Source organism: Plecotus auritus, assembly GCF_963455305.1.
Source record: "Plecotus auritus genome assembly, chromosome: 5".
NCBI lineage: Eukaryota > Metazoa > Chordata > Mammalia > Chiroptera > Vespertilionidae > Plecotus > Plecotus auritus.
In genome coordinates, this window is record NC_137776.1 from 164,739,172 (window position 1) to 164,883,350 (window position 144,179).

The 144,179-nt window shown below is 42.7% G+C and overlaps 2 protein-coding genes and 2 pseudogenes across 6 annotated transcripts; 3 read left to right on the forward strand and 1 right to left on the reverse strand.

Moving 5' to 3' along the window:
* Positions 1-5,310: 5,310 nt before the first annotated feature.
* LOC308248694 (U3 small nucleolar RNA-associated protein 14 homolog A-like) lies at positions 5,311-82,205 on the reverse strand. 3 transcript variants are annotated; one of them, XM_080668966.1, is made up of 4 exons: positions 81,984-82,057; positions 74,745-74,846; positions 69,672-69,784; positions 5,311-10,611 (listed from the first exon to the last, which is right to left on the reverse strand). In XM_080668966.1, the coding sequence occupies exon 4, from the start codon at positions 10,514-10,516 to the stop codon at positions 8,171-8,173; it is 2,346 nt and encodes a 781-aa protein (XP_080525092.1). In that variant the 5' UTR covers positions 10,517-10,611; positions 69,672-69,784; positions 74,745-74,846; positions 81,984-82,057; the 3' UTR covers positions 5,311-8,170. The 3 variants fall into 3 exon arrangements, with proteins under 3 accessions (XP_080525092.1, XP_080525091.1, XP_080525093.1); XM_080668965.1 differs by lacking the exon at positions 74,745-74,846 and having other exon boundaries at positions 81,984-82,205; XM_080668967.1 differs by lacking the exons at positions 69,672-69,784; positions 74,745-74,846; positions 81,984-82,057 and adding an exon at positions 34,000-34,082.
* On the forward strand, positions 34,025-34,780 carry LOC308248695 (ferritin light chain-like; annotated as a pseudogene). Its single transcript has 2 exons — positions 34,025-34,506; positions 34,725-34,780. The product of its transcript is annotated as a ferritin light chain-like (transcript).
* On the forward strand, positions 45,371-47,592 carry LOC308248360 (ras-related protein R-Ras2-like; annotated as a pseudogene). Its single transcript has 2 exons — positions 45,371-45,412; positions 46,911-47,592. The product of its transcript is annotated as a ras-related protein R-Ras2-like (transcript).
* A 119-nt stretch (positions 82,206-82,324) lies between the features above and the next one.
* On the forward strand, positions 82,325-121,612 carry RAD23B (RAD23 homolog B, nucleotide excision repair protein). Its single transcript, XM_080669892.1, has 10 exons — positions 82,325-82,752; positions 94,396-94,477; positions 95,871-95,950; positions 100,567-100,907; positions 104,460-104,515; positions 108,817-108,944; positions 111,498-111,630; positions 113,444-113,571; positions 114,257-114,430; positions 119,849-121,612. The coding sequence occupies exons 1-10, from the start codon at positions 82,687-82,689 to the stop codon at positions 119,960-119,962; spliced, it is 1,302 nt and encodes a 433-aa protein (XP_080526018.1). The 5' UTR covers positions 82,325-82,686; the 3' UTR covers positions 119,963-121,612.
* The last annotated feature ends 22,567 nt before the right edge of the window (positions 121,613-144,179 follow it).

The window sequence follows — 144,179 nt, forward strand, 5'->3', positions numbered from 1 at the left end:
CTCTGCGTCCCTCAACTATAAAAAGCGGTAATGGCACAGATAAGTTTATACATGTAAAGCATTCAAAACAGGGCAGGCACATAGCGAGCTTTCCATAAAGGTCAGCCGTGAGCAATTCCTGGGCACAGCAGCATGTGTCCCCACTTCACTGTACCTGCTGTCCCCTCGACTTGAAACTTTTATTTCTTAATGTCATTTTTATAGCTGTAATGTGCTTTATCATTATTAATACGATTGTCAGGCTATAAACACTATGGTACACGCAAAGAAAAAAAAAACAGCTTTGTTCAATACTGAAATAATAATTTATAAAACAGGGAACAGAAAGATCTAACACATTCACAGTTTATTTTAATACTTTCCAAATACATGCCAAGGAAGGCAGTGTTTATAAATAGCATTCAAAACAGCCCCTTCCACTTTCTGGGTGAATGTGCACCAGCTTGTCAATGTCCCCATTGTGCAGGGCCCAGAGCTGGATAGAATTAAAAATCCTCTTACCCAGGAAAACTTGCAGCATAGTTGGTCTGACACATACAATGATTTGTTAACTCAATCTGCAAACATAGAGTAACTCTGAGCCTGGAAGATGGGGATGGATGTGATGGTACAGGGCCTTGTCTGCCCTTAAAGAGCTTATAATCAAATGGAGGGCTAGATGTGGGAGCAGCTAAATATGGTCTCAGGCAGAAATACATGAATGCTAAGGAAACATTCAGCAGCTAGAAACACCAATGTCTGAACTCTTTGAGAGCAAGATTTTGCCCGTGTCCCTTTACCTGTAGTGAAAAGATGTCCTAGTATGATAACTGGAAATCTAAACTCTGGAATCAGACAACCCAAGTATAAATCCCAGCCCAGACTCTTGACTGGGTGAGCTGTTAACTTCTCTAAACCTCAGTTTCCTCATCTTTAAAATAAGGATGCTAACAATAACTATTCTCACAGGGATATTGCATTTGGGATAATATCTCTATTATTTCATAATAATAGTAACTGTCTCATTGGATGAAGATAGAGATAATGGTCATAAACACATATCACAATACCTGCCACATAATAAATTAGTAATAATCTTACTCTGCTCACTTCCCCTAACACCTAGCATGGAGCTAGCCCACAATAGGTACCACTAATAAATATATGAATAAAAAAATTCAAGAAATGAAATAATAATTAATGAGACAAATTATTGTGCGGAAGTAAAAGTGTAAACATAATTACTCTTTTTAAAAATATTTTTGATTTCAGAGAGGAAGCGAGAGGGAGAGAAACAAACATCAGCGATGAGAGAGAATCATTGATTGGCTGCCTCCTGCATGCCGCACACTAGGGATTGAGCTCGCAACCCCGGCATATGCCCTGACCAGAATCGAACCTTGACCTCCTGGTTCATAGGTCAATGCTCAAGCACTGAGCCATGCCAGCTGGGCCAAACATAATTATTGTTGCTTGGGGAAACAAGGAGGTTTCTCAGATATGGCATTGCAAAGAGACCTGGGCCTATGTGGCATGCGTGGAGCAGGGCAGATACACATGAACTGAGGTTGGAGCCTTAAGAACAATCTAAATCTGTGGGGCTTCTCTTTGGGGAAAGAAGGGTCAATGGAGATTTTAGTAGAGGGGTTTGGTGTCATTTCTGTCTGCTAAAGTGCCATCTGGTCACACGCCAAGAATGAAGTCATGGGGGAAGAAAGTAGAAGCTGGAAGTACAATGAAGAGGCCAACATAAAAGTTCAGGCAAGAGATGATAGAAGTTGACCTAGGGCAGTGGTCGGCAAACTGCGGCTCGCGAGCCACATGCGGCTCTGCAGCTCCTTGAGTGTGGCTCTTCCACAAAATACCACGTGCGGACACGCACGTACAGTGCGATTGAAACTTCATGGCCCATGCGCAGAAGTTGGTTTTTGGCTCTCAAAAGAAATTTCAATTGTTGTACTGTTGATATTTGGCTCTGTTGACTAATGAGTTTGCCGACCACTGACCTAGGGCAATGGCAGTAGGGATAGGAATGAGGAGAAGGCCTATGAGAATGAATAGAATGAGATAGGTAGGGGAGAGGGGGAGTAAATGAAGATTTTTAGGTTCTCACCTGAATGACTGACATAGCCTTTATTATAGAGATCATTACTAAATCACAGGGAGAAAATGGTGCATAATAATCAGTTACTTCTCCTGAATCATATAATCCTAGATTATCATGGTGGATGAAACTAGACCCCAAACATTCACCATCTGCTGCACCAATTTTGCTCATCTGTGTCCTCATTCCAAAGCAGATTTAGGACATGTCTTACTCTTAAAAAGGTCTGACTTACAATGATCTAAAATCTGTGTTCCCATAATTTCCAACCGTTGGTCCCAGTTTGGCTTCTGGAAACACAGATCAGATTTGGTCCTTCTTCTCTTGGACCACCTTTTGGATTCTGCTGGCTAAATAAGAATACCATCTTCATTTTTCTAATTTGTCCATAAAAATTACTTGCTAAATCCAAGTATACTGTGTCTACCTCTCTGCCCTATTATTCTATTAAACCTGCTCCTTCCCCCAAATGTGGAGAGGTTCTACTTGTTATGGGTCACAAACTAGACACTAATGAGCATCAAATTTTGTATAGGTGCTCCAGAACTATTACTGAATAATCTGTTCTAGAATTTCCCCTAAGATCACCAAGTTAAGTGCCCAAGTTCAACTGTAATGGAAAAACTCCTCTGGAATCTCACAGAGCCATTACTCCAAGGAAAAGCATGTGCTACTTCTGTGTCTTTGACCACAGAGCTACCCAGCAGACCTCTATGCTTGCTAATTCTTCTCATGACATGCTCTTTGTATGGCTGGTTCTTTCTCATCACTTGGATTTCAGCTCAAATATCTCCACTCTCCAGGGAGACCTTCCTTGACCACTTGATCTAGACTCACCCCATCCCAACACTTTTCAGTTACTGTTTGTGTGGCATATAAAAACTATCTGAAGTGATTTTGCTCATTTGTTTGCTTACTATAAAATAGAAGCCTCCCAAGGGTACGGATGTTGCCTTATTACATGTTGTAGTTCTAGCACCAAGAATGCTGCCTGGCACACAGTCTGTGCTCCATAAGCTTAATGTGTACGAATGGTTACTGGCTCAGCATTCTAACAGCCCAGCCTCTAACCTTTTCAGCTTTCACACACTCCAGGATGACGTTGTTGCTTTCTCCCAAGTTCCTGTCACATCCACTTTGCCAAGCAATTTTTCCTAGTTGGTCAGAATTAAGTCCAGAACAGAAGTTCCCCAAGTCTCTTCCGCTTCTGGCTGAAAGATGAAATTACCAGCCAAGTCGAGCAAGGCAAATGAATCAGATGCCCTGTGTGAGGCTGAAGGAAGCTCCCGGCAGTAGCTGCCTCCACACTGCTCTGTAAGTGGGGAAGTCTCGTCCCCCAGCTGTCTCCTACCATCATACATGCTCCCCAGCTTCAACGAGAGGCTGGATCTGCTTCAGCACTTTAAAGCAGCTTCGCAATGACTGACCTCCTTCTCTTCCCTGACTCTGGTTCTTGATTCCTGGCCTTAGTGACTGACATTAGACCATCCTCTGATCGCAGCTCTAACATAGAGTTAAAGGCAATGTATATCATTGGTTGCATGGGTCAGAAACCACTCAAACTACACAAAATAAGAAAAAAGACCAATTGAAAGTCAACAGGCAGTCTCATGGAACGCAAAAGTGGTAAACTATTGTCTCTCTCTGTCTGTTCCTCCCCGTCTCCCTGGAGCCACATGCTCTTGCACCTCTCCTTTCTGCAGGGCTGAGCCGTGCTCCCATTTCACAGCTGGCTTCCTCTCCTGGATCCTGGTTTCTCTCCTCTCCCAAAACGTGGACTTTCATGTGCTGTGGCTTTCCCTTTGTCATGTTGCACCCTTCATCTCAAGTCTATAGGACCTTTTAGCTCAAATACCCACCACCAACTGGCTACAGTTGCTAGCCTATTATTCAACTACTCAACAGAAAAAAATCTGAAAGGTCACCAATCAGCCAATGAATTGTCATTTCAGGTGTTTATATTGGGTTTAATCAGGTATGGGTAGGGGCCATCATGCTTAGAGGGATGCTTCTCAGAAGAGTGGCAAGTGAGATTTCCTAAGGTAGAGAGAGGGTAAGGAAAGGAAGAGGTCTCAAAACATTCTAATATGTATAGCATGATATCCTTGATAAGGTGACTATTTCTGATTTGACCCTGCTTTGTCTCTCTAGATTGGAGCCCAGTTCAATCTCTATACCATAACCTCCTAGACTTAAACCTCACTCCGCAAAGAGGAAGGGGTCCCCATCTCTACAGAATTTCTCAGTTCTCATTCTGCTCTTGATGCTAGATTTCTGCTGCTTCTGGCATCAGCCAAACACAGTCACATCTAGGTGCTGACACCCACTTCATTGGTTACAGTTGGTCTCAACCATGGGCAGCACCACCACTACAAGGGGTATTTGAAAATGTGTGAGGGTGGCTGTGGGTTGACCTAATGACTGGAGATAGCTGCTGGCCTTTAGTAGAAAGAGGCCAGGGACCCTCAACTTTCTGCAGCATGCAGGACAGTCCCTCCAAACTCCTGGCTTCCCTGTTTAAAACTCCCATTCCACATTTTTGCCCATTTCAGAAAAGAGGTAACTCCATTTTTTCCAGGCATCCAAACTTGGAATCATCCCTGGCTCCTCTTTCTCCCACATACAGCCCATCAACCAATCCTGTAAGTTCAACCTTCAAATTGTTTCCTGTATCTGACCATCCAACCTAGTCAGAGCCACTATTATCTCTACCTGGATTCCAGCCATAGGATCCTAACTGATCTGCTCTTCCATGCTCCTTTTCATTCTATTCTACCCCCATCAGCCAGAGTGGTCCTGTGAAAATAATTTATTTCCTTAGTCCAATAACTCTGCATGGTTTGCTCCATCTGTTCAAATGCCATCTAATCAGAGCCCTTCCATAATCTCCTCAAGTCACTCTAATCAGGTTTTAAGTCCCACCCTTCTGCTGGAAGAATGACCTCCACATTGCAAAATCCCACTGTCAGTTCTCAGGTCTTCATCTACCCAATGGCATCTCCATCTACCTACTGCACTCCCTACGTCCTTTACCCAACTTTTCCTTTATATACATTTTATATTTATTTATCATATATATTTATTTGTTGTCTCCTATAAGCACCAACACTTAGCCTTTTATACTCACTACCTTATCCCTGGCACCTACTACTGTGCATCACTCAAAACAGGTCAATAAATACTTGCTGAATGAATGACTGACCTCACTACAAGAAGTGCCAAAATAGAAGCGTGATCCCAGAGCAGGACGTGATTATCTGTCTGGATAAGAGGTGAGCAGCAGTAGGAGCAGCCTCCTTGGACAAAATGATATGACACTGAGTTGTTTTGGCAAAAGTTTGAGAACCATTTTCCAATAGCAAGGTAGAAATAATGCCCGTTGGGAGCTTGAACTTAATTCCAATTCAAGTATCACCATTCACAGGCAGTCTTTCCTTTGGCAAGAGTCCAGGGAGCCTCACATCCTTACTCCTTTCACATAAACGAGATCCTGCCTTTAGGGCTTCTTCCCAGTGTCCAGTGGAAATGGAGGTTTATGGCTGTCAGCACAGGGCAACCAGAATGTCCATGGTTCAGTCCACATAGATGATCCATAAAGAAAATTTGCTTAGAGATTTTTAACGAGCATATTTGACCAAACCAGACCTGTAGGAGGTTCAATGTTGCTGGGGATGCGCCGTTCTGTTGGAACAGCTGCAACTTGTAGTGCCTTGAAAGGAGTCATGCTCATTCACAGAGTGGGCACTCCTTGGCTCTGGAGAGAGCAGGTCGATTTCAGTAGCTGCCACTAGAGGTCTGTTCACAGCTGGAAATCACTCCTGCAGCTCAGGGCTTCTGGGGAGGCACCTGGCCCAGGGTCTGCCCCCAGAAGCATGCTGAGCTCACATCACAGCTACCAGTGGACTTTTCATCCCCCCAGGGACCCCCTCTCCCCAAAACCAAGGAAGAACAACTCCTTGGAAGTGCAGGCTGTCCTGAGCTGTGGTTTAAGGGTGAAGAGATGTGGAGGTGGTTTCTGGTCATTAAATGAACTTTTTTACATTAAGTAGTAGCATTTGCAATTACCCACAGCAGGTCTTCTTTCATGTAAAAGTATTTCCCCAAAGGTCTACGTAGGAATCAAGTAGTTTTTATGCAAAAGAGACAAGTGCTCACAATCTGAAGGAATCCTTCAAGAATCCTATGAGTAGTGAATTGATAACTCTGAACAATAAATCTATTTGGTAGATTCATGCCTCAGGGTTGCTTTACATGGTTCTTTGATTTGTCTGCAGATGAGTTTGAAGTATTAGCCCTGTGTATTTTAGAGTCCAGCTATACTTCATATGCTAATCCAGTCTATCTTCTTTTAAAGAGGTAAAATGTACATAACATAAAATTCACCATTTTAACCACTTTAAAGTGTGACACAATTATCACCACTAATTCCAGAACATTTTTGTTCTTTTTTTTTTTTTTTATCCTCAAGGATATGTTTTATTGATTTGAGAGAGGGAGAGAGAGAAACATCAATTGGCTGCCTCCAGTACACGCCCTGACCAGGGATCGAACCTGCAACGTAGGTATGTGCCCTGATTAGGAATTGAATCTGCAATCTTCTGGTGTACAGGAAGATGCTCCGACCAACAGAGCCACCCAGCTAGGAATAATTCCAGAACATTTCATCACCCTAAAAAGAAATCTGTATTCACTAAGCAATTATTCCCCATGTCCCCTTCCTTTAGCCCATGCTTTGTCTCTATGAATTTATGTATCCTGGAAATTTCATATAAATGGCATCCTAAGACGTGGTTTTTGTGTCTGGATTCTTTTACTTATAACATTTTCAAGACTAAGCCATGTTGTGATCGGTATTAGTACTTCATTGCCCTCATGGCTGAATAATATCCCATCGTATGGATATACCACATTTTGACATTTAGGTCGTTTGAACCTCTCGTCTACTATGAGTAATGCTGTTATAGACATTTCTGTACAGTTCTCTTGGGTATATACGTGAGAGTGCAATGATTGCTTGTTTTTGCATTCAACATTGAATGCAAGCCTATTCTCTACCAGACTTCCTGCATGCTGTTCATTCATTCAACAAACATATACCAGGTAATGGAAGTACAACCATGAACAAACATGCAAAGGTCCCAGCTTTCATATAGGTCACAGCAAAAAAACAAAACAAAACAAAACAAAAAAACCCCCACAGATAAGCAAATAAGGTAATTTCAGATGAGGGTTGAAGACTATTTTAAAGTGTGAGGCAGGATAGAAAGAAGAAACTCCTGATGAGTGGAATGAGGAAGTAGGAGCCGACATCACAGGATGGTAAGTCACTAGGTCCACTCACCAGGATCCCCACCTCCACGCATAATCATAGGGAAACAGTCAGGCAGGAAACCCCTGCAGGGTCACGAAGTCAACAACAGCAACAAGGACGAGCTAAACCCAGATCCATCCAAGATGGAGAAAAAACTTGTTAAGAGACTGACCTCACAGCTCATTAAACCATCATCTTAATGAAAACTGACACCACAAGTAGTAGGGGTGGGCAGAGGAGGAAGAACACCATGATACTTTTAGAACAGACCATATTAGGAACAAGACACACACACACACACACACACACACAAAAAAAAACAAAAAAAAAAACAGAAGGTCGAGTCAGAATTCAGTGCCACAAAGTTTAGAAACAACTCACCCTTGGAAACACATAAAATCCCAAGAACTGACTGACCCAGCACACAACTCACTCTCGAGTTCACCCATTCCACCTGGACGTGTACTTTTGCTTCTTTCACAGCAACACCGAGAGACTTGCAACCAAAGGGGCAGCGGGCAGCTCAACCCTGATCCTGTCTCCAGGAACCCCATTCTAACTCTTTTTCTCTACCTGAATAAAACTGGCTTTCACTCTCACCATGACTCATTCTTTTTTTTTTTTTTTAATAGATAAAAATGCCTTTATTCCTAAAATGTGTACTAACAAATTTTTGAAATTGATCCTGTAGCTTGTAGTAAAACCCGGCCAATGGAGGAACACTCTGGGGTCCTGCTTCTGGGCACCAAGATGTCACTCTTCCAGCAACTCTATCTTTAGTTTTTCTTCAGCTGTTTTTTGTGATGTATGGAGAGTCGTTTTGGATTCCTCTGTATGACAGAGAGGTCCAACCTTGAGGAAGACCGGTAGCCCACATCCTCTGCTTTTATAGGCTTAATGATATGTCCTGGCTTGGTGACAACCTTGGGTGTAGTCAGCTTTTGGGAGGCTCTCTGGGTGTTCCATGTAGATCCTATAGGGGTCTGGATGGTCCTCTCAAATTGTCGATGGTGGGTAAATGGATATGGAAGCACCTGCACCTGGTGAGCTGCTGCATGGATGTTTCGCTTCTCATTGATAATCACATTTGGTAAATGCTTGTCTTTTCTTGGAGGACCTTCAGGTGCTTTAATGAGAAACCGGCGTCTCTTCTTGGCACTGGGCTTCAGGCCCCCACGGCCCCACACGCCCCAGCCAGGCAGAGTCAGGTTCATGTCCTTAGGCTTACTCGCCTCCACAGTTTCTCTCTTCTCTTTCAAGAAATCTCTGATGACATCATCACCAGCAAAAGCTTCCTTTATCATTTGCTTTTGCTCTCTCTCCTGTTCATCTTCCAACTCCTCTATCGTGGGGACAGCCAAAGACTTCACGGAAGGAGATTTTGTGGTTAAGATGTTCTGTAGGTCAATCATTTGCTCCTTCGTTTTCTTCTTGGGAGCACTAGGCTGATTATTCCTCTTCAACTGCTGCCCTTCTAACGTAGGTCTAGGAAGCTCCTCATTTTGAAAGCATCCTTTGCTCAGTTCCTTTAGCTCCTCCAGAGTCTGTGCTCTCTCTGGCCTCTGTAGCAACAGGGGCTCCTCTTCTTCCCCAGCAGGTCCCTCTCTCTGGACAGTCCTCACTGAACCCATGTTTTGCTTCCTGCACTGATGGTTGTCCTTGTTGAGTTTCTGAGACAGTGCCCTCAGTTCGGACAGCACCTCCTGGGTGCTAGAATCTTTTGTTTCTTGTCTGCCCACTGGCTTGGTGTCCTGGTTGAGCCCCGACTTTTTCCTAAGCGATCGTCTTTCCTTAAATTCTTTCAATAAAATTTCTTCCTCTGCCACTGGTCTTCCCTCTTCCTCACCTTCAGAAGCCTCGTTGGCCATGGGCTCTGGAAGTTTTTCAGAGTCCTTCTGGATTTCAGCCTCTTTTGCGTCATCAGAGTGATTCCTGACCATCCAGGGATTCGGTCCATCTGCACTCCTGTGTGCCTCATTCACTGCATCAGAGACAAGGAGATTACCCTCTTCTTTCTCATCTCCCTCCTCTTCCTCACTCTTGGAGGCCACCTGGACTTTCTGCGTCAGTTCTTTGTTTCTGGCCAACTGATCCTGCATAGCCTGGCGAGCCTCCAGATCATATTTGGCCATAAGTGCCTTTGACTTTGCCCATTTCCCACTGTTCTGGTGCTTAAGGCTCATTCGCTCCATCATTCTGGCCTTTTCGAGTTCTTCCAGTTCTTCCAGTGCAACAACGGGATTGGTCTTCCACAGCTTCTCAAACTCTTTTAGGGCTTTCTTGGCCTTTCCTTTCTTCAGAACTCTGTGATACTTTTTGCTTTTGATTTTCTTCTCTCTTCGAGCCCTGGCCTCATAGTAAGACTGCAGGGCCCTGGCCCTCTGAAGCTCTGCTCGGCGCATCTTAGCCACTTCTAGGCTCATGGCTTTGAGAGAGGCCTTTTCCACAGGAGTCAATAAAGGGTCTGTCACTGGCTGCTTATTCTTACAAAGGAGGTTAAAAATCTCCTGCTCCAGGGGTGTTCTTGCCTTCCAGCCGTTGAGCACATGCTCAATGGGAGCAAAGGCTGACAGCTCCTTTACCAGGGGGAAAACCAGCTGCTCTGCTTGTTGGTTCTTCTGAACGATGGGATCCCATTTGGAGAGCGTCTGTGAGGTTTTATTGAATGCCATTTCTCTATGGATCCGCTCAACCTCTTCTTTGTTAAGGGGTAGCTCCACAGTCTTCTTTGATTTGACTCTATTCAGTTGTTTTTTCACAGTGGCCAATGAGGATGAAGTTTTAATGGGTTCAAGCAGATCTGAAAGGACCAGCCTTTCTCCTGATCCTTTAGAACTAACCGTGAACTCTGACACCTTCAGACTAGCCTCAGATCTCTCAGCCAATTTCCGCCTATTCTTTCCATCAAGGGAACTGATTGCTTCCAGAAGCTTTGGATGCTTTCGCTCTCCACTACCTTCCCCCTCATCTTCACTGGTGCTCGAGGGGTAGTCATTTGGCAAATCTTCTAGTTCTTCCTGTTCCCTTAGAGCCAGAAAGCTCTTCGCTGCCCGTATCCCCCACCATGACTCATTCTTGAATTCTTTCCTGTGAGAGTCAAGAGCCTGGAAGTCCTGGACCATTCTTGGGCAGGGTTAGTCCCGGATTGGAACGGGTCTGGGTGACAGGTGAATGGTCAGGGAAAGACTCTGTGAGCAGGAGACCTTCGAGCTGAGGCCTGAAATTAAAAAAAAAAAAAGACCATCATGTTGCGATCTACAGGAAAAACCATGAGAATATGTGGGGAAAGCATTTGAGCAGCGGTAACAGCAGTTGCAAAGGCCCTTAGAGATAAAGCTCTAAAATGTGCTCTCATCCACAGCCCTCCCTTCCTGCCTCCTTTCTGTGCATTTGAATTCTGATCCCCATGCCTGTGCTCATTTGTGGACCTTATTCATCTGCCACGCCAAACCTCTTCTCTATCTTCTACCTCTCCCTCTCTATTGTCAACAGTTAATACAAATAAGGCTCTGGCATTTAAAAATATTTTTAATCTACTTTTCAATCAACTGAACCATAAAATCCCTTTACATTGCAGCAAGAATTCCCTCCACCATCTAACTGTTGCCTCAGCTTCCCTCCAAGACTTCTATCTTTCCAATTATGACAACACCATCGAAGCATTCAGGCTCTAAACTCCTCTTTTCTCCATTTCTTCCTACTCATTTGTTATAGAGACCTGCTGACTTTTCCTTTCATAATGTCTGTAGCAACAACACCTCCCTGTCCATTTCCAAAGGCACCCCACCCTAGTTTAAGAACTGATGACCTCACGTTTGGATTACTTCTTTCTAGCCCCACTGGTCTCCCACTCCTCTCCTCCCAACACCCCACCCTCTGAGAGCCTCCCTGTTCTGCAGTAACTTTCCCAAAGTCACAGTTGCCAAAAATTCTCCTTCTACTCATGCACATATGGGGTGAGTTGTGGGCTGGTTAAGCATTCTGAAAAGAGACCAACAACCATATCAAAAGAGTGTTGTTGGTAACTAGCTGAGGATGGAAGAATTCTGTTCTTCCAGGTATCCTGTTCAATTTTTGGTCATTGTTATGAGTGAAGTGCAGAGAAGAGATGCTAACCAAGTTGCAAATGACAAAAAGTCAGAGCGATGGCAAATATGATAGGTATTTTTTTCCAACCTTCTAGAATGTTGGGTAAAAATGACTAAGATGTTGGAAGGATAAATGAGTTTTTTATTCAGATTCTAAAAATCAATTGCATGCATGCCAGGCCAGGGGTACACTTGCTTAAAAACAGTTCATGTGAACAATGGGGTAAGGTGACTCCTGGAGGAAAAGATGAGTCACAGGAAAGTGGTGTTGCAAACTCAGGAAGTAATTGACTCATTGTTCTTAGTTCCATGTACATGATATCGGGACCACATTTGGAGAGGAATACTGACCAACTCCAGAGTATCCTTGAATGGGCAATCAAAATTAAAATACCAATTCTGAAAAACAGATATCACTATTTCCAAAATGATAGATCCTCAGATGAATCTATGTAATATAATTAAACTAAGGGCCAATTTTGTTCGAAGTCAGTAAAAAGCAATTACCTAAAAGACAGATAAGGTGAAAGGTCACTTTGGCAGGTTTAAAAACCATTGCAATTGCTTCTACATTTGAGTAACATTAAATATTTATTCAGCTATTGTTTAAAATTTAACTGGAAAAGTGGAAATCAACCCTGTTGTCAGTTAGATTGTGATAGAGTTTGTAACCAAACAAAGGCAAAGCCATACTGTACCCCCCCCCCCCCCCCCCCATTATTTGAGTGATTGTTGCTTTCTTGCCAAAGACATCCTCAGCCTCATTTTGTTCTAATTCCTGAACAGGATTTCTGAGATACCAAGTTGCTGAATTATTCCTACTCCCTAAGTGTATCTAATACAAAACTAGTTCCTGTTTCTCTAGCCCTTCCTTACAATCACCCCGTCAAAGCCCAAATCCTTTAATAACCTCCTCCGACACTCTCTTAACAAGACACCATGTATTCTCCCTCATTGGAGCAAGCTAAATAAACCTACATTTGTTTAACTATAGGTATGTTCCTGGAGGTCTTTGGCTGGTGGACATTGAAACAACAAATATTTGTTGAATACGTGCTATGTGCTAGGCACTGTACTAGGTGATGAAGGGAAGTATAGAGTTGATTACAGATAAGAAAAGAAAGAAGGCTGAATCAATTCCAGAGCTACTGATGACGGGGGTGGGGGGTGGGGAGAAATTAGGAACAAAGTCAAAGTAGTAGATGTTGGACAAGTTGTGTACCAGGGTACCTGGCTCACTCACACCTTCTACTTCAGGTCCCTGTTGAACAGGTATAATCAGGCTCTGTACCAAGTGGTACACATAAGGGTGGACCCCAACCTCCAGTGGGGCCTCTCCTACAGACTAGGAGCCCGTGCCTTGGTGTGGCCTTGCTCAAAGAAGACATGTTAGGCCAATTATATTCCTACTTCAGGATGCTGACCTAAAATTCACACAGGCCAGTTCCAGCTGTCAATAAAGTCAAAAGGACTATCAAGAGTTCCCCCACTGTAGAGGGAACTGGGGGACCACTAACCACATGTGGAAATTGTGCAGGTGAAATACAGCTAGCCACTGGACTGAAGTTTAACATTTGTATTTAATTTTCAATTAATTTAAATTTAAATTTAAATGTGTGGCTCCTGGCTATAGTGCAACTCGAGTCTCTCCTCCCTACTCCTCCTGGACTCCAACAGCCACTCCAGCCTCAATGGCACTTGTTGTAGCTTTGTTTTTATACTTGTGTGAGTATTTGATTGTTTATCCCCCTCAGTAGATTGGAAGCTCCCTGAGACAGGGAATGTTCAATTTGTTCATTTCCCTGTTCCCGAAGCCTAGTACAGGGCCTGGCACAAAGTAGGTGCTCAGTGTATGTAGGTGCACAATCAAGTGATGAATATCCAGTTAGGAGGTGCATTTGTCAGAGTTCTCTGGAGAACAGAACCAACAGGAGATATATAGATACACACATGCATACACTGAGTGGCCAGATTATTATGATCTCTGAACACTTAATTATCTGGCCACTCAGTGTATGTCCTTCATAATAAAAGGCTAATATGCAAATTGCCCCCTCGACCAGGAGTTTGACCAGCAGGCAGGCCGGCCAACCGCCCATGTAACCTCCCCCAGCCAGGCTGGCCAGACCCCACCTATGCACAAATTCATGTACCGGGCCTCTAATATACATATACATATATATATATATATATATATATATATATATATATATATATATATTTATTTATACTTTTATACTGAGTGGCCAAATTATTATGCGTTCAGAGATCATAATAATCTGGCCACTCAGTGTATATATGTGTTTATATTTATATAGGGTGCCCCCAAAAAAGTATATATACATTTTGAGTAATTATAAATGCAGTGTTTATTAACATACATTTCATTTTCAAAATTGAGCTATCAGCTGTGAAAGTATGTATACATTTTTTGGGACACCCTGTATGTAAAGAGATTTAGTATAAGGACGTAGCTGACATGAGGATGAAGGCTGACAAGTCCCAAGGTCTGCGGGATGAGTTTCCAAGCTGCAGGCGCAGGAGAGTCTGTGGTGCAGATCCAGTCTAAAGTCTGGCAGGCTAGAGACCCAGGAAGAGCCAATGTTTCAGTTCAAGTCCAAAGGCAGGAAGAAAGCCAACGTCCCAGTTAAAGACAGTTAGGCAAAAAGCATTCTCTCTTATTCGGGAGAGGATAAGCCTTTTTGTTCTATTAAAGGCTTCAACGGATTGGACGAGGCCCACATTAGGGAGGGCAATTTGCTCTACTCAGATTTAAATGTCAATCTCACCCAAAAACAATCTCACAGAAACACCCAGAATAATGTTTGACCAAAAATATCTAGGTGCTCCATGGCCCAGTCCGGTTGATACATAAAATTAATCATGGATGGGGACCAGGGGAGATGGAATGTCTTTTTCTGAGTTTGTGTTTAAGGAAAATTTTATTGTAATTAGGCAAATAGTTTAAAACACAACTTAGGGAGTTATCCCAACTTTGCCTGAATGCAGCCCTTATCTCCTTCCTGGAAGGAAACAGGAAAGAACAAAAAGAACAGGATAAAATCCATCAACTCTGGCTCAACACATGATTCTCTTCATGGGACACTGAGTACTGCAGGTGCTGCTGGGGTGATGGGCGTCCCAGCAGCACCTGCAGTACTGACTCATCCCCGGATAAAGAGAGAGGGGAAGACCACCAGGAGCTGAGCTCTGGTGCCCTCAAAATTCTGAACCATATAAATTGAGGTGCCTGAACATTCATTCCTAGATATGATCCCTGCTAACCCTGAAACTGTTGTTTTGCACAAGACTAAGTGTTTGCTATTTCAAAAACTCAAAGACTCTGGGTTCCAGCTTAGAAAGGTACTATTTTAATTCAATCTCTGTAAGATGCTCACGTTTTGTGCTTGGGACAAAAGGACTGTGGCACGCGCCTGCCACCTGGTGGCAAGATGTTGAAAGATGTGCAAAAGGCTTTCACCCTAAAGTTCCGATTTGGCCAAAATACAAGACAGAAAGGGCATGCTTTGGACTTACATTAGTGAAACAGAATTATAGGTTAGTAAAGGCACTAAACCTGGAAAAGGACTTAGTGATTACTGAGTCGACTACCCTGATTTCAAGATGAGGAAACAAAGGCTTCAAGATACTTTGTGACTCACTCAAAAATTTATAGGCACTAAGTGACCAGAGCTATCTTGCCATCTCCAATCAAGTGTCATTGCCCCTCCAACCCAACTCTAAAATATAACTATTTTTTTTATTTGAAAGCCACTAAAGACTTAATTGGCAGAATGGTTAGCAATTGAATACAATTATAAACCAAACAAAAGGCCAATTTCATGATGATAACTCTTTTGTAATGAGCACAGGTCTTTGTAAAGAGACTGTCTTTTCTGAAGTGACAAAACCCTGCTAGGGTTGAATCCTGAACTTGCTCTTTCAGTTTAAATAAACAGAGATGGATGTGCATTAGCAAAATCAAGCGAGTTATCAATTCCCTCTACAGGAAGGGCATGCCACTTTTTTATTTATGCTTTCGTTCATCAAATATGCATTAAACATTGCTCTGTTGTGCTAGGTGCTGGGGATACCAAGAGGAGAAAACAAATGAGATTTCTGCTCTCCTGGAGCTCACAGTCTGGTGGAGGAAGACCAACAAGCTAACATGCAAGTGCTGTGCCAGGTGGTGATGAGGATGCTGCACATGTGGTCAGGGAGCTAGGGCTGGAGGAGGCAGCTGTCGACGGACCAGCTACAGCCGCTGGTTCTGGAGAGTCAGCAGTGTCTGAGAGGGCCAAATTCCAGACGTGATGGGAGCCAGAGTAGCCAATAGGAATTGCTAAAAGGCAACCTGCCAAAACTGGAGTCATGTGAAAGTAGGTATCAAGAAGATCCAGCCCAGCCAGAGTGGCTCAGTTGGTTGGAGCATCGTCCTGTGCACCTTAAGGTTGCTGGTTCAATTCCCTGTCAGGGCACATCTCACACTGATGTTTCTCTCTCTCTCTCTAACCTATTCTCGGGTGAGGATGAAAAAAAGAAGAAGATCCATATGGTCCATTATGCTTACTTGGCTGTGGAGAGCTCACCTCTGGAATGCCAAGAGCTGGATGTGGTTGTCAGCGGAAACACAAGGAAGGGCAGGAGGAGGCAGTAACCGAGGCTGGACCCCTGAGTCCCAGGTCTGGGAAGCTGTCGACTGGGATAAGGGAGGGAGAATATTAATACACATCTTGCCTCTGTCTGGATTGGCTCAGGGACTGGCATCAGGCTGAGCCAACAGGGAGAGGGTGCCAGCTCAGGCGGCTTCTGTGGTGAGGGTGCCAGCAGGGGCCAGATGGAAACTCTCACCGTAATGTTAATTCATTCCTCTGTGGTTTTCTGTTCAGACAAATGTTGGTCTCTTGTGGGTTTAGCTTAAAGCTATTGGCTGTGTGGGGCAAAGGCCCCACATCCTTGATTTGCTTTAATTTCCAATTCCTTGGTCAGCTGAGTTTAAAGGAAGAGATGATCAAGGACCTGGCTACTAGAAAGACACGATAACACTTTATAGAGTTGGGGAGACGCTGCTAGCTCCTTCCAGAGCTGAGGCACATCCTAGCCTGGGAAATTCATTCTCTCCCACTCCTAATGCAACACCAGTCTGTGAGGCTTGAGGGCAGGCAGCGAGCCTCTGTCCTTGAACATGTCTAATACAACATCTCCTTGGGAAGAACACTGACTCCTCCAGGTGGGAAGTTGGCTTGGAACAAAGCAAGATGGAAGACAGGCTGGTTGACTCATGGTGTCACAGTGTCTTGTCTGTCCATTGGACTGGGTCCCCCTGAGGAATTCCCCACACCCACACCTGCCCTGGGACATTGAGCTGGACCCTCTGAAGTGAACTTTGGTCCAAGTGGCAAGAGATCTGCTTCCACCAGAGCCTGGCCACAGACTAGCCCTGCGACTCTGGGCTAGCTCTCACTCACTGACTCAGTTTCCTTAGCTGCTCCTGAGATAATTTTCAATACTGGGAAGAAAAACTAGTGTCACGGCCAAGGATGAAAACATTATGCTAGATATTACATGTCGTCCAAGAGACAGTAAATTTAATGGCCCCAGAGTGGTTTCAGGCCTTGGCAAGGATTTTATTTCCCGAGCGCTGGAGAAGCTAGTGCCACCTTCTATTTCTGTACCGCATCCGAAAAGTCATAAATAGTTAACTGCATGAGTCCTCCTTAAACACCTCCTTGGAGCATCTAGAAATAGCCTCAGGGGGCTCAGTGCATATTTCCTCAGGTCCTCCTCTTAATCCTTCAACATTGGTGGGGTCAATTTACAGTTACTGTCGCCCATGGACTTGCAGAGACAAAAGCAGGGTCCCTTGGGAGGTGGAGCCTAGCATCGATTCTCTATATATACAAGGTGGTGAGAGATGCCACTGCTCTTTGCCTTGGTTTCCCCACTAGTAAAAGCAGGGAGGGAGTGGGGGAAGCTCCCCTCCCTAAGGGGCACAGCAATCTACCTTGAGTCGGAAGCTTCCACGGATTCTTTGGCAAAGCAGGGCCTGCAGCAGCCAAGAGCTATTATGAAAGTCAAGTCCACACTCATTATGTGCCTCTGCAGTGCATGTCACCCCCGCCGCTTCCTACCTCCAGGCCGGAGTGGGGCTCTCCTGCCTGTTTTCCAGCCCAGTGGCATGACCTGAGGCTGTCTATCCATCACACTCTTGATGGACAAGGGGCAGGAACAGCCAAGCCCAGCTCAGCGGCCTGTCTGCCCTTCCCAGCCATGCCTCCGCTTTCTTTATGCTTAACCGCAACAGTGAAAGCCACCTCCTTCTGACTCCCAGCCCACCTCCTTCAGGAAAACACCCCTGCAAACAGACCACCAGCCCAGAGTGCTACTGTCAGCCCAGAAGGAAGGGCAGGGCAGCAATACCAGGCAGCCTCCATGCCCTCCGCCTTCTCTCCAAACCCTTCCAACAATGCATGGTGATTAGCTGCATCTCGGGCCCCCTGAAACCCCTTAACCTGGAAAATCAGGCAGACTTTTCACGACAGCAATCAACTCCCAGACACATCGAACCATAATGTGATTACGCCATTTACCAAAATGCAAAGAGAGATACTTGAGGCGTTTCTGATTAGGGCTGACATTATCCCTCTAATGGGCCACTGCATTAATCAAAGCTGTTGCTATGACTATGGCGATGGTGGGGAAATAACCCCAGCTTGATTCTGGGCCTACCAAATACCGCCAAAGGAAGAGGTCAGCTTTTGTTAGGGACACACCAGAAGAACCGCTTCTTCCTGCTCGAGAAGGGCTCTCTATTGAAATCGCAGCAGCAGCGAGAGAGAGAGAGGCCTCTGTTCGCTTTCACTACGTTGGGGTGTTCTGGTTCCTTTGCTCACGATGACTTGATAGCATTGTCCTGGGAGGGTCTGGGGTTGGGGATATGGAGGCTGATTTGTGGGGCCGTCAGAGCCTTCTGCTTTCCAGAACTGTCTTCACTGCTGGTGGCCCCCTGGGAATCGGGGGCAGGGGGTGGGGTATGGGAACCTGGGGGTGGGTGCAGAGAGTGATGCATAAAAAAGCCCAGCTCTCCCCACAGAATGAACTCTAGGCTCCTGCTGCTCTCTCCATTCCAGCGCCTCTAAGGCAGTGGTTCTCAACCTTTCTAATGCCGCGACCCTTTAATACAGTTGCTCATGTTGTGGTGACCCCCAACCGTAAAATTGTTTTCGTTGCTACTTCGTAACTGTAATTTTGCTACTGTTAATGAATCGTAATGTCAATATCTGTGTTTTCCGATGGTCTTAGGCTCTACAGCAGCGGTTCTCAACCTGTGGGTCGCGACCCACAGGATGAGAACCGCTAGCAGGGTCACCTAAGACCATGAGAAAACACAGATATTTACATTACGATTCATAACAGTAGCAAAATTACAGTTATGAAGTAGCAACGAAAACAATTTTACGGTTGGGGTTCACCACAACATGAGCAACTGTATTAAAGGGTCGCGGCATTAGAAAGGTTGAGAACCACTGCTCTAAGGTCTTTGGCAGAGACAGGCCTGTACCACACACCCTATGACAGGCAGATGAAAAAACTAAAGCGGGAATGAAACAGACCTGGAGGGCCCGATGGAAAACCACTCCCCCTCTGCTCTGTGCTGCAGGGAACCCAGGAACCGCAGGGGAGGAGAGGGGAGACCAGGCGGTGGGCACCAGGTAGGACCCTTGGAATCTCCTCTGGTTCGTCAGTGGTACACAGTTCTATGGACCCAAGGCAGCTGGCTCGGGCGCAGGGGAAAGGAAGCCTGCGAGGTCAGGGACATGGCACACCTCCCCCCACTCCAGGGACAGAGCACTGGAGCTGAACCAGGAACTCTCGATCCCACTCAAAGCCCTTCTAGAATTTCCTCTAAAGCCTTGGTTTGCCCATCTTCAGAATGGGGGCAATGACATCTGCTCTGCTGTCATCCCAGCAGAGTAAAAGTTCAAATCACTTCACTTGGGGGACAGTGACCTGTAAACGCTAGAGCACAGATCTTCAAACATGGCTGTGCTTGGAGCCACCAAAGGAGTTTCTTAAAAGTTCTGGTGCCTGAGCCCTGTATCAGACACTGGTTTCACTGGTCTGGGAGGTGGCCTGGGTGTGGGGATGCTTCGAAGCTCTCAGATGTCTCACCTGGTGCCAAGGTTGAGAAGCACTGCTCTTGAGAGCTGAGGGGAGCTGTACTCCCTCTTTGAGCATCATTCCCAATGTTTTTAATGATAAGAATTCTAAAAATAAAAACCTTTTGTGAGGATAAATGGAGAAAATATATCTGAAAGTGCATAGGTGGCACATTCCAGATGCCTAATTAATGCTTAAGGCCCTCGTTAGAGGCCACAGTCTCTGTTCCAGGGGAAAGAGCCTTGTCCTCAGGCTGAGACCCCAGACAGCACCTCACCCCTTAGCCATGTGACTGCAGGCAAGTTAATAGCTAACAGGGCGCATCTGCGACACCCCGGAGCCTTTCACATGCGTGATCTCTAATTACAGCGATAACCCAGTGATGGGCTCGGACCACCATCCCCACTCTCTGTAGCAACATCATAGGGGATTCAGGCCGTCAACGGAGGAGCTGGGATTTTAGTCCAAATCTGTCTTGTTCCAAACCTGGAGTTCTTTCTATGACCTGCTTTGTTAGAACTGACCCCAGTCAGTTTTGTCATTCACTATGTACATGCATGAGGTCTTGGGCCACGGGTCTCCGTGTGTTATAATGAAAGCAAGTGTCAGAACTCTGCACACAGACTCTTACTCATTAGCAAGCAGGGGCACAAACAGGCCTGTGGCCTGTGCTGCGAGCTCGGCAACATCCAGAATCATGGTCTGTGGGTGTCCAGCAGAGCCCTGCTCGGGAGCTTCGCTCAGGGTGGAGGTGACACAGTTTAGCACCAGGATGCAGGTAACCTTGTAGTCAGGCCAGGAGCAACAATCCTCTGGTGATCAGTCTAACAAATACAGGACCCATTTGGAGTCACAAGTTCATAGAGCCTCTCCATCCAGCTAGCTTGGGGAGACCGATCCTAAGGCTGCCAGAACATTCCAGCGTGGAGCTGACAGGGGTCTCTCCCAATGGCTGTGGGAAGGGGTAAAGGAGATAGATCATTCATGGAGCCAACCAAATATGTTGGCACTGTACTCATTTCCCAGGGCTGCCATAACAAAGTACTGTGAACTGGGTGGCTTAAAGCAGCAGCAATGTATTCCTTCTCAGTTCTGGAGGCCGAAGGTCCAAATGCACGGTGTCGGCAGGACCCACTCCCTTGGAAGGCCTGGGGAAGGATCTGTCCTTGCCTCTCTCCCAGTATCCTCGGTGTTCCTGGGCTTGTCGCTGCATCACTAATCTGCTATTACATGGCTGTCTTCTCTGTGCATGTCTGTGTCACTCACTGCCTGTCCTTCCTTCCCATAAGGACACCAGTCATAACAGTTCAGAGGCCCACCCTAATGCAGTCTGACCTCAACTTACTAGTAACAAATATATCAGCAAAGACCCTATTTTCAAATAAAGTCATATTCTTAAGTTCCAGGTGGACATGAATTTGAAGGACACTATACAAACCAGTACAGGCACCTAAATTGTGCCCAGCACTGTGGAGAGAGAAGACAAAGGTGAACGAACACTGCCTTGCATTTGGATTGCTCACCCCACAGCAAGGGAGACCAGCAGCCAGGTGAGTGCGCTGAGAGTGTGAAGGCACACTGTTGGTACAGGACAAAGGAGGCATCCCACCCACTTAACAGGGTCATGGCAACTTATGAGCTGATTTCTGAAGGTCTGGCAGGAGGCAGCCAGGTAGAGGGGCTGGGATGGTAGCACAGAGGGAGGGATGTGTGGGTCCAAGGGTCTGGTCATAGGTGGAGCAGGACTGGTTCATTGAGATAGGACTGTGGGGCCCTGGCCGGTTTGGCTCGGTGGATAGAGTGTTGGCCTGTAGACTGAAGGGTCCCAGGTTTGATTCTGGTCAAGGGCACATGCTTGAGTTTCAGGTTCTATCTCCAGTAGGGGATGTGCAGAAGATAGCTGATCAATGATTCTCTCTCATCACTGATGTTTCCATCTCTCTCTCCCTCTCCCTTCTTCTCTAAAATCAATAAAAATATTTTTTAAAAGAGAGAGACAGGACTGTGGGGTCTGAGAGGGGCTAAAGGGGACAGATGAAGCCAAACTGTTGGACAAGGGCAGGTCATGTGCCAGTTTAAGAAAGTTGTAACTTAATCCTGGAGAGCTCAGGGAGCCTTTGTCAGATTTTCAGCAAGGAAGAGATGTAATATTTGCATGTTAGAGCAATTACTGTAAAGCTATAAAAAGGATACACTGGAAAGTTTAAGATTGGAAATGGGAAATCTAAGTAACAGACAAGGAATGATAAGGTTCTGGCATATGGCAGCCACCATGGGGATGGAGAGAAGGGAACTGATTTAATATTTATTCAGAAGAGGGAATCAGCAGAGTTTGTTGACAGATGGAATGTTGGATGCAAAAAGGAGTTGGTAATAGCATTCAAGGTGGTATGTCTTTTTGTTTTAATTCCATTTCTTGAGGTCATCCATGACCTATTTGGGAATGGACCAAGGACAGAATCCTGGAGAGGGTCAACATTTCAGGAGCATGAGGAGAAAAACGAGCTAGGAAAGAATTCAGAGAACAAAACAGTCAAGACAGGAGTGCTAGAACTACACACGGGAGCATTAAGCAGACATTATCCAGGACCCGGTCGGAGCTGATGCCCAGGTAGGGGTTCTAGCTTGAGGAGAAGGATTCCTGGGAACAAGGACCCAGGGATGCTTGGAAACCCTGGAATGAGGTGGGATGGGGACTAGGACTAAATAACTTTATATTGGGCGACTTGATCCAAGAATAATGGGATCAGGGTGGTTTATTCGTTCAGTCGACGAGGGTGACCAACTGTCCCTTCTGGGTTGCCCAGGACAGTTCCGGGTTTAACACTGAAAGCCTGATGTCTCAAAAAATCTTGCTGTCCCGGGAAAAGCGGGGATGGTTGGTCACTCTGGTTAACAAACATTTCCTGACCATCTGCCACATGCCACTTCCTGAGTTGGATGATGCAGAGATTAATAATACCTGGAGGGGTGCTTAAAACTGTCGAAGGGAGGTTGAGTTTCCATCTCCTCTCTCTTACTGCCAAGGGCAAGTTAAAGGGAGGTTTGGATATAACTTGGGCCAGGGTCTGAAAAATACTCTTAGCAAAACAAAGCTGTGGTGTGAGTTCATGAGAGTCTGTTGATAGGAGAAATACTACCTTCTTATATAAAATTGAGAGGGGCAAGAAGTTATGCTTAGTCAGTGTCAGTCCTCAAAATAATTGTGTTAAGAGGGGAAATAATTTCTCTTATAAAGCTAAGGACCACCCACAGGATAAAATGTGCTTGGTTTTAGAAGCCGCAGAGGACCAGCTGTAACTGGGAGAGGGAACCCCTGGCCAGCCCCCACTTCAATCCCCACCCTTGCCCCTGTGTTAGTCTCCTCGGACTGTTGTAACAAGTGACCACAGTCTAGGTGGCTTAACACAATAGAATTCATTTTCTCCCAGTTCTGGAGGCGAGAAGTTGGAAATGAAGCTGTCAGCAGAACTGCCCCCTGGAGGTTCCGGGGGACTGCTCCTCGCCAGCCTTGGTGGCTGTGGGTGTCATTTGGTGCTCCTTGACTGATGCTGCATGACCCCGATCTCTGCCTCCATCCTTGCATGGCCTTCTTCCTTGTGTTTCTTCACTCGTCTTCTTCTTCTTTGTAATCTTCCCATGGCTTCTCCTATAAGGACAGCTGTGGTTGCACTTAGGGCTCACCCAGGTAATCCAGGATGATCTCATCTCCAGATCCTTACGTTAAAATTGCATCTCCAAGACCCTTTTTCCAAATGAGGTCACATTCACTGGTTCCACGGATTAGGAACTGGACATTATCTTTTTGGGGAAGGGAGTCACAATTCACCCCACTACACCCTCATTAATATAATCTGAGCTCATTTCCCTTCTTGTGTGATGCAAGGGGCAAGGAGAGGCCTCAGCACTGACGAAGACACCCTCCTCCCAGCCCCAGTTGCACGTGAGCATAAAGCCACGGATAGGCCCTCGTGTGTGGTTGTCCAGCTCCCACACTGCACAAAGCCCTGGCTGAGGGGTAACTGGAGAATGTGGTGAGATAGAGCTGCTCTCTGCAGGCCAAACCTCGTGTCCTGTCAGCACTGCACCTCTGAGAGAAAGGAACTTCCCAGTCCCAAGCAGGGCACCTGCTCACAGAAGGGCCCCTTTTTCTGATTTGAACAAAGGTGCCATATAAGCTCTGGGGGAACCTGGCCACTGACATTCATTACCCCGACTGTGTTTGCAGTGGCCAATTAGGGGTGATGGTATTAACTAGTTACTAAAATTTTTCAGGGCCATGCAAAACCTGCCAGACATCAGGAGAGGTTGAGAAGGGACCAGTGGTTTCTTTGGGAAGCAGTGGCATGAAGAGGGAAACGAGGGGAGCACTGCCATAGGAGGGAGTCAGAGGAGAGGGCTGCTGGAAGCCGAGGGAGGGAGCAGTGATCTGGGGAGGCCCACAAGCTGGACAGCCTCCATGTGAGCACACCCTCTGTCCTTACCCACTGCCTTCCAAGCAGTGAGGCCTCAGCCCTTCTGTGATAGGGGCTGAGAGGGGATGTAGCTAGGCTGAGAGCTGCTTCCCAAACCCACCTACCCCTGCCCCACGGCCTGTAAGATTTTGAAGTGATCACCAGAGGCCCCTGCAGTAAACACCTGCTTGAATGTTCACTGGGCACCAATATGCCTTTGTTTTGAAAAAAGCTGAGTGCTGTGGTGTCTGAGCCAGATGGAGAAGAGCAGCAGCATCCTCACTGTGGCCAACTGTGTGCCCAGCAGCAGATACCCACAGACAGTGACCCACCTGGAAAAAGAGTAAGACCAAACTCCTCTATTTAACCTGCTCAGAGAGCAGCCAGACACCCATCCTACAGGACAAGGGGACAGGGAGAAGGGACCTCTCCTTTCTGCAACCTCCAAACCTTTCTATAGCCACTATTTTATTGGATCCTCACATCAATGTCCCATGACAAGCCCATTTTACAGATCAGGAAACTAAGTCTTAGGAGAGGCGATGGTGTTGCTCAGAGGCAGGGGTCTATTCTCCTGATCAGCTTTTGCCAGTCAGAGTCGTGGTTTTCCGACTCCTGCCTTTCTATTAAAGACATGCTGAGAATCTGAAGGCTGAGTTCCAATCTAGACTCCCCCTTGCAGAGGTCTGGGGCATGCCATTTAACCCTGCAGCAGCCTTTACTCTGTAAATAAAAGGAATAACAATTATCTCCCCCATGATGACACCATGGAATAAAATGATTAAAAAGCAATTGCTAACAATTGAAATCAAATACATAAGGAGAGCAAATAACTGTGTTCTACTTCCCTGGGGATTTAGATACAATTTTAAAAGAATACCAATCCCTGGATATCCATAAAGTTAGAGGGAGTCATTAGTGAGATGGAAAGAAGAGTGGATTTTCTTGATGGTTTTGCTAATAAGAAAAAGAGTCGATGTGTATTGTTTGTCAAAAAATGATATTTTCAGAAGCATGTGGAAAATTAATCATTAAGACTCTCTTACAGCCCAGACCCACTTACTGTGTTCTCTGTGGCATGTGTACAACAACCTGCAAGATGACATTATGGTGACTACTCAGTGACTCATCAGGGTCATTGCCCCAGGAGATTTAGAATCTGGTGCTTATTCATGTCTTCCCGTCAGTAAGCTTTATTATCTCTTGTGTTTTCCAGTGGCTAATGAGAGGTGATGGTACAACGAATAGTTAAACTTTTTCAGAACCATGTGAAATACTTATTTTGAGAAGAGGGGGAAATTACAGCTCCATCTTTGGCAGAAGGGACGTATTGTGATTTTAACAAATGCTGTGGCTGCTGGTCCTTAAGAGTTCAGGAGCAGATCAACATAATTTGATGAACAAGAATAGATCCAGAGACAAATGGCGGGGGGAGAGGGTTTTAGAGAGCAACCAAAGGACGTGTATGCGTGTATATTAGCATAACCAATGGACAAAGACACTGGGGTGGTGGGGGCTTGCCCAGGGTGGGAATGGCGGGGGGGGGGGGGGGTGGGGTCAACCAGGGAAAAGGAGACATATGTAAAACTTTAGACAATTAAAAAAAAAGAGTTCAGGATCAGTTTAATATGCAAAGTAATTGGCAGACAGTGGGCCTCTGGAGCTGAGATGCTCATCCCACTCCCATCCCCAGGAGCATGCTGCTCATGAGCCAGAGCTCATGCTTTGTGGCTTTGAATTTCTGTGGCCTTGGTTTGGTCCATGAGGACTTTTTCTCTTTCATAATCCTTAACCATAGCAAGATGGGAAAAACCATGGGCGTGCCAAATTGAGCAAGGCTCACCAGGATGTCAGAGGCAGGGAGCCCAGAGCAGATGAACTCCAGGGGACAAGAAAAAGTGCAACCTGTAGGTAACACCAGGAGAGGCGATGCTTAGAAATTTAGACTCGCAATCCTGAGAAGTCTGACAACACATAACCAAGTCTCAGAACCTAGAATGGGGGTCAGATTGAGACTGGTCCCTAGGGAGGGAGAAAGGAGAGAAGGCAGAGGAAGAAAAGAATCAAGGCTGGGTCTCAAACACAAAGAGTACCCAAGAAGCACCGAGGCAAATGCTGCATCCTAGAGACTGGGAATTGGATAACTCCCTCTTGATGCAGCAACCTTCACCTTCATAACATTTTGTTGGACTGAGCAGCATCAAACTCACTCAGCACCCATTCCCATTCAGAGTGGCTGAAAACAGACTTTATAATCGGAAGCTCACTTGCAGCTAGGGCTTGCCATCCAAGTTAAGTTCCACCAATTAATGTGTTCATGCCAGAGTTGAGTGGGGAAGTGAAGTGGAGACCATTCTCCAGGCAAGAAACATCATGAGGACAGACTGTGGCAGCCACCAGATGAACCTCTCTGTTCATCTGTTCCTCCCTGCTCCTGTCCTCTGAAATCCACCCCCATATCCACCCCAGAAACCACGCTTCCCACTGGCTAGGAATTCTCTCATTTTCCTTAATTCTCACAATGAAACAGGTCTTCTTATTATTGGCCCCATTTTGCATTTGAGGACACTGAAGCTTAAAGCAATTAAGTAATTTCCCCAAAATCAAGTAAAGGGCAGGCTCTCCTGCCTGATTTATTGTGCATGTACCATGTGCCACTTGCCAAGCTAAGACCTACACAGAGGCTATTTCACATACTCCTCACTATAAAGGCAATGCCAGGAGCAGGAGGTTTTCAGGGGCGGGCTTGGCTTAGATGGATCTGATTAAGAGAGCTTCATCATTGGATTTCTTTTTGTTTGTTTGTTTATGATATGCTTTTACTGATTTTAGAGAGAGGAAGGGAGAGGGAGAGAGAGAAACACTGATGTGAGGGAGAAACATTGATCAGCTTCCTCCCACATACACCCCAACCAGTGATCAAACCTGCAACCTGGGTATGTGCCTGGACCAGGAATCGAACTGGATGGGATGAGGCTCAACCAGTTGAGCCACACCCTCCAGGGCTGGATTTCTTTTCAATGATGTTCTAATTATCTCTAATAATCAGAATTGCCAGATAGAAAACAGAACAAGAATACAGGTTAAATTTGAATTTGAGATAATGAATAATTATTTAGTGTAAGTATGTCCTAGGCAATATTTGAACACTAGAGGCCCGGAATACACAATTCGTGCACGGGTAGGGTCCCTAGGCCTAGCTGGCAATCAGGGCTGGTTGGGGCCTTCCTTCCCCCGGCTGCTGGCCGGGGCCTTCCTTCGTTCTGCGCCACCCCCTGGTGATCAGCACACATCGAACAGTCAAACTCCCAGTCTGTCAAACTCCCAAGGGGACAATTTGCATATTAGCCTTTTATTATATAGGATACTTAGACTAAAAAATTATGTGTTGCTTATCTGGCAGTTAAATTTACCTGGGTGTCCTATGGTTTTGTTTATCAAGTCTCACAAGTGTAACAATAATTAACAAACCCTCTCAAGAAAACAAAGAATGTTGTCCAAAGCCATATACAAAAAGAATGTTTAAGCATTGCCTAAGATGCAAAGCCAGGGATTTTTTATTTGCTTGTTTGTTTATTTAATATATTTTTATTTATTTCAGAAAGAAAGGGAGAGGGAGAGAGATAGAAACATCAATGATATGAGAGAATCATTGATCGCCGCCTCCTGCACACCCCTCCTGGGGACCAAGCCTGCAACCTGGGCATGTGCCCTGACCAGGAATCGAACCGTGACCTCCTGATTCATAGATCAATGCTCAACCACTGAGCTACACCCAACCATGCAAAGCCAGAAATTTTTATAAGAAAGATAACAATAACAACAATAGCTGATTTACTGAGTACATTTCTACTTGGCAGGCATGTTCGGCCTTTAATGTAGTAACTTACCCTAACCTCTCTAACCTCACAATAAGCCAGTGGGTAGGTACCACTGTTATTTCTGTCCTACATGCAATGAAGGCTGGGAGAAACTTGCTGAGGCCAGACAGCTAGCAAGCTGAAGGACTGGGACTTCAGCCACAGTGGTCAGTTCCTGATACTAGGCGTTTAACCCATTCTTAAACGGTAAGATTCAATTTGCCAAATTATACAGGAAATATTCAACTCAGGTTTACAGAAATGTTACAGATTCCCTCTTCATTTGTTCTTTTCCAGTTACCACCAACCTAGGCCCCATTTTAGTCCCTAATACCCATTTCCCCCTGGCAGCAACCTAACCAGAGCATGTATTTTTAAGCTACAATTTTCTTATTAAAAAGTATTGCATGTTAACCTTTTAAACTTTTGGAATACAAAAAAGAATACAGAAAACTATAGAAAGCATAAAAAAACTTAAAATCACCTTAATTTCTACTTTAATAGTCTTCCTATAAACACATATACTTACTTTTTTTTTTAAATATATTTTATTGATATTTTACAGAGAGGAAGGGAGAGGGATAGAGAGCTAGAAACATCGATGAGAGAGAAACATCGATCAGCTGACTCCGGCACAGCCCCCACTGGGGATGTGCCCGCAACCAAGGTACATGCCCTTGACCGGAATCGAACCCGGGACCCTTCAGTCCACAGGCGGACGCTCTATCCACTGAGCCAAACCGGTTTCGGCACATATACTTACTTTTTAAGACACTGTCTGAATCATACCATACACACTATTTTGTGACTTCAATCAGTAAGATATTATGAACATTTCTTCTTTTTCACAAGTGGTCTTTGAGAATGCTATGGATTGAATTCTGTCCCCACAACATTCATATGTTGAGCCCCTAACCCCGAGTGTGACTGTATGTGGGGGAAGGAAGTAATTAAGGTTAAATGAGGTCATAAAGTGGGGTGCTAATCCAATGGGATTAGTGCCCTTATAAGAAGAGATACCAGAGAGTTGGCTTGCTGCTTACTCCGCCTCCTGACAACACAGCAAGAAGGCAGCTCGCTGCAACCCAGGAAGAAAAACCTCACCAGAAGTCGACCCTGCCAGATCTTGATCTGGGACTTCTAGCCTCCAGAACTGCCACAAAATAAATTTCTATTGTTGAAGCACCCAACCCGTGGTGTTTTATCACGGCAGCCTGAGCTAATATAGAGAGTGTGAGTTGTTTTTTTTTTAACTATTCCATCTGATGGATATACCAACATTTATTCAACACATTCTTTATTGCTAACTTTTCAAATTGCATCACAAGTAACACCTATTACAAGTATCAGAAGTAACCTTTCCTGGCTCGTTACCTTAAGACAGATTACTAGAGGCAGAGCCACTGGTCCGGTGATCCACAGTCCCACTTTGCCCTGGGCTGTCCTGGTTTTTGCACTGAAAGACCCACATCCCAGGAAACCCCTCTGTTCTGGCAAACCAGGGCAGCTGGTCACAACATCCCGGGTCAGAGGCAATGCACTTCCCAAGGCCTTCTTACACACACTGCTGATCACCCACCGGACATGTGCTATTTCCACACCCACCATGAGTTTCCCTTCCAGGTACAGTACCTCATCTGTAATTTACATGAACTTGCTTCAGCATAGATAGTGAGAAATATGAGGTGTAAATTAAAATATTCCCTAGAAATGGTTCATTAATATGTGAAGTGCCCTAATCAGGAATACACATTCCAGAGGTGGCTGGTTAGCATTTGAAAGACCCTAATCAGGAGCCCCCACTCTACTCCAGTGCTTGCACAAGCACTGTGACAAGTGCTTGCCTTAAATAACCACTACCTGAAGCTGCAGACTGATCTTGTTAATTAGCACAAAGGGTACTAGCAATAATGATTCACTGGTGAAATGTGAGCTATTCCGGAACCACTCTGACTTGAATTAACGGAATATTTTTTAAAAATCTGGTATCAAAACCAGCAACCTAACACCTTTGGACTAATACTTGAGGTGAAGAATTTCATTTAATCCTTTCAGCCCTACATTTATCAGAGGTTTGAAAATGTGTGTGTGTGTTTTGGGCAATCACGATGACGAGAGGATAGTGGTTGAGGGAGGATGGTAGCAGATTTCAGCACCCAGGTCCAGGATTGATAAATACCCTACAATGCCTTGGAAAGTCCAGCACCCAAAATGCCAGGATGCCAAAGAAGTTTAGCCAATGATCAGGACCCTGTGGCATTTTTGCCTCAAAGTGAGCCTTCTGGCTTGGAGAACCCTAAGAGCAAAGGGTCTGCACTTCAAAACAGATCCACAGTCTTTGTGTCTGTTTACTGTTATTGTGTTTGGCTTTGTTTGTTTGTTATTTTGTTGTTAATGTGGCTGAATTTGGTTCAGGACTTGCATTGTAAAACATCACCCAGAAGTGAGGTTTTGAGAAAGGAGACCAGTTGCCCTCACCCACCTTTAATCATTGGAAAGCATGAATATTCAACAAAAAGAAGCTGATCCTTCTGAACAGGCAAATCACCTGGGTCAGGCCACAACAATGGGTATCTTTTAAATTTGCTTTATCATGTTAATATCCCTTTCAGTGCTATTAAATAAAAATAAAGAAATGCAGTGAAACCAAAGCTAGTAAATTCCTGTTTTATTTAAAATGCGTAAACCAAAATTGTCCGATGCTACTGTTTGCTGAAAAACATGCCTGACAAGTGTGACAGTGTGTACATGCACATTCGATACTCGAAGAGGCAGGCTGAAACTCAGCAGCAATGCCACTGCCGGTGGGGAAGAGAAACTCAAAGAGAGGCCTCTCCTTTTCCTCCCTCCTCCTTCCCTCCCCCCACCCCATTACCAGAGAGGCTTGTGTGGTAGAGGGCAGGTGCCCACAGCACAGGATCTCAAACTCCATAGGACATCAGAATCCCCTGGAGGGTCCTTAAAATGCAGATCACTGGGCCCCACTGCCAGAGTTTCTGATTCAGGAGGGCTGAGGTGGAGCCTGAGAATTTGCATTGTTAACAGGTTCCCAGATGCTCCTGGGTCTGGAAGTACACTTTGAGAACCACTGCTCTGGTTCTCAACCTTGACTACACCTTAGAATTACTTGGGGAGATTTTAAAAGGACGAAGACTTGACCTTACTAACCTAATCATAGGAGTAATATTCCAACCTATTCGTTGATCCCACTTAGATTGGGGGTGGAGGTAGATTACATGGGATATGTCCACAAGGGGGCAGGAATCTTGGCAGGCATCTGCCTACCATACCAAGGAACCTAACTCTGACTATAAGTTCGTTCATGGTGATCTCTGACTTAAAAGGTACCAATACTGTTCAGCTATCATTTTCTACCACAATGAGCCTGAGATTTGCGCATAATTAGACTACGTCCAGTCAGTTCATAACACTAGGATAGGAAACCAAAGGGGCAGACCTGCCGGACAACTTCTGAGCGCCATCCAAACCATCTGGGTGAATCAGTCCCCTTTTTCAGTAACAAAGACGTTCGTAAGCCTCTACAACCAAGACAGGTGGAGCTTGATACCCAGAAAAGTAAAAAGAAGCCCATTTGCTCAATGATCTGTTCACCAAATTTGAACTACTTGTTCAATTACCTATTCCTAAATTATACCAACTTTACCCACTTATTAAAATTTATCCTAAAGAATATTCTGCTTAAATATATTAAACAATTTTAATATATTCTGTTCTATAAAGAAATTACTAACATTTTCCTCTTTCTATGAGAAGCAAAGAATACTTGCTAAGTGAGCAAATGAAAGATATTTCCATTATCTATACTTTTGAGCACCTCCTGCCTCAGGAGTCCAATTTAAATTATCCCCTCAGAAGAAAGTATCAGAACAGTTAGGGACCTGGGATTCACACCCAACTGAAATATTTCTATGAACTACAACAGGTTGATATGCACCCTAAGGAGGTGTTTTTACAACCGCAATTATCCTTTAATTTATATGAATCTTCCCATTATTTTTTAATGTATTTTTATTGATTTCAGAGAGGAAGGGAGAGGGAGAGAGATTGAAACATCAATGAGAATCATTGATCGGCTGCCTCCTGCTCGCCCCCTACTGGGGATCAAGCCCACAACTCAGGCATGTGCCCTTGACCATAATCAAACCTGGGACCCTTCAGTCCACAGGCCAACACTCTATCCACTGAGCCAAACCAGCTAGGGCTCTTCCCATTATTTTTTAAAGCTTTTACTCAAATTATCAGGATTATCCAGTCATTCATTTGTTGAATAAGTATATATATATATATATATATATATATATATATATATATATACTTTTTATATTTTTTATTGATATTTTACAGAGAGGAAGGGAGAGGGATAGAGAGCTAGAAACATCGATGAGAGAGAAACATCGATCAGCTGCCTCCTGCACACCTCCCACTGGGGATGTGCCCGCAACCAAGGTACATGCCCTTGACCAGAATCGAACCCGGGACCCTTCAGTCCCAGGCCGACGCTCTATCCACTGAGCCAAACCGGTTTCGGCTGAATAAGTATATTTTGAGTACCAATTATATGCCAGGTGCTCAATATGGAAAAACAACAGTAGACCGCAGAAATTTCCTCCTTTATGGCATTTTCAGTATAGCAGAGACATGGATAGTCAACAAATAACCCCAAATTAATACATAATTGCAAATTCTGATGATTAATAGGAAGGGAAAGTATAAGAGAAAAATAAAACCATGTGGTTGTGATAATTAAAGAATGGAAATCATGAGTTCAGACATTTTCTCTTTCCTTCTACCTCTACAAAGGAAATGAAGTCACTGTTTTGAAGACATATCTGTACTCTCATGTTCACTGAAGCATTATTCATCATAGCCAAGACGTGGAAACAACCTGAGTGTCCATCAATGGGTGAATGGATAAAGAAAATGTGATACAAATATTATTCAGCTATAAAAAATAAAATCCTGACATGCCTGGTGTGCTCAGTGGTTAGAGCGACAGCTGTGCACCAAAGGGTCGACAGTTTGATTCCCAGTCAAGGTGCTCAGTTGCAGGTTTGATCCACACATGCAGGAGGCAACCAATCGATGTGTTTCTCTCACATCAGTGCTTCTTTCTCTCTACCTACCTTCCACTCTCTCTAAAAATCAATGGAAAAAATATCGTCTGATGAGGACTAACAAAAAAATAAATAAAATAAGAAATAGGTGGGTGAGCCTTAAAAAAAAAAAGAAAAAAAATTCTGTCATTTGCAAACATGGATGGACCTTGTACTAAGTGAAATAAGTCAGGCAGAGAAAGACAAATACTGCATGATATACTTATATATGGAATTAAAAAAAAGCTGTATTTAGAGAATCAGAGAGCAAAGTGATGGTTGCCAAGGGCTGGGGGATGGTTGAAATGGGAAGATGTTGGTCAAAGGGCACAATCTTCCAGTTATGAGTAAATTCTGGGGATCTAATGTATAGCATGGTGATGATAGTTAACAATATTGCATTATATGCTTCAAAGTTGCTAAGAGAGATCTTACATGTTCTCACCACTCACACAAAAATGTAATTATGTGAGTGATGGATATGTTAAGTGACCTTACTGTGGTAATCATTTTGCAATACATATGTGTATCAAATCATCACACTGTATACCTTAAACTTACCCAATGTTATTTGTCAATTATATCTCAATAAAGTTGGGGGGGGAGGGAAGAAGCACCTACCTTCCTGAGATATGCAAAGAACAATTAGGAATGTGCCCACCTATCTGAGGGATAAGGGATCTACTTAATCAAGTTTATTTCAGGAATAAAAAAAACCAGGTCAGCTGCGTGACTATAAGCTTCCACTCGCCTCATTTCAACTAGAAAAACTAGAGCCCCGGCAGTGCCCTCTTGCTTCAACAGTGTTTGGATGGAACAGACCCAGGGACGCCCCTTCTTCCAGCCTCCAGTCACTCTCCTGTATCTTATCCAGTCACTACCTTCAGAACCTCCTCCGAGACCAACCAACACACCGGGTTTTTTTCTACCTTAACTCCTTGTTGCCGAACAACCATGAGCTCCCAAATTCGTCAGAATTATTCCACCGAGGTGGAGGCTGTGGTCAACGGCCTGGCCAACCTGCATCTGCAGGCCTCGCACACCTACCTCTCTCTGAGCTTCTATTTCAACCATGAGATGTGGCTCTTGAGGGCGTGGGCTGCTGCTTCTGCGAGTGGGCGGAGAATAAGCGCGAGGGCACTGAGCATTTCTTAAAGATGCAAAACCAGCGCGGTGGCTGCATTCTCTTCCAGGACGTGCTAAAGCCTCCCCAGAGGAGTGGGCAAAACTCAGGATGCCATGGACCACCCTGGCCTTGGAGAGGAACCTGAACCAGGCTCTTTTGGAGCCGCGGGCCCTGGGTTCTACCTGTGCAGAACCTCATCTCTGTGACTTCCTGGAGAACCACTTCCTAGGTGAGGAGGTGAAACTCATCAAGAAAATGGGCGACCTCCTGACTAATATCCGCAGGCTGGCCTGCCCCCAGGCTGGGCTAGGCGAGTATCTCTCTCTCTCTTTTTAAAATATTTTTATTGATTTCAGAGAGGAAGGAGAGGGAGAGAGAGATAGATACAGCAATGATGACAGAGAATCATTGATTGGCTGCCTCCTGCACACCCCACACTGGGGATCGAGCCCACAACCCAGGGATGTACCCTGACTGGGAATCGAACTGTTGACCTCCTGGTTTGTAGGTCGATGCTCAACCATTGAGCCATGGCTGGGCTGGGCGAGTATCTCTTAGAAAGACTCACCCTCAAGCATGACTAGGAGCCTTTGGAGCCCAGAGGCCTTTGAGGCCCCTCTACATCCCCTGGTGTCTGGCTTTTACCTGAGCCTCTTCCGAAAACTACTAGCCATTCTTTAACGACCCTGAAGCTCTCTCACATGCACTGGATCAAATGAAACAATAAAGCTTTTTGCAGCAAAAAAAAAAAAAAAAAAAAAAGGAAAGAAAAGCTAGAGCCCCACCAACTCAGTCTCTCTCCTGATATTACTTGCCCCATCAATCTCTGTTGTAAAGTCAGCTAAATAAGAAGTGCTAAAATCCTTATAAATAAAAAAGTAGGGAAATCTACTCTGATTATATTTAATGCCCATTAAAACTGTGTATGAAAATCGAGAATTCCTCATGTTTAAATATTTACCAAACACAGATAAATCCTAGGTCTGAAATAGAACAGTATAATTTAGTTCAATTTCATTCACTCTAAAATAAGGATTCTCCACTGTAATTATCCAGGTAAAGTCAGTTACTCTCTAAAACCTTCCTTGATTCCCCCAGGCATAGTTATTAATAGTTATGTCCTTCCCAGTGCTCCCACAAGACTTCCATTACAGCTCTTTCCAGCACTGTACCATAAATATCCTGAGGTCTTTGAAATTACTTTTCCAGCTCTTACTCAGCTGAGGCCCATGAGAACAGCTTGGTCCTATACATTTGGGTAGCCTTCATACCCAGCAGAGTGCCAAGTTCACAATAATAAGACTCAATGAAAGTTTGAGTAAATAAATAAGGGTCTCACATACACCAAATCTTATAACAAATGGAGGAGGGTGACATTTAACCTCCACTTGGGCCCTGAAGGAGGAAATGGCCATGCAGAGATCTAGCATTCAAGCGAGAACTGCAAGTGCCAAGGTTTTCAGGGGAGGAAAAAAGATACAGAAAGAAGGCTACTGGGGAGAATTAAAGAGAGGGGAGAAGATGAGGAGAGGAGAGCAAGCAGAAAGTGAGTGAAGGCACATTCCAAGGGAGGAAACAGCATGCTCTAGAGAAAGGGAGGAAATGTTCAGGAAGCGGCTGTTGGTGAAACAGGCTGGAGCAGAAAGAATGCAACAGGAAAGAACAATAGGCAGAGAGCCTTTAAGGCCACCCTCACAGGCTCATGCTTGTTCAGTGAGCCCTGGGGGCTTTTGACATGGCCGCCAGACCTGAACTTTAGAAAGCCTGTGGTGTGGGGGTTGAACTGAAAAGGATGGAGGGAGAACCCCAAGACAAGGAACCAGGAGGGAGGCTATTGAAATGACCTAATGAGTGGTCACAAGGCTCCTCAGGCAGAGGCTGGGTGGGAAGGAGGGGAGAAGCACAGAGATGAAAGTGCACATTTTTCAAAAACAGCATTAAAGACAGTCAAAACTATGGCTCAAAACAAATAGTTCTCTTTTGGAGCAGAGGCAGCAATGGGCCTACGCTGCTTTCATTTAAACCAATGCTTGTTAGGTGGCAAGGACAGCGGCGGGCCAGTAGTACTTTGCCCCTTATCTCTAGATCCAGGCCATTTCATTCCTCTGCCCAGAGTCTGAATAATGAATGTTCTATTCCTCCAAAGAAAACAGCGCCACTGAATGAGGTGAAAATATCAGAAATAGAACGGTTTGATTTTTATGGACAGAGTTTCAGACAATAGATTAGAATTCATCTATTTCTTTCCCTGTTAACCCATCAGCCCAACTACCTGACCTTGAAAAGTCATTTTCTTCCTCTTTTCAGTACAATTTTAAAAGTCGAAGTGTTTTTAGAATGGGAAAGAAAAACCTAGGAAGGAGGCTTGTAGCAAAGAAAGAGTAATCGATCTGTTAAAAGAACCAGTGTTCTCCTGAAAAGACTGAAGGGGAATAGCTGAAGCCCACTCCGTGAGGATTACGAATTATGCAGTGATGGGAAGGGAATTAATATATGGGCACCTGTTACTCTTCAAGTACTGAACTTGGTGCTATGGATTTAACAATGAACAAGATAAGACAATCCCTGCCTTCGGGGTGCTCACAGACATACAGAAAAAATCCCATACAGCGTGATGGGAGCAACAATATGAATGGCAGAAGTTTGGGGAGCCACAGAAGGTTCCCAGAGGCTTGAGTAAATAGGCATCATCCAAGGAAGAATACATCAGTACTCAGAAATCAGTATCTCTCAAGCTTCCACATCATGCTTCCTGATTTCAAACTATATTACAAAGCTATAGTAACCAAAACAGTATGGTACTGGCATACAAATAGGCACACAGACCAATGAAACAGATTCAGAGCCCAGAAATAAACCTTCATATATACGATCAACTAATATTTGACAATGGAGCCAAGAATATTCAATGGGGAAAGGATAGTCTCTTCAATAAATGGTGTTGGGAAAACTAGATAATCATTTGAAGAAGAATGAAACTGGGACCCTATTTTACACCACTCACAAAAGTTAATTTGAAGTGGATTAAAGACTTAAACCTAAGATCTGATACCATAAAACTCCTCAAAGAAAAATACGGTAAGAATTCCTTGACAATGATTTTGGCAATATTTTTTTTAGATTTGATTCCAAGACCAAAGGCAACAAAAAAGCAAAAACAAACAAGTGGGACTACATCAAACTGAAAAGGAAACCACACTCAAAAGTGCTGTTCTAAAATGGGGGAAACTGTCTTGAGAAGATGTGCATCCTCTTATTTATGTAGATGTTCAAACTCAAGTGGGGTGAGCATTGGACAGGGGTGTGGCAGAGGGGCTCAAAATAGCTGACATGTGAATGGATGACTTAAAGCTTCTTGTCAAGCCTGACATTCTGTGACTCTACACTGAAGGTATGTGTGAGGCTTGCTCCAATGCTCTCTCTATCCCTACAGAGCTCCCTGCCCAGGGTGTATATATTAAGAAATGGCAGGCAGCACCATAAAAAACCAGGACTTGAGGAATGCAATCAGATTGCAATTTTATTTGTGTCTCCCACTTTCCCTTCAAACTGCATTCAGTGAGATAAAACTCAGGCAATCTCATGATTTTCTGACCACTCTCTGATCAAAAGTCTGATGGCCATTTTAAGCTGCAAATAGTATCAATCCAGTGATTAAAAAGTCCAGTTTCCTGTAATAATAATCAAAGCTGCCAATTCCTTTGAAGACAAGACTTTCCCTTTCTTCCCCAGGAGGGCAGGGGCTGGAAGAAGGGGGAAGGAGTGTGGTAGCTTGTCAAGGTCAGTCTTTGATGCCCTCAGGGCTGGGGAAAGGCAGGATCAGGTGGACACAGTTGATAGGAAAGGTAAAAATAGCAGAAACATTTTATCTATCAGGTTGGGAAGGTGTTTTGTTTGTTTTTTTGGGGGGAAGGCATTAACATTGTTTTCTGGGGCAGTTCACAGATAGCTCTCACAGGCCATGACCTTGACCCAGACGAAAGCCTGCTGGTCTAGTATTACTCACTCTCTCCTCTGCCCTTGGGAATCCAGAAATACAACTTTGGCTTATCTTTTATTGAGGCCACTTCTTCCACCTTAATAATTCTACTGGGAATGAAGGCCAATCTCCAAGCAGAAACAATTCTCCTTTGTTTGCTGCCCCATCAACTAAATAGCACAGGTTTCACCCTCTGATATGCTGGTTGGGGCAGTAGTGTGGTGTCAGACAACAGCAGGTCTGTGTGTTCCCTTAAACTCCTTCATTTGACAAGGTGAAGGAGAAGCTCCCCTCAACCTTCCTCCTTAGATAGGGAAGGAGGACTCCCAGCACAGCCACACTCTCTCCAAAGAAATTCTCATCAAGTTTCCCTAACTCTCCATTCTCTCCACCTTATTATAATCTTGATATCGTTTGGGGTCTGGTGAGCTGTGCTTTTCAACTTATCTTCTCTGTAACTTCTGCATATGGCCTAGAATCTCCTTTAGAATGTATGTTGTTGCATTAATAGAAACCTCCCCTATAACACCCTGTTTAATTTTCAGTGACCAGGTAGGAAAGAAATGACAGAATTTATTAATAGCAATGTAAGTGCTTGATGCTCCAATGCAAAGCCCCTGTAAGACAATAAAGAATTCAGAGGAGGCCTGAAGCACCTTGCTTCCTATTCACTGAATCTCTTCCTCTTCCGCTCCCCAAACACAGGGGTGGATGTTATCATCGCAGTGCAAGAAAGACCAAGGTGAAGCAGCACCCCACAATGACCCGAGGAAGTGGAGCAAATCAAACCACTAAAAGACTACACTGATCCCAAACCTGGTGCTGAGTATTCCAGGCATCTTCCTGTGGGATGAGGACAGTAGACAAGGTCAGGTTGTCATCTGGCAGAAATGAAAGCTGACTGGAGATGGCCAAGTCGCCCTGATATAGGAGAGAAAGACCCCAGTCTTTCAACCAATCTTAGGACCAGAAGTGGAAGAGGAACAGGTAAGAGAACCCACCAGGCATAGATTCAAGAAGTGAAAGAGAAAGAGGATGGCTTGGTTCCTGCCACTGAATAATTCAAAGCTTCCCAACTGGCCAAGTTGTGTGCCAAGAATGGGCTACAGGTGTGCAACAAGACCTCAAACCCCCAAGCCTTTGCGGCTGCTGGAGATCCCAAACTGGTCACCTCTGGCCATAAGCAGCCTTATTTCGGGTTCTGCAGAGGGTGTCCAAGATGACTGAGATCTGTTGGGACATCCCACAGTCTCTGCAGGCAGGAGTATAACAAGCACCACTGAACACTGCTCCGGCCTCCACATGCTGGGCAGAGCCAAGGAGAACAGCCAGCCACGCTGGCAGCTGAACATGGAGCCCTTCCACCTGAACAGCCAGCCATGCTGGCAGCTGAACATGGAGCCCAGACTGCCCAGCAAGGACAAGTGGTCCATGGGTCCTCCAGAGGAGCACATTGCAGACACAGCCCAAGGTGCCACCTGGCTTTGTTAAAGGGGCAGCAGGAAGGCTGAGCTCCTGGTGATGGCCTTCTCACTGGGGATTTCCGCCTGTTAGTAATGGATGTGTCCTTTCAATGGTGACTGCTCTAATGATATGTGACAGTTTGCACATTAGTCACCTTAATGTTTTTAAATGCTAGATATAAAAAAATTCAATTAGATTTGAAAAATATTTGCATTATCACAAGAAATTTCAACAGTAAATTTATCAATAAAAGAAAAGGATGAGCTGCTATAGCCTCCAAATATAACTGCAACTAGTATGAATTTTGGAACAGTTGTAAAACAATGGTTTAAATATGGTTTAATGTAAAGTTACTCACTGGTGGCGAATGTCCAAAATTTGAAGAGATCATAATTGACATCTTTTGATAAGGACTGAGTACAGCCATTTCAAGCACCAAGCTTGATTTTTTTAATAAGTTACATTTTCAGAAGCACACTCATTTTTTTCATTTAAAATATTGACTCTATTTGGGTGTTTTACTAGTATGCAAACCTAATATATTTCTCAAATTTTAATTTCCCTTGTATTTACATGATGCAAAAAAAAAATGATTTTTTTTTCACTCTATCTCTTTTTTTCATAGATGCCCCAGAAGTCCTTCAGGTACCTATAATGTGCTGTAAGAACATTCTAATTTTCTGTATGAGCCATGACACAGCGGTAATCCTCTGCATCTGAGCATATGGTGTAACAATCAGCTTAGGTAAGGGCTCCTTCCAGCACTATCTTGAGCTGGGTAAGAAAGCTTAGGGAAATTTTACTTGGAGGAAATCTCATCAATGTGCATATTTTTAAGTTTGCATACTCCATCAAGAACATATCCATTGTGCATATTGTGTCAAGGATGTTTCCTAAAATATCTGATCCTCAATTATGGATCTCACTCTCAAGATTCTTGCAAGAATTCCATCTTGGGAGGACTGTGTGTGGATACTTCGAGCCTCAGGCTCTGCCCTCCAGTGGGAAGACACAGAACAATCTGGGGGCCCTGCACTCTCCCAGGTGTTGATATGACCAAACCACATTTTCTAATCTGGGCATTTGGCCACTTTAAAAAAACAAAAACAAGTTAATCTAATTTTAGCATACTCTTTGGCTAAGTTCACTAATTTATCTTTTAAAATACATTCTCTACTAACTCCTTTAACTTATTTCCAATGTTTTATCTTTTTCCTCCTAGTCCCACCTCATTGTGGAATGGTAGATGGGAGGTACTCAGAGATTTTCACAAAAGGCATCACATAGATGACCCAGGTCAGAGGCACTGTAGTCAGGCTCAGTCCTCAGGAAGCCTTGCTGAGGGTCTCGTAGTCCAACTGCTCGGTGCCAGGCGCTCACACATGTTACTGCTAGTCATTACTCTGACCCTCTAATACAGGTATTAGCAGATCTAGCTTACAGATAAGGACACTGAGGCTCAAAGAGATTTAGCAATTGCCCAAGGACACGTCTCTAGTGATGGGTATGCCAGGAGTTTCAGTCAAATCTGTCTGTGAACCTGTGCTCTTTCTATTCATACAGTGCTTCTCAAACTTTAACATGCTTATGTCTTAAAAGGCAGATTCCGATTTAATAGGTTTGGGGTGGGGCCCGAGAGTCTGCATTTCTAACAAGCTCCTGAGTGAGGCAGTTGCTGCTCCCCAGACCACACTCGAGTGAAAATGTGCACAAGGCCTTGGCCAGGCCCCTCCGGGTACACTGGCATCCAGGAGGCGGCCCAGAGAGAGCTGTCGGGGTTATCATTTATGCTCATTTCGTTTGCTTTCGCTGACTGGCTTTTAATCAGGGTTCCAATAGATGGCTAGCAAGAGCTAATTACAATCCCAACTAATACACTGTGTCAGTTGTTATTCATTAACAAATTATGTTCCTGACAAACTGCTCTAGTGTGGTACCCTAAGTACTGTAATTAAAATCTTAGAAAGTTGCATGTGGGCCTAATTGATTTCCTTAATGTATTACTCAGACTAAACATGCCATTATTTTGTGTCTTGATGTTTATGAAGGGGCAAACTGCTGCTGCCACCCGGGCAGCAGAGGGACAGCCTCTGGGTGAGCGGGGGAGCTTGCCAGCTCTGGGGGGCCTGCTCACTTCCCCAGCAGTGCCACATGAACAACGTTCAAATGACAGTGGTGGCTGCTCTCCACCAGAAATATTCACACAGAAAGGGACGGAGGTTAACTGGATTTGTGTTCATAATTTGTGCATCCTCCTTGGATTTTCAAACTTCGGGAATGCTATGATGACTCTCTAGTACCCATGGAGAAGCGGAGAGACACTTCCCCAGGAAGTCATGGCCCCATGGCCCAGAGACTCTCCCTTTCGGCACCAAGAACCAGAGAGCAGAAAGAGAGGGCGAACTGGGGACAATGTCTACGCTTTATCTGAAGTCGTGTGTGATGCAGACAAGTCCAAGTGTATTTGGCAAATCTGGAATAATAGGGACAGCCAATACCTATACTGAAAGCCAATGAATTAGACTGTATGTAGTCATTCCTTCATGTGCTCGATAGCCTCTTAATGAGTACCTAGGATGGGCAAGGCCTGGGTGAGGCAGTGCTTGATGTAAACGAACAAAAAACATGCAAAATAAGCACAATCATAACAGCAAAAAACATGTATTACATGCCAGGCACTATTTTAGAAACCTTAAACATATTAATTCCTGCTCAGTTCCTATGAAATAGGTACTCTTATTATTCCTGTTTTACAATTGAGAAAACGGAGACAACAGAGAAGGTATGGGACTTGCCTAAGGTTGCACAACCAGGATTTAGATCCAAGCAGCGTGGCTCTGACACCTTACTTAAACCACTGTGCTATCCTGCCTCTCTTAAGTATAATAATGATAGCTAATGAGGACTTAGCATGTTCTTATGAGTAATTCTATACTCACAAAGCCCTAATAATGTAGGTACTGTCATTATCCCCATTTCACATTGAGGAAACTGAGGCTCAGAGAGGTTGTTTAACTGCCCCAAGGTCTCATGGTTGTAAGTGGCAGGGTCATTATTTGAGCCGAGGCCCTGAACTTCTATTTTTAACCTCCATGCTTCTTAGATAGAACTAGCAGAGATCTGAGAAATCATATAGGGATGTGGGGCCTGCACAGGTCAACCAATGTAAATAATTAAACTCCAGGTGAGCTTGCTCCATATTTCGAACAGATGGAGAGGAAGGTCCAGGTAAAATGTGCAGAGCTGGGACATGAAGGCAGACAGTCTGATGCCCAAGGCTGCCCCTGACCTCCGTATCATCATGCCTCTTGTACACCCACAGTTCTCCGAGGCCATTTCCCTGCCCTCTGCCCTACTCACCCTCACTCAGGCTCCAACACAACAGGATGGACCGCAGTGTCTAAGGACATACTTAACGGCTTAGTAATACGTTCCATTATTCACTATGCATTCCATGTTGAAGAAACTGAAATGTGATTAATTCTGGAACTTCCCTTTCATTTTTTATGAGGGCACACATCAAAAAATGCAAATTATAGGCTGGCCGGCATGGCTCAGTGGTTGAGCATTGACCTATGAACCAGGAGGTCATGGTTTGACTCCTGGTCAGGGCACTCCGGGTGGCAAGCTTGATCCCCAGTGGGGGACGTGCAGGAGGCAGCTGATCAATGGTTCTCTCTCTCCCTCTCCGAAATCAATAAAATACATTTTTGAAATGCAAATTATAAAAGGCAGACATTTCTCACATTTTTCTGATTTTTAAAAAATAAAGTGTCAGTTGTGCGGTCTTTTGGAAAAATTGGGCTATTGTCTTTGCTGGAACAGGAGATGGGGCTTTTCAACAGTTTACATCTCATGCTGTACGGCCACACTCAATGAGAACGCCCATTACCCGCTGGCTGCCCTATGCATGATGGGCCTCCCTGGTGTTTTCAAGCTCTCCTCTTGGTTCCCGAACCACAACTTGATATGACTCATCTCCACTAGCCTGAGTCACTTCCTATGTCGCCGGTTCACCAGCTCCCTCATTACAAACTCCACTATTTCTGCTTCTCTCAAACTAGTGCCTTTGTGTACCCCTGACATAGGCCTCCAGATCATTCTACCCTGAGACTTCTGCCACAGGCATCACAAATTCCCTTCCTCCAGTTTCTGGGAATGAGCTACCCACCATCCTTGGTGAGCTCCCTCATGCAAGAATAAACTCTTTCATGTATTCACAACTGTAAACCTACTTTTGCCTCACCCTGTGTAAAGCAAGTGCCTACCCATTGTCCTTGGCAACTGCAATGAAGTCACCATAAACCTGAATGATGTTGCAGATTAAGATGCCAAGTGTCCTGCCCATTGATGTAAGTGGGACATGTTCAGCCAGAACCATGCCCAGAAGCACTTGCCTACATGGGAATCTACAGTAGGACCACTGATATCTAAGGGGTATTTAAAGAGTAAATAATACCAGCCTTTTGAAATGTATTTTCAACTACTTGAGTTTGTTCACAACTTTCTTGGTACACATTTTTTTTAAAAAAGACATTTTAGAGAATATTTCATAATTTACATGATATTCTAGTAAACACATGCCAGAAATATCTAACACAAATAAAAGTTTCCTGAAACAATACTTATCCTTATTACATATAATGCTGATATTTCTATATATCCTATATCATTGTTTTAATATTGGTCATGTCCCACTGAATTCATATTATGACCTGTTAATGGGTCATCATTTGCAGTCTGAAAAACATCCAACTATTGTGATTGCTTTATCTGGGTCCAGGAGTCAATCTGTGGCATCCAAGAGATTTGTGGCCTTCGGCTTGAAGTTCAGGGACTTATAATAATGTTAGCAGTTGACTTTAAAAGTTTCCAAAATAGACTGTGAGATATTATAGACGTGCTAGGTAGTTTCAGCTTTAACTCTGGGGGCACCTGGGGTGATCAGGGGGCACCCTCATCTGCAGTTCATCCTCCGCTGCTTCTGCCGTCTGTATCTCAGCCAATTGTCCAAGCTTTGCCAATTTGCACTCAGAATGTCAAAAATAAGTTTTTATGGTGGAAAGTGATGTCCTGTTGATCAGCAAAAAATGTCAGAAATGGGCTCCTATTAGTGAAATTAAAAGTATTCTTTGTCAAATATAAAAAGAACACTCATAATGAAGATGTTTCTAAGACTACTTAAAAAAGTATTTTTAATATGTGAACTGGCTAAGGTATCTCTACCCTTGTATAATTAGGGTGTCAAAATCCAGAGAACTGGGCAGCCAACAGCCCCAGGGAGACTTGATTGTTGCTAAAAGGCTCCACATGCACCCCCAGCATATGACCATTGATGTGAACTATCCTTGTCTGATAGTGACAGAAAGGATCCTGCCTCTGTATTCTTGGCTTTTGTCTCCAGTGAACCATCCAAAAGGCCAGAGGCTGTGACTTCATCAAGCTTCCAGAATAGTGAGCTGTTTTGTGCCTGCTTGCTAGTGAATGAGTGTTCAGCACATGTTTGCTGCGTGGCAGAATCTGCTCTGAGACTGGCTTTCATTATAACATGGTAGGGAGGTTATGTGGAAGTGTCCAACTATCACCCACCTCAAATATCCTTGGGGCGACTAGTGTTATCTTTTAAAAAAACCTCTAAGGGCTGTGATTACCAAACGGATTAAATTCAGTTCTACACTTGCAAATCTATGTGGAGATTAAGGGATGCAGAGAAGCAGGTCACTTTGTGGGAATGGCTGACAAATGCAGCCAACAGAACAGATATGTAGAGCAAGTGAGTGTCCTCTCGACTCTCAGAATTCATTGGTGAGGAAAGCCCAGCAGAGGACGGATCTTCAAAGGATGGGGACTTTGGGCCATTTTACTTTAGATCATAAAAGGAAATATGAGCTTATTTGGTAAGCAGAGGCTGCTGAGTCCTGAAAACCATAAGTCACATTTGGAATCACAGTATATAACAAGAAGGATTTTGTTGACGTTCCATTCTATTTAAAGGTTGGTGTTTTAGTTATGAAGTTCACTGTCTCAGGATAATAATGTGGCAGGGAAAATGGTAGGACTCCATTTAAGTCTAAGATACAGCCACTGCTGAATTTTAGACCTTCCTGATGAGTCAGACAAAGGGACAGGCCATAACTGAATAACCACAAGGAAGGGGCTTTGTGAATTACGGGGCTATTTGGAAGGAAGCTGGTGGAGAAGGTTTGACAAGTGTCTGAAAGATGGAGATGAAATGATGGGTTTGGGATCTGCCTTGTATAACTCCCTGGCCATGAACTAGGCCTGCTCTCTCTGGGCTGCAGGCAGAATCAAAAGGAAACCGGAGGCCCTGGCCGGTTTGGCTCAGTGGATAGAACGTTAGCCTGCGGACTGAAGGGTCCTGGGTTCGATTCCAGTCAAGGGCATATGCCCAGGTTGCAGGCTCGATCCCCAGTAGGGGTTGTGCAGGAGGCAGCAGATCAATGATTCTCTTTCATCACTGATGTTTCTATCTCTCTCTCCCTCCTTTCCTCTCTGAAATCAATTTTTAAAGGAAACCTGAGGATATTGCTCCCAGCACATTGGACTTGGGAATTAGGTGTAACCCAGACGGGGAGAGGGGTCTTCTCTTCTCTGATGTATGGATCCAACAGAGAGAAGATTCAAGGGTGTGCAGTCAGGCTCGGCATCTTGGGTATCAATTGGAGAGCACAGTGCTGCCATCCCTGGCCCTGGCATCAGTGACGGTCCTGAGGCGTGACCACTGAGGCGCTTTTCAGTCAGTGGACACTGACTGTATCAGCCCGAGACAGGATTTGAGATCAGTGTTTGCCGACTCATACAGTTTGGGGCAAAAGCCAAAAACTTTTGGTCATTACCCGCAATGAGCTCCACCGTGCCTATTTATGGAGCAAGAGTTAAGGAAACTTGGATTAAATTTGGGAATCTGGGAATCACATTAGAATCGTGGTGATTCTGGATTATTCTTTTAAAACAGAGTCTGTGAGGCACTGCCGAGACGTGTGGATTAGCATGCCCCGCGGCTGATGCTGCCCCTGGCCCGCCCGTGGTCACCCTGCTTCGCCACCTCGGGCGGGACTTAGCCAGCCAGAGTGCCACACCTCATGCACTGGCCTTCCAGACAGCTCCAGGCCCTGGGGACCCATCTGGCTGCTTACCCGCAGCCCACCAGCCGCATACATCCCCAGAGCCAGGCCTAGGGTGGGTGGCTACTAGGTGTGGCAGAGGTGAGCTCGGTGGCATCCCCAGAGCCATGCCAGCTGGCGGTATAGCTCGGTCAGAAGTACCAGATTGTGGTGGTTGGTGGGGCAGTGTGGGCAAGTCGGTGCCCACCATCCAGTCCACACAGTCCTATTTTGTAATGGATTATGATCCAACCATCAGGATCCCTACACACAGCAGTGTGTGATAGATGACAGAGCAGCCAGGCTAGATATTCCAGACAGAGCTGGACAAGAAGATTTGGAGCTCTGAGAAACAGCATATGAGAGGGTTTCCTGTTCGTCTTGTCAGTCACAGAGGCAGTTTTGAAGAACTCTGTACGTTTCAAAGACAGATTCTCAGAGAAAAGGATTGTGATGAGTTTCCAATGATTTTAATTGGTTACCACGCAGATCTGGATGATCAAAGGCAGGTGACACAGGAAGGACAGCAGTGAGCACACATCTGAAGGTGACTTACATGGAGGCGTCAGCAAAGGTTAGGATGAGTGCAGATCAAGCTCTGCATCAACCTGCCCACCGTAGAAAGAAATTTCAAAAGCAGTAATGTCCTCTTTCACCAGAACCAATGCGAAAAGAAAAAGACAAGGAAGGCTGCATTGTGCCATTTTTTCAGAATCTCTTGATTTTTAGCTACCAACTGCCAGGAAAAGCCCTCATCTTCTCCTTCTCTCCATACCGTTTGTGTCACGTTGGTACCTTTCTAGCCTTAGACAAATGGTCCCTGTGGTAGCCTTATACCAAGAAGCTGGCTAATCCTTTCCATGAAGCTAATTCCATGGTCATTTCAAGACAGATATAAAGGGAACACTAAGGCAACTCCAAAGATCACCTGATTATTTTAATACATTTATCTATATATACAGACACATCCTTTTTCAAGGGCTCACATTTTAATAGGGAGGAATAAGAATTGGAGTCTGAGCCGTTTGCCAAGCTGAAGTCATAAGTTCTGAAATCATTTTAACTTCTGGAATCATATTGACCACTGTTATTCTAAATAGAGACATAAGAAGTTTCTTAAATGTGAATTTTTGCCTATCTCTATAACTCTTGCTGTCACCTTCAGTTACCTTCAATACATTGAACTGAATCCTCAAAAGTGAGACATCGCAGACCTTTACTGATGCTACAGCCTTTGTTTTCCAGTAGCCAAAATAATGCCTATTGTATTTATAAATTAAAGACTCATTTAAAAGCCTTTATTATTACTCCTATTCTTAAAGATGATAATATTCTACTGTGGCCAAATATTTGGACTCATTCTGGACTTAGGCATTTCAATGTTCTTGGTTTTCTAATTTAACTCTTTTCACAACCATGTTGAGAGTAAAAATAATTTATTTATGGGAGGCAAGCGATCAATGTATATCTCTCTCTCTCTCTCCCTCTCTCTCTAAAATGAAAATAAAAACAAACAAACAAACAAAAAAATATCCTTGGGTGAGGATTTTTTAAAAAGGGAATCCACTGGATCATGTAACTGAGCAGTTTTAAGAGTATACGTGGATTCAGATAAGGCTTGATGCAAAATTTACATAATATTGTTGCAAAGGAGCTGAAGAAATTGAGGCAAGGCAGGAAAAAAACAGCACCCAGATATATATCATGTCAATATTTAAAATGTTTGTCTATATGATAAATGAAAAAAAATAGAAGTGGGATTTGAACACAAGTCAGTTGACCCTGAAATTCATATTCTCTTACCAATATCCTTCCTATACCATATCTTTCACATCAGTTCCATTTGGAATCCTGAACTAGAAAAAGGCAGAAACATCAAAGAAAATACTGTCTATCCGATCTATAAAGATGGCAAAAGACTTAGAAATTCCACCTGGGAAAACTTAATGGAAATGGGGATTGTTTTTCTCATTGCTAAATTTGTAAAGGCTATGAAATAATGTAACTTCTCAGGAATCTTTAACTGTTTAACTGTTGCCTTTTATTGAGGAAGAATCATGAAAGGATTCTGACCAGCTGGCGGAGAGGAAAAGGATTGAATAGAAGCCAGAGGGAATCAGCTTAGTCACAACAATTACATTTCTCAACAGATAAAGGTACAACACAGGGATGGGTGTAGTAGACATATATCGTCTGCCTCTGCATCCTCCCCAGTTCCTGTGGTCCTGATGGATCCGTGAAAAAAGATGCCCCTCTCCTCCCAGTACGAAAGTGGTCATGTGGCCCAGACTGACCAATCAATATTCTCCTCACTCAGGTCATGGTGAAAGGCTCAAAGACAGGCATGTGATAGAAGCAGAGTCATGATTAGTGAAAAAGGAATAGAAAACATATTATAAGGATAAATACCCAGACCACAAAAGAGGAGAGGAAAAGCAGAAAACAAAATAGAATATTAGTCACCAAGTGATTTTTGTAGTAAATAATAGAATATGACGTGCAATTGTGCCATTTTCCTTTGCCAGTCCATCAATGCACATGTAAGCAGAATCTTCCTTAGCACTTTTCTGCCAAAGTAATGAGAATACCTCTTTTCCCTTGGGGTTGACATCCAGTGGCATCCCTGAACTTCCAAGTCATGTGAGCCAATAAATGTCCTATTTTGCCTGAGCTGATGTGTTCAGAGTTCTGTTTTCTAACAAGAAATTTTCACCAACATACCAGCTCACACTCATGTTTGTTGTAATTCCTTTTGTGAGTCTATTTATGTGAGATGCCTTGTGTGCAGGAGGATGGCCAGTTGAACACCTCTAGAGATCGGTCCCTTTGCACCAGGGATCCCATGGTGAGTGTAATAGAAATAAAAAGAAATGCAGGACGAGTGTTATTCTCACTTCAGATTCTGGGAAGTGCATTCATAGCCTCCACGGTCCATAAATATGACCCTAGAACTATTAGGCGAGAGACATCTAAGTGATTTACAATGTGTAATAGATAAAACCACAATCCTTTTTCCTTTGTTGCATGAGAAATGAAAAGTTGATTCCTATTTACCATCCTTCATACAAGCCCGATTCTGGGCCATGTTATCAGCTGTCATTTGACCGGCCAAAACAGTGCTTTCTAAACGTTCTTTGTAATACTCATCCAGCAGAGCAAATGTATCAACCTGGATGTGAGTTGGAAGCAAGGTTGTAATGAATAAACACTAGCTGCAGCAAATTAAAGCCTTTCTGAGAGCCTTTATAACTTGGGGCTTCGGGAAACAGACAAAGGACCTGAGCCGAGTCTCTTACCTGGATTCCACGGAGAAGGGGAAAGACCACGAGCCACAGTATAAATGCCACCGCCTGTGGAGCTGCACGTTTTATCCCACTTTATCCTCACGACTGTTTTATAAAGGAGGCATTTTTAATTCATGGATATTCACATAGAAAAATGGAGACTCACAAAGGTCAAGGTTTGTCCAAGGTCGTAAACTGGTACTTGGGGGATTTAGGAGTCAAGCTCAGGTCTGGCTTGTCCAAGGCCTGTGCTCTTCTCAAAAGCCCGTGTTTTATTCCACACACGACGTGGCCATCTACAGCTGGGTTTATTAACAGGTTTGCATTTAAGGCATTCCTTCAAGAACTAACTTCTAGGCAAGACCTCTAAAGAAATCAAATCACACCCACAATTCTCACAGTATGGTTTGGTCTTCTCTTCTACAAGGATGCTCTTCTACAGAAACTCTTTACTGCCTTGAAATACTCTCTTATCAAATCTCAGTTCAAAGGCTGTGTATGTCCCAGCAAACAAACATCTTTCTTATTCTTCTCCACTGGCTCAACAATGCATTCCTCCTGCTCACAAAAAATCATATCCTCATCTATGGTACATCGCATGATACACCCAATCCATCTTATAGTTACTGCCCTAATTGTATGTATCCTTAACTAAAATGTTTACATAGTTGTGACGGAATCAATGTTATTACTTTTGCAATATCCACACATTTCCCCTCTCCCTCAGTCTGCCAGAGAGACCCTGTAATTAATTACCTGCCCAGCTTTCCTCCCTAGGAGACACAATAAAATAAAAGAATTCCTCTAATTATTTTGTGCTTGTTTGTGCCTCTATTAATCTGACTCTTCTCCGAGACGAAACCACCTGGGACTAGATGCTATAGAGCTGCACAGTAACAGCTGTGAAAAGCTAGCAGTGCACCAGGTACAGAGGCACACATGCCTGGTGGCTGCAGGGCGGTATGATTCCTGGAGCCACAGCGTCCCTGGTGTGTTTTCCACCATGTTATCAGGGGGATTACATGAAACAATGTACATGAAAATTCTTTCTGAACTACAAACACTGTGCAAATGTGAGCTGTTAGAACCAGGTGGTGTGCGCAGTGGAGGGTACCTTTTGCCGGGGGGTAAGCATTTCAGTTTACATAACACTTTTCATTCCGGGAACCCCAGACCCTTGTGAATATTATCCTGAGACATATCACTTAAACATGCACATAAATAAACAGTCTAGCAAATGCAGGCACCAAGTATGATGACAATGATGAAGGTCTTAAATAAGAACATCAACGTTTTGACATGTCAGCTCTCAAGGATGTTGCCACTGTAGTCACAACAACCTTCTGAGGGGAAAAACAATTCTCCACATGAATGTTTCCCCTCAGTGTTGACTGTTTGGGTGAGGAGGGAGGAAGAGGGGAATGGAAGTGGGAAAACATTTTAAAATGTGAATTTTATTTCCCTAGCAGGACACCAGAAAATTAAATGTAACTGCACAACTCTTTTTATGAGTTTCTGTTTTCTGGTAAAGGGAGAAAAAGTAAGTTATCATTATCAGAATGATCAGACGCAGAGAGAAAAGAGGCAAAGGTAAGTAAAACACCAATTACAGCACTGCCAATCTGTGTGGGTCGGGCTCCTTCCAAACTATAATACGAATGGACTTGAGGACTTGGGGATGGCGGGGGTGAGGAAGAGAGAGCCGCCAGAATACAAGACGGGAGGCGTAGAGAAACTGTCCCTGGTGCAGTGGGAGCAGTTCAATCGGGCACAGCCCTGCACACTCCCATGCATCAGCTCCACCGTGGTGTGCTGGTACAGACCTGGCTCCGGGCTCAATGCCTTTGCTTGGGTAGCTAGGCATGAAAAAGAACCATCAGCAACCAGAGCGCAACTGAATTCCCAATTCCTCTCTGGAAACCATCCGTTGGCATCATGAAATATTCTGGGTAAAGGCTGTGCTTTGGCTGGGCAAAAAAGGAATTTCAGACCCTCCATCAGGGTCTTTGTGGCTGAAGCTAAGCCAGTTCTTGGAAACCGACAGAGGAATCGTACCTCTGGAATAGTTTGTGTTGCCCCGGCATCTCACTGTTCCTGCCAATGACAAACAGAACCCCCTGACAATTTTTCCTCTCTCTCCTGGCAAAGGCAATGATGGCACAGCTGTTTTCTCACTATAAAAAGACAGTCACTCCTCTCTGTCACTCCAGCCTATAGCAAAAGGTCAACTTACGCCAGTGCTTGAACTGCCATGAGTCCTGTGAAGAAATGCAAATCCACCAGGAGAGGCTCTAAGATTCCTAATTGTTTTATCCCGTGCCAGCACGAAGCCTGAGGGTGGTGCTCACTCAATTTTGAATGAACGCAGGACAAGGAATTTGGGTAAATATTGCATTGTCTGCTGTTTATGGGAATCTTTATGCAGGGTAACTTGGGTCAGGGAAGCCACTTTTATCATTAAATAACTGCTATGCTTTTGTATTGAGTACCTAATGGGTTCAAGACACATCTGAGAAACATAATAAAAACTGGAAGAAAGAATAAGTGGACTTCCAGTAAGCATGAAAGATTACACACAAATGTGCCCTTCCCTTCCCAAGCTCTCTAAACAATTAAAAATAAAATAAAATAAAACTGGAATCTACAAAAACGAAGAAAAAAGAACAGGAGACGACAGCCACAATATTTTGGAAATGGAAACTCAAGGAGAGGAAGGAAAGGGGGTACAGGAGGAGGATCAACCAGAAGCAAACCAGTTCAGGCCTCAATCCCCAGAAAGTCTCAGGAATTGATGCCAGGTGCCTCTGAAGGCAGAAATAGGTTTGAAAATAGGACAACTGATTGCAAGTTTTGTAAGAAGTGAGCAATCTCCCAGGTCCCTTCACCAGCTCTTTGTGGCCAGGCAGCCACAATCCCTACCCCAGTGGAACATCAGGGGGTCCCCTGTGCTCACGCTGTGCGGATGTGTTCTGGACTCTCGAACACCAGACACAGCCACAGTGGAGTGAGTCACCACAATTAAATGGGAAGATTGAGTGAAAAAAATCACATAATAAACAGCAAGTCCGACCCAACCCCATTCCCTTCTTTATGTTAGTTCTCAGAAATATTGCCATTCAAGCTTAAAACTGCAGACAGGAGAGAGAAAATTGGTCACAAAGAATTAGGGAAAAGAATGGCATCAGCTCCTCTGTAGCAACACTAGCAGCTTGACCTTGATTTGCTCTCCACATGCTTGGTTCTACAGCTTTGACTTCATACTTAGCCTCCCACAAAATATTGGTGTTTGCCTCTGTAAGTGCTTGATATGGTGTAGCCACCCAGCCCTGGGTTCTCAACCTACAGAGATACTGAGGAACTGCCTTATGAAGGCCAGCGTGGATTGTTCCCTGGATTCTCTGTTCTTTGCATAGTACTCTCATTTCCCTGTTCTCCTCTTATGATTATAATCTAAAATGCAACTGCAGCAGCCAATCCCAAATATATTTCTGACTCCTGCAATGTAGCCAAAGATTGATTTCATCACACTTTCCTTTTTTGCTGATGATGGAAGGAACAATTGGATCATGGCTTGCTTTGATGAATAAATAAGTGGCCTGGTGACATCTGGAGTGGCAGCCTTCCAGATCCGCAATCGCCATAAAACTGCAGACACAGATACTGAACCTGGGGTGGAGACAACGGGTTCAAGGACCATAGATTTGATGTTACCTCACTACCCAAACATCAGCCTTGATTTCCCTTTCTTGGCTGCATTCAGGGGCCAAATGCCAACTCCTCATAGACTATGTAATGGAGGCGAGAAGGTGATGCTCAGGAAATCCACCAGAGTGTATGGAGCCTGCAGCAGCCAGTATGCTTGACACACTGTAATCCTGTTGTTACAGGTGTTTTTTTTTTTTTTTTTTTAAATCTTCATTGTTTAAAGTATTACGTATGTCCCCCACCCCAGGCCTTCCCCACCCTATTGTCTGTGTCCATGGGTTATGCATATATGCACACAAGTTCTTTGGTTGATCTCTTCCCACCCACCCCGACCTTCCCAAGTATTCAATGTAAAAAAAAGAAAAAGAATCATCTTATCTTTTTAGGCAGCTGATGGTGAAGATGATCACTTTTGCTTTCGGCAAACCAATGGAGGAGAAAGTCAATCCCCATGGTTTAAAAACAAAAGTGAGAACCTCATTTTTCTACTTGGAAGAATTTAAGAGAAACTATCTGTAGGAACTTGAATGGACACAACTCTATTGTGCCTCTGGTCCCTGGGTTTTGTGTTTGAACTTGGTCTCTGCCATTGAGCATTCCACTGGTAAGGCTGGCCCCACTTAACTCATGAGAGGGAATTGTCACATTTCCAAGGTTCAAATGCAGTGTGATCTGGAAAGATAGTGTTATTAACTGAAATTTGCAATAGAGGAGAGGAGCAATCGGCAACTAAGGAAAAGAAGATGGTAAATTTGTTAGAGGGCATGGTGAATTTGAAATACCTGCAGGATATTCAACTTGAGGTTTTTATGAGCAATGAAAGTGTCACAAGGAAACCAGAAAACTGAGCTCGGGGGATCAATTAAGTTTACTTCAATAGATTTGGAATTCCTTTAATTAGAGCAGTGATTGTGAACTGGTGTATTGCAAGAATTTTTAAAACACACAATACCTGACTATTTAGTCAGAGGCACAACAGTAGCCCTCCAGAGTGAATAAATCAAAATTATACCTTTTTATTTTTTATCAGATCAGCAAAAAATATATTTTTTGGCATTCTGCAGAATTTGTGGTTAGTTTATGTGTGCCATGAGGTAAAAAAAAAAAAAAAAGTTTGAAAATCACTGGATTAGAGGATAAACTTAAAGCCATAATCTTGGATAAACTCATTAGGAGACAAGGTGAAGAGTTTGAAAAAAAATAGAAGGCTGTTTCAGTCAGGATAGAGGTAGACTATGCTGCAGAACAAACAACCCACAAATCACAGGGACTTAATATATCAAAGGTTTCTTTCTCATCCAATTTATGACCAGAGTTGTCTGGGAATTCTGTTCAGTGTCATCTCACTCTGGCACTTTGACTACTGAGCAACCACCCACCTGGAGCATTGCTGGTCTCTGTAGCAGAGAAAAGAAGGGTTTCATACTAGCAATTAAATGCACGAGCCCAGAAGTGACAGGTGTTCCTGTTCATAATCCAAAGGCCAGAACTCACCATTTAGCCCTACCAACCGCAAGCACAAGGAAAGCAGGACATGTCATCCAACCATGCATCTGGAAAGAGAGGAGTGCGGCCAGAAGGAGCCACATTAGTGACTACGTCAAGGACAGAATTTGTATAAACATGTTATACCACAGATGCAAGAACTGAGTCAGGATGGAAAGAAGACAGAGAAATAACAATTAGACATAGGAGGAGGACGAGGACAGCAGGAGCCATCGATGGATGACCCGAAGGAAGGAGAGTGAAGAAAGAAGCAAGTCATTCATGCAGAAGTTTCTAATAGAATGGTGCACGGTGCACAGTAAGGCAGAGGTATTTAACAAGTTGGCTGTCACACCACCGGCACTTCCGGATGCCACTCATTTGCTTGATGAATTTCTCAGAGTCACAATTTCTGTCCCTCAGCCTAACCTGAATCCTACATCTAGCCTTAATTATAAGAATGCATACATAAGGCTGCCTTAGCCTGTTACCACTCAACAACATTCCTGCTCTGATTTCATTCTTATTAAGCAAACTTCTGCTTCTGACTTGGCTTTCCTTGAAGGTCTATTTTAAGTCAGAGAATGTGTTAGTCACAGTGGAGCATTTCAGACCACATGACAACTCCATGGCTCACTGGGTAAATTTAAAAACTGGTATTCTGGCCATCAGTGTGGTGAACTCGGTATACAGCAATCTCTCACTAGATGGTTCCACCCTTGATATGCAGGTAAATGTATGCTATGTAGGCAAGCATAAGGCCTACAAGCCTTATGTGTAATATCTGATATTTTCCTAATATGAGCATTTAGAAGAAAAGCTCCACCCCCTGGCAATGAGCAAGAAGACACCTGATTGGTGGTGTTGCTCTTATATCAATCAGGGGCAAAGCAGATGTACAGTCCTTAGTTCATCCTAGCTTGATGCCTGTGTCGGTGGCCAGAGCTGTTTCATGCCTGAGGCACATAAAAAAAGAAAATAGAGAAGCTCCAATAAAAATAAACTCCATATTGAAAAGAGGGAGAGGAAGGAGTAAAAATAATTCAGTAGGGGGGAAAGGGTATATAACAAGCAATTAAGAAGTAAAGGTGAATAGCAAAGGATTAAGAAGTAAAAAAGAAAGCCTCAGGAAAGACTGCAATTTCAGAAACCTAAAAGTTTGGTGGCCTTTTAATTTTTGCTGAATTTAAAACAGGTCTGCAATTGTTTACAGGCTATGAAGTCTGCAATTTGGCAAAAATTTAAGTTGAGGTTATTGATGGTGGGATGGAAATACCAAAACTAAATACATGCATACTTGCCTCAAGCCAAGTGTATGCTAGGTTTTTCTATTTCTAAAAATAAGCATGTTAGGAATTGTTAAATAAATTATAATAGGACTGGATTATATATTAGGATATTATGTATAATGTGAATTATAATACAATAAACTATAACATTATAACATGATGGGATACAATTTGGTCTTCAAAACTACCTTGTTGAAGAGTATTAAGTAGCAGAGGAAAACGATGGCCTCAACACAATGTTCAGTGAGAAAACAGCAGGATTTTAAAATGTGTCTGCATTTTTACAACATGTTTGAAAAATAGAAGAGATTGGAAGATCAAGATTGAGTGTTGAAGAAGTGATGTGATTAAGGCTGTTTTTATTTTAGTCTTTATACTTTCCCATGATTTCCAAATTTTCTATAATAAACTCAGACTTCTTTTAGATAATGTAAATTACTTAGATAGAGAAGCATTCTTCCATTAGCAACTCAGTTTTTCAATTATTTTTGTTAGTTATATTGGAATTAAAACTCATTAGATGCATTAAATGTAACATTTTTAAATGCTCAGGGTATATATGCTCCCAACTGCTTTTAAAATGAAATTGTAATTAGACAAAACAAGAGAAATGAGACTAGAAGAACTCTCTGAGGGTAATGGTAGAGGCATAAAACACCCCATTTCAAATATTGTGAAATACTTACCATACAAATGATAATCTTGTCAACATATTTTGCAGAATGCAATACATATAAATTAAAACTTGATTTTAGAGCCTCTCATTGATTTTAATATAAACAAAAAGTTTCCAAATTCTAAAATGAGTTAAATGTTTATTTTTACATTATATAAAAGTGAAATAAGCAAACCAAGATTAAAAATAAGATTATGAAGGAACCAGTCCACCTGCCTACAAGCATATACTATTGTCAAATAGTGGAACCATTCTTTACATACTTACAATCTATATATATAAAAGCCAAGTGACCGATGGTAGAACAACCAAAACGTCTGGTGGCTATGACAGGCACTGTGGCAGCCAATTGACCTGATCAGGGGCGGGGCCGGCCAGCCAACCACCCGCGGCCCCTCCCCCCTGCCAGCCCCGCCCCCAATCGGACTTCCTCACCCCAATCACTGAAGTGTGACCTTCAGTGATTCTAAGTAAGTAAATGCTCTCCAGCCTTCATAGACCAGGAACCTGAATGACGAATGATCAGGAGGAAAACTGCTTAAGGTCTGGACCGTTAGTCATGTGTCCAGGAGAGGTGCCCAGCGCAACCATCATCTTCCTGTGTTCTCTCTCCACTGCTAACTACTAAAGAGGGCAGCCACATCACACCATGTCCTCTCTTTGGAGGGTTTTCAGCAGGGAACTGAACCACATTACCTGTCTAGGGAGAGGCTTATGAATGGAAGCTGTAAGTATCCCTGACACTAAAGCGCCTTTGAAGCTTCAACTCATCCAAAAGCCTACAGCAAACGTGTATACACCCTGCAAAGATCTTTGACACTAATTAACTCCCCCTGGCCGGCCCCGTCCCCTCCCCCTGGCCGGCCCCACCCCCGGCCAGCCCCCCCCACCCCGATCAGGGGTGGGCGGCCAGACTCCACCCGTGCACAAATTCGTGCACCGGGCCTCTAGTGTATGTGTTATTTAACAACATGCTAAGTATAGTTCTAAAGTCCATTTGGTGATGCAGATGAAATGAAAAAAGTTTCCTCTCATCTGACTGAGTCTACTTTTTCTGCCAAGTCTGAGGCAAGATCATCTGAGAGGGAAGGAACACTAAGAAGTTCAAGAATCAGGAAGGTAGAAAGGCTTAAAATAACTCTGCAGGAATAGGAGACTGTCTACCAGAAAAATGCTATATTGCCATGGCTTGAAGGTTGAGATCTAGTTGTAGACTGAAATTATGTCAGTGATACTAATTAAATGATCTCATTGAGCAAGATGGACTCCTAAGGTGCAAAGAGAGAAAATTTTATTCTTCACCCTGAACTGCACATCCTTGGGCTTTCTTCCAGACCAGCAGGAACAATTCTCTCTGATTTCTTCCTTTGCTACCAGTCGGAGAAAAGTCTGCTCTTACAGGACTCATCTGATTAGAGCAGGCCCATCCATGATACTCTCCCTTTGGCCATAATGTAGCATAATCAATAGCTGATCTCTCTTCATATTCACATGATCCACCCACTCTCAAAGGGGAAGGGATTATACAAAGACAAGGATCATTGGACGTGATCTTACAAATCTGCGTATCACATTTACTTAACAGAACAGCAGTTATGTTTCAGGCACTGCTCAAAGTACAGTGGGCACAAAGACAGATTAGATGCCTTTGAGATGCTCATCCTCTAGCTCCACACTGTTCAATACAGGAGCCCCTAGCCATGTATGGCTATTGAACACTCAAAATGTGGCTAATCCAAGTTGTGATGTGTTATAAGTGTAAACGCACACTGGATTTCAAGAAATTAGTACTCCTCCCAAAATAACTACATAACATCTCATTAATATTTATATATGAATTACATATCAAAGTGATATTCCAGCCCTAGCCAGTTTGGCTCAGTGGATAGAGCACTGACCTGCAGACCAAAGGGTCTCGGGTTGGATTCTGGTCAAGGGCATGTACCTGGGTTACAGGCTCCTCCCTGGCCTGGGCCCTGGTTAGGGCTCATGCAGGAGGCAACCAATTGATGTGTTTCTCTCACATCGATGTTTCTCTCTGTCTTTCTCTCTCTCTTCCACTCTCCCTAAAAATCAATGGAAAAATATTATTGGGTGAGGATTAAAAAAAAAAAAAGTGATAGTCCACCTGTTCCTTTTTACTTTTAGAAAGTGTTTATTTAAAAAAAAAAAAAACTTAACGTCACAAATGTAAGTATCCCTGACACTAAATGGACAGTACTGGTTTAGACCAAGAAAAAGACAAGTGCTTCCCAAGTGTAGCAGGTACCATGATAAGAAAAGCCAATTGCATTTTGGGCACACACACAGGGAGTGGTCAGTTTAGCTAAGCAAAACAGTGTGAACAGGAAAGGCTTCAACTGCTTGGTTTCCCCTTCATAGCAAACAAGGTAGAATACACCTGCCCATGCAACCGTCCTTTTCCAATAGACAGGAATCCTTTATATAAGACAGCAAAGCCGTTAGTACTGACTTTTCATTTTAGAAGACACAATTCAGAGTAAGATTCTAAAACTGGGCTCTCTCTGGAGCACACCCACACCTTTCTTTCCCAGGCATGTATTGTTACCTTTTCTAAGGGTCCCCACGAGACTTACAACCAGGCGAGCAGCAGGCAGTGGCAGCTTGTCCAGGGCTAATCCCCTGTACCTGTCTCCAAGGCCCTCTTTTCTCTGACTTTTTAGGAAGCTAAAAGCAGCCTCGCCTTGGCTCACTTCTTTGGTATAACGTTTCTAGAGTGTCAAAGCAAAGCACCACCTAGGCCAGGGGTGGGGAACATCCAGCCCTTGGGCTGTATTAGGCCCTTGAAATCATTTGGCCTGGCCCTACCAAGGCATTAGGGGTGAGTTAATTAAATGTTTAACCAAATAGAGCAGGCTAATTTTTAAGTTGATAATTTTGTATGGCCTGCGAATGATGTTATAAATATCCAAATGGCTCTTGGCAGAAAAAACGTTCCCCACCTCTGACCTATGGTCTCTCCTGTTGCTCCTTCTACCCTAAGCCTTCCTTTGTTTCACTGTCCCCAGCTTTAATAAAGTACTCTCAAAATAAAAAAACTAAAACAAATACAAATGACCAAATACAAGTGAACACTTTCCTGACAAACGCTTAACTGCTATCCATCCGCCTGGACATTTCCTTTGTTTCTCTTGGACCCTGAAAGACAGAGCCAACTCTCTCTCTGTGCTACTTTGTAGGGTCAAAAACTTCAAGGCTGTCATCACTGAGAGCAGCCTATCTTCAAAAGTCCTCACAGGCAGTGTTTCTCTGGCTTTTGATCTCTCCAATAGAGGGCAGCTATTACCAGCTTAATTAGAGACTAGTTAATTACCTTCTTGGCCCTCCCAATTAGTTCAAAGAGCTCTCTTGGCTTCCTCAACTTATGACAAATAAGAAAAAGAATGTTGAAATGTGATCTATAAATTTTTTTCTATAATGGCCTTTTTGTCCATTGGGACATTCCTTGTCAGTTATCTTTTTAGATTAGATCCTACTTCCCATAATGACTCATATGAATAATGTTTACTCATTAGACAAACACTTTTATATGCAAATAGTTAATAGTTGTTAAGCATATGCTATGTATTAGATGTTGTGTGAAATACTTATATCATCTCATTTAATCTTTACAACCCAAAAAGGTAATAATAATAGAATACTAACAATTATTCAGTGCTTGCTATGTACCAGGTACTTTTCTAATCTCTCTGTATTTGTGAAGAAGTTAATTTAAGGATTAAATGAGATAAAACACGAGAAGTGCTAAGGCTAGAACCTAGCATTGGGAGAAGTGTTCAGTAAATGTTACCCTACACTGAATCCACACAAAGATCCTATGTCGTAAATAATATTACCATTTATATTTTACAGAGACGTAAACTAAGACTTAAGAGGGCTTAAATTCCTCACCCTAACCCTAGCCCTAAGCGGTGTGGCTCAGTGGATAGAGCGTCAGCCTTCGGACCAAAGGGTCCCAGGTTCGATTCAAGTGAATGGCATGTACCTTGGTTGCAGACTGCTCCCCAGCTCGGGCCCTGGTCCTGGTCAGGGCTCGTGCAGGAGGCAACCAATCGATGTGTTTCTCTCACATAGATATTTCTCTCTGTCTTTCCCTCTTTCTTTCACTCTCTCTAAAAATCAATGGAAAAATATCCTTAGGTGAGGATTAAAAATAAGTAAATAAATAAATATATAATAAAAGAAAAAAAGTCAGTGTTATCTCGTGAAACCCAATTGAATACAACATAGGTGCTTTTAAATACCTTTTATAAACTAGATTATATAGAAGGTAGAATTTCTTAATTGCTAATTTTTTTAAGACTGAAATGTCTTAAAAGAGTGGTCTCCTTGATGAAGGGTATAAGGAAGAATCCTCCAGCGTCATTGACAAGGGGCTAATATAATTTCCTTTGTAAAATATTCCTATATGATTCATTTACTGCACAAAATAAAAGTGAATGGTGGCACACACTTGGGTGGAATATAGTTTGGAATCTCTCCAAGGACTTGTTATTACTTTAAAAACACCCCATTACAATAATTTATTGTGAAATCTTTATTCATTCATGCTTGCATCAAGGGCTGGAGTTGGAGCCCCAAAGAGCTACCCAGGGGCCACATGGCCATGAATTAACCATATTGCTCTAAAAGACATTCTAAATTTTTATTACAGACATGAATTTTCACATATACCCAAAATTAGGGAGAATAATAAAATAAACTACCATGTACCCACCACCTAGCTTCAATAATTATCAATTCATTGCTGATCTTGTTTTATCTTTACTCTCTTCCCCTTCCCATTCATTCATTCCCACATTGAATTCTTGAGAGCTTTCAAAGGAAGTTATGGAATCTTACCCCGTGGTGATAACAATTACTCATATTTTCTTATGGAGATTAGACTTTCTTATAACTTTATAGTCTAAGCACAGCCATCAAAGAAGGAATGAACACATTTTCCAAGGCATTCTATCTACATGCTGAGGGTTTTTCATCAATCATTTAAAAGAAGGTGGCATTTTCAGTTCAAACTAAAGTGACTCATCCAGCCAGAGGGGTGAATCATCCTATATAATAAAACCCTAATATGCAAATAGACTGAAGAGTGGAACGATTATATAATGACGCACACTGACCACCAGGGGCAGACGCTCAATGCAGAAGCTTCCCCCTGTTGGTCAGTGCGCTCCCACAGGGGGAGCGCCACTCAGCCAGAAGCCGAGCTAACAGCTGGTGAGCACAGCAGCAGTGGCTGGAGCCTCTCCCGCCTCCTCAGCAGCCCTAAGGACCCCTCGGGGGATGTCCGATTGTCAGCTTAGGCCCGAGAGGGTGCAGGCTGGGCTGAAGGACTCCCCATTCCCCAGTGCACGAATGTCGTGCACCGGGCCTCTAGTTGGGGACATATAACACCTTCCAGTTTAACCTGCTCCTTAACTGTAAACAGCTGCCACATCTTGCCATACACCTCTCTTTGATCCTCTGTAATGAGAGAAATCGTTTACTAAATCCTGAACCCTTCTGGTATAGTAAGAAATGATTTCAATATTTTTGCAGGAATGCTCAGTTTTTGGAGAACTTAAATTTTAATCACATTCGAAAGCAAGTTCATACCTTTACTTTAGAAATACCATTGGAAAAAGCATTGGGGGAAAGAGAGAGAGTCTTTCAACCAGCAACTCTGCAGCTATCCATTTTTCTTAAATAAATAACAAGCAAATCTCCAGAAATATATGTATGTGGGTATTTACTGCAATAGATTGAATATCAGGAAAATACTGGAAACAATTATAGAGAATTAACAATAGAGAATTGTGCAAATGAACTGGGGAACATCCACTCAATGGAATATTATGAAGCCTTGAAAAACGATGAAGAAATGTTTGTGATATATTAAGTAAAACAAAGTTATCTTTAATAAATTGTAAAAAAAAAATGGCAGAAAAACCTATAGCTTGAGATTTAAGAGACATATTAACTAATTGCAATGTATTGTACTGTCTGAGCCACACACACCCACCCAAAGAAAATTGAGGAAATTTAAACAATGAATGATACTATAAATTTTTAAAATTATTTTTTAAATGTGATGATTTATTATTTTTTAACTTCTATATTGAGAGATGAAACACAATGCTGTCAGAATTGTAAGACTATAGATGAAACAAGATTAACAAAGTTTGAGGATTCATTATATTTTACTTTCTACTTCCGAACGTTTAAAATTACGGACTGTAAAAATGTTTTAAAGTTATAAAACAGTATTTATATGCTGATGCTATTTATTAGTGTATTTTAGATACATTTTTCTTATTATTCTGTATGAAACACGGTTGTTTTTTAACACAGACATGTGGACCAAAAGGGGCCACATGCCAACCTGACTAAAACTTTGATCTTTACTGAGCCTATTGTCTTTTTGCATCTAAGATAACATACCTGTGGAAGGTCAGGGTAACTTGTAACTTCCCTTTTTCTGGACCCCTCAGGGCACAACAAATGGCACCAGGGCAGAGAACACAGATTCCCTCATTGTTATTGTTACTTGTGAATTGTTATTTATTTGTTTATTTATTTTTATCTGTTACTGTTGACTGTCAACTATCCTGCACCCACCTAAGAAAAAAGAAGTATGTGTCGACCATTTTGCTTTTTATCCAATCCTAGAGGTTTCACCTCTTTTTGCTTTCTGACGTCTCCCTAATCTCTGACCAATGGAGTTCATGCAACCCACTTACGCCTCCTCTTTTGATTGTAATGTATAAAACAAGGTGAAAAAACGCCATTCTCCAGAGCATTATCTCAATACTTTGAGATTCTGCTTCTTGGCAATTGTTGACAGTTTGGCTCAAATAAACTCACAAAAAATTCTTTACAGGTTTGAATGTTTCTTAGGTTAACAGACATAATACACTTTTTGTAATAAATAATTTAACAACTTGAATTAATTTATGCTAGACATCAATCAACCCAAATTTGCTCTTTTCCCATTATTTCTAACATACCACTGAACAGCACTTCATAAAAATAACAATGTAAAATGAAGTCACACATTGTCTCAAACTAAATTTGTTGATCTTCTATTAATCTAAGGCCTATACATCAGTTATAAAGTGACTTTTATCCTGCTGGCAATGGAGTAATTCATGCCTGAAGCAAGCAAAGAGAGATAAGCACAAATCTCTGGAAATCTTGGGCTTTCCAGTTTCAGTACAAAGCTAGATCTTCATAAACGAGGAAACAAACTGAATCTCCTAAAAACTAAGTGTAGAGAAACAAACAAAAGTCTACTTTATATAAATGATTTGGATAGTTTATACAACTTTAGGGTCAATTCTATTTTATTTATGTTTTAATATATTTTTATTGATTTCAGAGAGGAAGGGAGGAGAGATGGAAACATCAATGAAAAGAATCATTGATTGGCTGCCTTCTGCACGCCCTCCACTGGGGATCAAGCCCGCAACCCTGGCATGTGCCCTTGACTGGAATCGAACTTGGGACCCTTCAGTGCGTAGGCTGACGCTCTTATCCAGAGCCAAACCAGCTAGGGCAGTGGTCGGCAAACTGCGGCTCGCGAGCCACATGTGGCTTGCGCGCCGCGGTTTGCCGCTCTGCTGACTAATGAGTTTGCCGACCACTGGGATAGGGGCTTAATCACAAGGAACAACAACAGCCTGTAATTATTGGAATAGAGAGTCTAGGTCAGTGGTCGGCAAACTCATTAGTCAACAGAGCCACAGGTTGCAGACCACTGAGCTAGTGCTAGGGACAATTTTAATTAAATTAGTAAGAAAATGCAAATTTTCCAGCATTTATGCTTTTACTCTGTTAAGGTAGACGGATTTACCTTAGATAGGGAAAAAGTCACCAAGACTTGTATTATCAAACTCCTTAAGAGGCATTTTAGCCTTAAGTGGGCCTTCCAGAAAATGACTGTAAGCATATAAAATGAAATTAGGATAATTAAAGTACTTAAAATATCGGAACCTCTGTTGATGGTGGCTGTGTTGTGCTATATAATCTGCTCCCGTTTAAAAACTCATCCATAGGAGAAACCAAGTTGGCGGCATAAGCAAACACCTAAACTGCTGCCTCGCACAACAATTTCAAAACTACAACTAAAAGACAAAATGGACATCATCCAGAACCACAGGAAGGCTGGCTGAGTGGAAATTCTACAAATAGAAGGAGAGAGAAAAGCACACTGAGACTCAGAGGAGCTGCAGAAGGCAGAGGTACAAAGGTGCGTGCATGGAGAGGGCTGGCAACTGAGTACGCAACTGGCTTTTTCAATAGGGAGGGAGACAAAAGCTCCCGACTGCACTGAATTCCAGTTCCAGGCGAGACTTTAGGGACCCAGACTCATTCGGGGAGAAACTGGACTGTCTGGCAGCAGGCGAAACTCGAGGGTGGCTTTCTCTCAGAGTTGCTTGCAGCGATTACCACGGGACACTGAGACCCCGGGGCCTATTAGGGCAGGGCTGATGGGAAACCAATGCTGTCTGCTCCGCCCTAAGACTCCGCCCTATCCAAGCTGAGCACAGAGGCTTTTGCAAGTCCTGTCTCATAAGGGTGTCTCCAGCACAGAAATTCTCCCAGTGGAGACACAGCTGATCCTCACAGCCAACTGGCCTGGAGGTCAATTCCTCCCAGTGATACCAACAACAATCAAGGCTTAACTACAACAAGACTGTGCACACAGCCCACAAAGGGGTGCACCAAGAGTGTCCACCTCAGGTAACTGGGGAGGCTGAGCCACTGTGCCCTAGAGGACACCTAGCACACAAAGCCACTCTATCAACTCAGGGAAGCAGCCAAAATGCAGAGACAAAGAAACAGGTCACAAATTAAAGAAATGGAGGAAAGCAAACTACTGGATATAGAGTTCAAAACCACAGTTATAAGGTTTTTCAAGAATTTTCTAGAAAAGGCTGATAAATTTAGTGAGACCCTCGAGGATATAAAAAAGGACCAACTAGAAATTAAGCATACACTGACTGAAATAAAAAATAATATACAGATATCCAACAGCAGACTAGAAGATTGCAAGAATCAAGTCAAAGATTTGAAATACAAAGAAGCAAAAAACACCGAACCAGAAAAGCAAAAAGAAAAAAGAATCCAAAAATATGAAGATAGTGCAAGGAGCCTCTGGGACAACTTCAAGTGTACCAACATCAGAATTATGGGGGTGCCAGAAGAAGAGAGAGAGCAAGATACTGAAAACGTATTTGAAGAAATAATGACAGAAAACTTTCCCCACCTGGTGAAAGAAAGACTTACAAGTCCAGGAAGCGCAGAGAACCCCAAACAAAAGGAATCCAAAGTGGACCACACCAAGACACATTATAATTAAAATGCCAAGAGCAAAAGACAAAGGGAGAATATTAAAAGCAGCAAGAGAAAAACTGTTAGTTACCTACAAGGGAGCACCCATACGACTGTCAGCTGATTTCTCAACAGAAACTATGCAGGACAGACGGGAGTGGCAAGAAGTATCCAAAGTGATGAATAGCAAGAACCTACAACCAAGATTACTCTACCCAGCAAAACTGTCATTCAGAATTGAAGGTCAGATAAAGAACTTCACAGATAAGAAAAAGCTAAAGGAGTTCATCACCACCAAACCAGTATTATCTGAAATGCTGAAAGGTATTCTTTAAGAAGAGGAAGAAGAAGAAAAAGGTAAAGACAAAAATTATGAACAACAAATACATATTTATCAACAAGTGAATCTAAAAATCAAGTAAATAAAAAATCTGATGAACAGAATAAACTGGTGAATATAATAGAATCAGGGGCATAGAAAGGGAGTGGACTGACAATTCTCAGGGGGAAAGGGGTTTGGGGGGTGCGGGAAGAGACTGGACAAAGGTCGTACAGCTATGGATGAGGACGGGGGGTGGGGGGCAGGTAAGGGTAGAGGGTGGGATGGGAACTGGATGCAGGGGAGCTATGGGGGGAAAGAAGAGGAACAATTGTAATAGTCTAAACAATAAAGATTTATTTAAAATAATAAAAGAAAAGAAAATAACATCCATAATTCCTACATGCAGGAAAGAGAAAAGTTTGGAAATTGGATTTTTGTGATTCTGTTTATGTCCTCCAGGCTCCAAATTATTTAACTGAGTAAAAAATCCTGCTTTACTTCTAGTGTTGGTCTCCCTTCCCTGGCCCTTTCAACTATAGGCCTGAGCCCCATTTCCAGTAAACTTCTGTCCCACCCTTGCTCCTGAGCCCAAGTTCATCCTCTGTCTAGAATGAGTTCTCGCCCCACCAGAAGGGGTGTCCAGAATGGATCTTGCCGCACTTTCCGTAGCCAGATGGGTATGGGGAGCAGGAGGCTTCTCCCCTAATCACTTCTCCAATCGTACCTCAGGACTTCTGTTTTGGTTTCCAGATTGGTCAACACCCAGAAAGAAGCCCTGAGTCTCAGCCCTCTGCCCCCAGATGTGACCCTTATCCATAACCATCTAGTAACCATAGGCCTGGCCCTACATCTGGGACCACACTGACCCCTGGTGGATGCTGTTCTTCCTGCCTGGAGATCCTTGCAGCCTGCCCACCCCTCACTTCACAAATGCCACCAAAATATCTCTGTAGGTGGGGACTGAACTGTAATTTGCCACTCCTGTGAAAAAAATATAACTAGGACTGTGGAATATACCTCAGCAGTGTGCTGACTGATATATTTTCAGGCTTTTTACAAGTTGGACTGTTAAACATAGCCATTATTCCAATTTAAATGACATAAACTTACAATTGATTTATATTAAAAGTAAAGATCATAAGTACACAAAACTCATCACTTCTTAATAATCTTGCTACATTTTACTACTGTCTATGGCCGTGAGTTATTTTCATCTATTGTTATCTGGATGGTGGAAATTACTCCACTTGTCAATCATGGTTGAATTGCAACCCATATGTTGGCTATAGATATGAATTCAGCAAAACTCAGTGAAAGCACTCAGTCAGAATCAGTTGGCTATACGAAATTTAAAAGAAAAAGTATCGTATATTTTATTATCACTTATATATTGTGTGCTACACACCCTTTATATCAGTAAAATGTATAAATTGATATCATTTTTTCCAGAGAGCTAATTGTTAAACATCTTGCAGCACACTACAGTATCCTTTCTTTCCTTTTTTTAAATATATTTTTATTGATTTCAGAGTGGAAGGGAGAGGGAGAGATAGAAATATCAATGACGAGAAAGAATCATTGACTGGCTGCCTCCTGCAGGTCCCACCTTGGCAATCGAGCCTACAACATGGGCATGTGGCCTGAACCCTGACCTCCTGGTTCATAGGTCGATGCTCAACCACTGAGTCATGCTGGCTGGGCTACAGTATCCCTTCTTCCCACTCCAGCCTCAGTTCTGTGGTCTCATTAAACTCTCCTGATTCTGGTCACCTCCCATTATTGACTTTGGACCAATTGGAAGTTGGAAGCTCATACTCAACCCCCTCTTGATTTATCTTGTCCAGATGGAAGGACACCCATTAGCATAACACACCTGGCTGCTTCTGCTCCCTCACACATTCCTCCCCCAGGCAGGTGAACTGACTTACCTGGTTGGTGAGTTTAGGAGAAAAGTCATGCATGGCCTAAATCCTGCCTCTATTCCTTTTCTTAGGAGCTACCCACAGGGAGCATCTTTCTCCACATGGGGAAGCCTGCCCTGTTCTGATGTTGCCTGAGGTTACTATGTAAGTTGGTCAAATTTTGGAGTTCATATTAAGAACTCCACTTGCTCCAAGATAGAAGCTACACTCTATGAAGTTGCCTTATTAATATAAGGGCCATATATTGGCTTCCATCTGCTGACTCTTTTGTCTTCTCAGTTAGTTCAAATCTGAATGGAGAAAAGGGGTGCTATTTATTGGGCCCCTTAGAAACTCCAAAAGGATCCTCTGTCATCAGCCTTTGTTCTTGAGGTCCCAGAATGCCTTATGGCTATGCCTATATGTATTGGTATGCACAAGCCTTTACTAAGTTAAGAAAACTTTAATGGCAAATTTATTTGCTTAGAATTCCTCTTATTACCAATATGTGGTAATAATAATGCTTACACAATTCAGCTTCTCTCATGTGCCAGACATTATACAAACATAGACCTTGAAAAACAAGCATTATTGACCCAGAGTGTTTTAGTAATTTTCCCAAGGTCACAAAGTGACCAAGCCACAGTTGTCTGATTCCAAGGCCCTTTCTCTTTCTGTTACATTTTATCTCCTTCCCCTTTTCGTTCTCTTTCCTCCTATCCCATCCCTCCAGTCTTCCCTTCTCTCCTCTTTCCAGTCCTGCCATGACCTTCCCTCATTTCCACATTTTCTAGCCTTTGACACATCAGAAAATGAAGACAGTATTTGTGACCTCAGAAATTGAAGTGTGTGTGTGTGTGTGTGTGTGTGTGTGTGTGTGTGTGTGTACATATAAAATTCTACAAAATCTTACCCCAACAGTTGGGCTCTCAAGAAACTTGGCAGCAGGCAGTAGGAAAATTGTGGCTCCTCAATAGTATGTGCCTCAGATTTCTCACAAGGAATGTTCAGCATCCATTCAAGGTCCTGGGGGAAGAGGTCACAAAGAAACTAGTGTGCATTGAGAGAGGCCACAGGACTTCATCAAGCTGGGGTCTGTCTAGGTTTGACCTGGGGGCTGGGCTCTATGTGCAAAATGCAGCCTTTCCTCAAATGGAGTGTTTGCTGTTACCTCTGGATCAAGGTTTCTTTTGCTGGTGTCAATAGTTGTGTAATACATTCAGGAATTGAGCAAACAGTTTAGAGATTACTTGGGGAATGATTGAGGAGGGAATGAAAGAAAAAATATATAATTAATATATTGTTTGTATATTTAATATACTTATATATGATTAATATCTATAGTAATATATTTCTTTATCATATGTAATGGATTCTCAATGGGGTAATATTGCCCTCAAAGGTGTGAAAATTGGTTCTTGGGGGAGAGGGTGAAAAAATATCACTCTTTTTACATATAAAGCACAGGTAGTACCTACATACATACAGTACCTAAACAAATACACGGTATGTGTGTGGTATTAAAATTTCATGGAGGGAATATTAAGAAAAACATGTCTAAAAAGGTTCCTTAGGGGAGCAGTAGTTTTTTTACATGACTGAAAAACACTGATGTTTAAAAAGAGCTTAGTGGAGTATGTGACATGTAATAGGGATTCAATACCCAATGACATTTGTAGTTGCTATTACAAATGGTTAGTTATTATTACTGCCCTATAAACTAAAGAGAGAACCATGCCATGCTATCCCGACTAGGGTAAAGAAGGGTGCACTGTGGCATGTTCCCAGATGAAGTTAGCTTATGGTGGATCCTGTGGGAGATACAAGTCAGAACTGCCCACAGTTCTAAAAAACAAGCAGATTCTTACACATGGCTGGGATGACCTCTGGGATGCCCAGGAACACTTGGGCGTGGTGTATTAAATTCCAAAGAACATGCAAAGCATAGATGTGTGTGGGCAGTGCACAGGCTACCACAATGTCCACTTTAATCCTCTGGGGAAGGACATGCTCCCAAATTCACTTTCCTCCCAGCTGAGAAGTCCACCACCATGTTTCCTGCACATGCCTTTGTTTCTCCTTACAGGGGATCTGGCTTCTAGAAGGCACTCAGTAAATGAGTTAATATGGGGTAGAAGCAGCTTCTGCTGGTTGGAAGAAAAATAATCCAATGATTACTTCAAAAATCTAAGTTTGGCCCTGGCTCAGTTGGTTGAAGCATCATCCCGTACACCAAAAGGTTGAGGGTTCAGTTCCTCGTCAGGGCACATACCTAGGTCCGGGTGTATACGGGAGAAAACTGATCAATATTTCTCTCACATTGATGTTTCTCTCTCTCTAAGAAATCAGTAAAAATACAACCTTGGGTCAGGATTGAAAAAGTAATAATAAAGTCTAAGTTTGTGTTACTTTTAGCATACCAAGTGGTTTCATATATAGTATCTTATTAAATCATCATCATAACCCTGTAAGGTCAGTATGACATCCCCACATAAAGGATAAAGAAGCTGAGGCTTGGCAAGTTCACTTAGTTATTGTCCTCTCTACCTATCTAGTAATAAATAGCAGGGCAAGCATCCTTTCTATTATATTACACCCATAATATTCTTTTCCCACAGAGCAGGAAGGCACATGAAATGGTAAAGCTATGGAGGAAAAGTAACATGCTGGGACATGCGGACTCCCCTTGTGAGAGATATGGTAATGTCTGAGAATTGACACAATCAATGCATGCAAGAAGGGGTGTTATTTTCATGGAGTATGAATCTAGCCTATGGCAGAGACTTCTGTGGAAGGTCAAAGCTATCAACTGCCAAGTTACAGGGAAGTGAAAAGCAATCAAAATAGAAAACAGACTATGGAAGTATCCTGCGATACTGTGAAATCCGGTGTATAAAATAAAAGACTTAGAAAACTAAAGAAATAAAGGACTTAGGGGCACAAATGTTGAGAATACAATATGAAATGAAATATGAACTATTAGATACACATTGGTGTAATTTTTTATTTCAGGGCCATAGCTTCAAATGTAGGAATGACAGATATTTGACTAAGAATGGAGAGTATTTTTCAAAGACTGAAAAGAATGTTTAGTCAGAGACCAACTCCTCTGGCCAAAAGGGCTGTAAATGGAAAACAGATGGGAAGGAGAAAAAAAACACCTAGACAAAATTGAAATGGGTTTCCATGGATGACATTCAAGAAGGCTGGGAAGAATTTCAACAGGAGGGAGATGCTGGGTAATTTAATGAGAAAACAATTGGAAAGGACATCAGGAAACAAACATACACAGCAGATATCCAGATATCATGCACAGAACATGAGCAACATAGTAACCTTGAGCTTACAGCACACAGGGTGACAAACAAGACCTCAGAGATACCACTGAGCGTTGCCGTGATGGAATGGATCCATGGGAACATACAGATAGAAGGGTGTGCTGTGCGCAAAAGACCTGTTGGGAGGAGATGGAGCAGCACTATAGGCTGTGATAACAACAGAGTCAGAGGAATTCCTGAACACTTGGATGAGGATGAAAGGAGAGAGGAGCAGAAGTAATGTTGTTAGGGAAGCAGAGCTGAGCCACTTGGAGTAAAGCCACACAATTGGCAGAACACACACAATGGAGATACCATTCTGGGTACTTCATTCAGACAAAAGCAGATTCTTTTACTTGCCTTCCTAACAATTTCATGTCCTATAAGGTAGAGGAAGGAATAAAAATAACTGAACTCTGACTGATTCTAACCAATGGGAAAAAGTAATTTGTTGGAGTGAAAGGGATGAGCACCTTTCTTTTTTTTTTTTTTTTTTTTTTTTTCAAATTTTTATTAAGGTATTATATGTGTACATATCTTATCATTGCCCCCCACCCCCACCCCACTCCCATATATGCCCTCACCCCCCAATGTTTTGCATCCGTTGGTTACTCTTATATACATGCATATAAGTCCTTCAGTTGATCTCTTATTTCCCCCACCTCTCCCTAACCTTACCACTGTAATTTGACAGTCTGTTTGATGCTTTACTGCCTCTGTAACTATCTTTTTGTTCATCAGTTTATAATGTTTTTCATTATCCCCAAATGAGTGGGATCATGTGGTATTTTTCTTTCATTGACTGGCTTATTTCACTTAGCATAATGTTCTCTAATTCCATCCAAGTGCCTACAAATGGTAGTAATTCCTTCTTTTTTACGGCAGCATAGTATTCCATTGTGTAGATGTACCATAGTTTTCTGATCCAGTCATCTGCTGATGGGCATTTAGGCTGTTTCCAGATCTTAGCTATTGTAAATTGTGCTGCTATGAACATAGGGGTGCATATATCCTTTCTGATTGGTGTTTCTGGTTTCTTAGGATATATTCCTAGGAGTGGGATTACTGGGTCAAATGGGAGTTCCATTTTCAGTTTTTTGAGGAAACTCCATACAGTTCTCCACAGTGGCTGCACCAGTCTGCATTCCCACCAGCAGTGCACGAGGGTTCCTTTTTCTCCGCATCCTCGCCAACACTTGTCGTTTGTTGATTTGTTGATGATAGCCATTCTGACAGGTGTGAGATGGTATCGCATTGTTGTTTTGATTTGCATCTCTCGGATAATTAGTGACTTTGAGCATGTTTTCATGTGTCTCTTGGCCTTCCTTCTGTCTTCTTTCGAAAAGCTTCTATTTAGGTCCGTTGCCCATTTTTTTATTGGATCATTTATCTTCCTTTTATTATGTTGTATAAGCTGCCTGTAGATGTTGGAAATTAAACCTTTATCAGTGATACCATTTGCAAATATGTTCTCCCATACAGTGGGGTTTCTTGTTGTTTTGTTGATGGTTTCTTTTGCTGTGCAAAAGCTTTTTATTTTGATGTAGTCCCATTTGTTTATTTTCTGTTTGGCTTCCATTACCCTAGGGGCAGTATCACTGAAAAAGTTCTTTTGGCATATGTCTGAGATTTTGCTGCCTGTGGATTCCTCTAGTATTTTTATGGTTTCCCGTCTTATATTTAAGTCCTGTACCCATTTTGAGTTTATTTTTGTGTATGGTGTAAGTTGGTGATCTAGTTTCATTTTTTTGCATGTATCTGTCCAATTTTCCCAACACCATTTATTAAAGAGACTGTCTTGACTCCATTGTATGCTCATGCCTCCTTTGTCAAATATTAAATGCGCATATTGGTTTGGGTCGATATCTGGATTCTCTATTCTGTTCCATTGATCTATATGTCTGTTCTTGTGCCAGTACCAGGCTGTTTTGATGACAGTGGCTTTGTAATACAGCTTGAAATCTGGTATTGAGATCCCTCCTACTTTATTCTTCTTTCTCAGGATTGCTGTGGCTATTCGGGGTCTTTTTTTATTCCAGATGAATTTTTGGAGAGTTCTTTCTAGGTCTGTGAAATACGCCGTTGGTATTTTAATGGGGAGTGCATTGAATCTATAGATTGCTTTGGGTAGTATGGACATTTTGATGATGTTGATTCTACCAATCCATGAACATGGTATGTTCTTCCATCTGTTTACATCTTCCTCTATCTCTTTTTTCAGTGTCCTGTAGTTTTCCGCATATAGGTCTTTTACCTCCTTGGTTAGGTTTATTCCTAAGTATCTTAATTTTTTTGGTGCGATGGAAAATGGGAGGGATGAGCACCTTTCAAGGGAGGGCAAGGTTGAGCTGGATAAAATGTATACAGAGGACTGTAGGAAGCTAGATTTCAAAATATTTTAAGAAAATAAAAGCATAATTCCACAAGTTTCCAAAAGGAGACAGTACCAGAAAGGTGCTTAGAAACATGACTATGGGCAATTCCAATGAAAAGAAAAGCGGTAAGGAGATTCTTAAAGAAGTTAGCATGATGGCACACAGCACTTTAAGTGAGGGTATAGGATGAACATTCAAAAGATGGAGGCAGCCCTGACTGGTTTGGCTCAGTGGATAGAGCGTTGGCCTGCGGACTGAAGGGTCCCAGGTTCGATTCCGGTCAAGGGCATGTACCTTGGTTGTGGGCACATCCTCAGTAGGGGGTGTGCAGGAGGTGGCTGATCCATGTTTCTCTCTCATTGATGTTTCTAGCTCTCTATCCCTCTCCCTTCCTCCCTGTAAAAAATCAATAAAATATATTTTTTAAAAAATATGGAGGTAAATGACAACACTATGGTAGTAACATAGAACCATAAATAGTAGCAGTAATGTTAAAATCCTGGAAGAATCAAAGCATGTAAAAATGTAAGGACCAGAAAAAGTGTTATGGGACCAAGGGAATTAGAATAAATGTTAAGAAGGATGTACTATTTCTCAAATGATATCACATTCCTTTAGGCTCTGAAAAGGACTACGATGGGGCTGAAACGCCAAAATAGGTAAGAGTATGTTGAAATCTACAATTTGAAAATATGTTACCGATTCCTTTTGAAATCTAAACTGGGATCCAAACTTTGTGGTCCAGTCTGTGAATCAACTGGCATACATTTGGCTATCCTCAAACTTTCTTATTTCAAACACTTTGGGTCCTGGGACTCTTCTTAGTTAATATATAAAAGCTCTGCAAAACAGAGGCAAGCATGTATTGCAAAACCACAAATAATAAGCATGGGTCCATGAAAAAGGAACCCTCACTTTCCATTCAACTTTTCTTGCATATAAATGGTTGAGTGAAACTGGCTTTATAGTTTCCAGTTCCCATTGGTATTCCTAGTCTGTCTCATTTTTTCTTGGGTTTCCTCATTGCCAGTTCCAAATTCTTATAAAGTAGATGCAGCATAATTTCGTCAAGGTTCATTTATGTTTTAGCACGGACCAAAATGTCCTTCCTTTTCTTTTGCCCTAGCTGGTTTGGCTCAGTGGATAAAGCTCTGGCTTGAGGACTGAAGGGTCCCAGGTTCAATTCCAGTCAAGGGCACATGCCCGGGTTGCGGGATCGATCCCCAGTAGGGCGCGTGCAGTAGGCAACCAATGATTCTCTCTCATCATTGATGTTCCTATCTCTCTGTCCCTCTACCTTCCTCTCTGAAATCAATAAAAATATTTTTTAAAAAATTCCTTCATTTTTAAGGCTAGATAATATCCTATTGTATGTATATGCCATATTGTGTTTACCCATTCATCCGCCTATAGGTATTTGGGTTGTTTCCACCTTTTGACTAAAGTGAGTTATGCTGCTGTGAACATGGGTATACAAATATCTGTTTGAATCTGCTTTGAATTTTTTGGGGTATATAACCATAGTGGAATTCCTGGATCAAATGGTATTTTCATGCTTCATATTTTTTGAAGAACAGTCATGGTGGATGCACCATTTATATTCCTACCAGCAGTGCACAAGGGTTGCAATTTCTCTGCATCCTAGTAACCCCCTAAGGGCAAAGATTCGGAGATTCATCGATATAGGTAGGACCTGGAATATAATCGCTTCCCCAATAAATATGGAGAATAAATTATAATAAACCAGTTAACAAGTAAACATGGTAAAACAAAAAGTCAGCTATGATTTTTAGTTCAAAAGGCAAGCCTGGTATGCTTGAAATAAATGCATTAAAATCAGCTTTAGCCAGAAATGAAAAACCTGTTGAATGAGAAAAAGAATGAATTGGGGGAAAAAGAAAACAAAACAAGAAAAACAATCACAAAACTAAACACACTGAACTTTAGCAAAAGATGTATTTCACAATTTATATTGCTAACCATTTTTCTACTCTTGCAAAACTGAGAAAATCAGGTCAAATGAGAAAAAGGAATGTTGGGCTGTGTAAATGATACCGTTTAAACATAAAACATGTGAATGTCAGGCCTTTGCCCCACTGGCTGGCTGACTGCACCATAAAACCAGCTTTTCAAATCGTAATAGCTAAGTAGAGAAGCATACTTTTAGGGATATCTATGTGGTGTGTATGACAGTTGAAATTCTAGAGATTAAGAACCATCTGTATGGCTAAATGACTTTTCAAAAGGTTGTAAAAAACTGTAAACTCACCAGCAAACTATGAGAACATCATTTCCATACACTCCCTGGGGACAGAAGTTCCTGCACTCAGGACACTTCCAAACCTTGCCCTATGTATTTCATCTGGCTATTCAGCTGTATCTTGTATCATATCTTTATTATATAACTAGAGGCCCAGTGCATGAATGCGTGCACAGGTGGGGTCTGACTGTCCTGCCCCCGACTGGGGTGGAGGGGCCGATCAGAGGCGGGCCAGCTTGGGGGAGGGGCCACATGCGGCTGGCTGGCCCCACCCCCTGGTCAAACTCCCGGCCAAGGGGACAATTTTCATATTAGTCTTTTATTATATAGGAGGATAAACTGGTAAATGTGTTTCCCCAAGTTCTAGCAAATCATCAAACTCAAGAAGGGGGTTGTAGGAACTCTAGTTTATAGCCAGTCAGCTGAAGTACCAGTAACAAGCTGGCATTTGTTACTGGCATCTGAAGTGGGGGCAGTCTTGTGGGACTGAGCCCTTAGCTTGTGGGATCTGATGCTATCTCAAAGGTAGACAGTGTCAGAATTTAGTTGAACTGTAGGACATCTAGTTGATGTCTATGGATAATGGAAGAATGCTCAGTGTGGGGGGGAAATCCCACACATTTGGTGACTGGAAGTATTCAGAGTAATAACTGATTATAATAGGAGATACAATAGAGGTTCTCCTATTCCATAGGAAGAGGCACAGAGGGACAGACATACTAAAGGGAGAACATCATATGATGATGGAGGTAGAGATTGAGGTGCTGCAGCTGCAAGCCAAGGAAAGCCAATGACTGCCAGCAAACGAACAGAAGCTGGAAAAAGGCAAGGAAGGATTAGCCTTGACAGGTTTCAGAGGGAGCAGAGCCCTGCCAATGCCTTAATTTTGGACTTCTAGCCTCCAGAACTGTAAGACAAAACATTTTTGTGATTTTAAGCCACGCAGTTTGTGGTACTTGGTAATGGCAGCCCTAGGAAACCAGGAAGATTCAATAAAGGGACTCTACAATGATGTAGGGGAAGAGTAAAGTATAGGGAAACCACAGGGAGAGTGCAGTAACCTGGAGTGAAAAATAAGGGCTCTCTAGGCCTGAAAGGACAAAATAGAGAGCAGTTATTAGAACCTGGAAGGACAATTACCTGCAAGAAGAAAGTCACCTGGAGGGCCAACCTAACAGAAGCAATGACCTTGTATCAAGAGCACTGCCAACCATAAAGAGAAATAAATTGCCTAACTTCACTCTCTTCCCTCCCTCTCTCCCTTCCTCCCTCCCATCTCCTCCTAGGACTCCCCAGGAAGGCAACTCTGGTAACCCAAATAGGTCAGCCTTCTTGGAGCCAATTGCTGGGTGAAGAAGAGGAAAGACAGAATGATGGAAGAAGAATGAAAGATATCTGGCACATTCTCTGTAGCAACTCTTATTTTTTCTAAGCACTATTGATCCTCTTTATGTGCTTTTTCCCCCCTTTCATGTGCTTTTAAAAAATATATTTTTTTATTGATTTCAGAGAGGAAGGGAGAGGGAGAGACAGAAACATCATTGATGAGAATCATTGATCAGCTGCCTCCTGCACACCCCACCCTGGGGATTGAGCCCGCAACCCGGGCACGTGCTCTGACCAGGAATCGACCTATAACCTCCTAGTTCAGTGGTTGGCAAACTCATTAGTCAACAGAGCAGCAAACTGCGGCTCACGAGCCTCAGTTTGCCGACCACTGTCCTAGTTCATAGGTCAATGCTCAAACACTGAGCCACACCAGCTGGGCCTCTTCATGTGCTTTTAAAAGAATAATACTTATTATCACTGATATATTGTATATATCTTTAATTTTAGCTTATTATGTGTTTATTATCCCACTAGAAGGGCAATTTTTTCAACCTTTTTCATGTCATGGCACACATAAACTAATTACTACAATTCTGCAGCACACTAAAAACTGTATTTTTTGCTTATCTTACAAAAAATAGGTATGGGGTGATAAGTTTACAACTGAGAGGCAATTGACATTTGCAACTAGCACCTGCTCTATTCCAGGATCCCATCTATAAGCTGGGGAAAGAGCTGTGAATAAGGCACTGAGTTCCTCTCCCCAAGAAGAGACACGGGAAATGGGGTAATCATGGGAGACAGATAATAAACAAGTTTAAAAATAATAACTTCAGGTAGAACGTGCCTAGAATGCTGCCATGCCTAGAGTAAAGGGCAATACACTAGGTGTACTGGTTAATAATGCGGATTTTGTTTCAATAGATGGAGTTACACATATGTTGATATATATGTGATTTGATATGTATGCTATTTTGTTGTATTGACAAGCTTCAAAACTTCATATGTCAAATTTTCTGAAGGTGTTAACATCAAAGATATTTTTACGCTTAAAAACGTCAAATTTCATGCCAAAAAAAGAGCATTTGCAGAAAGTTTTAATTCATTACTTTATTTTGAAGAAAAGTGCTGCTGAAAGTTATCATATACTTCGGGAAGCTTATGATGAATATGCTCCATCTCAAGATACTTGTGAACACTGATTTAAACACTTTAAAAGTGATGATTTTGATGTGAAAGACAAAGAACATCCAGGTCAATTTGAACCACACTTTGATCGTATAACGACCAGAATGGGCTATAACAGTGGTCGGCAAACTCATTAGTCAACAGAGCCAAATATCAACAGTACAACGACTGAAATTTCTTTTGAGAGCCAAATTTCTTAAACTTAAGCTTCTTCTAATGCCACTTCTTCAAAATGGACTCGCCCAGGCCATGGTATTTTGTGGAAGAGCCACACTCAAGGAGCCAAAGAGCCGCATGTGGCTCGCGAGCCGCGGTTTGCCAACCACTGGGCTAGAAGATACAGCAAAGTAATTTTGCTTCATGATAATGCACCATCACATACTTCAAAACCAGTTAAAGACACATTAAAAGATCTTGCCTGGGAAGTATTAACCCACCCGACATATTCACCAGACCTTACTCCTTCAGATTACTACTTGTTCCAGTCGATGGCACATGTACTTTCTGAGCAGCACTTCAAAACATATGAAGAAGTGGAAAATTTGGTCTCTGAATGGTTTGCCTCAAAACAAGAAAAGTTCTATTGGGACAGTATCTGAAAGATGGGGGAAATGTGTAGCTAGCGATGGACATTACTTTGAATAAAGCACTTTTGATGTTTCTCTTGAAATTATCGTGTTTTCTTTGATTACAAAATCCACATTATTAACTGGTACACCTAGTATGATTATTGTATGTTATGAAAGTTGTTGGAGAAGTCCTCTCCAAGGAAGTAAAATTTAACTTGGAACCTGAATGATGAAAAGGAGTTAGCTATTTAAAGATACAGGAAGACAGTTTCAAACGGAAGTAATCTCAACTGCAAAGACCTGAGGCGCCGCTAGAACCAGCTTAGCTTGTTTGAGGGGTGAAAGAAATGTGCAGAAGGATGACAATAAATAAGAAAAAGAAAGAGATGAGGCCAGAGAATATGGCAGGAGTCAGATCATGGAAGTTGTCCAAGGATAGGTAAAGAGGTTGAAGTGTTATCCTAACGTGTAATTAGTTATTAATATAGGTGACATGATTTGATTTATTGTTGAAAAAGATCACTCTGACTGCTGGGCAGGCTGTTGGGGGAAAAGAATGGAAATGGAGAGACCAGTGGGAGGTGGGTGAAGGATGATGGATTAGCCTAGGACCTAGGTGATAAAAGGAGAAATGGTGAGAAATGGTTGAATCTTGGGATGTAGTTTGGAGAATAAAGTTGACAGGACTTGATAATGGATTAGATGTGGTGGTTGAAGTGGAGGAACAAGACCTATAAGAGTGATGACTAGATTTTTGGTCTGACCAACTGGGTAAGATGGTGGTGACAGGAACTATGCTGAGGGAAACTGGGAAAGGAGAGTTTCAGGAGGAAGAGAGGCTCTGAGGGAGGGAAATCAATGTTGGGCTCTGCTAAGTTTCAAAACAAGGGACAAGATGAGACCACCTGGTAACTAATAGTAGAGATACAGGAAAACAGAAGGCCGAGGGTCAGAGATGGAATTACAAGATGGGTAAATACTTGCTGTGAAGGGGTAGTACTAAGTTACTGAAGAGGGAGGTTGGTCAGGGGGAGTTCCACCAAGTTCTATCTAAACTCCTAGTATCCATGGAACACCAAGCAGGGACATTGTATCAGGGAGGGCTGCTGTCCCACGTTGCACTTGATCTCATAGCTAGTGGTCTAATCGTGTCAGCTTTTTACTTGAACCACTTAAAGTCAAATGTGCCACAGGGAGTACCTTAATGTCCCCTATTAAGACACAGAATAACCAGGCACCTAAGAGCAAAGGCTCTGGGGCCATTCCGTTTGGGTTCAAATTCTGGATTAACCATTTACTAGGAGCGTGTCTCCAGAAACATTACTCAATATACCCCAGTTTTCCTATCTGTAAATGGGCATACTATTAATAGCTAACTACTATGGACTGCTTATTATGTTCCTTGTACTAAGATTTTACATACATTATCCAACATCCTCCCCCCGCCCCCAATAATCAATAGAGTTGAATGCTATTAGTATCCTCATCTTATTGATGAGGAACCGGAAGCCCATTCACCGATTCCACAAACATTTGTGTGTCTATGTGCCAGGCATGTTTCTATATCGGTTAACAAAACAGGATCCTTGCCTTTGTGCGGTTTCAGTCTGGGGTTCAGAGAAGGGAGGTGAAAAACATAAGATGATAAATGCTATAGAAAATAAAACTGAGCAGGTTCATGGAGCTAGGGAAGTTGCGGCTTTAAGTCGGGTATCTAAGGTAGATCTCACTGAGAAGGTGACGTATGAGCAAAGATTCAAAGGAGGCGAGAGACCAAGCCACCCAGGTGTCTGGGGAAGAGAGGACTCCGGGCGGGAACAGCGGGTGCAAAGGCAGCCGGAAGCAGATGCCTAACATCCACCATCACCACCACCCAGAGCTAGTGGGAGAGAGACATGGTGAGAAGCAGGAGCTAAGGGCCGAGTTTTAACAACTTTTTCACTCTGGGTGAGAAGAGGAACCACTGGACAGTTCTGCCCAAAGGAGTGAAAGAGCTTGACCTCCTGTTATCGGCCCTTTTCTTTAGGCTCAAGGTACACGCAGGCTGTCGGGCGCTAGTCTGTGCTCTCAAGATTAAAGCACCAGTCACCCCAACAAGGGCTCAGCTACATAGCAAGCGTCCGGTAAGCGCCGGGCTCATTTCGGTGGTAACCATGATCCTTTTACTTAAGCCCGGCCCCGACCTACCGCCCTCTAGTTCCCCAGCTGCAGAGCTTGGAATCCACCGAGTCGGGTCTCCACGTCGCGCTCCGGGTTACGCCAACGGGTTGCGCAACTCGAGCCGCCGGGCGGAGCCTGGACGTAGGCGGAGCGGTGGCGAGCGGGAGAACGCCCAGGTGGCAGACGCTAGAGGCAACCCTTAAGCCCACGAGACACAGGCACTGCGCCTGCGTACGCCGCGGGCATTCCGCAGCCGCAATCGCCCCGCCCCAATTCCGGGGCGGAGTTCTTAGCCGCGCCTGCGCACAGCCTCGCCGCAACCTACGCCTGCGCGCTGCGCCAGCCCGGCCCCATCCCCCAGGTTCTTCGGGTGGGGGAGGGGGCACCTATCGGCGAGTCACGATGATGGCGGCCACCAGCCTGTGGTGAGCTAGTGGATTCTCTGCTTGTCTCGAAGCGCTTCTCGAGCTTCCTGCACACTCAGGGGCTGGTGCTTGAAGAAGCTAGGCGGCCCGATCTCGCGGGAAAGGCCGCAGGCAGCCGCGCGGCCCGAGGCCACGGCGGGGGGAGAGGCCGCCCCGCTGGGCGAATGTGACAAATCCCCACCCCCACCGTCTTCCTTTCGAGCGCACGAGGAGCGCGGGCGACCCCAGGACCACGCCAGGCCACAGACCCCGCCCAGCGGCCAGCACCTGGAGCAGGCCCGGCAGCGGAGCTGCGCGGCGGCACCATGCAGGTCACCCTGAAGACCCTCCAGCAGCAGACCTTTAAGATCGACATCGACCCCGAGGAGACGGTGCGAGCGGAGGGGAGCGCGGGGCTGGGGCCGCGGGGAGCACGAGGGGTCCGCCGAGCCTGGCCGGGGTGGCGTGGCACTGCTCGGGGTCCCCGCCTCAGCTCTGAGCAGGGCTCGGCGGCGCACCCGAGCGGGGACAACCCCTGGTGCACCGGGAAAGCTCGGTATGCGTGGGCCTCGGGCCCTCGGGCCCTCGGGCCCCAGGCGCTGGATGAGGCCTGAGGGCTCCGGGCGCTGGCTGGGCCCGGGGGTCGCCGCGTCCTGGCCTTGGCGTGCGGCGGACCCGACCCTTCGGAGTTGGCCTCAGGCTTTGTGGCAGGAGTAAGAAGCAGCAGTGGCCGGGCGCCGAAGGCCTGGTGGCAAATGGCGTGGAGCACGCGCGCGAGGTGCTGAAGGCCTTGGCCTAGGAGTCCTTAGTGGAGATTGGGTGGGTGGGTGGGGCCAGGGCTTCCTTGGCGGGCCCTCTGGTGTGGGTGCTTAGGTGGGGGAGGGAGATGTAGGCGTCGCCACTACCACTGCGTGGACCTGGTTAGGCGCTAAGCTCTTGGGAGATGGTAACCGGAGATAATGAGCTTTTTAAAAAGGGGTGTCAGGTTCCGTCTGTCTCAGGGTGAGGGTGAGGGGTGGAGAAAGTGAATTCTGTGCCCTCTTCCCCCCAGAATTGATAACTTTTTTATTTACCTATATATCTTGAATCCTTTAGCTGCAGTTCTCCCGCCACCGAATCCACACCCATAGGTGCACTTTGAGACCTCTGGTGATGAAGATTTTTGCTTTAGAGCCCTTCAAATCCAGGCTCAAACTCAAGTCCAGGTTAACGGGTCCTCTGAATTGTAGAACCCTGCAGCCCCCTCACCCCCAATAATAGCACTTTATGGGAGAGAAAAAATAAAAACTTGGAATCTCTTCTGCAGTTAAACCTTTGAACACTTCAGAAGTCCACATGGCAAATTATCATGCGAACTTGTATCTGTGACTGCAAAAAGAGCCACTGTTGAAATCAGAACAACTTTACACCAAGAATCTAATAATGCCGTAATCTTAAATTTACTGCTTATGTTTTGGAATTGCCATTCTCTACACCAGTTGAGGTTGTCATAATGCTAAATTTAAACCAGCAACTTTCTGTCCATCTATATTTTAAAATATAGTTAATTCTGTTCTTGGAGACCAGAGGCCATGGTGTTCATTAAATAGACATGGGTTTCATTGTGACTTTGTACGTACTTACTTGTTATGTACCTGCTTTGCAGAGATGTGAAGATTGAATAGTATTTAAGTTGGTGGTCACTAAATGGAATTGATTTTTAATCTGTGGCTACCTTTGAGTGAGGTTAGAGTAGTGTATGTTTATCTGTCTCATTTAATCTAAAGTTTTCTACATCTTTAATTATTATTATTTTTTAAAAAATATATTTTATTGATATTTTACAGAGAGGAAGGGAGAGGGATAGAGAGTTAGAAACATTGATGAGAGAGAAACATCGATCAGCTGCCTCCTGCACACCCCCCACTGGGGATGTGCCCGCAGCCAAGGTACATGCCCCTGACCGGAATCGAACCCGGGACCCCTCAGTCCGCAGGCGGACGCTCTATCCACTGAGCCAAACCGGTTTCGGCTACATCTTTAATTATTTAAGAAACATTATTTAAGAGGCATAGTTTCCAACCTTTTTGGAATTGTTTTACAAAATGATTTTATTTCAAGATATGTGTAGAAGTATGCTGTGATTAAACTTTTAAAGGTGCAGAAGATATCAATTATAGATGAGAAACTTCAGTGTCCTCAGAAGTAATTGACAATACCTTGTGGATTGATACTACTAATAGAAATCAGATTCTTGAATATTCCTTTAATGCTTAGTGTGTAATGGTAAGTTAGAGGATGAAAGTTAAAGTGCAGCTGTCTTTTTAATGTTTTCAGGTAAAACTTTTTATTAAATGTCTTTGATTTTGGTTCTTTGTAGTACTAAATGTTGGTGCTGCAGGAACTTGACCAGCTTATAATATTCAAAATTAATTCCAGAATTATTGAAACAAAAGAGTTTTTTATTATCTGTGAGTTCATTTAAGTTAGTCAATGACTTTCTACAGCTCTACTGAAATATTTATATTTTATAAGATTTGTATAGCTCTTTGGGCACTTTGTACATACATTATCTTTGAGCAAATATTGTATTTGTATAGATTTTTAACTATTTGCTATTTTCCAGTTTGTTTCCAAGGCAGTGTATTAGTTATATGAATTATAAACTTCTAGAATATTATATTTTCAGAAAGCTCATTGTTACAAAGTGGCTTCTCTACCTTTTTTTTTTCTTCTACTTGTAGAAATGTAAAACTAACACTCTGGGGCAAGAAATGAAAACATTTAATCTGCTATATGGGACATTTTAATTAAAGTGAATTGTAGATTTTCATTTAATGACTTTAAATTTCTTAAATGTTTTAAAAATAGAACTTTTTATCTTTAGAGTGTTTTTTAGTTAATATTTTCAAAACAGAATTTGAATGTAGAATTACAATAAGAAAAGAAAATAGTGAAGACCATGTGAGTATAAATCAGGGATGGGGAACCTTTTTTCTGCCAAGGGCCATTTAGATATTTATAACAACATTCACAGGCAATACAAAATTATCAACTTAAAAATGAGCTTGCTATATTTGGTCAAACATTTAATTAACTCACCCCTAATGCCTTGGCAGGGCCATACCAAATTATTTCTCTGGCCTTATACGGCCCCCACCCCTGGTATAGAGAGACTAATAAGTATCCTGTTTCTAATCTGTTGAGAAAACTACGTAACCAAGGATATTAGAGATAGGTCTATACATATATAAAAAGCCATCGACCAGAATGCTGTAACCCCTGGAATGCCCAGTCGCTATGACACCCACTGCTGCCAGTGAACTGGCCCGATCCAGGGGTGGGTCCACGGCCCCTCCTCCCAGCTGCCCTGCCCCTGATTGGCCACTCCCATCCTGATTGAGGATGGGGAGGCCGGCCAACCCCCCTGCAGCCCTTCTCCCCTCCCCCCCCCCCAGCCGGCCCCACCTCTGATTGCCCCCCACCACTCCGATTGGCCCACAGCCCCTCCCCCCAGTCAGCTCCACCCCCCGATCAGCCCCCCAATCCAATTAGGGCCAGGGCCAGCTGGCCAACCACCCATGGCCCCTCCCCCACGCTGCTGGCCCCCGCCTGCGGCCCCTCGCCACAGCCAGCCGGACCCCACTCGTGCATGAATTCCTGCACTGAGCCTCTAGTCTAAAATAATAATGAAAATGGATTATAGTGAGACTTGTAGGGAGACCTATATTAAATTAGCAGATTTTGGTCTCTGAGACCTATTTTGGCTGCTCAAATGTTTGCCCTTGTTTAATTTTTGATTAGAATGAACTGAGGAAATTAAGTAACTTGAAGTTGCCAGTAGATAAACTTGTGGGGGATGAGCAGGAACAAAAATGAGTGAAAGAAAGAATTGAGAGATAAGAATAATTGTGAGAGTGATTCATTTGTGGAACAAATAATTGTTGAGTGAGCTTTGACTGGAGGAGTACAGGGACTTTTAGGACCTGGTTTGGGTCTTCTGGAAACCTAATTGACCTAGTCCTGGCTTAGGGCTATAAAGGGAAAGGCAGGAGAATTTGGTTCTGTCTCCTGCATGCACCTCACTGGGGATTGAGCCCACAACCCAGGCATGTGCCCTGACCAGGAATGGAAACCATGACTTCCCAGTTCACAGGTTGATGCTCAACCACTGAGCCATGCTGGTCGGGCTGACAAAACACTTATTAGCCATTTTGAACCATAGCAAACGTCTTTTTATTACAAAAGTAATGCATCTCCTCTTAGAAAATATTCAAACAATATAGAAAGAAAATGAAGAGAGCAGTCTTCATTGTGTGCAGTTCTATTTTAAATAGATGACTTACTGTAAAAAAAAAAAGAAAAGGAGAAATTTAAGCTACATAATAAAGCATTCTGAGATATCTAATAGACTGATACTCATACAAAATTTTAAAAGTTCTAAAGGTTGGTGGTGTGATGGTTATTTAGAGGGAAATGGAGCACACAAAGTTTTTTTAAGCTCAGATCCATAGTCACTTTTTTTTTTTTTTGTTTGCCATTATTTAAACCCATTAAGGGGAACAGGTGGATTAAAGAAGAAAAATTGATATTATTCTAATGCAGTGCAGATCTTATTGTATCAATGAAAATGACAAGAAAGAATATGTAGTATACAGATTTAATCCTTCAATCTGCTAACCCCTGCCACTGTGTGCTTTCAATAAGTAGACAAAAAATAACAACCCAGCTGAGATGAGACTTTAAATGCACAAACTGAAATGTAATTATCTATACTAATAAAAGGGCAATATGCTAATTAGGGTGGGCGTCTTCCAGACGTACATCCGTACATCCGGACAAAGCCACAGGGGCTGCGAGGCCCGGGGCTCAGGCCTCGCGGCTGCCAGTGGCAACAGCAGCGGGATGATGGGGGTGGCAGCGCCTTCCGCTGATCAGCCCGGTTGCCTCCCACAGAGGGAGACCAGACTGCAGCTTAGTCCCACTCCCCACAGGCTCACGAGCGCAGGGGCAGTGGCGGGAGCCTCTCCCGCCTCCGCAGCAGTCGGACATCTCCCAAGGGCTCCCAGACTGTGAGAGGGCACAGGCCGAGCTGAGGGACCCCGCACCCCCCCCCCCCACCCTGAGTGCATGAATTTCTTGCACCGGACCTCTAGTCCTATATAATAAAAGCATAGTATGCAAATTGTCCCCTTGACTGGGAGTTGTCTGGGCATTTGACTAGGGGGTGGGGCCAGCTAGGGTTGGCGGCAGCAGGCAGCCAGGGGAAGAAGGTAGGGAGTACCTGGCTGGCAGCCGCTAGGGACCCTACCAGTGTACGAATTTCATGCACTGGGCCTCTAGTTGTTAAAACATTCAAACTTGTAAAGAATTTTTGTGAGTTTATTTGAGCCAAATTCAACAATTGCCAGAAAGCAGAATCTCAACGAATTGGGATAATGCTCCAGAGAATGGCGGTTTTTCACCTGTTTTAAAACATTACAATCAAAGGAGGAGGCTTAAGTGGGTTGGTTACATGAAATCTATTGGAGATAAATTAGGGAGGCAGAAGAAATCAAAGCAGGGGAAACTTCTGGGATTGAATAAAAAGTAAAATGATAGACACATACTTCTTTTACTTAGGTGGATACAGGATATTTAAGCCAACAATTAACATGATGACAATAATGAAGGAATTTGTGGTATCTGTCCTCGCGCCCAGGCATTTGGTTGTGTCCTGAGGAGTCCAGAAAAAGCGAAGTTACAAGTTACCCTGACATTTCAAGGATATGCTTTCGTGGATCCAAAAAGACAATAGGCTCAGTTAAGGTAAAGATTGGCCTAGGACAGTGGTGGGCAAGCCGCCGTTTGCCACTCTGTTGACTAGTGAGTTTGCCGACCACTGACCTAGACTCTCGATTCCAATAATTACAGGCTGTTGTTGTTCCTTGTGATTAAGCCCCTATCCAGTGGTCGGCAAACTCATTAGTCAACAGAGTGGCAAACCGCGGCTCGCAAGCCGCATGTGGCTCGCGAGCTGCAGTTTGCCAACCACTGGCCTAGGACATGACTACCCACCATAACTGCTTTTAGTTAACGTTTTAATTTCAGACCATCTTTGTGGTTATTTTAGGTCTTAAGAGTTTGCAAGACTGCCATGCAGGCCTTTCCTGAGCTTGTCAGGTTAGCATGTGGCCCCTTTCATCCACATAATGTTGGTTATGCTCTTGCTCTAGTACTTGCATGTGGTGTTTGCTAGCCATTTTTTTTTTAAATATATTTTATTGATATTTTACAGAGAGGAAGGGAGAGGGATAGAGAGCTAGAAACATCGATGAGAGAGAAACATCGATCAGCTGCCTCCTGCACACCTCCCACTGGGGATGTGCCCGCAACCAAGGTACATGCCCTAGATCGGAATCGAACCTGGGACCCTTGAGTCCACAGGCCGACGCTCTATCCACTGAGCCAAACCGGTTTTGGCACTAGCCATTTTTTATTAGTGACTTTTTCCTATTGTGGTTTATTGTATTTTAATACAGTTGTTATGGAGATAGTGCCTTATTGTAGATGTTTCTTAGATTATTAAAACATCAAATAGTCAATATATTAAAATCTAAATTGCAGAGATGAAACTAAGGCTTGTTGGCATATTGGTAAAACAAAATATGGAGAGTACCTGGGAAATCTGGTATGGTTTCTGCCAGACTTCTGCTCATTCTATACCTGGCACACAGTAAGCATTTTATAAAGATCTTTTGAGTGAATTCGATGCATTCTTTTGGTGAACTTATCAAGTCAGTGAACCCTCATGTTTGCATGTTGATTCATTCATTTACTATTTGTTGAGTAGTTATTAAATGTCACGACCTGCTGTCATGGTGCATACATTATAGTGGAATAAATCAGTCAAAAATCAAATTTTTAAAACCAGATAATGGTTATGTAGAGAATTGAAATAGGGTGAGGTAATGCGTTAGTGCATGTCAGGGTGGCTAATTTTAAATTGATCACAAAAAGCCTTTTTTAATAAGGTGACATTTAAACAGATCTGAGCAATAATAAGCACTCAGATGGGGAGAGTATTTTCTATAGGTAAAGATCCTTAAGCCCTGGTGGGAGTTTAGTTGGTAAGAGCATCATCCCTATATGCCAAGGTTGTGGGTTTGATCCCCAGTCAGGGCACAAACTAGAAGCAACCAATGGCCCAGCTATTGTGGCTCAATGGGTTGAGAGTAGTCCCGTGCACCAAGAGGTCACTGGTTCGATTCTGTCAGGACACATGCTTGGGTTTCGGGTTCGATCCCCAATAGGAGACAGTCAATTCATGTTTCTTTCTCTCTCCACCTCCTCCTCCTCCTCCTCCCTTCCAATCAATGGAAAAATATCCTCGGGTGAGGATGAACAAAAACAAAAAAGAAATAAAAAATTAAAAGCCTATATTGCTGATCTGGTAGGTGGGGTGGGGAGCAGGGCAGAGAAATTAGAGATTGGATGGAGGGTTAGGTTAGGGGCCAGAATCTGTAGGACTCTGTAATCAGCTGGGGGTTCTTGAGGTAGAATAAGAAACCTTTGGGGAATTTTAAACAGAGGTGGAAAATGATTTCTTGTATGATTTTAAAGAGTTACTTGGACTGCTATATGGAGAATAGATAGTAGAATAAGCAGGAGTGAAAGCAGGGAGACCAATTAGGAGGCTTGCACAGTTGTCTTAAGCAGTGGATTTTTGACCAAGGAAGTAGAAATGGGGATATGAACAGAAGTGGATGGATTTGAGATAGCTTGGGAGTGTAGAGTTCAGACTTTTTTGATGGGTTGGCGTGGGAAAAATTAAGAAATAAAAGATTAAACCTAGATTTTGGTTGTATAAATTATGTGAATACTTAAATTCCTTTCCTGAGATGTGAAGGGCTGGGAGAGGAGCAGGTTTGGGAGTTGGGATGGGGCCTCAAGACTTAAGCTTAAGATGCCTATTAAACATTTAAGTGGGTATGATAAGGAGATTTGGTATGAATCTCGATTCCAGAGAGAAGTTTGGGTTGGAGATAGATACTGACAATAGGCAGCATAGATGGTTGACTTCAGTTCATGGGACTAGATGAGGAATCACCCAGTATTTTTTAATGCCTAGTCTTTTTTGAGCCCTAATGCCTAAAGTATTCATTGTATGAATTTAATTAACATCTATGCTATTAGAATTGAGGAACCTTGATGAGAGTATTGCCAGCTAATAGGATAGGGCCTATGGCTAAATTCTGGGATGCTCTAACATGTGAAGATTGAATAGTGATGAGGTCAAAGAGCAAATCTTTAAGGTAGGAAGAATCCAAGAGAAGAAAATGTTTCAAGAAGGAAGAATGCCCTAACTGGTTTTGCTCAGTGGATAGAGCGTCGGCCTGCTGACTGAAAGGTCCCAGGTTCGATTCTGGTCAAGGGCATGTACTTTGGTTGCGGGCACATCCCCAGTAGGAGGTGTGCAGGAGGCTGTTGATCGATGTTTCTGACTCTCTGTCCCTCTCCCTTCCTCTCTGTAAAAAATCAATAAAATATATTTTTTTTTAAAAAAAAAAAGGAGGAAAAGGTCAAATGTGCCTAATAATTGAGAAATCAAAAGTGAGATTTAAAATGATATGACCTTTGGTTTTGGCAACTTGGGGATCATCATTGACCCTGATGAGTAGTCTCCAAGGAGTGGTGGGATCAGAGTTAGATTTGAGTGGATTGAGGAATGTTTGGGAGATGAAGAAGTGGAGATAGTACATGTGGACATATATTGATAATTATCCTTGACATCCCCCCTTTTCCTGGTATAGCTGTTTTTATCAGGGGGTTAAAAACATGAAATTGATTACAATATTCTGAGCTTCACAGCTTGTGGTAGGCGTTGTTTTAAAAAGAAATCCACAGGAGAATAATGAAAAATATGTAGTGTATGTTTTTTTGGAGGGGTTTTGGGGGTTTTTTTGTGTTTTTTTTTAATATATATTTTATTGATATTTTACAGAGAGGAAGGGAGAGGGATAGAGAGCTAGAAACATCGATGAGAGAGAAACATCGATCAGCTGCCTCCTGCACACCTCCCACTGGGGATGTGCCCGCAACCAAGGTACATGTCCTTGACCGGAATCGAACCCGGGACCCATCAGTCCGCAGGCCGACGCTCTATCCACTGAGCCAAACCGGTTTCGGCTGTAGTGTATGTTTTAAAAAGAAGAAATCACCCCCAGCATGATTAGTAACTTGCCTGGGGTCACATAGTCAATGACTTTGGTATGTAGTTTCAATATGCATGATAGATGGTCCTGCCCATACTTTGGCCTATTCTATTCCTTAAATTCTCATCCAGTGATCTTTCCTTCTACTCTACTTCGATCCCATTGATTAGCAACTAACACTTACCATTATTGTTAGCTGTAGCGCTTTTCCCATCCCCACTATCTGGTTTTGGTATCTCACTTTACCTTCTCTCGGATTCCAGTTCTAGTGAGACCTGTAATCCATCTTTCCATATTTCTTTTCACTCCTTCCATCATGTTACTGCTTCCACCCATGCCCCGCTACAAATAGGGCTGGTGATTAAAATCACCAACATGCAAGGGTCAGTATAGCATCTCTCTTGAGCCAGGCTGCCAGAGTTTTGGTCCTGCTGTAGCATTTGCTATGTGACCTTGGGCAAGTTACTCAATTATGTGCCTTTTTTCATATCTGTAAAATGAGAGCACTGCCACTGGAAGTACTAACTTCATAGGGTTGTTTTGAAGGTTATATGATTTTGAGATAATATACATAAAGTGCTTAGAACTGTGACAGTGCTTGGCAATATGGTCCCACTCACACTCCATTGTTCTTGCTTATAAAACTCCAAATGTGATTAAATTCAGCCCTATGTCTGTGCTTGCATCTGTGCAGCTGGGAGATGAACACATAGCCACATTGACTTGTCTCAGTTAAATTCATGAATATTGGCCTTTGTAACTTGCTCCCTGAGCCCATGCAGCTCATCTGGGTCATTTCTACCTCTGTAACTTTGTAAATAAACTTTCTCTTATAGCCAAGTCTTGATTCTGAATTCTTTCTTAGCCAAAACTCAAGTACCAAGGTTGTTGAACAGATGTCCGGTTTGATTCCACCGCTCTAACACCTGGTGCTGTTTTCACAGCCAACAGCTATCTCTGGATGGTGGAAATTGGGATAATTTTATTTTCTTCTTTTTACTTTTCTATGCTCTCCAGATTTTCTTTATTAAAGATACTACTTCTCAACCTAGAAAAAAATGATAAAAATAAATTTATAAACATCAGCCTTAACTAGGCCCTATGTATTGCCTGATAGGCATACATTTCCCCATTACATTCACTCTTCCACTGCCCTAGGCAGATTTCATGTCTCCTATCCTTATTTTCAGCTGATGACCCCAGATTTTATATTTTATTGAGAATATAGAAACAATTGAGACAACTTTTACAAGGGCCTACCAGAGCTACCTACCTGCTAGCCTCCTTTTATTGTGGACTAGTCTGGTGCACAAATTCATGCACGTTGAAAGGAAACTAATTAGAAGAAATATTTTAACATCACTATTCGCCCTTTCTCTATAATGGAAGTGTCAACCAAATTCACGATCGACAATGACAGATGGAAACACATGTGTGCGACTGGTGCCAGTGAGAGCTTTATATGTATTGCACATGCGTGAGTCAACATTTTCAAAATTGAGCTATCAGCTTGTTACAAGTGTGTCTACATTTTGGGGGGGACACCTGATACATGCTTTTGGTTAGTAAAGACATTGAACTTTTTTTTCTTTTTTTGACTGTGTAATTGTAATTTGCCTGCCCCTGTCATTTGTCATTTTTCTGTTGGCACAAGAACCTTTTTGCACCATTTCACTTTTCTTAATTAATTTCTTTGACTTGCATTTTTCCTTTTAGTATTTATCTTGTTACTTCTATTTGAATTGTGTGCTTAGCTTATTAATTTTCCTTCTTTGTTTAATAATAAACACTTTTAAGTGTTAGTCTGATTACTTTTTTAGCCAAACCATATAGGTATTGATGTGTATAGAGTTCTTATTATTATGTTCTTAATATTCTTTAATCACAATTTTTATTTCTTTGAAGCAAATGTCACTTATTAGTAAATGATTGAAATTGTTTTTTTGTTTTTGTCCTGCTTTATTTGCAAGGTGTTTTTTCTCTCTTCCTAATTCTTTTTTTAAATAAGCAAAGCTAGAGAGTGGTGGTTACTTACTTAGGCTTTTGAAAACAGTGAAATAGTCTTTGTGGCCTAAACTATTAAAAGAGCCCAATCAGTGTAGCTCAGTGGTTGAGCATCAACCTATGAACCAGGAGGTCATGGTTTGATCCAGGTCAGGGCACATGCCCCTGGTTGTCAGCACAATCCCCAGCAGGAGGCAGCCAATTAGGGATTCTCTGTCATCATTGATGTTTCTATATCTCTCTCCCCCTCTCTCTTCCTCTCTGAAATCAATAAAAATATTTTTTTAAAAAATTGTTAAAAGATATATTCTATATGCGTCCTAGAAATGAAAATACAGTTTTTATTGGGTAGAAATTATATACATATATATATATACCCATTAAATCTGAGTTGCCTACTCATCCTGACCTGTCTCAAAAGAATGAGATTCCTGCTTGTTTCTTTTATTTTTTTGTTTCATACATTTATTTTTTTCTAAACATTTTTGTGCTACATTAATTTACCCATTCAGCAAGTAATAACTGAGCACCTACTATGTGCTTAACCACTGTGTACTGTTCTTAGTACTGGAGTCACTCATAGTGACATGTGTTGTCTGTGATTCATGATTTTCACCAAGCAGTCATAGTTGCAAATGTTGCATCACTTCTTTCTTTAAAAAAAAAAAAAAAGTGTGGAAAGAAATATGCGTTATTTAACTTAAGCAGTCTTCTGATAAAATATTGTAAAAGTATGATCATTAAGTTTTTTGAAGCATTAATGTATATAAAAAATGTTTCCTGCATCACTTATTCATATTCTGGGTTGGCATTTATTCTTTAGACTTTCCAAAACAAAAGTCTTTATTTTTCCTACAGGTGAAAGCACTGAAAGAGAAGATTGAATCTGAAAAGGGGAAGGATGCCTTTCCTGTAGCTGGTCAGAAGTTAATTTATGCAGGTATGGATTGAACATTGAAATTAATGTGCCATTTTCTTCCTCCTATGATATTCCTTTAGTTTTAGAAAAGAAATTGCACTACTAGCCTTATAGTAACCAGGAAAATGTATTTTAAAAGTAGACTTGTTATTTGACTTTTGTGGAGAAAATGCTTTTCCTTGTTCTTCAAAATTAGCATAACATCATCATTGTAGATGTTGGATGCCCATAGATTCTTATCTCTTTCTAGATAGGGATTTCATAGTATTTTCTTAACTGAGATAGTTTAAAGAAAACACTAACCCCAAAATTAGGAATCAGCAGCCTAAAGAGGCAGGTTGTTGGTGGCAGACATAAAACTATAATTTCTGGTTCCTAGTCTTGGTCTGTTTTCTCAGTTCCATAGAGTGGAGAGACTATTCTTTTGGTTTTAATATCTTTAGCTTTTATTCAATAACGTTTTTAAAATGGAAAATAAGTTCAAGGAAAAGTAAACCTGAAGGAATCCCGACCTCACATTTGACCTTTAGCATTACTGCTTTTTTTTTTATTGTTTAAAGTATTATATGTCTCCTTTTTCCCTGATTGACTTTCGCCCCCAACTCCTGCCCACCGAAGTCTTATGTATTTCTTTGTATCTTATCCAGCAGCTCTATATCATCTTGTCATTTCTATATACTAAATCATTTTCTGAAGTACTTTTTAAAACTATATATATATATATATATATATATATATATATAGTTTTATTGATTGCAGAGCGGAAGGGAGAGGGATAGAAACATCAATGATGAGAGAGAATCATTGACATGTCCCCCACTGGGGATCAAGCCCGCAACCCGGGCATGTGCCCTTGACTGGAATCGAATCTGGGACCCTTCAGTCCGCAGGCCGACACTCTGTCCACTGAGCCAAACCAGCTAGAGCGGAAGTACTTTTTATTGAGTATCACTTTTATAGCATTGGAACATTTCTGTCTTGCCAGGTATCTGGTATTTGTGGGAGCAGGAAGTTAGTTCTTTTCTCCTTCCCCCTTGAAGAAGGATTATAAGTTGTTTCCCAGGAGGGATCCTTATGCAATCTCAATATTAAATTTTACTTGTCTTTATAATTTTTTTCTTAGGGCCTTGTTAATATTTCCTTAACCAGCAAGTATTTTTATTATAAGTAATTTTTAAGAATTGCTTGGGATATCTGTATATGTTTGATCTTAGTCAAATGCTTATGCCTTCTTAACTGTGTTGAATTGTGTTTCCATTTATATTTATCCTCATCTTGACTGATTGGTTAATATTTTTCTTTTGGGAAAGTATTTTAATTGATAGAATTGATGTTGATGATTGTTTTAACTTTAGTTATATCTATGACAAAGGTTACTGTGCCTTAAATAACATTTTTTTCTTCATTTTACTAGGTAAAATCCTCAATGATGATACTGCTCTAAAAGAATATAAAATTGATGAGAAAAACTTTGTGGTGGTTATGGTGACAAAAGTAAGTTTAAGCCTTATTCTTTATATCTTCGTGTATGTGAGTTTTTAAATAATAATGATGCCAAGTCCAGCCATTACAACTTTGAGTGAATACAGTTATGCACATTCATAGTAGTGTGCACTTAACTATGTATTTTTTTTTTAACTTAACTAGAGGCCCGGTGCACGAAATTCGTGCACTGGAGTGGGGGGTCCCTCAGCCCAGCCTGCACCCTCTCCAATCTGGGACCCCTCAGACATCCCTCTCACAATCTGGGACTGCTGGCTTCCAACCGCTCGCCTGCCTGCCAACCTAACCATTCCCCTGCCAGCCTGATCGACGCCTAACTGCTCCCCTGCCAGCCCGATTGCCCCCAACTGCCCTCCCCAGCAGGCCTGGTTTCCCCCAATTACCCTCCCCTGCCGGCCATCTTTGACCACATGGGGGCGGTCATCTTATGCGAGGGTGTGAGGGTCAATTTGCACATTACCTCTTTATTATATAGGATTATTATTTTTTAATTCTCACCTAAGAATATTTTTTCCCATTAATTTTTAGAGAGAGTGGAAGTGGGGGGGAGAAAACATCATTATGAGAGAGGAACATTGATCAGTTGCCTCCTGGACATGCCCCAGCTGGGGATTGAACCCACAACCTTTTTGGTGTATGAGATAACGTTCCAATCAACTAAGTCATCCAGCCAAGCCTAAAATTGGGTTTTAAAGTCACAAAATAATTGATATATATAGTAGGAAGTAGAATTCAAATAAAATTTGACAACTAAATACTTTTGTACTAAGTAACAGTTTATATGGATTGGACTTGAAAAATTTTTAATCCATTAAGAACCATATTGATTTTTCAATGTTCAAGTACTTATTCATTAAATGTTAAACTTTAAATACAAAGAAAGAAATCACATGAGGAAACTTTGTCTCATCGTGTTTAAAAAAATATGATAAAATATATATAGCCCAAAATTTACCAATTTAACCATTTAAGTGTACAGTCCAGTATCATTAAGTACTTTCACATTGTGCAACCATCACCACCATCAGTTTCCAGAACATTTTTCATCTTCCCAAGCTGAAACTGTACCCATTAAACCATAACTTTCCATCCACACCTCCTCTCCACCTCTACATACTTAATGTAAGTGGAATCATACAGTATTTGTTCTTTTGTGACTGACTTATTTCAGTCCATGTTGTAGCTTTACTGTCCTTTTTAGGGCTGAATAATATTTCATTATCTCACCTAGTTTTATCATACATAGTCCATATGGAAAATGTGGTGGCAACACATTTGGATATGTATTTGTTATCGGTCTTATTACCATCAATATTATAGTAACCTTGACCATCTACATTAATAAAAGAGAAACATGCAAATTAACCACCACTCCACTATATCCACAAGCCATGCCCACCAGCCAATCAGGAGCGAGTATGCAAATTAACCCAACCAAGATGGCAGCCAGCCATGGAGCTGGAGCAAGCAGGAGGCTTGGGTTGCCCCAGCAATGGAGGAAGCCAAGTTTCCCACCCCCCTGGCCGGCCCTGGCCTCCTTTCAAGGCTATAAAGTTTCAATTATAGAAGATAAATAAATCCCAACAAAAATAGCTGCTGCCATGGAGCTGGAGCTGAGCAGGAGGCTTGGGTTGCCCCTGGCAATGGAGGAAGCCAAGCTTCCCGCCTGCCCTGGCCTCTGCTCAAGGCTACAAAGTTTCAATTATAGAAGATAAATAAATTCTAGATACTTACTTCCAGCTGGCCCTGGCCTCCGCTCAAGGAGGCACTGAAAAGAAAAAGAAAAAAAGGAGGGGCTGGGACAGCCGTGGGCAAACTACGGCCCGCGGGCCGGATCTGGTTGTTATATCCGGTTCTCTTGCTCTCCCCTCCACTCCTTTACTTTGAATTTATATTAGTTCACACAAACACTCCATCCATGCTTTTGTTCCGGCCCTCCGGTCCAGTTTAAGAACCCATTGTGGCCCTCGAGTCAAAAAGTTTGCCCACCCCTGGGCTGGGACCTTGGGTCGCCGGGTGGTGATCAGGCCAGGATGGGACAGCAGGGGCTGTTGGGGGTAAGCAGACCAGCAGGGGGGCCAGTTGGGAGTGAGCAGGCTGTCAGTGGGGGTCAGTTGGAGGTGATCAGGACAGCGGGGGGGGGGGGGGGCAGTTTGGAGTCAGCAGGCCAGCAGGGGGGCAGTTAGGGATGAGCAGGCTGGCGCGGGAGGCAGTTGGGGGTGATCTGGCTGGCGGGGGGCATTTGGGGGCGAGCAGGCTGGCAGGCAGAGTGGTTAGGGGCAGTCACGTGAGCGGCTGGAGCCAGCAGTCCCGGATTGTGAGAGGGATGTCCAACTGCGGTTTAGACCTGATCCCTGTAAACCGGCAATAGGACATCCTTCGAGGGGTCCCAGATTGGAGAGGGTGCAGGCCAGGCTGAGGAATACACACACACACACACACACACACACACACACACACACACACACACCCGTGCACGAATTTTGTGCACAGGGCCACTAGTTAGAACATAATTAAGAATTATTAGGATAGGTTCAGAATATGTGCGTGCATTTGAAGAATAGCTACTTGGAGCCTAGCCTGTACTTATCTATAATAATAAAAGCATAATATGCTAATTAGACCGAACAACCTTCTAGACGAAGCTGCGGTGGCCAAGGCAGAGGCGGTTAGGGTTGATCAGGCATGCAGGCAAGTGGTTAGGGACTAGCAGGCAGAGTGGTTAGGGGTGATCAGGCAGGCAGGTGAGCAGTTAGGCTTATCAGGCAGGCAGGCAGAGGGGTTAGGGGTGATCAGGCAAGCAGGTGAGCAGTTAGGGGTATCAGGCAGGCAGGCAGAGTGGTTAGGAGCGATCAGGCAGGCAGGCCAGCGGTTGGGAGCGATCAGGCAGGCAGGCCAGCGGTTAGGAGCCAGTGGTCCTGAATTGCGAGAGGGTGCAGGTCAGGCTGAGGGGACCTCCCCCCCAATGCATGCATTGCATGCACCAGGCCTCTAGTTTTACATAGGATTCCAATGATATTTGTGGTTGCTTTATTTTCAAGTTAGTAGTAGAAGCTAGCTATTAGAAGGCAAAGACTGATATAATTAGGCATTATGGAAGCAATGAGAAATGATCTCATTACCAAGAAGAGACAGGAAAAAGCAATTAAGGTAAAAAGTAAGCAGAAAAATTTCAAGGTTGGTTTGGTACTGTTTAGAAGGAAGCTTAAATTGCTGTTTGTGGCAACAGTGACCTTGAGGACATGGTATGTAAAAATATTATAGTGGTAACAAATGGTATTAAGGAAAATATTAAATGGCCAAAATGGATTTATTTAAATTACATTTTAATCTAGATTGGAGTTTTAGAACATTAATGATCTGCAATGTTAAATCGGCAGTTTAAAAAGTTACAGAGCTAAATACAAGAGTCTTAGAATAGGAAAAGGAGGTGATGAATGCTATTACTATTTTTTTAAGTTCCCTATTTTGCACTAGCCACTTTAAAAAAAAAAAAAAATTCTTGAAAGTATTACATATTCCCCCCTTCTACATGCATTGACCCCCCTCCAGCCCACCCCCTGCCCCAGGCCCTCACCACCCCATATATGCATGGCCTCATCTGTGTCCGTGGGCCATGCATATATGCATACAAGGTCCTTGGTTGATGACCATCCTCCCTCTCCTTCCCTCCAAGATTCCCTTAGACACCTTTTTTCTAATGCACTCTGTACTGGCTCAAATTGAACAAGACATAAGTCAGCTAATTCTTTTACAATTTTTTGTTTTATACTTGAAGCAAATTGTGTTGAATTTTACCATTTTTCATCAAAACAGTTACCTTTTGTCATTAGGAAAGTTATGAGCTAAATAGGTAGTGAACGTTGATAGGCCTTAAGAGACTAGAAAGACTCATAACGGTATGATTTTTACCCATATATAATTGCTTTTTGTTTTTGTGGGAATCATTATGGCTCTTTCTAGTTCAGAAAGTTTGGAACATGTCGTTATAACTTTATTTGGCCTTTATTTTTCTCTATTTTTTTTTTCTTTTTAATATATTTTTATTGGTTTCAGAGAGGAAGAGAGAGATAGAAACATCAATGATGAGAGAAAATCATTGATTGTTTGCCTTCTGCACGGCCCCACACTTGGGATCGAGCCCACAAACCAGGCATGTGCCCTGACCAGGAATTGAACCATGACCTCCTGGTTCATAGATCAACGCTCAACCATGGAACCCTGGCTGGCTGGGCTGGCCTTAATTTTTCTGTTTAACTACATACAGATCTCAGAAGTTATGTTAACTTCTTTGTACTTATACCTATCTGTTTTAATGCTGACTTTTTTTTTTCATATTACCTTAATATGAAGGCTGAAATTGTTGGCTAACGCTAATTGAGATTGATAGTTAAGATAATGTATATGCTGCCATCAACTTTGAAAGAGTAACAGTGATTCGAGTCTTAATGTTGACGCTTTATTATGTCACTTTACAAAGTTACTTTCAAGTTACAAGTTGTTATTAGTATTGGGTTTGTAGCATCCTGTAACAATAAAGTCTAATAAGAGAACAGGTAATAATGTATTTTATCATCTTTCATTGTTTTGCTTTTTAATGTGTTTAGCCCAAAGCCGTAACAACACCAGCACCAACAACGACGCAGCAATCAAATCCTACCACCACTACCACAGTTAGTTCTTCCACAGCACCAGCTGTGGCTCAGGTCCCAACCCCCACCCCTGCTTTGGCTCCTACTCCCACTCCCACTCCCATTCCCACTCCCACTCCCACTCCCACTCCCACTCCTACTTCTACTCCCACTCCTACTCCCACACCTACATCTATCACTCCAGCATCAACGACAGCATCTTCTGAACCTGCACCTGTTAGTGCCACAAAACAGGAGAACCCTGCAGAACAGCCAGCAGAAACACCAGTGGCTACTAGCCCAACATCAACTGACAGGTAAGAACTGGATGCTAGAAAATTGTATCTTAAAATATGTTCATAATGCGGTCTTCATGCATGTGTTTATTTTTATTATTCTGTTCAAATTAACTTTGAACTCTGATAAAAACCGGTATCAATTCTATCTGTTTAACTTTCCATAATCCAGATTTTTGTATGCTCTGCTTTATTTTTCCAGAGGGAAAAGGAAAGAGGATCAAAGTCATTTATTTTATGTAGAAAAGTCTGGAAATACAAGTGACCAAAAAGAAGAACTATAAAATAATACTATATTATAGCTTGACATATTATAAATAACTTGCATGAGTAGTATTATGTCCAATGTGGTCTTTGGAGCTGTTTCTATTTTGTGGCTTGAGTGCAACTCAGGACCTCAATGGCAGTTGCTAGAGTCCTTGGAATCAGAACCAGTCACAATGGAAAACTGCAGCAATTTACTCTTATTTCCCCAAATTACGCACCTCAGAGAAGGATAATACAAGAAGGGGAAGGGTGAGAGGAGCTCAAAAAACAAGCTACTTAGCTGTGCTTTAGTCCCTTCATCTGTGCCTTAAACATTTAGTGGACCTGTAAAGCACAAAACTTACTGAGATGATTCTCAGGAGGTATTCTGGTATGAATTTGAAGGGTATAAGAAAGTTGTTTCATCACCACTGGCCTAACATTTTATTAATAGGGATTTGTTTCTTAGGTCAGTTTTGTTCTTCAAAAACTATTAAAATGCAGATTCCACTCTTAATTGTTGGTAGCTGACTTAGAGAAACCGCACTTGTGCACAAGAACTGTATTGTTTTTAATTGAGGACAAATTTGACCACACTAAATGTTCATTAGTAAGGAGATGACTTGATTTGTGTATGACCTGTTCATATTAGAGAGCAGTGCTACTCAAAATGCAGTGATCAGTAGACAGCATCAGCATCACTGGGAGTTTAAGTTAATTCTTAAGCTTCACCTCAGATCTCTAAATCAAAATTATCTGGGGGTTGGTCCCAGAAGTTGGTATTTTACCAAGCCTGGTGAATTCTTAGGCTTCCTAAAGTTTGGGAAGCTCTGATATCCAGTACCACAGGTCAGTGAAAATATGCAGTATATATTTGCATTAAATAAATATGGTTTCAAATATAAAAAGCAGATTACAAAATAATACAGATAATATCCGTAAACCAAACATAAGCCACAAACGACATTGTGTATTTCTATGGGTATGCATATTAATGTGTAGAAAAACAGTACCAAAGGGATAATATGTTGACTGACTGATAAATGGTTTCCTCTGCAGATAGGAAAGAAGCGGTGAGGCGAAATCAAGAATGAAGAATGGTAGTTAAATGATACCTCAATCTTAGCTGTAATGTTTAAAAATAAATTTTAAAACAATGTGCAGCCTGACTGTTGTTGCTCAGTGATGTTGACCTATGAACCAGGAGGTCGCAGTTCGATTCCTGGTCAGCGCTCATGCTCTGGTAGCAGCTTGATCCCCAGTGGTGGGTAGACTTGCAGGAGGCAACCAATCAGTGATTCTCTCTCCTCATTGATGTTTGTATCGCTCCCTCTCCCTTCTCTGAAATCAATAAAAACATTTTTTTTAAATGGAACAATGTGCAAAAATATAGCACACATTATTCCTTTTTTTAAAAATTGGTTATTTAAATCTTCACCCAAGGATATTTTTCCATTGAGTTTTAGAGAGAGGGAAAGACAGAGAAACACATCAATTGGTTGCCTCCTGCACAAGCTCCAACCAGGGCCCGGGCCGGGGAGGAGCCTGCAACCTAGGTACGTGCCCTTGACCAGAATTGAACCCGGGACCCATTGGCCTGCCAACGCTCTAGCCACTGAGCCAAACCAGCCAGGGCAGCACACATTATTCTGTAAAAGAACAATAATGAAGGAAGCTAACCCTACCAAATAGTAAAATGTATTATGCACAGTAACGATTACAATTTAGAACGGCTCTTATTAAAAAGATTGCTCATGAAATAGACAGTAGTCTAGAAACAGACTAAAATACCTAGGGACTTAATATACTATAAAGATGTAATTTCAGACAACTGTGGGAAAAAGGCTGTTGGAATAAATGCCTAGTCTTCTGGATGATGGATTACAGACCTTACATTCACAAAAATAAATTCTACATGGGTAAAGATTGAATATAAAGGTGAAACCATAAACTAGAAGAGAACATAGGAAAAACAAAAATAATCTTAACCAAAAAGTCATAAAGGGGGAGCAATTAATATATTTGACTATAGAAAGAATTTAAATGTTGGCAACCAAACTAAAAATTCCTTAATAAAAGCTTGATTTGATCAATTAAATGGAATACTGCATCTGTTGGGAAAACCTGCCGAAGTTATGGTTGTGCTGACATGGAATAATTGTTAAGTTAAATGAAATCACACACAAAAGAGGACACAAGTGATTGTTTTATAGAAACTGGTAATGGTGGTTGTCTCTGGGCAGGGGTCTTGTACATAAGAATTAGTTTCTGGGTACATATTTCTTTGGGAAGTTTTGCCTTCTACACATTAGTTTCCCTGTCTAGTTAATGAAGGTACTTTAGAAATTATACCAAAGAATTATAATAATCTTATTGGGTATTACCATACCAGACACTCCGCTAAGCACTTTACCAGCAATAGCCCTACACACAACATTTTGCAATATATAGATGCTATTGTTGATCTCATTGTATTGATAAACCAAGGCTTAGAAAGTTAAATTCAAACTTAAGTAGTTCCCTTACTTTTGCTATGCTTCATACAGAACTAAAGTATATTGTGTTTGTTTTTAAAATTGGGACAGAGCTATAAGTGTGTGTTGTCTTATTGTGTATGTTTTAATCTAAACTGCTAACTGCTACCTTCACCGCTTTTGTAAACTTAGGTTTATTTTTCTTCGGCCTACTCTTGGTGGTCTCTTATAATCTTGTTTTTGTCTACTTTGTTTTTCAGACTCATCAGTAATTGCCCAACAGAAACTTAGTCCCTTTAAATTGGTTTACTTTCAGTTACAACTTGGATTTAACTCTCTTCTGCACTTTTTGGTTATGCTGTGTTCCTTTACTTAGATGCCTTCTTTTTCCAGTTTTTGTGTTCAAAACTTACCTATAAGATCTAACTAAATTCCACTATGTAAAGACTTTCCAGGTCTTTCTACCTTAATGTAGTTCCTATATGTGCTGGTTATCATGTACTGCTTTTGGTATTTTTACTGTGATTTGACTTACAGATTATTTAACTTCTTATGTAAATTCTTTCAGGGAATAGTTGTTCATTATCTTTATTGTATTCCTTAAACAGTAAGCTATCTGTGAGGATGTTATATTAAATCTTAGGACATTTAAAATGATGGATGTGTAGAACAGAATGAGTATTAAGATTGAAAGTTCTCCCAAGCCATACATGTTATGGATAAATAAAGTTTTGGGGTTTAGCCAGACTTAAATTTAATTAAAAATCAAAGAATCTCTACAAATTAGACAGTTACTAAACTTTAATAAAAATTTTACATACTTTCTGATATAATTTTCTAAAACCTTTTACAGTACATCAGGAGATTCTTCTCGGTCAAATCTTTTTGAAGATGCAACAAGTGCACTTGGTAAGTATCTACATTGTAAGTAACCTTATAAGAGATAGGGAAGAGGTTTAAGTTTAGTTCTCTGAATCATGATAATGTGTTTGTTATGGTTGCTTATAATCAAGTTGATTTAGATAATTTAATTAATAATAATAATTAAATTATTAGTATTAATAATTTAATAATAGCTTTGTAAAGTAATGTTTCATACATTAACTCCCCTTTTTTTCAAGATGGCTTGTTTTTAAATTTTTCAGTTAGATTTGACATTCAATATTATGTTAGTTTCAGGTATACAGCATAGTCGTTAGACATTTATATAACTTACAAAGTGATCCCCCCCAATAAGTCTTGTACCCACCTAAGCGACCAGTCTACTGACCAGTCGACCTTTTAACTATTTGCATTGACGCGGACTGACCACCAGGGGGCAGAAGCTCAATACAGAAGCTGTCCCCTGGTGGTCTGCGCTCTCACAGCACGAGCACTGCTCAGCTGACCAACAGGTGTCAGACCCAGCGGGGATGAGCGGGAGCAGCGTGGCCACCCAGGCTCAGCTCAGGCTCCTCCCTGGCTACCTCCTGCTTCACACACTACTACATCCCTCTGGGGATGTCTGACTGCTGGTTTCGGCCTGCTCCCTGGTGGTCAGTGGACGTCATAGCGACTGGTGGAACGGTCAGACACTTAGTATACTACACTTTTAATTATATAGGATGTCCCTAAGCTGTACTCACATCCCCATGACTATTTTGTAACTGTGAATTGTACTTCTTAATAACTTCACCTTTTGACCCAACCCTTCAGTCCCCATCCCATCTGGCAACCACCTGTTTATTCTCTGGATCTAGGAGCTTGTTCCTGTCTTGCTTGTTCTTTAATTTTGTTTTTCAGATTTCATATCTAGTGAAATCATAAGGAATTTGTCTTTTTCTGTTCAACCTATTTCACTTAGCACCATACATTCTAGATCCATTCATATTGTCAGAAGTATACATTGAATCCTTTAAATTGTACTGTTAGAGTCAAGTGTACTTTTTTCCTTAAAGCTCATAATTTTTATTTTCCAAATGAACTTTAAATATTATTTTAACAAAGCTTGACCTGTGTATTATAAAATGTTTTTGAAATGGGTATAAAATGTTACTAAAATCTGTCTCACACTTCATCTTTATTCACTTCTAGCCTTTATTTCAGCTTATAGCCTTGTACGTTCCCATTTATACCTTGTTGCTTATATTGTACTTGCAGTAGAAATGCCTTTTTATTCCAGCTTCTAATTTTACCTACTGAATAATGTCTTTCCATCTTATCTCCATACCTATTCTAGCAAAATCAGTTTTGTTTTTCCCTTCATTTTTCCATTTTTTAAACTGCCAACTAGAAAAACTGTAATCTCCACCAACTCCTTAGTTTCCAGTTGACTCATCTTTTATTCTGCCATCTGATTCCTCTTTGTTCCCTTCCTTGCTTGTATTATCATCCACCCTCTACCAAAACATTGGCATCATCCTTGGCCCTCTGCCTTTTGGCCTAGTGAGACCAGGAGTCTTCTTCCCAAAGTCTCTGCTGCCATTTATTTGCCTTAGTTTATATCCTTTCCTCACTGATATTCTTGAATTATCCGCTTGTAACTGGCCTATTCTCTACCATAGTGGACTTTCTAAAAGGTAAATCTAGTAATGTCATTGTTAGTTCATTTCACAGCTCATAGTGACCTAGAAGATAAGTCCAAAGGTTCTTCATCATTACTTCTTTTTATTTTTAATTAAATATATTTTTATTGATTTGAGAGAGAGAGAGAGAGAAACATCAGTGATGAGAGAAAATCGTTGATTGGCTGCCTCCTGCACATTCCCTACCGGGAATCGAGCCCACAACCTGGCCCTGGGCATGTGCCCAACCACTGAGCTACCCTGACTGGGCCATCACTACTACTTTAGCTCTTGTCTTGTGTTATCCATTGTCCCTAATTTTTTTGTCACTAGCCTTTGTACCTTTTTTCTTTTATTGATTTCAAAGAGGAAGGGAGAGGGAGAGAAATAGAAACATCAATGATGACAGAGAATTGTTGATCAGCTGCCTCCTACATGCCCCTACCAGGGATCAGGTCTGCAACCCAGGCATGTGCCCTTGACCAGAATCGAACCCAGGACCCTTCAATCTACAGGCCAATGCTCTATCCACTGAGCCAAACCAGCTAGGGCAGCCTTTGTACTTTTAATATCTAAAAAGTATCAAAATGCAACTTGATTAATTAGGAAGCATAGTTTTAAGAGACACAGCATGATTAGGTGTAGGGGCTCTGGAATCTTGACAGCCTGTGTTTGTGTCTCAGCTGTCCCAAATGGCATTAATTGGGTCTTTGTTCTCTATTTTCCCATGCCGGGATGATTTAAACTATGTATTTTCTGATTAGGGAGGAGTATATAAACCATTTGCTCGCAAGTGTCCTCGGTTAGGTAAGATAAGGTCTTGCAATTTACAAGGTGGCTGCAAGCTGCCCAAACTGTTTGGCCTTGTTTAATTTTATTATCTCAGTTGCCCTGGGATTTTCCTAGCTTCTTACTATCCTGCCACAATAGGACCTACCAGATGTGCTAATAGATTAGATGTGGAAACGGGAAAGAGAATTGAAACCACTGAGGTTTTTTATTCAAATATTTGGATGGATAGCAGTGCTATTTATTGAAGTGGAGATCGAAGATAATAATGGGACATATTGAGGGGGAAATCTTGAGAGATCCAAAGTCATGTATTGGTATTGTTTTAGTAGTGAGTGGAATGTGAGGAAATGGGCACAGTATGTGCAGACAGCTATGGCTGTGAATGGGAGAGAGTAGACAAATGGACCAGTTCTTGAAAGAGGAATTGGGATATGATGAAGGGAGGCATGTTTTTGTTTTTAGAATGACATTCAAGGACATAGTTAGCTTCTGATCAGGATATTAAAGTGGAAAGGGAAGGGTGGAAGATGGACAAGAAAAATAACCAAAAGACCGAGTTCTTTGAGGAGACAAGAAGGGGAATAATGGTACCCAGAACATGAGTGGAAAAAAAAGTGGCTTAAGTGAGGTAAAAGTGACATACTGAATGATAGTGCTTGATTCATTGTACCAGCTTTCTGTGGTACTTGAAATTCTAACTTTCTAGCTTTTAACCTTCTTCCCCCCTCTACTTTGATAATAAAAGGTGTCAAAGGAAAACAACTTTTATGGCAGAGCTGATTGCTTAAAATGCTCCTCTTATTTTCAAAGTCATGTTGCTGTCCTGGGCGATCTGCTAATTCTATCCTATATTTGTGCTACATTTATACCCTATATTTTTATTGTACTTATTAAACATACTATATTAGTTTTCTATTGCTACTTATTACTTGTAATAAGTTACCACAAACTTAGTGATATAAAACAACACAGATTTATTATTGCTTTATAGTACTATAGGTTAGAAGTCTGACATGGACTAAAAATCAAAGGACTAAATTACTGGGCTAAAATCAGGGCTGCATTCATTATTTTCTGGGGACTCTAGGGGAGGATTTATTCTATGTCCTTTGACCTTCTAGAGCAGCCGTGGGCAAACTACGGCCTGCGGGCCGGATCCGACCCGTTCGGCTGTTCTATCCGGCCCACGGAGCCAAAAGAGCGGAGGGTTCTCTTGCTCTCCCCTCCGCTCCTTTACTTTGAATTTATATTAGTTCACACAAACACTCCATCCATGCTTTTGTTCCGGCCCTCCGGTCCAGTTTAAGAACCCATTGTGGCCCTCGAGTCAAAAAGTTTGCCCACCCCTGTGCTAGAGGCTGCCCACATTCCTTGGCTCTTAGCCCTTTTGCCCATCATCATCAAAGCAGCATAGCATTTCTTACTTTGCCTTTCTCCTTTTCTTTACATCTGTTTCTCTGATACTCTTATCTGCTTCCCTCCTATTTTTAAGGACCCTTGTATTGGGCCCACTCACATAATCCAGGATAATTTCCCTATTTAGCTGATAAGCAACCTTACTTCCCATTTGCCAGGTCATCTAACATATTCATAGGTTCCAGGGATTGGCATGGGTGGAGAGGCATTATACACCTAGCACTGTGGTCGGCAAACTCATTAGTCAACAGAGCGGAAAACGGCTGCTGGCTCGTGAGCCACAGTTTGCCGACCATGGACCTAGCACATACATGTTGTAGTTCATACTGTTATTCATCTTTGTATTCCCAGCACTTTAGTGCCTAAAACATTGTATATATTCAAGAAGTATGGAGAGTGTTTGACATTAAATGTTCTCTTTCTTTTCCCTCCTCCCACCTTGCTCTCAACTTTTTGTAGTGACAGGTCAGTCTTACGAGAATATGGTAACTGAGATCATGTCAATGGGCTATGAACGAGAGCAAGTAATTGCAGCCCTGAGAGCCAGTTTCAACAACCCTGACCGAGCGGTGGAGTATCTTTTAATGGTGAGAAACATTTTACTTCTTCATTCTAGTTTAAGACCAAAATCTCAAAGAAACAAAGGTTTGAAGGAATAGTAAAAATTCACAGAAGAATAATAATATATGCTAGATAATTTACACCATGCTTTTTCTTAGTATGCTAATGTTTTGTGTTGATAAAATTACCTCATTAAAAGATTTTGAAAGGATTTTTAGTTACTAAACAACATAGCTGAGTTGTAAAGTTAGCTATCCATTTGGAGTAGATCATTTTTCCCCAATTATGTCATCCTCAACGGCTGATAGTTAGTTGTATTTGGGGATATAGAGGAAGATTTCTTTTTTATATAATCCTAACATTTTAGTACCTAGATGTACTGTTTAAAGCAGGAGTTTCAAGTTGTTAGAAGCCCAACCCAAATTTTATTAATCACTAACTTTATAATTACCTAGGGGCCCGGTGCACGAAATTTGTGCATGGGGGAGGGCGGTCCCTCAGCCCGACCTGCACCCTCTCTAATCTGGGAGCCCTCAGGGGATGTCCTACTGATGGCTTAGGCCTGCTCCCTGTGGTTCTCTGCTTTCTGTGGGGGCCTGCTTGCCCTTAGCCGCCGGAGCCACGGGCAAGCAGGGCCCTGGTATCTACTCCCTGTGGGGGCCCTGCAGGGGGACTGCTTGTCCCTCGCTGCCACGGCCAGGGGCAAGCAGGGCCCTGCTGTCTGCTTGCTGGCTGTGGGGGATGTTCCTGCCCTGCCCTGGCTGTTCTACACCTGCGCATGTAGGCCCAGAGTAGCCGAGGGTGGTTCTAGGACCCCGGCCACTGCGGGCCTACAGGCTCAGAGCGGCCTGGCTCCCAAGGATGCCTGTCCCCAGGACGCAGGCCACCTGGTGCCGCCCTACCCCCAGCCACGCCATGACTATGTATACAAATTAACCCACCATCTTTGTTTGGGTTAATTTGCATACCCACCCCTGATTGGCTGGTGGGTGTCGTGGAGGTAAGGTCTATTTGCATATTTCTCTTTTATTAGTGTAGATTACTATGTAAAATAAATATAGAAATTTTAGAAATTAGAGATTTCACTTTAGATATTCAAATAATCTGATTTACCAGGACAAGTTGGATCCCAGATTTTTGCAAGAGATTAGGGAAAGTTTTAGATCATAGATCTTTAATTCACTATCTTCCTCTTTCATTCACTGTTACCAGACATAGTGTTATGCATTTAATTTAACATATCATGTTGCTTTCCTGGTTCTATTGACATTTGAATTGTTAGCTTGTTTATAGTTGGTAGCAGTTGAGGGAATTTCAAGTAAGTTATTGTCTGTTACTAGCATAAAGGTTTTTGAGAAATAGATTGTTGTGAGCATGGACTGAAATCCTTGATATTTTATGACAATGAATATCTGTTACTTTTATAGATGTGGCATAGGCTAAAGCAGTGGTCGGCAAACTGCGGCTCGTGAGCCACATGCGGCTCGAGAGCCGCGGTTTGCCGAATTGTCTGGTGTTTTGAAGTATCATCAAAGTATTAATTTGCCCTAAATAGCATCCATGATCCTAAACTAAATATGGGAAATACAGTCCACAGTTTAACCCATTCCTTTGTTTCCAGCTTATACTTCTGTTATAAACTCCTGTTCAGATAGTAGTTTCAGGAGAGTCATGAGCCAACGAATGCTCTGCCTGCACCAGTTATTTGCATACTCATTTGCATGTGAGATTCACCAAACCCTTTCTTAGCATATTATTTAATCTTTTGAATGCTCTTTTCCATTGTCTTCTTGAGGAGAGTCTTTAAAATGCCGGCAGTTCATTTTATTACTTAGTTTGGAATTGAGGAATCATATTGTATTGATAATCACCGTGTGGTGGAGGAGTAACATTAACTACATTTCAAGTTCTCAGTAGCTACATATGGCTGGCTAATTTTATTGGACAGCAGAGCTATGGAAAATATTTCCATTATCATGGAAAGTTCTGTGGACAGTGCCACTGCTGCTTTATATTACAGAAACGTGGGTTCTTCTACACCAGTGGTCGCCAACTGGTGGTCCGTGAGGTCCGAAAGGTTGGTGACTGCTGTTCTATACCACACTAAGGCCATTTCTAACCTAATTTAAATATATGTAGTTTTCAGGTAAGTCTTGATCCTTTGCCCCCCATTTATTAATTTTTTTATTTTTTTTATTTTTTAGAGAGGAAGGAAGTGGGGGGAGAGAGAGAGAGACATTGATTTGTCGTTCCATTTATATATGTATTCATTGATTGCTCCGTGTATGTGCCCTGACTGGGGATTGAACCTGCAACCTTGGGATATCAGATGCTCTAACCCAGCGGTCGCCAACCTTTCGGACCTCTCGGACCACCAGTGGACTGCGGGTTGGCGACTGCTGCAGTCTAACCAACTGAGCTACCTCGCTAGGGCTTGAGCCTTTACTTTTAATTGAAACATACCTCTCTTTGATGCTTTTGGAAATTAGACAAGGATATTAAATATGTTAGTAAATCTTTTACTCTGTGTAATATTTTAAATGACAGGATATTTTAAAGCTTGGAAATTGTAATTATAGGGAATTCCTGGAGACAGAGAAAGTCAGGCTGTGGTTGATCCCCCTCCAGTAGCTACTACTGGGCCTCCTCAGTCTTCAGTGGCTGCAGCTGCAGCAACTACGACAGCAACAACTACAACAACAAGTTCTGGAGGTAAAGTGGAAGCTTTTGGATGGGGAGGAAATGGTCCTGAATTTGTACTGTAAAATAATTTAATCTGAAGTATTTTGAGGTGAGGTTTATTCCCAGAGCATTTGGATAAATCCTAAGGTATTCCTGCTGGTATTCCGCATCATTGCTGTCATTTTGGTAGAGAGCATATTCTAAGGAAGAGATACTTCCCAGTTTGCATTCCTTGTTACATTCCGAAGCCACTTTGAATGGTTTACTCGCCTTGTCTCTTTCTCTCCTTATAAATGTCATTGAGTATGTGTAATTCCAAAACCAGTAGTATCTTAGTGGTTATTATACAACCAAGGAATTAAAACCTCAAAAGGTTTAAAATCTTGTGTCTAGAGGTGAAAGCAAACTTGAATTCAAGTGTCTACTGGCCAATACCCACATTTCCATTGCCAAAAATTTGACTACAAAGCAAGGCCTGGAGCCTTTGGTAGGCCCAGGAATTAGTGTTCTTCATTCTTTTGTGTATTGAGAAAGTATTCAGTTAATTTTGAAGAGGCCATTCATTAATGCATATTGTAGCTCTAATTACGGCAGTCAGTTCTGGTTGATAAAAATTTCTAAGTACTTTGTGTACAGTCTCCCAGAGGACAGGACAGACTTGTCATTTCTGGAGAATTAGCATGGGAATGGAAAGAGGAGGCACGGCCTTGATTCAGATTGAGGATGCTGTCCCCATTCACTAGCACTTACCAAATAACAGTTTCTGAGTCTCATTTTCTTCATCTATAAAACTGGTCTTACACAAAGAAGAATAAATATCTGTGTTATGTGACCACTTTAATTTGAATGATTGTCTTGAATTAAAATTTAGGAAAAAACATATAAAATATTACCATTATTCATTAGTAACCTCAAAACAATTCTTTTGTATGTAATTTTTTATTTTGTATAACATAACCAGACAAATACCACCCCCCCACACACAAAAGTCACAAGTTCTAGATCTTATACCTTATTTGGCATTATTAATATTATTATAAAGGGATCTTGGACGAAAGAGTTCTAAATATTACTAGATTGTCTTGTGGCTTATCTCAAGTTTTTATAGATTATAAATATTTAAAATTTGATAGCAATAAAATAATCTTCCAATAGTAATTCAGTTGTGTTAATAAAACTCCATCTGATCTGCAAACCTAAACTCTTTCTTAAATTTTAATTATTAAATACAAGGGTTGGCAAAAATAGGTTTACAGTGTGAGTATATGAAATACAGTTTATTCTTTTTAAAAATATATTTTTATTGATTTCAGAGAGGAAGGAAGAAGGGGAGAGAGGTAGAAACATCAATGATGAGAGAGAATCATTGATCGGCTGCCTCCTGCATACCCTCCACTGGGGATCGAGCCCACAACCTGAGCATGTGCCCTTGACCGGAATCGAACCTTGGACCGGATCCTTCAGTCCTCAGGCTGATTCTCTATGCACTGAGCCAAACCATCTAGGCCACAGTTTATTCTTGTATTATTAATTTGTATTTCTCCATACAAACAACTGTAAATCTACTTTTGTCCACCCCTGTTACAAATTTCCCAGGAATTCAAGCTCAGATTGTTTTGGGGTTTTTATTTGTTTTTTCTTAGTCCTGCTATATATTTTTCTTAATAACTTTTGAGCAACAGGAACAACTTTTAGTGCTTTTTATTTTTGATAGAGAGCATGCAAAGCACAAGACCTCGGTATTATTTGTTGTTTTCAGTGTCTCTGTCTAAATTATGATTAAACCAATTCTTTGTATATGTAATTAGTACTTTTGTTTAACAATGTTTTATGTATATTTTAGGACATCCCCTTGAATTTTTACGGAATCAGCCCCAGTTTCAACAGATGAGACAGATTATTCAACAGAATCCTTCCCTGCTTCCAGCATTGCTACAACAGATAGGTCGAGAAAATCCTCAATTACTGCAGGTGACTATTTAACCATAGTTAATTTCAGAAGTGGGTTTAGAGTGCATCATATTTTAAGACCATGAGCATCCCCTTCCCCTCCACCAACTCTAAACCATTCTAAGCTACTTTCGGTAGAATATGCTACATAGATGTACTAGAAAAAGAGTTGGGGATGGAGGTTGGATTAGTTTTAGTTGCTCAAATAATAAATTTGGGAATCACCTTATTAAAGAATCTGAGAAACTCTTCAGCAAAGAAACTTTTAACTTGTCTTTTTCCCAAGCTTATTAGTAGAGCTTCGACCCTTAGGAAATATACTTGCGGGCTTAATTAATGCTTAGGTCACAAAGTATTTGAGTTTGGTACATCATTGTACTGCCTGCTAGTGTGGAAGACATATGTAAGTTCTCTTTCCTCTTACAGTCATCAAGTGGTTTTTTAGTATTGCTTTTTTGACAGTGTACATTTATGAAAGAGAATTTGAATTCTCTTAATTCTTCACTGTTTATCTCACTCAAAAGAACTGAGCTTCTTTAATAATGTGCAAGGAATCATATCCCCATAAAAACTTAATAATCTAGAATCAATCTAAAATATTACAGTTGCAGAAGTTATAGCTTCTCTCTTATTTGTATTTAGAATTCTTTTTTCCTGAAGATACTTTATATCAATGTATTTTTTTTTTCTGTCCTTCAAATCACAGCAAATTAGCCAACACCAGGAGCATTTTATTCAAATGTTAAATGAACCAGTTCAAGAAGCTGGTGGTCAAGGAGGAGGAGGAGGTGGAGGAAGCAGTGGAGGAATTGCAGAAGCTGGAAGTGGTCACATGAACTACATTCAAGTAACGCCTCAGGAAAAAGAAGCTATAGAAAGGGTGAGTTTAAGTAAACCTAACAGTTCAGTTCTTTAAACACAGTGGTCAGCAAACTGCGGCTCGCGAGCCACATGCGGCTCTTTGGCCCCTTGAGTGTGGCTCTTCCACAAAATATCACAGCCTGGGCGAGTCTATTTTGAAGAAGTGGCGTTAGAAGAAGTTTACGTTTTAAAAATTTGGCTCTCAAAAGAAATTTCAGTCGTTGTACTGTTGATATTTGGCTCTGTTGACTAATGAGTTTGCCGACCACCATTCAAACACAACAGTCACCTTTCCAATGCTCAGTGTTCACAGGGGGCTAGTGGCCACTGCATTGAATAGCACTGATCTATTTCCATCACAGGTGGAGTTCTTTTAGAGCGGAATAGAGCGTTGGGGATGGCTGGAAAGACAGACTTCTCAGGCCTGCTCTCCCACTTGTTCTTTGTGAAGCCCAGGGACCAGCAATGAATACCATTCTAGCATGAAATAGTTGTAAATATATTAAGAAACTACAAATTTCATTGATGTTTTAAAATTCAGGCAGAAAATGATCTTTAGGAATATGCCCAATTTAAGATGATCCATTTTTAGATTTATATTTCAGATTTTTTAATTTCACTATTGTTGCTAAAATCTAAAGTGTGTATAACATACAGTAAATATCAGACCCTGCCATCCTGAATCTCTTCTCATCTTACCAGGGCGACCAGTGTAGGTCATGGCACTGTAATAACCTGGTTTTTGTGATACTATGACTAGTCATTCTCTGGCCCCATTGTTAACATTTATAAATAAGGAATCATAGTGCTTGCCTGTTTCACAAAGTGTTCTGAGATGAAAATTCAATATAGTGCATTTTAACTTAGAAAATCATCTGGACAATAATTTGTCCTTGTTTATGATATAAACATATCAAATCAAGTGTTTAAGGTTTATAATTAGGTATTTCTTAAAAGATACTTTATATATCAGGCTGATATTTTCCCCTCTGAGTAAATGACACTTTCCTCAATTGTTCTATAGCAACTTTTTTTTTTTAGGTTAGTTAGGGTTATCAGTTCATGATTTCTGTGTTGGAGAAGTTTTCTCTTGTTGCTTGTGCTTTTAATGCATACTAAAAGAACATTGCCTAATACAAGGTTAAAAGATTTACTTTTGTCTTTTCTCTGAAGAGTTTATACTTATGTTGAGATTTGTGATCCATTTTGAGATATTTTTGTTTATGGTGGCTAGCTACATTTTTTTGCATCTGACTATCCAGTTGCCCCAGCACCATTTATTAAAAATACTATTCTTTCCTCACTAAGTTGTCTTGGCATTCTTATTAACAATCAATTGATAATAAATGTGAGCGTTTATTTCTGGGCTCTCAATTCTGTTCCATTGATCTATATGTTTACTATTTTAGTACCTCACTCTTTCTCTTTTTTTAATTCTCACCTGAGGATATGTTTTTACTGATTGTTAGAGAGAGAAGGAAACATTGAACGGTTGTGTGCCTTACGCACGCTCCTGGGGATTAAACCCATGACCCTTCAGTGTGCAGACGATGTTCCAACCAACACCAGCCAGGGCCTCACGGTCTTGATTACCTACTGTTGCTTTGAAATCAGGAAGTGTGAATGCTTCAATTTTGTACTTCTTCCTCAGGATTTCCATATCAATTTTAGGACCAAGTTCATTTCTGTGCCTTCTCTCTCCCCAAAACTTGCTGGGATTATGATAGATTATGTTTTTGTGTAGATCAGTTTGAGGAGTATTGCCATCTTAGTAGTATTAAGTCTTAGCAAGCCATGAACATGGGATTTCTTTCCATTTATTATTAGACTAGAGGCCCGGTGCACGAAATTCATGCACAGTGTGGGGCGTCCCCTCAGCCCAGCCTGCACCCTCTCCAATCTGGGACCCCTTGGGGGATGTCCTGCTGCCGTTTTACTTTTGCTATCATAAACCGGCAGTCAGACATCCCTCTCACAATCCTGGACCACTGGCTCCTAATCGCTCACCTGCCTGCCATCCTGATCGCCCCTAACTGCCCCCCGCTGCCGGCCAGGTCACCCCCAACTCCCTCCCACCCCCCTCCCCTCTGCCCCGGCCTGGTCACCCCTCACTGCCCCCACTCCCCCCCCCCCCCCCGCCAGCCTAGTCATCCCTCTTTCTCCCCACCCCCCCACCCCCGCCAGCCTAATCACCCCTAACTGCCCCCCTACCAGCCTGGTCGTCCCATGCAGTCTGCTGTTCAGTTGTTTGGTCATCCCTCACTAACCCCCCTGCCAGCCTGGTCGCCCCCCACAGCCTGCTTGTTCAGTTGTTTGGTTGTCCCTCACTAACCCCCTTGCCGGCCTGGTCATAGACAGCCATCTTGTGAGGGAATGAGGGTCAATTTGCATATTGCCTCTTTATTATATAGGATTTTCTATAATATCTTTCGGAAATGTTCTATAGTCTTCAGTTTGTACTTTTTGTGTTAAATTTATTCCTAAGTATTTTTATTGTTTGTGATGCTATTATAAGTGAAAGTATTTTCTTAATTTCATCTTTAAATTGTTCCGTTCTAGTTATATAGAAATACAATTTATTTGATTTTATATCTTCCAACCTTCCTGAACTCATGTATTGATTCTGATCATTTGGGTGTGTTCCTTAGGATTTTCTGTGTGAAAGATACCATTTTTAAGTAGACATGGTTTTACTTATTTTCTAATATGGATGCATTATTTATTTGTTTGTTTTGTGTGACTAATTGCTCTATCTAGAGCCACCTGTGTATTGGTGAAGAGAATGACGAGAGTCAACATTGCTCGTCTTAATCTGCATCTTCAAGGAAAATATTTCAGTCTTTTCATTATTAAGTATGATGTTAGCTATGGGTTTTATTAAATTCCTTTTGTTGGGTTGAGAAAGTTTCCTTCTACTTCTAGTTTGTTGTACATTTTTATCACAAAATGGTTTTGGATTCTGTCAAATGCTTTTTGTGTGTTTATTAAGATCATCATGTAATTTTGTTCCTTTTCCTGTTAATATGCTTTATTATGTTGGTTGATTTTTGTATGTTGGAGCAACCTTGTATTTTTGGGATAAATCCCACTCAGTTATGGTGTACAATCCTTTTTTATGTTGCTGGATTTGGTCTGCTAGTACTTTGTTGAGGATTTCTGGATCTACATACGAAATATAGGTCTGTAGTTTTCTTGTGGTGTGTATGTCTGGTTTTGGTATCAGTGTAATAATACTGGTCTTATAGAATGAGTTTGGGAAATGTTCCCTTATCATCTCTTTAGAAGAATTTATGAAAAATTGAGGTTAATTTTTCTCTAAATGGTTGCTAGAATTCACTAGGAAAGTAATCTGGGCCCAGCTTGTCTGTTCAGATTTCCTGTTTCTTCTTGAGCCAATTTTGGTGGTTGTGTTTTTGTTGTTTTGTTTTGTTTTCTGTTGTCTTTCTAGGAATTGTCTATTTAATCTTTTATCTAATTTGTTCATAATATTTCCTTAATAGTTGTTATTTCTATAAAAAATATAAATGTTTTCACATTTATTTTTGATTTTAGTAATTTTAATCCTCAGCTTTCTTCCCCTCCACCCCCCCCCCTTTTTTTTGTCGGTATTGTTGATCTAAAGAAAAAAACACTAACTTTTGGATTTGCTAATAAGTCTCTCTGTTTTGTTTTTTTTTTATTTTTTATTAAGGTATTATATGTGTACATATCTTACCATTGCCTCCCCCCACCCCACTCCCATACATGCCCTCACCCTCCAATGTTTTGCATCCGTTGGTTATTCTTATATGCAAGCATATAAGTCCTAAGTCTCTCTGTTATTGTTGTAAGTTTCCATTTTATTTATTTTCTCAGTCATCTTTATTATTTCTCTCCTCCGCTTGCTTTGAAATTAATGTTTTCCTTTTTATAAAATTGTTTTATTGATTTCAGATAGAGAAAGAGAGAGTTAAAAGTATTTTCCAGTTTCCTTTGTGATTTCTTCTTTAATCCGTTGGTTATTTTGGATTTGTTTTAATTTCTACATGTTTATGAATTTTTCAAATTTCCTTCCATTATTGATTTCTAAGTTCATTCCATTGTGGTCAGAGAGCACATTTTGTATGGTTTTAATCCTTTTAAATTCATTGAGGTTTCTTTTATGGCCTAACATGGTCTTTATGGAGAATATTCATGTGTACTTGAGAAGGACGTGTAATCTTCTTGTGTTAAATGTTTTGTAAGTGTCCATTAGGTCTTGTTGGTTTATTGTGTTGGTAAGTCCTCTGTTAGCTTTTCGATCCTCTTTCTAGTTGGTGCATCCATTCTTGAACATGGGGATATTGGTCTCCCAACTATTGTTGAATTGTCTTTCTCCCTTCAATTCTGTCAGTTTTTGTTTCATGAATTTTGGAACTTGGTTATATATGTGTATAATGAAGTATTTCTGATGTTTTATCATACTAAAATGTCCTTCGTTATTGTCTTAAAGTCTATTTTGTCTGGTATTAATATAGCCACTTCAGATCCTTTTTTGTAATTGCTTGTATGGTATATGTCTTTTTTCATCCTTTTTCTTTCAGTATATTTGTGTCTGAATCTAAAGTGTGTATCTTATAGAAGCTTATAGTTGGATTGTGCTCTCTCTCTGCCTTTTATTTCAGCTAGCCCATCTTTAATCTGAATAAGACCTAAGTAAGAAAATCATTTAAAGTTCTTCTCCTTTTGTGGATGAATATTCATGCTGAACTTGGACTTGTGCCCAGATTTTTAGGTCATTTCTTGATTGAGGCAGTTTAGAAGAGGGTTCATAACATTGGCTGACAAACTAATAGTATCTATTGAATAAGATCATTGACCTTAGTTTTTCAAGGCTTTACTGAGTTACAAGTGATTTCTAATAGATCAAGAAAACGAAAGTGGTTTGTGTCACCATTTACAATGCTCTAAAAATTAAGCAGATAAGAATAGAACACCATATGTCTTTATTTCAGAAAGATTATGTAATATTACTAATAATTGATCACTCGTTTTTCTAGTATGAGGTGTTTCACAAGGCAAGGAGATTGAAAATGATATTTGATCCTAGTGAAGAATATGACTTTCTTTACAAATAATTAGGTGATGTAATTAAACTTATTTCCATTTGTTCTCATCCATATCTTCACCCCTCAAATACTAAAAGCCATTTAATTTACCAATTTCTTATTTTTAAACCGCCATAGTAAGCAGCTAATTTTTAGTGTTAATGCCAGTAGTTGTTAGTAAAGTATCTGTTAGTTGAATAGCTTTAACTAGGAACAAATAATTTTGTACGTGGTGGTTAAAGGAAAGAGTGTAGGTTCCATTTGATCCCTTGGGTTGCATAGGGATGGATCCATGTAGAATTCTCAAGAGCGTTTATGTCTTTTACAGTAGTGCTGTGCTGGAATGATACATTTTCTTTCTTTTCTTACAGTTAAAGGCATTAGGATTTCCTGAAGGACTTGTGATACAAGCATACTTCGCTTGTGAGAAGAATGAGAACTTGGCTGCCAATTTTCTTCTACAGCAAAACTTTGATGAAGATTGAAAGGGACTTTTTTTTTTTTTTTTAAATCTCACACTTCACACCAGTGCATTACACTAACTTTGTTCACTGGATTGTCTGGGATGACTTGGGCTCATATCCACAATACCTGTATAAGGTAGTAGATTATTGGGGGTGGGAGGGAGGGATCTAGGATAAATACAGTGCATGTCTGCTTCAATTAGCAGATGCTGCAGATCCACACAGTGTGTAAAATAGACAACCAAAAAGCAGCTTTTGCAGGTCTCTATCTCTTGTATAAAACAGTAGGTAACTTCCTAGGTTTCACTCTTTTTAGTGTACTAGATCCAGAAATTTAGTGTAATGCCCTGCTTTATATTTCTTTGACTTAACATTGGTTTCAGAAAGAATATTTGCTACCTAGAATCTACAGTCTCTATTTCATGGCAACACTGGATAATGGCTTTATGAAATTGAAACAAATTTGGAACAACTGCAAAGAGATGCCAAATAATTGATGGTTATTGTTGCTGCTTCAAATAAGTATAAAATTAATGTCAAGAAAGCCCATTCTTTCATGTTAAATACTTGGGTTGGGGTGGAAAAGAAGGGGAACCTTTTCTTAAAGTGAAAATACTGCTATTTTAAAATCTCTTGATCATTGAATGTGAGACCCTTCTAACATGATTTGAGAAGCTGTACAAGTATAGGCAGAGTTACTTTCCTGTTTACATTATTTTGGTTTGTTTGGGGGAAAATTGGTAGGTGTCTAATTACTGTTTACTTCCTTGTTATATTGCAGTAAAAGTTTTAAAACCACCATTGCATGTTTGCTTTTGATGTATCCCTTTGTGGAATTAGCACTTTGGGCCCAATGGAGAAATGCAGCGCTCACTCTCCCTCGTCCCTTGCCTCAGCAGAACCATGCTTGTCACCAAGTTGTGAGTTTAAACTGCTGCCTTTCTTAAACCCACACAAGGCTGATTCAGTTCAAAATTAATGCAAATGTTTCAAATCTGGGTTTCTGATATTTGTAAGTGTTTTCTCTTATTAAATAAGAATGTATGGCCATTAAATTGCTTTCAAAAAGAGAAGGTGGACAGAACTATAATCCAGCATCTTTTATTTGAAAGACTAAGGAAATCTTTTGGATGGGTTGGGAGATGAGGCTGGGAAAGTACTTCGGAAAATATACAATCAAGATATCTCGTAGCATATTAAAAGAAAACTCTAAATAGCAGTGTTGGCTTTTATTTGGATTTTTTCATCTCAGTTTTTCTTTGGAATCTTCTTCATTGGCATTGTTACTTGATCATAAAGAGGGGGCAGATGTCTACTTGTTCAGTTTTCCAAATCTATTTTCCTGACTATAAACAAGACTTTAAAGAAATTTTTTTTCCGCCATCTGATACTGAATTAAGAAGATGAATTTGCACAGATTTCTCCCTGCATAATCTCTTGCAATAATCCTTAGCATCGTTTGGTGATGACTTTTAAGCTTTTACATCACGCACTCATAACCTATCTCATTTGAAAATAAATGAAATCATGGTTTCTCCCCACAATGTTAATCATGTGACTTAATCTTCATGTGTTTATTCCGTAAACTCAACAGGCCTTTGGACTTTGTATTACCTGTATGTTTTATAATGAATCATGCAAAATATCTCAGGAGAATAAAAGGAGAATTTGTAAATATGTTCCCTCTTTCAAGACAGGAGTTGGGAAGAGGGGTGGCATTTCTGGTTGGATCATGGAATACTTTATTTTATGACATTTTATCTGCTACCTGATTGCTCACAGATAGCGAAAACTGGAAAAAGGATAAAAAAACAACAGCAGCCTCTTCCTTACTCTGGAAAGTGACAGCAGAAGTTGGTGGCATGGAGCTTTTGTCCTTGGACAACAAAACTACATAAGTGGGATTAATGATTACCAGAAGACAGTTCAGGCCAAGTTTTGACCATTCCTTGTTTATCTGCTTAAAGAACCAGACAAGACACTATGAAAGAAATAGGCTTTTTGAGACCTTTTGTTGTCTTTTAATTTGCAAACAGTTTTGGTAAATCTCTTAATGTAAGTGACTTATTTGACTTTGGAATTTTGCATTTGAGGTATGTCATCTATTCCTTGAAATGTTTTTATTGTTTAGTTGCTCTGTGGAAAATGTGAGGAAGCTTATGTTTATATTTGTTAAAATCTTACTGCCATCCCCAAGTCAAACATGTCTTTACATTGTTTAAAAAATACTGAAGTGTTCCATCGAATAATTTTTTTCCTGTACTGGAAGGCTAGGATTCTAGACAATTATAAAATATTTTCAATACATCCAACATTGCATTTCTCATTTTTTAAGTGATTTTGCCATAAAATCTAAGATTGAAAGTTGCCAATGCCTCTCTCACCGATCCTGTTTTCTTCAGAGAATGGTGAAGGAAGCATGTAGAAGGCCAGGCACTAGCTCGGTTTTATTGGGTCTCCTGTTTGTTTTTTCAACTAAATCATCAATATAGAAATGGGATACCTAATGGAGTGTCAGTCAAGTTTCATGAGGACTTTGAGAGATTTCAGTATCCCCATTTTCCCCATACTTCATGTCTTAGAGAAGCCAGCCTAAGACTGCTACAAAATATTCAACCAAATGCCAGCTGTTTGAGGGAATAAGGGCTTCCTGACCAAGTCTGTACTTTGGTGAGTTCCCCACCACGAGGCTCATTTGTCTCTTCAGTTGACCTCCCCTGTCCATTTTGTTTCACTTCGTCCTAAGCCATGGGCTGGCAAAGTACAGCCCAAGGGTCAAACTTGGCTCGCTGCCTGTTGAATGTTCTGTAAGCTAAGAATGGTCTGTCCTTACATTTTTAAATGGCTTAAAAATTTTTTGGTATAAAAATTACTCAAATTCACTGTCCATAAATAGTTGGATTGAAACACAACCATGCTCATTTGTATATATTATCTATAGCTACTTTTGTGCTACAGAGGTTTGATGTTGAATGGTTGGCAACAGAGGCTAAGGCCTGCAGAGCCTAAATAATTATTGCCTAGCTCTTTACAGAAAAAGCTTGCCATCCCTGTTCTAAACTGCAACTAGCCCATCATTTGTAAAATTATGTGATGCTTTTTAATCCTTTTTGGCATTCTTGGCCTCTTGACTTCCGGTCTTAGCTTCAGTTTGATTTGTTAGTTACTGTCATAGATTCTTTCCAGAGGAGTGGTACCACCCCCACATCTGCACTGATGAAGGAACATTGTGTAGCTGGTGTGCTGGCCTAGCATGTATGTGGTGTCTTGAAATTATTCTTTGCTGTTACTACACTGTTTCTTGCTCTTGCCTGAAGATAATGAAATTCAGACTGTCAAAAGCACCTGGCAGAGTGATGAACCAGTCAGAACACAAAAAGCCAGATGAGTCTGGGCCTTGGATCAGAGTTGGGGCAGTTGAACAGCTGGAAAAAGAGTGGGTGGAGCACTAGAGGGATAAGTGTAGCAGTTGGACCTGTTTGGGTGGCAGACTAGTTTCCGGAACTGTGTGTAGGTATTGGGGAAGGGCAGTGATGAGTAGGCAGGAGGGAAGGCTTGGACTTGCTAGGAAAAAGATACAGCACTGCAATAATGTTTTGGTGGTGATAATAGGTTGTGAAAGGCCTTCCCTGTCCTGAGGTTAGATTTGGAGAATTGTGGTCTTCGAGTAGGGCTTTCACTGTGGAGAGGACACTGGGGCACCAAAGAAATAAGTGATGACGAACTTGCTTATGCGTCCTGCTGCAGATTCCAAAATGAATGGGAACATGGTCTCTGCTAGGGAGCTTGAAAATACCATTGAATACTAATGGATCCTTTAATAGAAACAGTGTAACTTGTCTTTTACTAGTACAAATTAGAAAAATTGTCTCCTAGACTCCAGCCCCATGTCTCACACAGTTTTCTATTCTTGTTGATCTATGTACTTGTCTACTTTTTCCATCTGACTCGGGATGAATGGGATAACAGTCCTCTCCAGTTCATGAAATGGTCTTCAGGGCACCCGAGGAACCTGGCCTCAACCCTAGCCCCAACCAGCATTATATTCCCCCCCGCCACCCAGTGTTTTGTACAAGTACTATGTTGGCTGTGATGAGAATGTTGGGAAGCCTATCCTACACATACACTAACTCTCTAGGTAGGCCTCCTGCCTGTTAGTGCATCCACACTTAAGCATGCATCTACCATGGCTAGTTACGGCCCATATAGTAGCCACTTTAAGGCACAAAGGGATGTTTGGTATGGATCCTGGGTTTGGGTTATTGACAGTTTCTATCCCTATAACAAAGTCCACAGTGATTTCAAAATGTACTTAAAGTTAGGCTATAAATTATAGGAGCCAATCTGGGTTTTATTTGCCTGCAATAGCAGATTAGAAGAACACTGGTATGTTAATTCAAAATTGATAGGTTAAAAATTGGATGAGAATGTGTGGGTCTGGGGCCTCAGAACAGCTTGGGGTTATTAGGGTTCTTGCTTTTGAATGACTTTGTGAACCCTGGAGTGGTTTTTGCAACTTCCTTGAATTTTAGTCTACTTGATGATTTTTTGTTGTTTTGGGTTGTTTTCACATTTCTTTTTGTTCAGTTAGGCCTGGTCCTGCTTGTTGATAGCATTTTGACTAATTTTCATATCTCCAGTTCTAAGCAAATTATCTAAAGGAAAGTTAAATTTATTTTAACAAATTTATTACTGTTTTAATTGTAAAATATATCTTTAAATTTGGTGTTATAATTTTTATAACATTTTTGCAAAGAGCATTTAACAACTTTTTCATTCTTAATGTCAAGCTTACAGAAACGTTGCAGGAACAGCACAAAGAGCTCCCATTTACCATCACCCCTGCCCCAAACCCAATTAAATTTTGCAGTTGACCCAGTAATGCCCTTCATAGCAGAAGGATCCAATAACATGCTGCATTTAATTAGTCTCCTTCAACCCATACTCTTCCTCAGTCCTTGCATGTGACCATATGCTTTTCTAAGATTACAAGACAATTGTCTCATAGGTTGCCCCTCAGTTTGCTGGGTGTTTCCTCGTGACTCAAGTTAGCCGTGTTTGGAAGGAGTGCCGTAGAAGTGCTGCTGTGCTTTCACTGCATCCCGATGGGGGGACAACGCTCATTTTGATTGTTGAAGGAGGGTGGTGTCTGCCAAGTTTCACTAGACAGTCACTGTCTGTCCCTTTGTATGTAATACCTACTTTATGGGGAAATATTTTTTTTAATTTAATCTTTATTGTTCAGATTATTACAATTGTTTCTCCTTTTTCCCCCCATAGCTCCCCTCCACCCGGTTCCCACCCCACCCTCTGCCCTTACCCCCCCCCCACTGTCCTCATCCATAGGTGTACGATTTTTGTCCAGTCTCTTCCCATACCCCCCACACCCCTTTCCCCCTGAGAATTATCACTCCACTCCCATTCTATGCCCCTGATTCTATTATATTCACCAGTTTATTCTGTTCCTCAGACTTTTAATTCACTTGATTTTTAGATTCACTTGTTGATAGATATGTATTTGTTGTTCATAATTTTTATCTTTACTTTTTTCTTCTTCCTCTTCTTAAAGAATACCTTTCAGCATTTCATATAATACTGGTTTAGTGGTGATGAACTCCTTTAGTTTTTTCTTGTCTGTGAAGCTCTTTATCTGACCTTCAATTCTGAATGATAACTTTGCTGGGTAGAGTAATCTTGGTTGTAGGTTCTTGCTGTTCATCACTTTGAATATTTCTTGCCACTCCCTTCTGGCCTGCATAGTTTCTGTTGACAAATCAGCTGACAATCGTATGGGTGCTCCCTTGTAGGTAATTAACTGTTTTTCTCTTGCTGCTTTTAATATTCTCTCTTTGTCTTTTGCCCTTGGCATTTTAATTATGATGTGTCTTGGAGTGGTCCTCTTTGGATTCCTTTTGTTTGGGGTTCTCTGCGCTTCCTGGACTTGTAAGTCTATTTCTTTCACCAGGTGGGGGAAGTTTTCAGTCATTATTTCTTCAAATACGTTTTCAGTACCTTGCTCTCTCTCTTCTTCTGGCACCCCCATAATTCGGATGTTGGTATGCTTGAAGTTGTCCCAGAGGCTCCTTACACTATCTTCAAATTTTTGGATTCTTTTTTCTTTTTGCTTTCCCGGTTGAGTGTGTTTTGCTTCTTCTTTTTTTTTTTTTTTTTAATTTAATAAATCTTTATTGTTCAGATTATTACAATTGTTCCTCTTTTTTTCCCCCCATAGCTCCCCTCAACCAGGTTCCTACCCCACCCTCTGCCCTTACCTCCCCCTCACTGTCCTCATCCATAGGTGTATGCTTTTTGTCCAGTCTCTTCCCGCACCCCCCATTCCCCTTTTCCCCCAAGAATTGTCAGTCCACTCCCTTTCTATGCCCCTGATTCTATTATATTCACCAGTCCATTCTGTTCTTCAGATTTTTTATTCCCTTGGTTTTTAGATTCACTTGTTGATAGATACGTATTTGTTGTTCATAATTTTTATCTTTATCTTTTTCTTCTTCCTCTTCTTAAAGAAACCTTTCAGCATTTCATATAATTCTGGTTTGGTGGTGATGAACTCCTTTAGCTTTTTCTTATCTGTGAAGCTCTTTATCTGACCTTCAATTTTGAATGATAGCTTTGCTGGGTAGAGTAATCTTGGTTGTGGTATCTTGCTATTCATCACTTTGAATATTTCTTGCCATTCCCGTCTGGCCTGCATAGTTTCTGCTGAGAAATCAGCTGACAGTCGTATGGGTACTCCCTTGTAGGTAACTAACTGTTTTTCTCTTGCTGCTTTCAAGATTCTCCCTTTGTCTTTTGCCCTTGGCATTTTAATTATGATGTGTCTTGGTGTGGTCCTCTTTGGATTCCACTTGTTTGGGGTTCTGTGCGCTTCCTGGACTTGTAAGTCTATTCCTTTCACCACCTGGTGAAATTTTCAGTCACTATTTCTTCAAATAGGTTTTCAGTATCTTGCTCTCTCTCTTCTTCTGGCACCCCCATAATTCTGATGTTGGTATGTTTGAAGCTGTCCCAGAGGCTTCTTACACTATCTTCAACTTTTTGGATTCTTTTTTCTTTTTGCTTTTCCGGTTGGGTGTTTTTTGCTTCTTTGTATTTCAAATCTTTGACTTGGTTCTTGCAATCCTCTAGTCTGCTTTTAGGTCTCTGTATAATATTTTTTATTTCAGTCAGTGTATGCTTAATTTCTAGTTGATCCTTTTTCATATCCTCGAGGGTCTCGTTAAATTTATCGGCCTTTTTTAGGAAATTCTTGAAAAACCTTATAACCGTGGTTTTGAACTCTATATCCAGTCGTTTACTTTCCTCCATTTCCTTCATTTGTGACCTGCCTCTTTGTCTCCACATTTTGGCTGCTTCCCTGAGTTGATGGAGTGGCTTTGTGTGCTAGGTGTCCTAGCAGGGCCCAGTGGCTCAGCCTCCCCAGTTATCTGAGTTGGACACTCTTGGTGGGCCCCTTTGTGGGCTGTGTGTGCAGTCTTGTTGTAGTTAAGCCTAGATTGTTAATATCACTGGGGGGAGTTGACCTCCAGGCCAATTGGCTGTGAGGATCAGCTGTGTCTCCGCTCCGAGAGCTTCTGTGCTCAGCTTGGATGGGGCGGAGTCTCAGGGTGGAGCAGACAGCCTTGGTTTCCCGTCAGCCCGGCCCTACGAGGCCCCTGTGTCTCAGTGTCCCGCAGCGATGGCTGCGCGCACCTCTGAGAGAAGGCTGCCCTCGAGTTTTGCCCGCTGCCAGACAGTCCAGTTTTTCCCCGAATGAGTCTGAGTTCCCAAAGTCTCACCCGGAACTGGATTTCAGTGCAGTCGGAAGGTTTTGTTTCCCTCCTGAACGAGAAAGCTAGCCTGTGCTTGCTGCCTGCCCTCTGCGTGCTGCCTGTAAGCCAGCTGTGTATTCAGCCGCCCGCCTTTACCGCACACGGGTCTCCGCACCTCTGTCCTCCACAGCTCCTCTGGGTCTAAGTGTCCTTTTATCTTTCCTTCTACTTGTAGAATTTCCACTCAGCCAGCTTTCCGGTGGTTCTGGACGATGTCCACTCTGTCTTCCAGTTGCAGTTTTGAAATTGTTGTGCGAGGCAGCAGTATAGGTGTTTACCTATGCCGCCATCTTGGTTTCTCTCTGTTTTGCTTCTTTGTATTTCAAATTTTTGACTTGATTCTTGCGTTCCTCTAGTCTGCTGTTGGGTCTCTGTATAATATTTTTTATTTCAGTCAGTGTATGTTTAATTTCTAGTTGGTCCTTTTTCATACCCTCGAGGGTCTCGTTGAATTTATCAGCCTTTTCTAGAAAATTCTTGAAAAACCTTATAACTGTGGTTTTGAACTCTATATCCAGTCATTTGTTTTTCTCCATTTCTTTCATTTGTGATCTGTTTCTTTGTGTCCGCATTTTCGCTGCTTCCCTGAGTTGGTAGGGTGGCTTTGTGTGCTAGGTGTCCTATAGGGCCCAGTGACTCAGCCTCCCCAGTTACCTGAGGTGGACACTCTTGGTGCACCCCTTTGTGGACTGTGTGTACAGCCTTGTTGTAGTTAAGCCTTGATTGTTGTTGGTGTCACTGGGAGGAATTGACCTCCAGGCCAATTGGCTGTGAGGACCTGCTGTGTCTATAATGGAAGAACTGCTGCCCTGGAGACATGCTTAGGGAGCAGGACTTGCTTCAGTGGGGCTTTGGTGCTCACTGAGTCTGCCTCTTGAATGTGTCACTTATGGATGTGAGGAGTTGAAATATGGTGTCTTCTCACACTGACAACTAGATACACTGGCTTCTGGATCTCCAATGGGGTGCAGGTCAGCTACTGTCTGAGGCCACCCAGCAGGAGGTACAGCGAGAACTACAGTTTTCTCTGCTTGGGATTTGGAGGTTTTGGAACTGTCTGACCAGAGCTGCAGTTTGTTTGGTTAAGCTGTAATAGGGCAGGCCATTTATATGCAAAAGCCGCTGCGAGGAGCTTGGGTGGGTTTGTAGATTGTGCGTGGCGGGGTCTCAGGGAGTCACTAGGCTAGGGAGTGGCAAACAGCAATGGCTGCCAGTCAGCAGTCTGCGTTTCCAAGTCCCCGCGTCTTGCGCCCCAGCGCAGTAAACAATGATTGCTGGGTGCACCTCTGCAAGAAAGTCACCCTCACTTTTCGACCTGATGGCAGACAGTCCAGCTTCTCCCCGTAGGAGTTTGGGTCCCCAGCGTCTCCCCAGAAACTGGAGTTCGGAGTAATTGGGAGCTTGTCTCCCTTTGGGTTGAAAGAAGCAGTGCACCCACTCGCCCAACGCCAGCCCGATTCGCACACCTCCGTACTTCAGCTTTTCAGCGCTTGTGCACGTCTCACTGCTCTTTTCTCTTTCCTTCTAGTTGTAGAACTTCCACTCAGCCAGCTTTCCCGTGGTTCTGGGTGATAGACGTTTAGTCTTTTAGTTGTAGTTTTGAAATTGTTGTGCGAGGCAGCAGTTTAGGTGTTTACCTATGCCGCCATCTTGGTTTCTCCTGGGGAGATATTTTTATACTGTAAATATCTTCTCATCAAAATGGTGCCCATCAGTTTTATTATTCACTAATATTTCTTGCCTGAGTTATGGTGAAGATGGTTGCCAAGTGGTAATTTTCTGATTACATAATTTACACTTCTACATTTATTAGCGCATGTTCTGTATTCTGACATCCCCTTGCCCAAATTACAATTTGCTTCTCTATGGATTCAGATTCCTCTTTTATTCAATCTTACATAATCCAATAGGACCATTATTTTGATGCTCAAATTGTTCCAGGTTTTGCCAACGTGTGCATTCTTAAAGCCAGCTCTTGGTTTGGCGTGTTCTCCTGTCAGTTTTCAGACCAAGTTTCCAGCCTCCCTGAGTACTTCCTTACTTTCTGGCACAACAGTTTATTCCAGGTTCTTGTACTTTCTGTGCCCCATCCCTGGAAGTCACCATTTCTTCAAGGGGCTCTGGTTCCCTTTCATGGAGATTGTGTTTAGAAACCAAGCTTTGTGCTACTTGTGCTCATGGCTGCTGGGGTCTCACTGCTCCCAAGCCATCTGTCTAGGCTCGTAGAACCTGATGCACACACGTCTACATCTGTATTTCTGTATCTATATATAGTCGAAAACTTGAGTTCACACAGGCACCTTTAATTCTGATCCAACACCAGCGTGCCTGCTTGCTGCCCCTTTCCATGTTTCCAGCCCCTCTCTTGGGTAGCGAGAAACTTGGCTCCCATGGTGCTTAGTCCGTTTCCTTACTTGTCCCCTCCCCTGTGTGTCATTGATCTTAGGTACTCAGCTGCCTGTCCTGTTTGCGGAGTTGCCATCCTCTTGGCACTTTCTTCGCACGGCCGGAGCATTAATGTTTTAAATGTTATTTTCATGCATTCAAATGGAGGTGAAAATGTGTGGAGATTTCTTCTGAATTTAGCACTCCAGGAACAGCACCTCTGTACACGAGAGAAGAACGCCTTACTTATTGTCCCTGTTGCTGAGCCGCCAGATCGTTCTCTAGATGCCTGAGAGTCTCAGCACATGGAGTCAAAATGCTGGGTGAGTTTTGCAGGAGGAGCAGATGAGGGGAAAGCAGCCCGCACGCTAGATTATTTGTGATTTCCACAGAACCATCCACGTGCTGCTTCCCTGGTTCATACATTCAGCAAGTAGTGAGCAACCTGGTTTTCTTCCCTGTAAGATGGAGCCTGTCTTTAACTGGCTGCTGATGGGGGTTGGGTGAGTGGCTTGGAGAACATCTGCCCAGGCCAGCTTTGTTGTGGCTGCTGACTGCTGTCCGGAAGTCAGTCACAGAAGTGCTCTGCCCTCCAGGGTTGAGAAGGTTGCCACTAGAGGACTGGGGGTGGCGGGGGATCACCTGCTTGATCTCTGAGTGCCTTTGTCCTCCCTGCCTCACCACCTCAGCGTTCCCAAGAAACGGGTGGGCCTCCCACTCAGCTGGGCAGCACAGCTCAAACAGCATTTTAGGCAACCAGTTTTCACTTCTGTGAACTGTTTCTGAGCAATGTTGAGTTTTCTCCTGTCAGAACCCAGCAGACCTGCCGCACAAAATGCCCACTGTTCCTTTCACCCACCCCACGGGACTCTCGTTGTCTGCTTTTGCTTTCTGCTGACAGTCGTTCCCATCTGCCAGAGGCACAGGAACACAGCTGTGGAGGGGCTGTCAGTGACGGAGCACAGTGCCTCTCATGCCCGATCTCTAGCCCCATTTGAACACTTCTAGTGACGTGTGCTCACTGCTGCCGGCTCAGACTTACTATATTTCAGACACTCCAGTGATGGTCAGGTTCTCCCCTCTACCTCTCCATAGGCCATCTTCAGACCCTAGTTCATTGTGGGTCAGTCTAAGCCAATTGTCAACCTTTCAGGTCTTCAAGAAGAGTGATTGTATATCTCCCTGACCACCCCCCCCCCCCCTGGCCAAGTCGTCTCACTACTAAAAAGAAATCTCTCACTTGGAATGAGTTATGTCAAGTCCCTTCCCCATCCTGATGGACACAGTATTTAAGGGAGGGTCTGAGTAGTATGAACTACAGGAGCTCTCACCTTCCTTGTTCTGTGCCCGATACCTCTATTGATGCAGCCTAAATTTGAGCTTGCTGGTTTGACAGCCACATTACCCTGTGGCTATGGATTGGGCAGCTGTGCTAGTATACCAGAGTTTTTATGTGTCCGTGCACTTGGAGTCCACATCTGATCCATGTACAGAAGCAAAAGCAGCCTACCCCAGATTCACATGTACCTCCCAGCTATGAATAGTGCTGTTTTTACAAAGTCCCCTTCTGGCCCAAGAGAAGGGAGCTAACCTTTACAAGTCCATGTGTCCCACCCTGTTAAATGCTAGCATTATTGCCATCTTATGGGTTAACTAGGGCCTAGTGAGTAAAGGGGAAATGCCAGGACCTAGCTAACAGACTGGGAAGGTGCAGGGGAAATGCTCTCCACCATGCTTTGACACGCCCCCTTGTGGTGGGGGAGAGCCATGCTGCAGGTGAGGAAGAGCCAGCACCTGGTATATGGAACAGTTGAAGCAACCTGTGGGAACTCAGGCCAGGGGGGAGGAGGGAAGAAGCTGGTCTAAAAATACCCAGCTCATCCTGGCCCTCTATTGCCAGAGCTGTGCAGGGAGAAGTATATTCACTGTGCCTGAAGGCAAAGCCCAGCATTAGACACCCCCTTGGGCCAACAGAGAAAATGATAAATGCAGCAGGGCCCCAGACCTCCAAAAGGATCACCATTTAGGAAGGGGACCTGGGCTGGCTCTCAGGAACAAAGGGGCTGTGGATATCTGCTTATGGAACAGCCAGCTACAAAATTCCAAAGGAAACACAGGAGTTAGAATGTGGGAGGGGATCTTCCCCAGGGCTATGCAGTGCTGGAGGAGTCCAAGGTGGGAAGAGGCCCTCCCCCTCCCTGTAAGAGCTGACTCTTGATTGGCTGCTACCTAGCTGGAAATGGTAGCTACCCCTCCAGACTTGCAAGAGAGAGCGTGTTCTTGGGGCTTGACCACATTGCCAGTTGTCTGCCATCGCTGCTCTGTCTGGGAGGTCTGTCCTGGACTGACTCCTCCAATGACAGGCTTCCAATGGATTGACTCGTATCTTCATATTCATGTGCTGAAATTGTGCTATTGAGTTCATTCATTCATTCATTCATTCATGTAGTATTTGTTGAGCACTAAGAGCCACACTGAGTACTAGACTGAGGACGTGGACTAAGGGCCTAATCCCTGCCCTGAGGAGCTCTGTGACAGCTCTGCCATAATAAGCATGATAGCAGATGCATAATGACCACAAAGATGGGGCTACAGAGTAGTTGGCAGGAAATCAGGAAGGCTTCCTGGAGCTGGGCTGACAATGTTTAGTAGGAGTGTACACAGGAAAAATGGGAGGGAGAGTGTTTCCGGATGAAGGAACAGCTTTGCAATAGCACAGATGCAAGGAAAAAAGGCAAATTTGGGAATGGTGAAATTGTTAATGTGGCTCAGGCATTGGTCTAAGAAGTGGGAGGTTAAGTTAGGATAAAGCCAAATTTATAAGGTGCTCAAATGCCGTTTTGAAGCCTCACACTTGAGCTCAAGGTCAATGGACGGCCAAATGGCTCCCATGGACAGCTTGCAAGGCCTGCTTCATCACGTCTATAAATGGTTAGTGAGTACCTACTGTTTGCCAGGCACAAGGAGGGGGCTGAACAGGCCACCTGCCTTTAAAACTACACGTTAATGTTTTCTATTTCAGGCTTCTGCATATGATTCTATTATAGGAAGAAAGAGGGTTATTGGCTAAAAAGCAACAAAAACAAATCTGCAGCCTATTGCTTCATCGGGAGTCACGGCACATTTTGTTTTTCTTGGTGGGTGGTGGGGGGGCGGGGGTGCTGGTAGTGTCATTGTTTATTTTGTTTTCAACAAGGGAGACAGATGTGGTCAGATCTGTTTTCAAAAAGATAGATAATTATGTGGCTTCTTGGCACTTTGTTGCAGCCACAGTACAGGAAGCAGGAAGCCCACTAAAGGGAGCTCTCTGGGCTCTGAACTCGGGACTGGTTCCCTGAGCCTGCTGGATGCTCCCGGGAGAAGATAGTGGCAGACAATCAGGCTTCTCCCTCTGGCTCCAGGAGCCAAAAGGAAATGTCCGTTCCTTCTGCAAGGAAGTAGACCTCCTTTGAGGCTGAGAGCATGAAGCCAAAGCAATCAGAATACCATCCCAACCCCTTTCCTTCCTGGGAGAGAGACAACACGAAGGACAGCCTGGTGGAGTAGAAATAGCCCAGTCTTTGAAATAATGCAAATGTGGTTCAAATCCTGATTTGGCCACTTATTAACCATGTGATTTTGGACAACTCATATTTTCCTGGCCTGAGCGTCCTCACCTGTAATGATTATTATTATTTACACCTACCTCACTTTCCAGTTATTAAGACATGACAGAGCCAGAGCCGAAGAAGACGCACAGCACGAAGCCGGCACATGGAAGAAAAGGGAAGATCCTGAAACAGATCTAGGAATAGCTGAGAGCTTGCCATGTAAGAGGAGGGGCATCAAGAATCAGTGGACAGCCCTAGCCGGTTTGGCTCAGTGGATAGAACGTTGGCCCGCAGACTGAAGGGTCCTGGGTTCAATTCCAAGTCAAGGTTACATACCCAGGCTGCGGTCTCTATCCCCAGTGTGTGGCATGCAGGAGGCAGCCAATCAATGATTCTCTCTCATCACTGATGTTTCGATCTCTCTCCCTTCCTCTCTGAAATCAATAAAAACATATTAAAAAAAAAAAGAATCAGTGGACAAAGGATGGACTATTTAGCAAATGGTGTTGGGGAAACTGGCTTCTATTGGACAAAAATGAAGTCAGTGTGTGTGTGTGTCTTCAGTTATGTTTGGTTGGTTAAAGACCTAAATGTGGAAGGTAACACTATAAAAACTAGTGAAAGGACTTTACAGACCTGGTTGAGTAGGAGGCACCATCATGGGAGTCACATCTGCCACAAGGACCGAAAGGTTCAGCACAAGGAGCCCAGTAGCCAGAACATTAGCTGAAGGCTGTCCATCAAGCTCTGCAGGTTTCTGGCCAGACGAAGCAACTCCACCTTCACCCAGTCTGTGCTCCAGAGGTGGTTCATGAGTCCCTTTCCCGGGCTGTGGCTATTCGGGAGCTTTTGTGTTTCCATATAAATTTTTGGAATATTTGTTCTAATTCTCTGAAATATGCTATTGGTATCTTGATAGGAATTGTGCTGAATCTATAGATTGCTTTGGGTAATATGGACATTTTAATGATGTTAATTCTTCCTATCCATGAACATGGTATATGCTTCCACTTATTTGTATCTTCTTCAATTTCTTTCCTCAGTGTCTTGTAATTTTTCGAGTACAGGTCTTTTATATCCTTGGCTAAATTTATTCCTAGGTGTTTTTTTGTTAGTTTGTTTGTTTTTAATCCTCACCCGAGGATATTTTTCCATTAATTTTTAGGGAGAGTGTAAGAGAGAGGGAAAGACAGAGAGAAACATCAATGTGAGAGAAACATCGCTTGGTTGCCTCCTGCATAAGCCCTGATAAGGGCTTGGGCCAGGGAGAAGCCTGCAACCGAAGTAGGTGCCCTTGACCGAAATCAGGATCCTCAGGCTGATGCTCTATCCACTGAGCCAAAGCAGCTAGGGTGGTAGGTGTTTTTTTTTGTTTTTGTTTTTGTTTTTGTTTTTGTGTGTGTGTGTGTGTGTGTGTGTGTGTGTGTGTGTGTGTGTGTGTGTGTGTGTTTAATTGATTTCAGAGAGGAAGGGAGAGAGAGAGAGAGAGAAACATCAATGATGAGAGAGAATCATTGATTGGCTGCCCTTGACCGGAATCAAACCTGGGACCTTTCAGTCTGTAGGCCGACGCTTTATCTACTGAGCCAAACTGGCTAGGGCGGTGGTGGTTTGTGGTGTTTTTTTTTTAATGCAAAATTGCATATTGGATGTTTTCTTAGTTTTCCTTTGTGATAGTTCATTGTGGTGTAAAAAAAATGCAACTGGTTTCTGGATATTAATTTTGTATTCTGCTACTTTACTGATTCTATTGATCAGTTCTAGTAGTTTTTAGTGGAATCTTTAGGGTTCTCTATATACACTATCATGTCATCTATAAATAATGACAGTTTTACTTCTTCCTTTTCTATTTGGATGCCTTTTATTTATTCTTCTGTTCTGATTGCTGTGGCTAAAGGTAAAGGATTTCTTAAAGAACATCCCAAATGGAGAAGAGGAGATAGAGGTGGGCCCCTTTCAGGAAGAGGACTCTGTATTGTGGGGGAAGGGTGGGCTGGACCGTGCCACTGCTCAAAGGTGCAGAGGAGTCTGGGGTATTGAAACATTCAGTTGACCCTACCCCATTGGTCAGGGTCCCAGGGACTTTGCCTTGACCTCAGGGACTTGCCCTGGTTGGGCAGTTAACTGTCTTTGAAGCTTAGCCACTTTGGACTATTACCTCTTGGGCTTGTCCTGAGTTCATTCCCCCTTCCCTTGGTAGAAGATGAACGTTTTCTCATATGCAATTAAAGAAGCCCTGCGGTTTTCACTCCTGGCTTTCCATTATCGGCTACTAACCTTAGCTGTTCATCATCTTTCAAAAGGGATGTCGCTAATGCTTAGTTGTGGCCAGCTAATACTATGACCTTTAGAGCTACCTCAGCCTCCAATGCCTGATACATGCCTTGCCTGCTAGCACACTCTGCCCCCTGATGCACCACGCACTTCACCACCTGTGCAAGTTTAACAATTGGAAGTCACCTTGTGCTGGGACTGCCTGTGCTTCACCTACCACCGTGCTGGGGGCCTCCTTGCCAGCCGAGAGGGGAGTAACGCAGCTCCAGAGCCCCGTCTAACCACCTGCTTTCTTGGACCAGGCCAGAGCCAGCTGCCCCAGGTAAGGCTCTCAGGAAGCAAACACCGAAATGAGGCTCAAGGGGGCAAGATGTTTATTAGGAATCAATGCCTGTGAGGAACTGGTGAAGGAAGGGGCAGGCCTGACAAAGCCTCGGCCAGTCCATAAGGAGACCTGGAGCAAGCCTTGCTGGGCAGAGCTGCCCCTCCGGCTGAAGTGGCTGGGCCTTTATACCCTGTCAATCATACCCTATTCCTCCGTCTCAGATGTGGCTGTCCCAGGAAGGGCGTGACCTTGGACAAGGCTGCTCCCTGTAGCTGGGCAGTAAGTCTTTCCACGAAGGGGGTTCTGGGAGCAGGCCCCATGGTTACCACAATCCCTGAGAGCAGACTGTGTGGATAGCAGTAATAGCCAGCATTTGAGTATTTACAGTGCTGGACAAGGCTAACCGCCATTCATACTCTAAGGCAGGGACCATTGTTTTCCTATGTCTGTGTGCCCAGGTGAAGAAACTTAGTCAAGGTTGCATAGGATGTGGTGGAGTTGGGATCCCACCCAGAGCATTTTTAATATTTTAAACTTTCAGAAAAAGATAATGCAGAGAGCTGTATACCCTTCGCCCAGTGTCCCTGATGGTGACATTTAAAATAATGGGACATTTGTCACAACTGAGAAATTAATGCTGATATTTACTGCTAACCAAACCGCAGACTTTATGCGGATTTCCACTGATGTCCTTTTACTGTTCTAAGGTCAAATCCAAGATCCTGCCTTGCATTTAGCTGTGCAGAGATTTGGACTCTTAGGGGGTACATATTTGATCTTACTGCCTGCTGTTCCCACAACTAGGTTTTGTGGGCCCAAACCATTCAGGTGCCGCTCGCTGCTGCAGGTGTGTGTGGGCAGCCCCAGAATGCGGCACCTGACTGCTCACTGTTTTCTCTGTCTCCTCACTGCCGGCGTGTGGAAAAAACTCCCACAGGAGCCACCTCAGTCCTGTGCTTGTTTTGATGTGGCCCATCAGCCATTTCCTGGTGCTCTCCTGTGCATATGGGGGTGGGTGCTGCACCAGGGCACCCAGCTAGCGTGTCCCTCTGTCTGACCTGCCAACCCAAGGGCTCCCTGCCCTGCAGGTGTGCCCTGAAGCAAAGATAGTTAAGTAGGGGATTCCTGTTCTCACCCCCACACTGCTCAGTGATCTCAGACACCTCATCGATGGCTGTGTGGGTGTGCTCGGGGCCTGAGCCCCAGGTGTGCTCAGAGCACGCTACTTCACACTCAGAATGAGAGAACTTGGCCGCTGGGATGTGGGAATGATGCAGATGATGGCACTCCGTTCCCAGCTCCCCCACTCACCATTGGTGAGACCTGTGTGTTACTCCAGTTTTCTCAGGGAGCCCACGAGAACAGCATCTTGTGAAAGAGGGCAGGCTGAAGCCAGGTGTTTGGGCCTCTGCTGTGTATCAGCTATGTGACCACCGTCTGTGTGCCTAATTTCCTCAGGTGTAACACGGGGAAGCATAACACCCACTGGATAGGGCTGTGGTGAAGAGGAAGGGAGTTCACAGGTGCTGAGCATCTGTGCCTGGCATGGATAAGCCCTGCAAATATTTAGTTATCATATAATTCACATGGATGTTTAGAGAACAAATGAGATTACAGTCAAGGTGCATCGTAACTGGCAAAGCATGCTAAAAAATATTCGAGTTATTATTTTTTAAAACTATTATATTGGGGGACACGAGTAGTCCATAGGAAATAATTTTGTCTGAATAGTGGCTTGAGACAGTCCTGATTCACTCCTTCCCAGGGCTGCTGTGAGGGTTAAGTGAAAGATTTCATGTAGAGAACTCCGCCCAGTGCCTGCACTTACACACCCAATCAAAGTCAGCTATTGTGATTAGCATAATGAAAAGTAACCGTAATTGTCCCCATTGCCATAGTTGTTGTTGTTGGCTGTCTGCATGTAGCTGGCTTGCAGCTGTGGCCCAGGGGAGCTCCAGATGCAGGGGCCCGGGGTAGACCAGGGCGGGGCTCCCCCAGAGCTGCACTCCTTTGGCAGCTGCCTCCCAGTGTGCGTTCGCAGCGGCTTCCCTGCATGCGTGTAATGCTGTAATTTCAGCCTTCCCAGCTATCGGGCCATGGAGGCGGCCCAGAAAATGAGGCTGGCTCCTTAAATATTGAACCGCATTATGCAAATGAGCTCACAAGAGACAGCTGCAGAGGCAGAGTCTGATTGGTGGGCTCTGGCCCAGCTTGCAGGGGACCCTACCCCCCTCCCCTTCACTGCTCAGTCAGCCAGAGGGGCGCCAGAGAGGCCAGGCCTGGGCTGAGGCGGGGTCATCCCTCCCTACTCCTGGTGGCTATGTAGGGTGAGCAGCTGAGCTTTGTGGGTGAAACTGAGGGAGTGATGAAGTTGGGGAGCAATGGTATTTAGTTCCTGTCATCTCATCTCACCCCAAAGAGGCTGCCTTAGCAATGAAGTCTTTGGGGGCACAAACTGGGGCAAGGTGCTGATTTCTCCCGCTCTGCCTGCCCAGCGGCAGGAGGATGGTAGGCTGGTCGAAAGATGGGATGGCAGGGAATTGGGATGGGCAGATTTCAGTGGCTCTTCCCTCTTGTCAGGCCAAGGTCCTAAAAACTCCCGAGGTGGCCGAGTTCACTGTGGTGGAACTCCAGATTCTGGAAACATGGGCTAGGGAGCAGGGGCAGGTCAAACTTGGAAGTTCTACTATGGGGCATGGATGGGGGTCCTGTGGCTCTCACAGGATGAAACGGCATCTGCTGGTCTGGTGAGAGTGGGCACATGTGTGGAGATCATGGAGTGAGGGGTTTTGGCTGAAGGAGCAGGGCAGGTTGCAGCGAGAGCCTTGGGGAGAATCAGGATGGGACAGATGGTCAGGGTGGCATCTGGGGCACAGATCCCAGTCCTGCCAGGACACTGGCCCCGAGGGGACCGGGATGCAGGCTGCAGGTGTACAGGGACACAGCCACACAGATGCCAGGGTAAATCACCAGGTGGGAGCAGCCTTCTCTCAGCTCCTCCCTGGACAGTGCGGGGGCGAGTACTGCGGACAGCAGGGGCAGAGTGCGGCTTTGGGAACGCAGCAGCTCATGCTCTGTGTGTCCTGTGAGATGACCCTCTGGGGTGGGCCTGGTGCTCTCAGGGCAAAGCATGGCCCAAAAACAACGTCAGCATCACCCATCCTGGAAGGAGCTGGAGTGGACGAGTATGAAGCAAAATTACTTTGCCGTATCTTCTAGCCCATTCTGGTCGTTTTATGATCAAAACGTGGTTCAAATTGATTATTTGTTGTCGGTATCGATCAGTATTAATGGTTTCACCTGGTTTTAGAAGCTCTTAATACACCACACCTTCCTGATCCCACCAAACACAGAGCATTGTCTTCTTGCCGAAGCGATTTGGCCTTGCAGTCAATGTTGATGGTTGACCTGGATCAACCCATGATTCTGTGCATTTGGGATTATCAAAATGAATCCTTTTTATCGCCAGTCACAATTCGATGCAAAAAAGACTTTCTTTTGTGCCGTTGAAGCAACATTTTACTGATGACTTTTCGGTTTTCCATTTGTCTTTTGTTCAGTTGATGTGGCACCCGTTTTCCTTCCTTTGAAATCTTTCCCATTGCTTGTAAATGATCGGAAATTGTTTGCTGAGCAATGTTTAATCTTTCTGCAAGTTGTTTTTGAGTTTTACAACATCTTCATCCAATAATGCTTGTAATTGTTGGTCTTCAAACTTTTTTGGTTGACCTGGATGTTCTTTGTCTTTCACATAAGAATCATCACTTTTAAAGCATTTCAACCAGCATTCACAAGTATCTTGAGATTGAGCATGTTCACCATAAGCTTCCCAAAGTATTCAGCAGCACTTTTATTCAAAATAAAGTAATGAATTAAAACTTCCCGCAAATGCTGTGTTACAAAGGAGGAAGCTGAGAGGCCGAGATTCGGACTCTCAGCACAGCCTGGACTGGGGCCCCCTCCACAGGGCGTTGGCACGGAATTTGACATTTTTAAGCGTAAAAATATCTATGATGTTAACACCTTCAGAAAATTTGACATAAGAAGTTTTGAAGCTTGTTGTCAATATAACAAAATAGCATACATATCAAATCAGCTATATATCAACATATGTGTAACTCCATCTATTGAAAAAAATCTGCATTATTAACTGGTACACCCGGTAGTCTTATTAATTGATTTTGCTGTGTTGCAGATGGGCCCAGCTAAGAGGCAGCTTTTGTTTTTTATTTCCTTTTTTTTCCCCCCTGTTTTAAGCTGATCCTTTCTCCCAATAATCAAAACCTTTCTGATTTTACAGCTGAATGTTCCTAATTGTTGCTACTCCCAACTTCATCGTTTTCTGAAATGATCCTCCCCGTGGGAAGGGGTAGACTGGTAAATTCAGGGAAAATAATTATCCATCAAGAAACCTTCATTTGGAAAAAGAAACAGATGAGTTCGTTCAACAACAAAAAGGCGGTTCTTGCCCTAACCGGTTTGGCTCAGTGGATAGAGTGTCAGCCTGCGGACTCAAGGGTCCCAGGTTCGATTCCGGTCAAGGGCACGTACTATGGTTGTGGGCACATTCCCAGTAGGGGGTGTGCAGGAGGCAGCTGATTGATGTTTCTCTCTCATCGATGTTTCTAACTCTCTATCCCTCTCTCCCTTCCTCTCTGTAAAAAGTCAATAAAATATGTTTGTTTTTTTTTGTTGTTTTTTTTTTAAAGGCGGTTCTTGCTGCCCATCAGCTGTGGGAGTTCTGTTTCCTTTCCATCCTGCCTAAAACAGCCTCCGACCTCCATCTTGGGGATCGTGAGCCAATGTTGTTATCCAGTTCCCCCTGTACAGGTCTGGTCCCTCTTTACCTCTTAGGCTTATCTCTCCCACACCCCCTCAGGCCACCTGCAAGGTCTGGGAAGAGCCATCATTCTGGGAAACCCCAGCACTCTCCCACCTGCTGATTTTGGCACCTTCTCCCTTGTTTGTCTGATAAGACACCTTTCGAGGCCCAACTCCCAAAATGTCAACCATTCTGTGCAAAACTGCCCCAAACTCAAACATTGGTGAGTCCAGGCTCTCTGCCTGGAGCAGGAGGAGAGAACAGCATCTAATAAGGAAGTGTTAAAGTCATCACCGACAGCCTTTCCTGCTCCCATCCAGCCAAGCCCCGAGATGGCTGTGCCGTGTGCCTGGGCTCATGTGCTCACTGCGTGCTGTGATCTAGCACGCACACTCTGAGTCAAATCTTATGGTCTCCACTGGTTAGAGAGATTGGGATGCACCCTCAACGACAGAGCTGATAAGTGCCAAAGTCAGGCCTCGGCGCCAGCCCGCTGACCCCCGAGCCCAGGACCTTAACCTCCATGGATACTGCCTGAGCGCTGGAGGCAGAAGCCAAGGGCCAGTCCATAGAGGTGGTCTGCTGCAGTAGTCCAAGCATGAGACCTGCCATGAGAAAAACCTTAGTTCAAGTCCCACTGCGGTCACTTGCCTGCGGGCTCATTTGGGCAGTTCACTTGGCCTCTCTGAGCCTTACTCTGTGACCTCGTGCCTGTCTCATGCTCTCATTATGAGGATCCCGTGAATGAGCCCATGAACACCCAGGTGATCTTTCTCCATTGAGCATCGGGGGATTCTGATCCAGGGGCATTGGGGAAGGCTTCCTGGCAGAGGTAGCATAACAGATACAAGGAACAGACAGCCTCTGTCCTGAGGCCCCGGGGGCAGACACCGGGCAGATAGGGAGAAGGCACAAGAAGAGGCCCAGCTGCACAAGCACTGGCCTCCAGAAGTTTCCCAGATGCCGAAAGAACGTAGGTGAGACAGTCCCTGGCTGTCACATCCCACTGCTGGAATTAAAAAAAAGGAAGGCAGGAAAGAAAAGGCCTCTGGGGAGAAAAGTCCCGTCTTACTGAAGTGCTAAGGCAGTGCGGAGGTGCGGGCTCGCCCTGCTCCCTTTCCCTGAGCCGAGGCCCACGGGAGGGCTCCTTCAGTTAACAGAACGCCCTGCGGAGGGGGCCCCAGTCCAGGCTGTGCTGAGAGTCCGAATCTCGGCCTCTCAGCTTCCTCCTTTGTAACACAGGCAGTCTATCTGCTCTTCATCCACTTCACTGTGGTCGGAGGAGTAAGTGGGGTAAAGAAAATAAAAATCATTTGTAATGTATAAAGTACCAACACCAAAAAACAGTCTCCTGTGGGCCGGGGTGGGGGGTGGGGGAGGGGGGCTGGTGGCTGGGCGAGAGCAGTGGCGAGGGGACTTCTCACCGTGCACCCTTGATAGCTTTGATATTTTGAATGGGAAGGTATGGCTCACTGAACAAGTAAACTTAGCAAGAAAACAAGAAAGTCAGTAAGAAGGTCAAAACTAATAAATGCAAACAATAGTCACCCTCAGCACCCACAGCATTGTTATTTAAAGGGCTCGCTTGCCCTAACCGGTTTGGCTCAGTGGATAGAGCATCGGCCTGTGGACTGAAGGGTCCCAGGTTCGATTCCGGTCAAGGGCATGTACCTTGGTTGCGGGCACATCCCCAGTAGGGGGTGTGCAAGAGGCAGCTGATCGATGTTTCTAACTCTCTATCCCTCTCCCTTCCTCTCTGTAAAAAAAATCAATAAAATATATTTAAAAAAATAAAATAAAAGGCTCTCTCTTCCCATTGGCTCCCTAGTTTATGCACAAGCAGGTGTTAAGGAAACAAGGTCCTCTGTCTCCAAACTTCCTGGGCTCCCCCTGCCCCTCTGGCTCCCCAGGGCCAATGGCCAGTTCCCTGCCTCCTCAAGGGTTGGCATCCTTGGAGAAAGTGGGTAGAGAAATTGCCACTTAACATAACGACCAGAGCATAGTCCGCAGCCATTTAAGAAGAGCTGGAGCCCTGCCAGGTGAGGTGCTGCTGACAGAGAAAAGCAAGATGCTGGAAACAGGTGATCTCATGTTCTAAAACAAAGGCCAGCAGTATGAAGCTACAGACAACACACTGTGTACGTTTGTCTGGGGGTGGAGAAAAGGAAGGACACACACCAGATTGTGAACAAGGATTGCCTGCGGTGTGTGGACAGGGTGGAAGGTGCCCGTGATTTAAAAAAAAAAAAAAAGTGATACCCTCTCATTTATGAGAATTTACATGTACCCATGTATATATGAGTGCATAAAGACGTGCAAGAAGAGCTGGTACCCAGCATTTATGGTGGTTGGCTCAGTGTGGTGAGATTTTAGGTGGCATTTGTTGCCCAGATAGTTACATGAATAGTTCTGATGATTAAAGATCACCACGTACTATTTATATGATCGGGAAAAAAATCTAACTTCATTGTGAAAGATGACCAAAACGAACTAAATAACGGATGTGTGCTGCTTTAACAGCTGGAGTTCAAAGAAGGTCAGGTTTCTTTCAAAACTCAAGTGGCATAATTCCAAAGATGTCTTTCCCCCCCTTTCTGGTTCCCGTACTCCGGTAAATGTAAAAAAAAATCCCAGAGGTGCAGTTTTGACCCCAGAGGCAGTTGGGGGCGCTCTGGCCACCGCCAGCCTCTGGCTGGTTGGCTACAGGGAAGATGAATGGCTGATCTCGGCGGCTTGGCGGCTTCCATGCGAACCTAGCGCTCCTGCGGGTGCCCACACCCATGCTCAGCCCCTGGGCCACTCCTCACAATGGGAGGCCATTCTCCCTTCAGTGACACCCTCAGGGAGGGACCCACTGCAGAAGCCAGCTTCCAGGGCTTTCGTTTACACACACGCATGCACACACACAGCTACTTTTCATCCGGCAACCCCACGGTGCCACGGGCTCAGAGCTCCTGGCCCAGCCCATCCTACCGCCCTGGATGGTGAGGGACCGCTCCCCCTCAACAGCTTCCGT

Coding starts and splice junctions, on each gene's coding strand:
- LOC308248694 (XM_080668965.1), bottom strand. CDS start 10,516: ATGGTCCAGGACTTCCAGGCTCTTGACTCTCACAGGAAAGAATTCAAG.
- RAD23B (XM_080669892.1), top strand. CDS start 82,687: ATGCAGGTCACCCTGAAGACCCTCCAGCAGCAGACCTTTAAGATCGAC. Junction 104,516..108,816: donor AGATGCAACAAGTGCACTTG/GTAAGTATCTAC, acceptor AACTTTTTGTAG/TGACAGGTCAGTCTTACGAG. Junction 114,431..119,848: donor AAAAAGAAGCTATAGAAAGG/GTGAGTTTAAGT, acceptor CTTTTCTTACAG/TTAAAGGCATTAGGATTTCC.